Source organism: Zophobas morio, unplaced genomic scaffold, assembly GCF_036711695.1.
Source record: "Zophobas morio isolate AGI-343-1 ecotype UQ-CSIRO unplaced genomic scaffold, CSIRO_AGI_Zmor_V1 ptg000029l, whole genome shotgun sequence".
Classification (NCBI taxonomy): Eukaryota; Metazoa; Arthropoda; class Insecta; order Coleoptera; family Tenebrionidae; genus Zophobas; species Zophobas morio.
In genome coordinates, this window is record NW_026972134.1 from 3,193,712 (window position 1) to 3,337,890 (window position 144,179).

The 144,179-nt window shown below is 33.1% G+C and overlaps 5 protein-coding genes and 4 long non-coding RNA genes across 10 annotated transcripts; 3 read left to right on the forward strand and 6 right to left on the reverse strand.

Moving 5' to 3' along the window:
- Nucleotides 1-2,513: 2,513 nt before the first annotated feature.
- On the reverse strand, nt 2,514-11,112 carry LOC135137434 (uncharacterized). The gene is made up of 8 exons (XM_064067075.1): nt 10,920-11,112; nt 3,762-4,082; nt 3,614-3,709; nt 3,466-3,561; nt 3,235-3,412; nt 3,004-3,185; nt 2,794-2,929; nt 2,514-2,738 (listed from the first exon to the last, which is right to left on the reverse strand). The coding sequence occupies exons 1-8, from the start codon at nt 11,019-11,021 to the stop codon at nt 2,629-2,631; spliced, it is 1,221 nt and encodes a 406-aa protein (XP_063923145.1). The 5' UTR covers nt 11,022-11,112; the 3' UTR covers nt 2,514-2,628.
- Nucleotides 11,113-19,677: 8,565 nt separating this feature from the next.
- LOC135137395 (uncharacterized) lies at nt 19,678-21,074 on the reverse strand. Its single transcript, XR_010281800.1, has 2 exons — nt 20,968-21,074; nt 19,678-20,630 (listed from the first exon to the last, which is right to left on the reverse strand). It is a non-coding gene; the product is annotated as an uncharacterized LOC135137395 (long non-coding RNA).
- Nucleotides 21,075-22,269: 1,195 nt separating this feature from the next.
- Nucleotides 22,270-29,217, reverse strand: LOC135137660 (glucose transporter GlcP-like). The gene is made up of 11 exons (XM_064067377.1): nt 29,127-29,217; nt 28,963-29,072; nt 28,845-28,900; nt 28,747-28,792; nt 28,553-28,656; nt 26,061-26,215; nt 25,609-26,013; nt 22,887-22,959; nt 22,730-22,836; nt 22,448-22,632; nt 22,270-22,401 (listed from the first exon to the last, which is right to left on the reverse strand). Exons 1-11 carry the CDS (start codon nt 29,158-29,160, stop codon nt 22,282-22,284), a joined length of 1,395 nt encoding a protein of 464 aa, XP_063923447.1. The 5' UTR covers nt 29,161-29,217; the 3' UTR covers nt 22,270-22,281.
- Nucleotides 29,218-36,994: 7,777 nt separating this feature from the next.
- LOC135137572 (uncharacterized) lies at nt 36,995-42,109 on the forward strand. Of its 2 annotated transcripts, XM_064067257.1 has the most exons (18): nt 36,995-37,055; nt 38,604-38,673; nt 38,716-38,909; nt 38,968-39,177; nt 39,226-39,384; nt 39,433-39,554; nt 39,603-39,779; nt 39,829-39,991; nt 40,037-40,238; nt 40,287-40,355; nt 40,405-40,610; nt 40,661-40,888; nt 40,985-41,110; nt 41,166-41,290; nt 41,348-41,518; nt 41,566-41,731; nt 41,782-41,864; nt 41,967-42,109. In XM_064067257.1, exons 1-18 carry the CDS (start codon nt 37,007-37,009, stop codon nt 42,003-42,005), a joined length of 2,559 nt encoding a protein of 852 aa, XP_063923327.1. In that variant the 5' UTR covers nt 36,995-37,006; the 3' UTR covers nt 42,006-42,109. The 2 variants fall into 2 exon arrangements, with proteins under 2 accessions (XP_063923327.1, XP_063923326.1); XM_064067256.1 differs by having other exon boundaries at nt 41,782-42,109.
- Nucleotides 42,110-46,109: 4,000 nt separating this feature from the next.
- On the reverse strand, nt 46,110-48,722 carry LOC135137273 (uncharacterized). The gene is made up of 5 exons (XM_064066893.1): nt 48,187-48,722; nt 47,293-47,530; nt 47,018-47,234; nt 46,527-46,961; nt 46,110-46,476 (listed from the first exon to the last, which is right to left on the reverse strand). The coding sequence occupies exons 1-5, from the start codon at nt 48,639-48,641 to the stop codon at nt 46,271-46,273; spliced, it is 1,551 nt and encodes a 516-aa protein (XP_063922963.1). The 5' UTR covers nt 48,642-48,722; the 3' UTR covers nt 46,110-46,270.
- A 21,451-nt stretch (nt 48,723-70,173) lies between these two features.
- On the reverse strand, nt 70,174-71,344 carry LOC135137526 (uncharacterized). The gene is made up of 2 exons (XR_010281840.1): nt 71,298-71,344; nt 70,174-71,244 (listed from the first exon to the last, which is right to left on the reverse strand). It is a non-coding gene; the product is annotated as an uncharacterized LOC135137526 (long non-coding RNA).
- A 4,974-nt stretch (nt 71,345-76,318) lies between these two features.
- Nucleotides 76,319-91,920, forward strand: LOC135137463 (uncharacterized). Its single transcript, XM_064067127.1, has 8 exons — nt 76,319-76,362; nt 76,886-77,291; nt 77,348-77,534; nt 77,584-77,750; nt 83,022-83,181; nt 86,224-86,277; nt 89,144-89,197; nt 89,249-91,920. Exons 2-8 carry the CDS (start codon nt 76,893-76,895, stop codon nt 89,422-89,424), a joined length of 1,197 nt encoding a protein of 398 aa, XP_063923197.1. The 5' UTR covers nt 76,319-76,362; nt 76,886-76,892; the 3' UTR covers nt 89,425-91,920.
- A 3,107-nt stretch (nt 91,921-95,027) lies between these two features.
- On the forward strand, nt 95,028-95,666 carry LOC135137613 (uncharacterized). The gene is made up of 2 exons (XR_010281888.1): nt 95,028-95,473; nt 95,536-95,666. It is a non-coding gene; the product is annotated as an uncharacterized LOC135137613 (long non-coding RNA).
- A 7,497-nt stretch (nt 95,667-103,163) lies between these two features.
- On the reverse strand, nt 103,164-108,250 carry LOC135137418 (uncharacterized). Its single transcript, XR_010281804.1, has 4 exons — nt 107,671-108,250; nt 105,392-105,602; nt 104,959-105,295; nt 103,164-104,211 (listed from the first exon to the last, which is right to left on the reverse strand). It is a non-coding gene; the product is annotated as an uncharacterized LOC135137418 (long non-coding RNA).
- Between the last annotated feature and the right edge of the window lie 35,929 nt (nt 108,251-144,179).

The window sequence follows — 144,179 nt, forward strand, 5'->3', positions numbered from 1 at the left end:
TTATGAATTCGTGTTCTTACCCGAAACGTCCATATTTTGGAAGAAAAATCAAAATTATATAACACTTTGTAATTTAATTTTGAATCTGCACAATCGAAAGTTCCAAAAGCTTGCAGGTATTTTAGAATTGTCATGAGCATGGTAAATGTTTAATCAAAATAACCGGTGATCAAAGAGTTTTCAGATAGAGTTAGCCATGGAAATATTTGTCATGTCTTTGATTGAACTGTGAAAGTCATGCATAATCTTTAAAAAAATATTTCCAACTCTAATCTGAAAACTTTTTGATCACCCTTTACATTTGCTTATATCCCCCTAAAAAATTGATAACGTCGTCTCAAAATTTTCCCGAAAAAATCCTATCTAAAATGTGCAAAATGTGATACTTGTAGTTTATCATTGCATTCATATTTTTTAAATTTTCTTCTACAGGGTGTGTATATCAAGAATTGCAAAACTAAACATTTTGAAATCTTGCAGACGTTTTGAAGTTATTGTAAGTATGGTAACTTCTTAATCAAAATGCATCTGTTTATCCCCCCAAGAAAGAATAATGACGTGATCTCAAAATTTTGTCGAATAAATCATATGTAAAATGTGCAAAATATGATGAATTTATACTTGTGATTTACCATTGTATTAATATTTTTTAGTTTTGTTTAGACAGAGTGACCTAACAATTTAATGAATGAGTTAATTTATTTTATTGATTAAATCAGGAATTGCAAGATCGAATGCTTTGAAATCTTGCAGACGTTTGAAGTTATTATAATCAAGGTAAATTTTTAATTAAAATGTATCTGTTTATCCCCCAAACGATTGATGACGTCATCTCAAAATTTTGCTGAATCAGTCCTGTCGCAAATGTGGAAAATATGAATATACATGTGATTTATCACTGCCTTCATATTTTTAGAATTAATTATGAAGGGGACTCAAAAAATTAATGAATGATTTTATTGATTGATTGAATCTAGAACTTCAAAACCGAATGTTCCGAAAGTGTGTAGACGTTTTAAAGTAATCGTAAATTTTTAGTCAAAACATATCTGTTTGTTCCCCCACAATATTGATGACGTCATCTCAAAATTTTACCAAATAAATCACATCGAAAACGTTCAAAACGTAATGAGTATATTTACGACTGATCATTGTCCTCATAGTTTTAGAATTGCTTATACAGGATGACTCAAAACAATTAATAAATTCGTCCATTTATTTTATGGATTAAATCAGGATCTACAAAATCGAATGCTTTCAAATTTTGCAGGCGCTTCAAAGTTATCGGAAGCATGTAAAATACATTTCAAAAACTGCAACATCCACATTTGCCGATTGTGACATTTTTGAAGTATTTTATAAACATTTTGTATATTAAAATTGTATTGTTGTATTAATATTGCATCGCAAATTTTAAAAATAAGATTATTGCGATTTTTGATGGATCCACGCAGTGCCATACAAATTCAAGAAAATTGCAGAAACGATGCCACATCGCATCGAAATGTCTAAATTATACAATGGTTATTAAACTTAGAGGGAGGCTATTGAGTGTATCTAAAAATACATGGGTGCTGTATTTAAAGAACCGAGTTATGTGCTATGACTCAAAGACTCTGTATATTCAGAAATCATTTTTATGTATGCTTCTCAAACACTTTGGTTTTATTTTATGTTGGTAATTCCTTGATTTTTGGAAATAATCGGGAAAATGGGATGGGCGAATTAAATGATAAGTAATAATTATTGAAGTCGTTGTATGTAGTCGTACTGACATGTTAGGCGTCACCATCAGATAAGTAACCAAGATAATAAATTAATCATTGGTTTAAATACCCATTCGATATTAAAGTGATCTTATACATTACAGATAGGAAAAAAATACTTTGCTACATAACAGCGATTTATGTTACAAATAAATAATGCATAGCTTTATTGGACTAACCCTTTTATGGCTGAGCGAGCTTGCTCGCGAGGCTAATAAAAGGGTAAGTTTTTTTTTTGTTTGACACAACAAAATAATTTGTTTTTACTCTCTCACCTCCATTGTTCGTTAAAGACACCTCATAATCGATTTTTTGTCAATTATATTAAAGGAAAATGCACAGTACAAACTTCGGAGTGCATAAAATTGCGGACGTACCAAATGAGTAGCCACACTTCTTAATTTAGAAAATCCTTCAGCATATACCAGTCACTGCTTCCGTTGCACTTCTGCCAGTATCTTGGCAACTGCTGTAACCAGCATGGATGGTATTAAGGAATATGATGGATGGCTGAAGCCTACAGTCACAAACTTCAAAAATTAATATTGCCACAACAATATTAGGCACAACGAAGGAATCATTAGGGGGTTTAATACCAAATTTGGGAAACAAAGAAATAAAAGAATATGCATCATCGTATGGAGTTAATATCAGCAACAACACAAATTGTGCTATTAATATAATAAGAATAATTACCTAATTATTCTTATTATAGTAATGGTTAATATGTTTACCTAAACATTGTGATGTTAGATATTTATGTTCATTATTTTTGTTTGAAATAAATCCTGATGAGTCTAAACTACTTTACAGTCCAATTAAATAGTAGATTATGGACAGTTGCAAATGTCATAAATGACATTTATTGAACTGAGCAGATTAAGACACTAAACAAAAGCAAAATATTCCCTGCTATGGGAATGGAGGCTAAATTATTATCCCTAATATCCTCGTCATCTAATGTGTAAATACCTAAAAATGATGGTTTATAATATTTTTATAGTAGATTAGCTACAGCAAAACATACTTCTAGAAAGAGCCCAAAATGGTTCATCGTTATCAGTTTTTGTAGTTATTATAAACAATTTGCAACCAGCTTCAGATTTTGGTCCTTTTAAAGACACTTCTTTCCATAAGTACCCTATAGTGCTTGGAAGCAATATCTGTTGATTAATTTTATGAATATAACACAAACATAATAATTATATCTTTTGAAATAAATGTTGTAGGTACTTACATTCTTTTTGGTTTCATTAAACGAAACAGAAATATTATTTTTGTAATCGCCACATTCTAATTCTAATACTGCTTGGCAAGTAGTGCATTGTGCGATGTGTAAAAAAAGCGATTTGTTCGATGAATCGAAGTTTTCACTAAGTAGCGTTTTGTCCTGTGCAGTTGTTGAATACAAATAACTTCCTGAAACAATGTTAATTAACATTCAGATAGATATTTACTTCATTTTCACCTGTTTTGATAAAAATGTTTTCATCGTTTTTGCTGTGCATGACAAGTTTTTCTATTTTAAGGACTGTCTCGTTGTCAGTGCATTGCACAAGTTGATTTTTATATTGTACTAAAATTTGTACTTCTTCAGGTTTAATTTTCCAGGCAATATAAACGAATTCTGTATAACTTGTAACATTCTACAACATCCTGTAATTAAAAAAAAAGCTATGGAAGTATTACCTCAGCTTACGCCGTTATCACACTTATTCAAGGGCTTACATACAGTTTCATTGGAGCATTTCTCAATTAATATGAAGTCCTTAAATTCTGTATAACTTGGAACATTCTACAACATCCTGTAATTAAAAAAAAGCTATGGAAGTATTACCTCAGCTTACGCCGTTATCACACTTTTTCAATGGCTCACATGCAGTTTCATTGGAGCATTTCTCAATTAATACGAAGTCCTTAAATCGTGTATAACTTGGAACAATCTACAACATCCTATAATAAAAAAAAAGCTATGGAAGTATTACCTCAGCTTACGTCGTTATGACACTTAGTCAATGGCTCACATGCAGTTTCATTGGAGCATTTTTTAATTAATGAATTCGAAAAGTCGATACGGTAGTTTGGAGTGTTTGGATGTTTCGTGCCATAGAGGTGAAGCGTTGTATCATTCAAGTTTTCTAAAAATAAGTAGAAACCATTTTCTGCGCGTAGCTGAGTTCGAAGAGGACTGTAGTATTTGCCGAACTCAGATTTTTTATAAGATTTCATGAAATTGCTACCGTTTGCTATAATAAGAGGGGGGGGATTGCGGAAACTCTTATTAGACCAGTTCTCGAGGTTCACGTTGATAATGCTCTGAAAAACGGTAAAACGCAATTAATAAAAATATAATACATATAAACAAATTTCACAGTCATTTGTTAAATTACTACTAAATTTGATGATCGTAATGAAAATCGGCACCGTGTAAATATGTGAAAGAAAATAAAAAATCTTTGACAGTTTTAATAAAAGTTAGATAAAATTGACAATCGGGAAAAGTCAGTCAAACTTATATAACATGAGTCCACAGTTCTATATTTAAACGAACACAAAGGGACCGATAATAATTGACTGAAAAAAAGCATAATAATAAATACTGCAATTTAACAAATAAGGGACTACAATAGAGTCCACCAAATAGTGAACATTTACTTCTTGTTTATTGGAAACCATTTTTGAATCACGGTAACGATAATCTGCAGCCCTGACCTTCTTCTTTTGTGAATTTTTTTCTAATTTTTGTATTAGTAGAAATAAATATGTTGATAATTTCTGAAAGTAGTTTTTTATTCTGTTTCAGAAAATGTCAAAACAATCTGTCTATTCCATTAAAAAAAAGTTGGCGCCCCGTCTGTCAAACCGAGAGCGATTTAATCCAGTCGCCATGTTTAACTATATATCCAAAGCAAATTTAAAAAAAAAACAAGTTATTCGACCATTCCGGGACCTTATACTAACTTTGTATTAGGAGCTTAACGCCTAAAAAATTCAAGACGCAACCAAAAATAAAATTTTAAAATCATCTACGATATTTGATACCATTTTTTTTTAAACTAAAAAGTACATATAATGTTAACACTGACATTTGTCAGAATTGATGCAGAGTGTGTTTAAACGACGAAGAGACTGATTTCATTTTGATAATAATGAGTGCTTCCCGTTGTGTAGAGAACATTATCTCATCAGATGCCCTGACGTGCGCTTGGTTTGAATTTGTTCGTTTTTGATTTTAACCTAAAAATTGAGGTTTATTTCCAGATTATGAAAACCAGAGAGTTAACTATGTTTAACTTAAAAGCACTTGAAAAGCAAGAAGAAAACAATTTTGAGATTAAAAAAAAATGGCATTTTATTTTTACTTCTATACTTACTTATATTATAAAGTTGAAGAGTTTGTTTGGTTGAATGCGCCAATCTTAGAAACTACTGGTTTGAATTCAAAAAATCTTTTTGTGTTGGAAAGTCTGTTTATCGAGGAAGGTTATAGGCTATATAGCATAACCCTATGATTAATAGGAGCGGAGCAGCAATGAAAAATATCGGAAAAACGGGAAAATTATTCGTCCTTTGACAGCTTCCGTTGCTTACGCTGCTTATTAAACGGTTAATGTTACATAAAAATCATGTATGATGGAATTGTTCCCTTCTAAAAGTTCTAAAAAAAGTCCGCGACAGCATACGTCAATCTTTTAAGATCGACTCAATATAACCTTTTTTATGGTAATGAATTGTTTTCTAAAATAATCTAATATAAAATTCTGGTGTCACAGTGTTTGTAACCAATCTCCTCCGAAACGCCTTGACCGACTTTTACGAAATTTTTTGGGTATATTCGGTAGGTTTAGTAAGCTATTTTTTAAAGCCCTAAGTAATAAGGGTGACCCACCAAACTTTTTATTTTTTAGACATTTTTTATTTTTATTTTTTTAAGATTTGGCATCAAAAAATACATATAACCCTAAATTTTGACCCTTCTACCACCAACCCCCATTTTTTAATAACGATATGAGTATCTTTGCTTTCATCCACAGATGCGCAATAGGGTTACAAGATGGCCATTGAATATAATCATTGTCGTACGATAAATTTTTATGTATTTATTTTAATTTAATTTTTTATTTAACTATGTACCAAAATATTCACTAGAAATGTCAAAACAACGTTTGGCGGGTCGGCTAGTTTCTAATATTGTATATATTTGAATTATATGTCTTCAGGTAATTATTGTACTTTATTTTTTTAATTCAATGTTTCAAGTAGAATGATTTTAATAAAACGTTAGCGCTAATTGCAATCTACTCATTCTTTACTCATTATACTCGTATTTTTAAATATTTTTATTTCGCTGTTCATTAGGGGCCCCACAGTGTTGTAGAACACAGGCCCGCAGTTTGATTGTTACGCCACTGAGGTAGACTACACACTTTTGCCCTCTTCGATGGAGGTTCAAAGTTTTTATAAATGAAATTAACGTTCATTGTTACGTTATATCAAAAATTTTATTTATTTTTTAATAGTTAAAGAATGCAAACCTTTCAAATTTTCCCCAAGAGTGATACATTTTATCCGCGGAGGAAACATCTGCTTCTGCGTTGGGAACTCGTGGTAGGTGAAATTTGTATCACTGTTTAAAAACGATGGTATACAACAATGCCTTTGCGTGTTTTAATCGTATTTTATTATTTCAAAATTACGAAAATTACATACAACCAATAGGGTATTCCACTGCCACTTTGTACCGCTAGAGGCGCCACGTCTGTAAGGGCAAAATCACCAAAAAGTGTCAAATATAGTGACTATAGCCCCTAGAAATGCATAGTACCTTCATCCATTGTTATACAAGTGGAGCAAATGCAGTTGGTAACGCAAAAAATTCCCCTGGTTTGGAACCAAATTGTGTCAGCTGAGAGTTGACAGCGCGTAAACCGTTGTTGTTACGTGGTCTTGGCGTGGTCTTTTTGTTTAAAGTGAATTAATTGTCAATTAATATAACCAATAATTATTAAATACGATTTTATTGATTAAATTTTATATTTTATTCAAATTAAAATTCCATATTTTGTAACTTTAAATCCAACATAAAACCATTTTAAATTTGGCGGTCTGTCAAATGGTGTTTATAATTTTTGTTTTGTTAAGTTTCCGCCAGGTTTGCTCCACGGTGACGATACTATGTGTATTCTAGGGGCTGTAATAGTGACTTTCATGTGATAAAGTTGTCTCTCTATATGCGGCGGATGTATTAGTAGATATATTAACAGCAAATTTTTATTCAGTTCAAACAAAATGTATATACAGTTGCCGTCAAAAAATTTCAGACGTCAATGTCATTCAGTCGTCATTTTTAACTTTTACATTTTACACTTACATGAATGTAGCTGTAGCGTAAGCTGGAATTTTGAAAGTTTGACATTCCAGCTGTCCGAAATAATGACAATAAAGCATAGACTACATTAAAATTTTTGACATGACAGAAAAGTGATGTTTGAAATTTTTTGTCGGAAACTGTATATGAAGACTGATTAACCAAGGCAGCTGACAAATACACAAAACACAAATGTCAACTTGGCTGTTGTCAACATCTGCTGACAAATTCGTGCCTCTTCGGTGGTGGCGACATCTAATTTAGCTTTGCGTTTAATACCCTATAATTGCATCAAAATCAAATTTGAACTGTCATTCAAGGATAACTAGCGCCCTCATAAGAAAAATGGTTTGAAAGTAACTATTGGGTTATATGATCCTTAGATCATATAATAAATAGATACCAATACTCAAACTGAAAGCTGTGACTAGACATGAAGCTATCTGTTGTCATTTTCTACGTCAAGGGGAGTAGTATAATGCTATCCTTGTGTGATCACCACATTTTCATCTTTGTTATATGCATTTCATCTGTACAATGTATGTCTATTTCACTTCCATTCTTGTACCGCACCAGCGCAACTAATCGTTTTTGACAGATGTTTCTTCTAACCTCTCTTTCGAGTTCTTGTACAAGAAACAATTTTAGAATTTAGAACAAAGATCCTATTTCAAGTGATGTAATCATAACGGATCACAATTGCTGCCCAATAATTAACTATTCCTTTCGTTATCTCCTGGGAATTATTTATAAAATCAAGCTGTCAACATCTTTCGTACGAAGATAGTTCAGACATACTTCCTAAAATTTAGGCGCGCAAAATTCAAATAGTGATCAGGCAAGGATAGCTCGGCGTGTTGGTATCTATTTATTATATGATCTAAGATATGATCATAGAAAACCCTACAAGTGAGGGTATTCTATGGTTATATGTCAAAAGTGTCTATTCGGCAGGCTGTATCAACCCAACTATCAACTCAGGTGACTGTTTAGTAATCAATTCAAGGCTGTCTCTCTGTCTGAAACTATAGTAACAAATTTTGAAAACTGAATACAAGCTTCACTAACGTGTGATGATTTTTTTTCAACATCACAAAATGAATAAAAAATTGGTCTAAAGAGTTTAGACAGTACTTCCCTCGCTGTCGGAAACTTGACGACTGCATGCCTATTGTGTTTTTTTTTCTCATTACATTTTTGTAGTGGGAATTTAAAAAAAAATTGTGATGACGTCATCAACATTTTTGCAAGGACACGTATATCAGTTGGGATAGATGTAGCGTAATACTAAGAATAAAATTATTGTATTCCCAAATTTTCGGGAAAATGAATTGGGTCGTTTTGAATATTGATTTCTTATAATCAATAAAATAACGAAACAATTTACTCACGTATACGGCGTCGGTGTGTAATATCTAGAGAGCGGATTTCTGTCGGGCTAGGCAAGGCCAAACTCGGTACGGCTCGTACGGGATGCGAATTCATTGCGGTTGCGGACTGCACTTCGTTTATTTGAGATTAGAATAACGCTGTTTCGTTGCACTCTGCTGTTAATTCCCGTCCTCATTTACTTAGCCGTTTGATTAATAAATCGTTAATTATATTTATGGAATTAGTCCCGATTAAACGTGACGTAGCCCTACAAAAATCCGCTGTCTAGTAATATGAAAGGCAACTGAAAATGGTTTATGTATAAACATTCTTAATTTAAGATGACAAGCGTAACAGCATACGTGAGAGTCAAATAGAGAAACTGTAAACAAAACGACCATCGGTTTTATTGCTTCGACTTCCGCTTATTATATAAAACATTGGGTTTTATTTTAATTCTTGACGGTGAAATTCACAATTGGTTGATTAGAAACATGTCTATTCCACATTCGCGGAACCAAGTGAGCGCATAAAACAAATGCAGGTCTGTAATGTTAAAGTCGATGTAAATAAGCGTGCTACCCTTATGTTTCAACCGAGTTTTTCCTTTAACAAATTTTGTGTCTACCAAATTGGGTTGGTTGGGGTGTAATCCTAATAATAAGTGTTGCCTTTAATTTAATCAATAAAATAAATTGACTTCATTAATTTTTTTGAACCACCTCTTAAGAAAATCTAAAAAATATGAATGGAATGATAAATCACAAGTACAAACTCATCATATTTTTTGCATTTTAGATAGGATTTATTCAGCAAAATTTAAGGGTGACGTCATCAATTTTTTTAGGAGGGATGAACAAATACATTTTGAACAAAAGTTTACCATGCTTATAATAACTTTAAAATATTCCCAAGATTTCAAAGCATTCGGTTTTGTAATTCCTGATTAAATCGATAAAATAAATTCACGCCTTCATTAATTTTTTGAGTCACCCTGCAAAAGCAAATCCAAAAATATGAATGGAATGATAAATCACAAGTACAGACTCATCATATTTTGTACATTTTAGATACGATTTATTCGGCAAACTTTTGAGCTGACGTCATCAGTTTTTTGTAGAAGATAACTAAATATATTTTGACTAAAAATTTATTATGCTCTTTATAACCTTAAAACATCTGCAAGATTTCAAAGCATTCGGTTTTGTAGTTCCTGATTAAATCAATAAAATAAATTTACGCATTCATTAATTTTTTTGAGTCACCCTGTATATGCAAATCCAAAAAATATGAATGGAGTGATAGATCACAAGTACAGACTCATCATATTTTGTACATTTTAGATATGATTTATTCCACAAACTTTTGAGCTGACGTCATCAAGTTTTTGGAGGGGATAAGCAAATATTTTTTGACTAAAGATTTATGATGCTCTTTATAGCCTTAAAACATCTGCAACATTTCAAAGCATTCTGGTTAGCAGATTAAAAATTAAATTTCAAAATGTTGTTTTATAATTTTGATTTTTTTTCCAAAAATCTGAAGGTTTCGGGTGAAAAGTCGATTCAGAGTTGTAAACTACATGTGTAGGACTATGTTATTTTATACAATTGAAAACCCATTTACTATGTACAATTTTGAAGTGACGTCATCGCATTAGTGGTGGGGATGATACGACAAATTTTGGTTAGCGTTTTACCATCTACATGATATTCTTAATATAAGTACAAAATTTCACAACAATCGGTCGAGTACTTTCGGAGATTATCTGTCTAATAAAAATCCGGGACGGCAGACGGACAGACGGACAGACGGACAGACGGACAGACGGACAGACGGACGGACGGACAGACGGACAGACGGACAGACGGACGGACAGACGGACAGACGGACAGACAGACGGAAATGGGAGACCTATTTCTTCGTCTTCTAGGGGTCATGAAAGATCGAGAAAACGTAAAAGTAGAGAGTCGGCCGACGGACTCGATTACAATACTTCCTTTGCTTACGCTCGGGAAGTAAAAAGGTTAGAATTTTGTCGGTTCTACACAGAATAGTGTGAGCATCACGAACGTTAAGGGGTTAACTGGTGTCAGACAAATTGGAGATGTCGCTTCGCTTTATCTCTAAACTTTTGTCTTCGTCCAGTAAACCTCGCTTACCTGCCGGTCCTAATACTTAATATATTATAATCAGTTTTTATTTTTGAGGCGTTATTTTTTTAGGATCACTGACCTATTGACTTCATGGACAAGCTGCCACTAATTTAAAAAAAAGTGTATATGACTCATTTCTAAAATAAATTTATTGCTGTCATGTGGTTGTAGATCGTCATCTTTCGATATGGCTAATCTCATGTTAGATGAACTTTGGAAACGTGAAAATGATTAATCGATTAATTAATGACTACTTACCGGTGTTTCTTCTGCACATTTACCGAAAGCAAACAAGACCACGAAGAGTGCACAAATTTGTTTGTAAATTTTGGTATAACGAGCGTGTTTTGTATACCACATTTTGCACGCACAAGTTACCAGGACAAAGTGCTTTTCTATAATTGGTAAATTATCTAAAATGGTGATTCTTATTCACATTTTTGAATCGACTATTTTTATTGTCTACCTGAATTTTATCACAAATTTTATCAGAGATAAAAATCTCTAATCTATAATATGCATTCTCATAATGAAGCGTTATTTAATAAAAATTAATTCTATTAAAATAATACTTAAAATTACTTAACAAAATATGTTTCCAGTCGTACTGCAGAAATATGAGTAAACAAAATATAATAAATAATATACCATAGCGTATCAAATACCTGTGATGCTTTTTTGACGTAAAAAGATTGTCGCCGTAGTAACAAATTGTAAATCAACTGATAAAATCAAATATTGGTTTGTATCACTGGATAGAGACGAATGTATTTGTCAGGTCGAGCCGATAGAAGAGGCAAACAAAAGACTAATAGTATTCGCTAACGTATGTTTGTTCTGACCGTGGGACATTATAAGACATTTTTGTTGATTCTTTACGTTACCAGAAAAGCTGTTTTCTTATCTACAATTAAAAAATCGTTTTTATGGAGAAGTAGTGTTATGGGGCTGATGTTATAACCACACTAAAACAATTTGGTAGGTGAAAGCGCAGTACTGTTTCTAAGAACTACATAATGCAGCTTATTAGATGCAAATTTATGACACCACTCCAAACTTAGGTGGCAGCTCTTTGTCGTGTTTGACTTGCAAACTTCTAAGCAGAACCGACTTATCTGTTTAGTGATATTATCTTAGGTTGCTCTTTGTTCACAAATGGACAGTTTGAAAAAAAACATAAAACCTTGCTGCATTAAACATCACTTCAGTTATATGTTTCAACGCAACTTCTTTGTATAACAATATTTTTTTTATATAATCTTTAAAGCATTACTCCTCAACTTCTGTCTCGTAAAATCAGTGAATATGTGTTTAACCATCCACACTTACTGGAGATGCTTAAATTTTAAGTACCTTGTTTAAACGGTGGTGCAAATAAGCATTTATATAGTACGAAAAAATTGGTCTAAAGAGTTTAGACAGTACTTCCCTCGCTGTCGGAAACTTGACGACTGCATGCCTATTGTGTTTTTTCTCATTACATTTTTGTAGTGGGAATTTAAAAAAAATTTGCGATGACGTCATCAACATTTTTGCAAGGACACGTATATCAGTTTGGGATAGATGTAGTGTAATACTAATAATAAAATTATTATATTCTCAAATTTTCGGGAAAATGAATTGGGTCGTTTTGAATATTGATTTGTAATAATCAATAAAATAACGAAACAATTTACTCACGTATACGTATTCCAGGCAGCTGAAAATCGTGTATGTATAAACATTCTTAATTTAAGATGACAGGCGTAACAGCATACTTGAGAGTCAAACAGAGAAACTGTAAACAAAACGACCATCGGTTTTATTGCTTCGACTTCCGCTTATTATATAAAACATTGGGTTTTATTTTAATTCTTGACGGTGAAATTCACAATTGGTTGATTATAAACATGTCTATTTCACATTCGCGGAACCAAGTGAACGCATAAAACAAATGCAGGTCTGTAATGTTAAAGTCAATGTAAATAAGCATGCTACCGTTATGTTTCAACCGAGTTTTTCCTTTAACAAATTTTTTGTCTACCAAATTGGGTTGGTTGGGGTGTAATACTAATAATAAGTGTTGCCTTTAATTTAATCAATAAAATAAATTGACTTCATTAATTTTTTTGAACCACCTCTTAAGAAAATCTAAAAAATATGAATGGAATGATAAATCACAAGTACAAACTCATCATATTTTTTGCATTTTAGATAGGATTTATTCAGCAAAATTTAAGGGTGACGTCATCAATTTTTTTAGGAGGGATGAACAAATACATTTTGAACAAAAGTTTACCATGCTTATAATAACTTTAGAATATTCCCAAGATTTCAAAGCATTCGGTTTTGTAATTCCTGATTAAATCGATAAAATAAATTCACGCCTTCATTAATTTTTTTGAGTCACCCTGCATATGCAAATCCAAAAATATGAATGAAATGATAAATCACAAGCACAGACTCATCATATTTTGTACATTTTTGATACGATTTATTCGGCAAACTTTTGAGCTGACGTCATCAGTTTTTTGTAGAAGATAACCAAATATATTTTGACTAAAAATTTATTATGCTCTTTATAACCTTAAAACATCTGCAAGATTTCAAAGCATTCGGTTTTGTAGTTCCTGATTAAATCAATAAAATAAATTTACGCATTCATTAATTTTTTTGAGTCACCCTGTTTATGCAAATCGAAAAAATTTGAATGGAATGACAAATTACAAGAAGAGACTCACCATATTTTGTACATTTTAGATAGGATTTATTCAGCAAAATTTTGTGGTGACGTGATAAATTTTTTAGGGGGGACGACCAAATACGTTTTGATCAAAAATTTACCATGCTTATGATAATTTTAAAATATCTTCAAGATTTCGAAGCATTCGGTTTTGTAGTTCCTGAGTAAATCAGTAAAATAAATTTACGCTTTCATTTATTTTCTTGAATCACCCCGTATATGCAAATCCAAAATATCTGCACTTACCAGGCAACAATTATTGTAACTTGGTCCAATTTTTAAAATTTGGAGATATATATCCTCAATGACATTCACTCTTCAACAGTTTTTTTCGAATTGGCTTCGCATTTCGCAATCGCAACTGTTTCGTCTCGCCACCCAAACCCCGCGCCGCTCGTCGTTTCCAACTTCCGCTTTTTGCTATGGCTGGGAGTTTGTTTATATAAACTATGTCTCAACGTGCGATAAAGAAATGACACGGTCAGTGGCGTAACTGAAGCAAATGCGTATGTACTTTTTCTCTGCTTCTCTCGATGTATAAACATTAACAGTCGAAGTTAATCATGTATTGTCAATATATAAAATGATTAAGAGATATTCTTCCGATCACAAAAAAAAATTTCAACATTTGCTATTTATGGTGCTTATTCACGAACACACAATAACAAATAAATAAATATTATAACATTATTGTTGCGAAAATCGGAAGTGCTGTTCTTGATTTGATGGGCGAAAAAAGTTGGAAGTGCCGGGATCTGTTACCGGAACTTCTACTTGCACTGCACACTCCACCTCCACTAAACCACAGGCCACAGTTGCTTATGTTAAAACTCATCATATTTTGCACATTTTGAGTTAAACTTTTTTGGCAAAAATTGTAGATGACGTCATGAATTTTTTCGGGGGAATAAACAGATATATTTTCATTAACAATTTACCATGCTCACAATCAATTTTAACCATCTGCAAGATTTCAAAATATTCAGTTTAGCAATTCTTGATTTATTCACTAAAATAAAGTGACTGATTCATTTCTTTTTTTGAGTCACCCTGTATAAGCAAGTTAAAAAATTTGAATGCAATGATTAGTTACAAGTGTAGTCCGATCATATACTTTATTCAGTAAAATTGTGAGAAGACGTAATGAATTTTTTTTGGGGTTGATAAAGAGATACATTTTGATTAAACAGTTACCATGCTTACAATAACTTCAAAACGTCAAGATTTCTAAGTATTCAGTTTTGCAAAATCAATTCACTCCGTCATTAATTTTTTTCAGACACCCTGTATAAGCAAATATCAAAAATTTTACAAGTATAGTCAGATCATATACTTTATTCAGCAAAATTCTGAGAGGACGTAATGAATTTTTTTTGGGGTTGATGAAGAGATACATTTTGATTAAACAGTTACCATGCTTACAATAACTTCAAAACGTCAAGATTTCTAAGTATTCAGTTTTGCAAAATCAATTCACTCCGTCATTAATTTTTTTCAGACACCCTGTATAAGCAAATATTAAAAATTTTAAAAGTATAGTCAGATCATATACTTTATTCAGCAAAATTGTGAGAAGACGTAATGAATTTTTTTTGGGGTTGATAAAGAGATACATTTTGATTAAACAGTTACCACGCTTACAATAACTTCAAAACGTCAAGATTTCTAAGTATTCAGTTTTGCAAAATCAATTCACTCCGTCATTAATTTTTTTCAGACAGCCTGTATAAGCAAATATTAAAAATTTTAATGCAGTGATAAATCACAAGTATGGACTCATCATACTTTACACATTGAAGATGGCATTTTTTCAGCAAAATTTTGGGGTGACGTCATAAATTTTTTAGGGGGGACGACCAAATACATTTTGATCAAAAATTTACCATGCTTATGATAATTTTAAAATATCTTCAAGATTTCGAAGCATTCGGTTTTGTAGTTCCTGAGTAAATCAGTAAAATAAATTTACGCTTTCATTTATTTTCTTGAATCACCCTGTATATGCAAATCCAAAAAATATGAATGGAGTGATAGATCACAAGTACAGACTGATCATATTTTGTGCATTTTAGATATGATTTATTCGGCAAATTTTCGAGCTGACGTCATCAAGTTTTTGGAGGGGATAAGCAAATATGTTTTGACTAAACATTTATTATGCTCTTTATAACCTTAAAACATCTGCAAGATGTCAGAGCATTCCGTTTTGTAGTTCCTGATTAAATCAATAAAATATATTTACGCATTCATTATTTTTTTTGAGTCACTCTGTATATGCAAATCCAAAAAATATGAATGGAGTGATAAATGACAAGTACAGGCTCATCATATTTTGTACATTTTAGATATGATTTAATCGGCAAACTTTCGAGCTGACGTCATCAAGTTTTTGGAGGGGATAAGCAAATATATTTTGACTAAACATTTATTATGCTCTTTATAACCTTAAAACATCTGCAAGATGTCAGAGCATTCCGTTTTGTAGTTCCTGATTAAATCAATAAAATATATTTGCGCATTCATTAATTTTTTTGAGTCACTCTGTATATGCAAATCCAAAAAATATGAATGGAGTGATAAATGACAAGTACAGGCTCATCATATTTTGTACATTTTAGATATGATTTAATCGGCAAACTTTCGAGCTGACGTCATCAAGTTTTTGGAGGGGATAAGCAAATATATTTTGACTAAACATTTATTATGCTCTTTATAACCTTAAAACATCTGCAAGATGTCAGAGCATTCCGTTTTGTAGTTCCTGATTAAATCAATAAAATATATTTGCGCATTCATTAATTTTTTTGAGTCACTCTGTATATGCAAATCCAAAAAATATGAATGGAGTGATAAATGACAAGTACAGGCTCATCATATTTTGTACATTTTAGATATGATTTATTCGGCAAACTTTCGAGCTGACGTCATCAAGTTTTTGGAGGGGATAAGCAAATATATTTTGACTAAACATTTATTATGCTCTTTATGACCTTAAAACATCTGCAAGATTTCAGAGCATTCGGTTTTGTAGTTCCTGATTAAATCAATAAAATATATTTACGCATTCATTAATTTTTTTGAGTCACCCTGTATATGCAAATCCAAAAAATATGAATGGAGTGATAGATCACAAGTACAGACTCATCATATTTTGTACATTTTAGATATGATTTATTCCACAAACTTTTGAGCTGACGTCATCAAGTTTTTGGAGGGGATAAGCAAATATTTTTTGACTAAAAATTTATGATGCTCTTTATAGCCTTAAAACATCTGCAACATTTCAAAGCATTCTGGTTAGCAGATTAAAAATTAAATTTCAAAATGTTGTTTTATAATTTTGATTTTTTTTCCAAAAATCTGGACGTTTCGGGTGAAAAGTCGATTCAGAGTTGTAAACTACATGTGTAGGACTATGTTATTTTATACAATTGAAAACCCATTTACTATGTACAATTTTGAAGTGACGTCATCGCTTTAGTGGTGGGGATGATTAGACAAATTTTGGTTAGCGTTTTACCATCTACATGATATTCTTAATATAAGTACAAAATTTCACAACAATCGGTCGAGTACTTTCGGAGATTATCTGTCTAATAAAAATCCAGGACAACAGACGGACAGACGGACAGACGGACGGACAGACGGACAGACGGACGGACAGACGGACAGACGGACGGACAGACGGACAGACGGACAGACGGACAGACAGACGGAAATGGGAGACCTATTTCTTCGTCTTCTAGGGGTCATGAAAGATCGAGAAAACGTAAAAGTAGAGAGTCGGCCGACGGACTCGATTACAATACTTCCTTTGCTTACGCTCGGGAAGTAAAAATAGTTCTCCCGTTTCCGTCTGTGTCAATTTTTGTTAGACAGAGAAACTATTGGACCGATTATTACTGTCAAATTTTATCTGTATTTTAGCAATATCGTGTACATGGTAAAACGTTAACCAAAATGTATCTAATCATAACCACTAACACGTTGATGATGTCCCCTCATAGTAAAGATTATCTGAATTTCCATAAATTAATATAATAGTGGTTTATGAATCGACTTTGATTTTTATTACAATTACACTACAAACATCTTTTTTCGCAATATTTTTCAGGTGTTTGATGTAGTCAACATTTCGGTTATACATCAATTACCACGTGGGAGTGTAGGTAGAGATGGTCAAAACATAACCATATGCAGTGAGTATAGAAATTAAATGTTTATGTTTAAATACATAGTCACTGCGTCTACGGAATTTCTTACTCACTTTACTATTAAAATATGTAATATTTTTCTTGCAAAGTTTGTAACATAAATTTTTAGTGGCAATTTTCGGAGTAATTCTGTGACACTAAATTATATATTTTGACGATAACACGTTAAAACACAGGTTAAAAAAATATGGGTACATTATTGAATTAGAATATAAATTTCGAGAGGGATTTACTTTCGAATTAAAAATGTAATAAAACTGATAAAAAAGTACATTTTTCTCTTATCTTTTCCTCCAGTACTTAACTGCCTCCTAATCTTAATTGTATTCTACGAAAAGTAGCAAATTGTTTGACGCTGTTTTGTCTCACTTCAAAAGTTTTCCAAATCCATTTTGTGATTAATTATACATATCTATCTGATTTTAATTGTAGGGAGATGGATGGATTTTTAGTTGTTTATGTACCACGTGAATAAAATACATTTTTTTTTCACTAGGAAATACATTTAGCTCAGGAGAATTAATTCTTCGAGAGAATAATATGCTTAACGCGCTTGGTTGTTTGTAATATTTGATATAATTAGGCGAAATACCCCACTGAATTAAAACTTCAATTTTATGTAGGTACCAACTTCTCTGTGAAAATTGCTAGTCTGTGTTAACGCTTTATTGTTCAGCCATTTGCCCTTTACGCATTAAGTTTTACTCAAATTCAACGATTTATTTTTATTTTAGACGTAGTCTGGTTCGGTAGGAAACAAGTGTCGTTTTTTACTAGGGTTACTATAAACATTAATAACAATGTTTACGCAATTGGGTATCGAGTTCATTTCTTCATGGTAATCTTCTTGCTTCTTTAATAAAAAAATCAGCAAATTGCCACCTAAAAATCCTTTGTCTGACTCAATATGTGTAACTATGAATCTATGGCGTTTCTCTCGCTCATTAATAAAATTGTAGTGTCCACCCAAACGTTTGAGATTATTCCTTCCGCATTGATCCATGTTTCCTCTAAGCAATAGATCGGACTATAGCCCCCAGAAATACATAGTACCGTCATCCATTGTTGTACGAGTTGAGAAAATGCAGTTGGTAACGCAAAAAATTTCCCTGGTTTGGGACCACATTGTGTCAGCAGAGAGTTGACAGTGCGTAAACTGTTGTTGTCACGTGGCCTAGGCGTGGTCTTTTTGTTTTAAAGTCGATTAATTGTCAATTAATATAACTAATAATTATTAATAAGATTTTATTGATTCCATTTTATATTTTAATCAAATTAAAACTCCATATTTTGTATATAAACTACAAACTTTAAATCCAACATAAAACCATTTTAAATTTCGCGGTCTGTCAAATGGTGTTTATAATTTTTGTTTTTGTTAAGTTTCCGCCAGGTTTGCTCCACGGTGACGATACTATGTATTTTCTAGGGGCTATAGATCGGAGGTCCTTCCTCGTGATATTCTTTTATCCGGCGTACCTAAATATTTTCTTCATCATAAAACTACGTCTTCCCGGTCAATCAGCATGCTTTTGTTATCTCTTTTTATATTCCTACAATTCAAAATAAGAGAAATAAAATTGCAAATATAACCAGAAAAAATATAATAAACTTACTTAAAGTTCAACTCTTTTAAATCTTCCAAAATGTCCTTCGACCAATTCTTTTTATAACAATACAAAAGAGCAATAAATACTTGAATAACAAATTTGACTGTTGGTTCTTTTCATAGATGTTAAATTAAACCTAGATACCCGACTACCTAACCCTGCGCTGCAGAGAGAAGTGAAGCTTCAAGGTCGAGTGGCCGCCATTTGTCAGAAAGGCAAAACATTGCTGTCAATGTATGATCGCTTGGTAATATATTAGGAAAATAGTGCTAAATACAGGGTGTTATTGAAATACATGGAAACAAAAAATCTGGTGAATGTAGGGAACCTAAGAAGTCAAATGAACGTTTGTTGTTTTAGTAAAATTTTGAAAGGAAAATTTAACCCCTATCCAAACATTCATTCCTCCACTGATAAATAATGGTTTCACGAAAAAATGTGAAACCTAGTAACTGAAAACTGCCGAGGTGTAACTACTGTTGCTATTAATTTATTGCTAGCAACAAATAAACAATGACAATAATTAATGAACTGACAATTAAAACTTCAAAATCATAATTTAATCAACCATAAAATGAAACAAAACGTAACGTATGCAACTAGAGCAAGTTTTCAAAATGTCCACCACCATTTCGTATACACGCTTCCGCACGTCTAATCAATGATTGTTGCCTTGTTCATGTAGAGTTCTCCACACCACAAAAGATGAAACTCCCACTCGGTAAGACAATCGTCTAATGCTTATACCTGGATCGTTTTCAACGACATTCAAAATTTCTTCTTCGGCATCAAGTGTCCGTTCTGTCCTTTCACGACCACGATCACTAAAACGAGGTTGAAATTTCCCATTTTCTCGTAGACGCTGAACAACGTTAGCAAATGTTTTATGATTTGGCAATCTTCGTTCGGGAAATGCTTCTTGGTATAAACGTCGAGCTTCCAAGGAGTTTCTTAAGGCTTGTCCATACATCAGAACCATGTCAGTCATTTCAGAATTAGAAAAATTCATTTTGTTCTTCCAAAAAATTGCAAAAACGTCAAAAAATGATGGGCTAATGAATGTATTGTCATGTTAACAAGCTACAATTTTACCTACTTTTCTATATTTGATGCATAAATTCTCTATATCATGACCAATTACCTTAAAAAAAGTTTCCATCTATTTCAAAAATACCCTGTATATGTATGTACGTTGCGAACTGTTTCATGTGTATTAGGGGTGAATGTGTATGATTACGTGAATTAAAGTATAGTTCCAAAAAGTGTTGGTTTATTAAAAGCGAAATATGCCGGCATCGTGTTCCGCATTTGGGTGTACAAATCGGTTTAAACCAGGAGGAAACATCCAGTTTTTTGGGTAATTTGCGGTCGATTGCTAAATCGGTTTGTCATTTTATTATGTGATTTTGTCTTTAGATTTCCCCTGAAAAATGAAAAGCTCTTGGAACAGTGGGTTAGAGTAATGAAAAGAAAAAAAATTACACCAACAAAAGCCAGTAAATTGTGTAGCGACCCTTTCACTGAAAGTGATTATTTGGTGCGTCTTGGCACGTATTTACTGCTTAGGTATTTTTTTAATTTTAATGACTTCTGATTTATGTAAGAATTGGAAAACTATTTTAATTATTTTTCCTCAATAACGTAACATTTGTAGTATATTTTAAGTTATATGTACTTTTGTTGTATGTCAGGATTGGCAAGCTAACAATAAAATGTGCACCTGATTTCCTTAGAACAAATAAATAATATTTTACCCTTACTTTCACCATTACCGTAATACGATTCTACAGTATTTTGCCTCTTTGACAAATGGCCGCCATAGGCTTCACTTTACGCGACGCAGTTGCGCATCTAGTAGAGTATAAGGTTAAAATCTATGGTTCTTTTTTATTCATCTTTATATATAAAAGTCAATGTCCCGACTGACCTATCAACGCCCAGCCCAAACCGCTAATGCTAGAAAGTTGAAATTTGGAGAGAACGTTCATTTTATACTGGAGGCATCGTTTAAGAAGGGATTTTTCGAAATTCATCTCCTAAGGGGGTTAAAAAGGGGTGATAAAATTTGTATAGGACCAATATGTCTACTCTAAATTTACATCGTTACGTGAAACCTGGTACATTTTATTTCTCTTCAATACAAATAAGGAAATACGTATTTAAGCATTTTCAGAGATTCGACCCTTAAGCGGGTGAAAAGTGGTGTCTAAGTTTGGGCGGCTAAGTTTGAATAGGAACAATAGTTCTACTATAAATTGAAATTTTTACGCGAAACTTGGTATTAATGTTCTTCAACACAAATAATGAAACCCTTCTTTAAGCATTTTCTAAAATCCAACCCCTAAGGGGGTGAAATGTGGAGGCTAAGTTTGTATGGGAAAATATTTCTATTGTATATTTAAATTTTTACGTGAAACTTGATATAAATGTTCTTCAACACAAATAATGAAACCCCTGTTTAAGCATTTTCCAACATTTAACCCATAAGGGGGTGAAAAGTGGTGGCGAAGTTTGCATGGGAAAAATATTTCTACTGTAAGTTTAAATTTTTATGGGGAACAAAAGCAAAAGTGTGAATACGAAATATTAATACTTTTCAATACAAATAATGAAACACGTATTTCAGATTGTTTCGAAATTCCACTCCTAAGAAGATGAAAGGGGGTGACAAAGTTTTTATGAACAAACATTTTTTATGTTGATTGTTACTGGAAATTATATTAATGTACTTCAACACATTTTCTATTTGAAGGTTGATAATAATGCTTTTCAATACAACGAATTGTCTACGCGAGCGAAGGCGCGGGCGAAAAGCTAGTTTTATATAAGTCTGCTTTTTAGAAAATTGCATTTTTATGTTTGTTACTGATTTCAAATATTATATACACTTAAAGCGTATTCAACAGAAAAGGTCCCCAAGTCATCATCGTTATGCACAGTAAGATACGAGAAAGAAAGTGTGTTCTTTCTGGGCTAACCTAGGAACTCAATCTGTTGATCAAAAATAAAACAGCTGATTCTTTAAACATACGTACATATATTTCATTTACAATTTAGCTTATTTAACAAATTTGTTACAAATGCAATTTAGTATTTGATAACTCCTGATTAGGCTTGACAGGCAAAAGGAAAACCACGGCACCAAATAAGGATATTATGAAGAAAGTGAGGTAATAGATGAAACCTCTAGTTTCCTAAAATTGAATTTAAGTTTTATTTACTTTCTCAAACACTACATACTTCCAAGAGAGGTATGAATAAGAAACTAAGACCTGATGACAGGTTGAATACATAAAATCCACCACCAGTTGCTGTAGCTCGTAGAAATGTCGGAAAATACTCCAGACAATATAGCCAACATATACAGAGGGATAGAATTCCCAACATTGTACCAAAAAAGTCGTAAAAGACTTCATGCGCTTTATCTAAACATACAGATTAATAAATTATAGGTTTTTGTTCTTACTTTCTAGTTTCAAATTTTGTGTGTACAAGTCGTTTTGAGGTCTTTTTTTAACTTACCATTAACAAAAATTCCAGTAAAATGTGTTATAGTTAAAAACAAAAAGCAGAAGCAAAGTCCATATTTTTTTCCTATTAAAGCGTACACTGGGAGAAAAGTTAAAAATCTACAAATTTGAAAAAAAAAGTAATAATAATTTCTTAAATGGTACGGTACCCCAAAGCTTCGGCAATGTTTGCGATGTCTTCATATGACGCTGTTTTTACCGTATGCATAATCAAATTTTGTTCTAAAACAATTCGGTTAATATTACTTACAAAATCTTTCATGATTCAATTTCGGAAATGTACAGTCATGCTCACATAAATCCCTTACAGATGACAATCTGATTTTGTATCCATGCTACAGATTTTGTATTGATTTGGACACAACGAAAAAGTGAGGTTGTACGGGTTTTATGCGGGCATGACTGTACAGCTTGATAAAGATTAATAATTTCTGTTTATAGATTCTACAACACTATGATGTTGGCATGAGATAGTAAAAGTCATTTAGATTAACAAACAAACAAAAAACACAAAAATTGAGTAACGGAAAACCGTATGGGAAAGAAGGTACAGAAATATTGTTCAAATGCCTAAACAAGGGATGAAAATTACAAAAACATATAATTTTACACGACGCAGAATTTCTTGAGAAATCTTACAACCTACAAAAAATTAAATCCATTAAAACTTTTTTAAGATTTAAAATGACATACCGCGACTGCATTTGCAATATGAAACCAATGTTACATCAACCTATAATTTAATAATAATAATTCACAAGAAAAACTAAATAATGCTGATAACAAATTATGTTTTAAATGAAAAAAATAAGTTAAATATTTTATGCTGCGCAAAAAGGCCCAATGTTTTCGTTAAGAGTGATCAACCACTTTTGAATTTCGTGTTATTCAAATATTATCAATACATATTTGGTGCAACATTGGTTATATAGTTCCGCTGCAATGACTTGTTTCTTTATTATTAGTAGGATATGTTGAGAGTAAAAAAATTGTCCCGGTATTTTATTGAAACGTTATTTTTATATCCACTAAAATGTTATTGCTCTGTGAAGATAAAGACTGTAATAAATATACAGTGCATCTTTTTTGACAGTGGTCATAGAAATTCACATGTTAAATTTTCTACCCCATGTCAACTTACGTCTGAGAAGAGATTCAGATTTGAAATTTTTGCTGGAAGTAATTTGGGTCATCTTTTGTGGAGATATTGAAAACCAAACAACCCAAAAAAAAAGTTGTTAATATGACAAAACCTAAGAGATACAGAGCCAATATTTTGTTAATTCCTTTACCTATTGAAGACCACAACCTGGTATTAACATCAGTTTTTGGTGTTGCACTTCCTATGTCAGTCAGTATATATTATTTGCGTATTTTGGTCGCTAATATTGTAGGCAGCTATTCAAAACGGCTGGGATATTGCTCAGCGGCTTTAGGACAGTATTTCAAAAGTATAGTTTGCCTCCTATAAATATATACTACTGTGTTTAAAAAAAAATGTACCACACTGAACAAATATATGCATTATAATGCATATTAATAATTATTATTAACCAACGCTAAAATGAACCCTCCAGGTACTTGTTGATCGTCTTTTATCACTAAAAGGTATATCTTTCGTGAAATTAGTAGCCAAATTTGAAATTTGCCGACCCCATGTCACAGTGAGGGTTTTATAGAGATTGGCAGGAAGAAACCCTAGAAGCTCGCCGTCGAGGTAGTAGGTAATGGCCGTCCTAGAGCAACACAAGAACGGAAAGATTCTCTTCTAAGATGAAATGCTGTTCAGCTAGTTTTATTCCAGGCACATTCCAGGCAAACTCGTTGTTACGCCGGTGAGGTGCTAGAGTTCGTTCTTTTTCAGAAGTAATTTTCCAACGAGACAATGCCCACCATCATATCGCTAACAGGGCTCTAGACGTCCTGACCGAAAATAATGTCAATTCTTTGGTATGTCCGCCACGGTCACCTGATTTAAATCCAATCGAAAATGTCATGGACATGATGGATAGAAGACTGCGTCATTTACCTTATCTTTCCAACACGTTAGATGAATTACGTCTACAGTTACAGGTAGCCCGGGACACATTTCCTCAAGATGCAATCGATCACCTGATTTGCAGCATACCTGGGGTGTTTTGAGCGCATCAAAGAACGCGGAGATGCAACACATTGTTTTTTTTTGTAAATATTTAGAGTACGTATTTGTTGAAAATTTAATCAATTATTTGACTTCATGCCTTACTTATTTTTACAAAATTTCATCGTTCCAAGTCTGGTCTTTCAGGGTGGTACATTTTTTATGAAACTCAGTGTAATATAAATTACCTTTTGTTGTCATCATTCCGCTTCTTTCCTAAAAACTGCATAAAGGTGTTTAAAGAATAATGTAAAAATATGCTGTCAAAAGTGATAAGTTAGAACCTTCGATAATATACATAAACCTTTTAACCAAAATACTGTTTATTTTTTAAACACAAACTAGCAATTTATTGCAAGTGGAAACATAAGGCTATTTCCATCCCAAAAATCATCTTTAGGTTTTCACTCAGACCAAAGTTAACATGAGGTATAAAATTTAACATGTGAATCTCTATGCCCACTTTTTAAAAAGATGTACTGTATAAAGCAATAGGTAGAACCATGTGCTAGGGATGTACATCTAAAATTTTAATGCGAACTCAAATATTTAAAACTCGTATTTCACTGAAAACGTATATATTATATGCTTTGCTGCTTTGTCAGTAGATATGAAAATAACATTTTTAGTATACTATGATGTGTCAGATGAGAAAATAAGAGGCGACGAGTTAAGAATTGAAACTGTTTTAGATGTGATGAAGTGAAATACAAGTTTGTAAAAATGCATACTTGAGAAACTATAATTTAGGCTGGAAACACTGAGTAGCACATTACATACTAAGTGTTGTTTCAACCTCCTTTTAAATAAATATTTCATCATATCCACCAGTATTTTCATTTTTGTAACATTGTTGGGAGCTTCGACTACTTGAATGTCATATATCCTTTGTGATATGTCACTCAACTGATCGTACGCTTCTTGTCGTCGATTTTTATTCAGTAACCATCGTGGTGATTCTGGAGAATACCAGGTTGCAAAAACCGTGCACGTTAAAGTAGACGTTACAAAGGTAAGGGCATATTTCCAACTTTCTAAAGTAGTGGTAATATATTTTATAAGGAAATCTCCCGCTACGTAGGTATTTATTGAATATATAATCAATATTCTGTAGCGATAGTTAATAATTTCTGCAACTAAGTACTGAAATTAGTAAAAATTTGTAAATTTATTGAAAACTGACTATTCACAAAGGTGGTTACATTGACAACACTGGCACACGTGGTCAGGAGAACGTACCAGATTTCTATAAGGGTAATATTATTTAATGTTGGGAAGACACCTGCACCAATGATCCAGACAACAGATGTTAAGAAACTTGTAATTCGTCGTCCAAATCTGAACAAAGAGATATGATATTAGTCTAATTATACGATGATAACTTTCCCTCCTGTTTACGGCACTGCAATCTCTATTTACATATTATATTTCAATACTTTAATATTTTCATGATATTGTGCCAAATGATTGCTATTTATGTAAGGTACCAACTTTTTTCTATACCCATTTAACTAATAAAAAGATTTATCAGAACCCAAAATGAGAAATTGGAATTACCATTGTGGCGGCACAATAACACGTCGGTAAGCAGAGAAAGATAAGTGGCCTCGTGGTCCAGTGGTTAAGATACTTGCCCGGAGAGCATAGAGACGTGGGTTCGACTCCCACCGAGACACAACATTTTTCTCTGCTTACCTACATTGGTGACCACCGACAGGCAGCACGCACGCACGCACGCAACATCCTCCTGATACCGCCCTGTGCCCGCTGTGTTCGGGTCCGCAGCACCGCCAGGGTTCGAACAACGAACGTAAGAGTAGCAGGGGCGACGCCAGCATCTATCTCCTTCGCACCCCAGCACGACCGCGCGCTGTATCACTGGGGGGGGGGGGGGGGGAGTACTGTGGCGGCACAATAACACGTCGGTAAGCAGAGAAAGATACGTTTTTGTTTTAGGTTACGCGTTACAAGTTTTTAATCAATAAAATAGCGAAACAATTTAATTAAGCATTTAGAAGCACTCGTATCTAGTAAGACAAAGAGCGATAACGGTTGTCGATACTGTACACGTGAGAATGAAACAGAGAAACAAAACTAAACGCCATTTTCTACGAATTGTAATAACTGGATCACAATGCGATGGTTCAGACTTTTTTATTGCCTCGACGTCCGTTTGTTAAATAAAACATTGCATTTTATTTTGATTTTCGATGTTGTAATTCACATTTGGTTAATTATAACATATCTAGGTCTAGGGGATGCAAACATTTCTCTAGGGGAAGCCTAGCTGCCGCCCTGTCTAAGAGACATGAAAATAATAACAACTTGAACTGTTCATGTTTATACATCGGAAGAATGTCACGTTGAAATTAGTTTGATTTGAATGAGTTTGTCGTCTCAAAACAGATGTAAGCTACAATGGAACAAAATGTTCTGAATATTATTATTATAATTCTTATTTAACCCGTAGGTACTAACTAAAAACGTTCGCATTTTCACATTTTTGTTTTGACAGAAAATAAAACATCTACAACTGATTCTCTAACCGAAGATAATTTGACCTTTGGGGTCATAAAATCTACTCTCCCTTGACCACTGGGGTTAATATATAGCCTGGCTACCGATATTTGAAGGTGAATTTACTGCGAATAATGTAACTGTAAATGTGTACAAATTTTTCGAGTCCGCCACCAATTCTTCACAGGTAAAGAAGCCTTGATGTATCCGACTGTTTATTGCAGTGGGCGGTTATCCCGCTGGCAGAAGCTCTTAACACCCTTAAGACGATTAGAGATTAGTGAAGTTACCTCCAAATATCGGTAGCCAGACTATATCTATACTCATTTTTCGGCCGAGGGGAAAAATTGACCACAGGAGCCAGTTCGTACCGCTACCTCCAAGTTCTGCCCGTAAGCAAAGAAGATTAACAAAATTTGAACAAGAAGCGTCACTGTCACCAAATGAAGAAAGCGATTTTTAGTGCGCAGATTTACCGAAGTGTACAAAGAGTGTGTTTAGTAAAAATGTATCGCACTGTTCATCTTTGTTTATACATACATCGCATTTGATAAAACAGACGTTTGTCGTCACTGATTTCATACACACATTTTCACCGTTCTAACCATGGCATTTTTAAAAACCATCGTTATAAATGCCTTCTTATTGTCATTCTGACTGATGTTTGAAATAAATCTGAATTTTTGGTACTTTGAATTTATTTTGTCAACAATGCTAGCCAAATTTACACCTTTGAAATTTTGTATCCGGCGCAGTGGAAGTGGTTTAAACAAAAAAAAAAAAAACAAATGACAGTAACATGAATGTCTTATTCCCATTGTTTTTTTATTGATGAGAACTTGTCCCTTTCTCTTAACTTAAGAATCAAAACATAAAAAATTTAATTTTATGAAAACAAAATACTTTACGATGAATTTTACTTTGCAATCAATTGACTATGCGACCAATTCATTTAGCCTGTGATAAAAATCAACTTTTAAAATTCCCGCGTCAAAGCACCCCGACAAAATTTTGTTAATCTTCTTTGCCGTGAGGGTTTATATCGTCGACCCGCTTTAACAGTGGACTAAGTCGATCCGTCCATCCTCTTAAAACATACGCGTGCGATGTACATCTGCTTCAAAAATGTAATGTGTCTATGATGGAATGGATACTCACATATCTGCAAAAACTCCTCCAAAAGCTGCTCCTAGCGCAAAGCCCAAGTGTTTGAATTTTAGCATACGTACAATAAGAGATTTTTCTGTCGACATTTGCAACACCTAAAATGATAAAATGGAGTACCCTGGTTTGCATGGTGGTACGAAATTTGATCAGAAAATTTGTATTTTCTGTTCTTTTCTGTGTATTACCTCCGGATTAGTCTCGTTGGCCATTTCCGTTTCTGCATAACTAGAACTAGAAGACATTTTAGAGACATTATATGTTATAAATATGTAAAGGGTAGTACTAATTATATTCTCTTATATATGCTTTGACACCACCGCGAGATTCGAAGACACCTACCTGACAAGAAGAAAACATTCAATACTTGAAACTGAATCCCATATATGCATATGCATACTTACTTGATAGCCCAAGCAGAAAGCGGCAAAACATCTCAATATGAAAACTAGAATAAACCAGCTGTTGCATGGTGTGTTGAACTTATTATATTCTTCAAAGAATTCGTTATCAGCTAAAACGGAAAATTACTTTCACCAAAATATACCGTTTTATGTGACCCTATTACCTGGTTCAGACTTTAAAAACGCTACGTTGGGCATTTTTGAGTTTTAATAACACAACTATCACACAAAAATGACAGTTCAGTAAATGTCCTGATCTGGCCAACTTATTAATATGTGAGTATCATCATTGTAAGTTACCATCTAATCTCAATACATACCTACAAAAAATTGGTCAAATTTGTTTGGACAGAACTTCCCTCGCACCTAAAGTACAATGAAACATATCCAATATTTTCGAGGTGACTTTAATTTTGCACAATTTTGTGATGACAACATCAACATTTTTGCAAGGACACGTAACTTAAGTTCGGGGGCCCACAGATTAGGTTTTTAAAAACTAAAAAGCTTTATTACGACCGTTACACAAGTGCAACTAAGAGTGTGCTACCATGTAGAAAATACATATTTATATTGTTAAGAAATGCTGAGTCCGCCCGCTATTTCGTCCTCGTACATTGGGGGGATGACCTAACTCCTTCCCAACGTAGAGGCGACTTCAAGGAGCTTCGATGATGATATCCTCTCTGGGATTACCCTGTGGACTATCGTCAGATTTGTCATTCCTCCTGTGGGTAGAACATCTTCTCACCACAAATCTTTCCAAAAAAAAGGCAGAAACTCAGTGTAATTGCTATGTACAACACGGAAAATTTGAAGTTTCGTTAAAGAACCTGATAGTGAAGTCCAAATCAGGCAGAGCAATTACTTTGAACTCGGAAGAACTGTTTTGACAACTTTTTATCTTGAAGGGTCCTTCTATCGTATAAGTACCCAATATTAGAACCTTGTCTTATGACCACATTGAACATTTCCAACTTTCTAATCTCGGTACGACTTGTTTTTATATAAACATATCCGCAACCCTCGATGTCCTGGGAATACCGTAGCAAGCGAATCTAGTATGGAACGTTGTTGTCTATTTCCATGGGTTGAGTTCATGGCATAGGTAGTCTTCTACTTTTATTTCCTAGCACCCTTAGTTCGAAAAGATGTACCTACCTCTGCTCATTTAGGAGTAGGTACTTTGATTGGGGTATGATCACACGGAATTGGCCATTTTTGATTGTGGGTAGTGGGTAAAGGTGGTAATAATTGTAATTATTTTTGTCAATTTATTCTTATCGTATATTTCCGGTTATGGATTTTATATTGGATCCTAATCCATAGATCAAGCTCCGTTTCGTCCGTTTATTAAATGTAGATTAAGTTGAGTAATTTGAAGCATTATTTTATCTTCGAGTAATTTTATTAAGTGATATAAATAAAATTATAACTTTCATTTTTATGTAAATTAAGTTTTTCGATTTGGCCTTTAAAATTTTAAATTGTTGGTGTAGCTTTGAAAACTCTTCCACGATTATCGTTATATCAAAAATTTGAATAAATATCCAGAATCAATAATATTTTGGGCATTGCCATTTTTAAGGGGTAGCAATCCGGGGTTTTCATTTAGGTTATGGAATTTGAGTGGTTCGAGCCCATGGCAGATGATTAATCTGAAAGAAGAGGAATTTTAAGTTCCTTAATGTGTATAATTTCAGATTTGTCGGTTGATTCGTTCTGAATTTTCACTATATTGTGTTCCAAAATTTCTATTATTTTATAAGGACCTTTAAATTTATTTTCCTTTTTATTTCTTTTTTCATTAATTTTATATACTGTCTGACATAATTTAAATTGAACGTTTTGATTTTTTGTTTGCAACCTGTCTTTAATATTTTGGTATAAATGCTTGGCCTTATCTCGGTGGTTTGTCACGTATTCGGTATAGAAATTGATTTCAACTAGATGATAAGCAGCCCGAATATTTGTATGACCAAAAGTCAACTCGATCGGTGTAAAATTTGTACTCGAATGGATTGTATTGTTATAACCTATTGAAGTTCTAAGTGGTTTGTTTGCCTCAAAATACGTAGGTAAATGTTCAATAAGAGTTGAGTGAAATCGTTCTACGATCGAATTTGATTCATTATGGAGGGGTGTTCAAAATGAATGTTTATTTTATGGATTTTCAGAAATTCCTTAACCGCCTCATTATTAAATAATAATAATAATTATGGACAACGGTAGTATAATTATTTTTTCAGGTAAGCCGTAAATTGAAAAGTAAAGTGTTAAACGGTCACAAATTTCTACAACTGTTTTTCTTGCAATGGGAAAAAATTGACCCAGTTTTGAAAATCCTTCTTTTAACACTAGAACGACGGAGGCGGTCATTTGACCGCTTTTGAATTTTTTATTCTTAATATCTCTGGTTTTATAAAATATTTCGTTATTATCCTTCGTGACAATTATTTATTTGTTCTTGATTGTATGTGGAAAAAATCTCAATTCAATAGGACTGTTCGTCACCTGTGTGAGGATATGTCTTCCTAGAAAGACGGAGTGCGGTCATTTGACCGCTGCAATAAAATCGCTTCAAAAATTCTCGAAAAAATTAAAATTACCTGATACCCCATACTGTCAACATCTGGACATAATTTCCACTAAGATGGTTGGTAATTTTCGTGGTAACTTAATTTATTTTGGCATTGCACTTGATTACATTCTTTGGTTTGGATCTTGTTCTTTTCGTGACGGGTGTGCTTTTTCTTGGTGATTTTTGCTTTGAAAATGTCGCAACATTCGGTGAGAAAATATATGACAGATTTGGAATTACTCGCAGAATTGAATAATTCGCCTCAAGACGGATAGTGGTAATGTATATGACATAAAAGTTCTGGAGTATAATACTACCACGCCGACTGTATATCAAGGGAAAAAAACAAAAATGTTCTGCTTTTGAGCACTATGCATCCTGATATAATAATTGAAGATAATCGAAAAAAGCTTCTGGACACCATAGCTTATTGCAACTTTACAAAATATGGCGACGATACGGTGGACCAAGTGGCTAGAAAAAATTTCTCCAAAGCGGGATCAAGGGCAAGTTATTTATAACATTTTAGACTTGGCTGTAATAAATGCATGGATTTTATATCAGGAAGTGATAAAGAAGAAAATAAGCAGACGAAAATTCCTCTTGAAATTGTGAAAAGAACTCGCAGCAAGTGATGTTGGGTCAGGTCAGGTTAAACTAATAAAAATGACCTACTGCTGAAGAAAAAGTTTACAGGAAAAAGAAAACAATGCCATGCAACTAAATGCCGCAAAAAAGAAAACCGATCGCGTGATAGATGCAAAAATAATTTATGCGGAAAATGTAATAAAGTTACAAATTTCTTGTATGCAAATTGCTTTGAATCATAAGTTTCATTTATGATTTCCACTTTCTAATGTTTATGTTATTGTAATTTAGTTATTTAATTAATTTTAATAAAGTATTTACGCTATTGGCCATGTTTTACTGAAAAAAAAGTACAGCGGTCATATGACCGCAAGTCGTCCGTAGAGGTATGCGTTAAACGCCGTCCTCCTAGTGTTTGTAAGAAAATGTTTGTTGTCAAATTTAAATGAGTATATCCACATGAATAAGTTGGAATGGCTTACCTATAGATTCTGTTAGGACAAGGGGTACGTAGGGTTTTATCCGAGAATATTTCGTTGTTTGGCAAATTTGACAGTTGTTAATGTATTGGTTGACTTCTGTTTTCATTCAAAGAAGGCCAATAATAATTTCTTTTCAATTGTTCCAAAGTTTCATTAATGCTCCAGTGGTTGTTTTTTCGCTCGTATTGGAACTGTATTAACACTAATTAAAATCTTTATACATTTTGTCATCATAAAAATAGAGATAAAATTTTGAATTTTCGGTAATATATTCTGTTAATAATTTAACTATTGCTTTTTGATTCGCTTTTGGAACTCGAGAAATTAATATTTTGTAGTTTTCAAAGTCATCACTTCTAGATTTTTGTATGGATTTAAGATTTGTTGGGGTTTGTTGTTAATTATTTCGTCTAAAACCGGAATACCATCATCATCCACAGTTTCGTCCAAGTGAACGGTAGTTATACTGTTATTATCTTGATCTAAATTACTATTAGCGGATGGAATAAGTGGTATGTTTTGTAAAATTTTTATTTTTGGTGCTGAGGTTGACGTGACGGCAAATTGTGGTTCGAATGATACTGGAGATAAGGATTTTTCTCTAGTTGTAGACGGCTGATTGTTAATGTTTATACCTGGAGGTGTTTCAAGTGATATAATAAATAATAAATACGTGCAAATAAAATTAAAAATTATTAATTAAGCTTATATTCCTTATTAAATTCTTAAAAGTAATTGATTATTGATATTAAATATGTTGAACCTCTGGTCGTCTGTTGGCTGTGTTCATCATTCGTCTAATTGGATCGTTTTGCAATCTTTTTATTATCGACAAAGGAATTCTGAAAATGAGTTGTCTGAGTCAGTCTGTTATCAGCAGACAACACAATGAAAGATAATTTTTGTAGTAAGTAGGCATTATCTATCTCACCATTAATAAGTCCACGAAGAAATGAAATATCGGAAATTATGCGATGAGTTTCGAGTGAATTAATATGAAAATTACACAGGTGTAATTACCCTGTATACGAGTTCAATCAAATTTAAACTTTAATAAGCGAAGGAATCTTTTCTGTACTCTTTCCAATAAATCACAATCTGTTTTATAATTAGAACACCATATGGAAGAACAATAAACTAGGTGAGATCGAACAAGACAAAAGTATAGAATTTTAAGGGTCGAAATCGAAAAATTTGACAATGCCACCAAATAAGCCCAAGAGTCCGTACTGATTTATTAATAATAAAATAATAATGATTCTTAAATGTTAATCTAGAATCGAAAACCACACCTAAATCTTTGATTTCCTCAACACGAGATAAGGTGGTATCACCCAAATAATAGTCAAAGCTCAACTTCATCTTTCATTGAGCTAACAGTTTTAAATACCTTCAAATCGTTCACATACAACAGAAAATTGAAGTAATGAAAGCCACGCATTAAATAGTTAATGAATAGAAAACAAAATTGGTCCACAATGCGATCCTTGAGGTACGCCTGATGGAACAAAATAAGGAGACGACATATAACTACCAATCCTAACTTGCTGTGATCTCTCTGACAGAAATGACGTTAACCATTTAACTGTATTATTGTTGAACCCTAATTTACAGAATAATAATCTATGGTTTACCTTATCAAAGGCTCTCGAAAAATCAGTATAATACACCGAATCCACTTGTAGTTTTTTATCAAAAGCTTCATTTAAGTAACAATAATATTCCATTACATTAGTGCAAGTAGGTCTTTGTTTGCAGAAACCATGTTGTTTCATAGAAATGATAGGAGAAGAAATCTATTCCAATTGTTTGGCAACAATGGAATCAAATATTTTAGGAATGGCTGACTGATTGCAAACACCTCTGTAACAGTCGATTTTATTACGATCCCCAGATTTAAAAATAGGTGTAACGTAACTATTTTTCTAGACCTTAGGAAATTTACCCTGAGACGATAACACCTTGAAAAGTTCACACAAGGGCACTGTAATTGTGTAAATGCAGTTCTTTAGCAAAACGTTTGGAATGCCATTAGCTCCAGGATGGAAAGAATATTTAAGACGAGCGAAAATTTCAAAAACTTCTGATATATCAACTTTCAGTCCAGAATCAGCTACTTCATTTATACATTCAAATTCTTGGTCAAAATCATTGTTAGCATCTTCTACATAAATCGAGGAAAAAAATTCCGCAAACAAGTTAGAAATTTCGATGCCAGTTTTAGCAAACTCTTGTAAATATTGCATTTCATAACCTATGCCATTACTTTATTTTCCTATCATTAATGAATTTCCAGAAAAACTGGATTATTTGTAATGCTGTCGCTTACTTTAGAAAGGTAAGAATTATATACTTAGATTTTCGTTAAGTTCTTTGACTTTTGGGTTTTTTTAAGGCGACACAAATCTTTTAACACTTTATTAAACCATCGGGGATAAGTTAATGAAAAATAATATACCCTTTTCTTGGGAACATATGTGTCCATTCCAGAGTAAAAACAACATTATAAAAAGCAGTAACCATATCACCTAATTCAAGACCAAAAAAAAAAAATTGACCCAATTATAATAGAAGCTAAAAAGTAATTCAACTGTTGAAAATCACTCTTAGCAAAATGAAATACAGCGTCTTGTGAAGATAATTTTTTTGAAGACGAAATATAAAAAATGGACCACGAATAAAGAATACGATGATAACTTTGAGTGAAAATAGGATCTACCGCGGATGAGACTTGCAAATCAAGAATGTTCGTAAAAAAGAGATCTAAAAAAACGTTTCGCTAATTTGGAATATTGTTTACTTGATTTAGGTTTAACAATGAATAAGTGTTATTAATTATATCAAAATAATTACTCGAAGAACCCATTAATTCAGTATGGCACACCTGTTATTACTCCAGATAAGATGTGAAAGATTGAAATCACCGGCTATAACGTATGGAAAATCAGGTAATTGATTAAATATAGATTCTAAATCGTCCACGTGGTTCCGATAAATGTTAATGTCAGATGTAGAATGTAGACTCCTCCAATAATTAAATTTAAATTGTTAACATGTATCTTAATATAGCTGTATACTCAATATAGGGGAATATACGGAATTTCGAAACGCTATTTGGAGTCAATTAAAACTTGCATACGTTGGAAGAGCAAAATTTAGTGGAGATGGTTTAAGATGTTGATTTTGATTTTGATAGTTTTGACTGCTTCGAGGTTGTGGTTAAAGTAAATAAAATTATCTTCTTAGGGTTTTTCAAACGCACAGGAAGTTGCATGCAATATGGCAACTCTTTGGTAAAAGTTTTTAAGGCAAATTCTTGATAATGATTGATTTTGATCTGTTTTTCTTGAACATTAATATTGGAAGCATTCCATTTAGCAAACGACAAACTATGTGCGTTTTTTATTCTCATTCAAATTGCATTGTAATTTCAGTTTTGAAACGTTTTATGTTAATCAGGTCCTGGATAAAACAGTCAATACTTCGCTGATCCGAAAAAGTTAAAGTCAAAGCATCTTTAATTTGTTGCCAACTAGTTAGTTCTGTATCAGGGTCTATAAACTCGCCTGCACGGTGTCTTAATTTTGAAACTATGGTATCAAAAATCGTCAAATTTATAATTTATAGTATGATTCTGATTTTGAACATTCTTCGAAACTACTGGACCAACTGTTGTCAAATTTTAGATGTACTTATATTATGAATATCATGTACATGGTAAAACGCTAACCAAACGTTGTCTCATCATCCCCGCCAATAATGTGATGACGTCACTTCAAAATCGTACATAGTAAATGGGTTTCAAATTGTACAAAATAAAATAGTCTTACATATGTAGTTTATGACTCCGTGTTCAGTTTTTACCCGAAACCCGTCCAGTTTTTTGGAAAAAAATCAAAATTATAAAACAACATTTTGTAATTTAATTTTGGATCTGTGAAACCGAATGCTTTGAAATTTTGCAGATGTGTTAAGGTTATCATAAACATTGTAAATTTTTGATCAGAATGTATTTGCTTATCCCTCCAAAAAAATTTTCACCTCAAAATTTTACCAAATAAATCCTGTATGTAGAAAATATGATGAATGATTTATCATATAACCACCGACTACAACTTTAAAATCACTGTCTTAATACAAATCGTGTAATGATAATATAATATAAACTATTTCAGAATTATCCGTTTTTTATAAAAAGTTGTAATCATGCATGTTCATATAAATATCACATATTAGTCAATTAGCAAAGATTTCCTTGACGTTAACATTTTGCTGAATTGGCAAAAAGAAGGTCAAAAACTATCAATTTGTAAGATTACTTATGTACATTGAACGAATTTTAGAATTAGTTTTTTAGTTTGTAATGTGTTTTTGATTTTGTTGTAGCTCAATAATGTGGCTTGTGAAAAAAATAATTCCATGTATATTTTTAATTTCATCTGGTACGTGTTTGCTAACAATTTCACTCGTTTATGGTGTTTATTGAAAGAAACCGCTTACGATTTTTTTTTACTTTTCTCCGTGGGATAATTATTTGAGCTCTTTGTGTGTTCACTTTATAAATTTACCTTTAAATTTGTTTAAATTTTGCCGTATTTTCTTTCCATATTTTTTTATGTTCTTAATGAATAGTTTCCAAATTGCATCGAAAATTGGTTTTCTATCGTTCAAAAAATAATTATATATATTTTTTTCTTTTAAAGCGACAAGAAAAACGACTTTTTCCCTAACTTGTATAGCGTCATTTTTGATCAAGTTTGGTGTATCAGCCCAAATAAATATTTTTTATCATATTGAACTAGTATATAGATTCTACTTCTACGTTCCTTTTTATTTTGTGGTTGGAATTTTTTATTCTCTTATACACAACATATTTTTGTGATAAATTGACGTGCGTCGTATAGTTTTAGCAAAAAATAATACACGTCCAACGTGTTTGTAATATTTTCTGTACAATAAGGAATATTACAAACATACTGCATTGAAATAGTATAAGTACTAAAGAACGAGTTTCATAAGGCAAATATAACGCACAAATCCAAGTCAATAGAACGAGAGGCGAAGGCGCGAGTTATATAAAGAATGAGTGCCACAATGGCCTTATCAACGAGTTATTTATACTATTTTTTCTACCGCGCATGGTTTTTCGCAATATTTATTTGAAATTTGAGTTTTTTAAATCTGGGGAATTTTGTCGTGGTTGGTGATGGATTGGTATGACACGAACCACAAAACAATTGAAGTTCGAATTTTCACAACAATTTGAGTTTGTGTAAGTTAAAATTGGTTTAAATGTCTTGTGAAGAAGTTAGTGTTGTCCTTACGCCTCCCGAAATACGGGAAATTGCACAGAATACTTGGTATACAAAATTTATTGCCAAACAAATCTTGTTAACTTTATTTAATTTGACATTTGCCACTGACATTTTTCGTCATGGCATCTATTTCAGAACCCTTTTCCGCTATTAACAAACCGATTTGACGTCATTTGGGCCCTTTAATAGCTCTGTTATAAAATCAAGGTAGAAAAAAAAATTACACAGCCTTTTAACGGTCGAACGCTCAAACACACTATAAGCATAAAGAAAACGAAAGGTAGAAAATTCGGTGCTGGTCTACTGCAGCGATCGGCAATGACGAAACACAAATTAAGTAAGGAGACGGTTTAAGAACTTGAAGATGACGTTTATTTCAGGATAAAGGATACGAAACCCTACATTCAATTTCATATACTTACTTATATATAAGGAGTGTTGTCTAAAAAAATTGGAATGTCTTATTAGATTGCTTTGTTGTTATTAACTTGATAATACTTATTAAATGAAATGAAAAATCCATATTCATTTTAAAAGGGTACAATTATGGTTATATCGTGGTGTCTTTCACTTTTTATATACTCTGTATGCACCTACAACATTAATGTCTTCATTATTTTTAAAGTATCGAAAATTGAATTAATTTAGTTAAATGAAAACTATTGTGTGTTCAAGTTGTGTCTGCAAGTTCACTTAAAACAGTCTACACTGTTCAAGCTAGGGTACTTCGAGGAACAAAAACTGGGTGAGTATAATAGAATACAAATTTCAAACAACAAAAATTTAGATGCATTCTTCCACCACATCCGGACTTTGGAAACTGGTCGGTCTATAACTCAAATACTGAATTGCTGCCTGGAGATGAAATACCTTCAGGTTCAATTTTGCAAGTACTTTGCAACGAAAATTACACATTCGGCGATCCCGGATTTAGTACCTGTATAGAAGGAAAATGGATACTCGCAATTCCTAAATGTTTACGTAATTACGAAGATTAAAAAAGCAACTACTTAGAGTAATTTTTTAACTATTATTCCAGAAACCTGCCCTCCATTGGCCAATTCAGACCTCCTAAACGTTACTTGTTCAGATAAAAATGGAAAAAATATTAACTGTTCGAAAGCTACAGAAAATTCGTCTGCCGACTTTAAGTGTACAGACTATTACGAAGTTAGAGACTTGGACACTCGTCCACCGACCATGTGTGTTGGAGGTAAATGGAACAACATAATCCCAGAATGCGTTCCAGGTGGGTGTGCGTGGTATTAAAATACACTTGCAGAAATAGTAGTTTCAGTTTGTGGCAGAAAACGTTATAGTGAGCCCACCTTTATAGTTAATGCACAGGCGGTACGTGAAGGAGATTATCCCTGGCAGGTTGCTATATATAACGGAACTGAAGTAAAACAACTTATTTGTGGTGGTTCTCTGTTAAATCAAAACGTCGTTCTAACTGGTATATGTTAACTTTAGTGTATTTTTTTCATAATGATGCCTATTACAGCTGCCCACTGTGTTATAACCGCTGACGATTTTCATACCAAAAGTACTTATATAGTTGCGGTCGGGAAGTACTACCGCCAGATTGATGACGTACGGGATTTTAAAGAAGCCCAATTTTCTTTAGTATGTCCAGATAAACTTACTATAAAAAAGTAACTTCGTACTTTCTAGGTGGAAAACATATTCATTCCCGAAGATTATCAAGGCCGAATCCGAAATTATAAAAGTGACATTGCGGTTATTATTACTAAACAAAAATTTACCTTAACTGAAAGAGTTTTACCAGTTTGTATCGAGTGGAATTCGCTTTTGTTGGACAAAGCCATCAAATTTTCACGCCACGGATACGTAAAAGCGCTGTAATTTAGTTTCTTAAAAAATAAATTTTTAAATTTAGGTATGTGGTTGGGGTTACACACAGGAAGATGGAAGTGTTTCAGATGTTTTACGGGAATTAAGCGTGCCCCTAGTTAACAACGCATTATGCGAAGAAATATTACCTAATTATTTCAGAAAATACTTGACAAGTGACAAAATATGTGCTGGATATTCTAATACAAGTAAGTTTTGTTTTTTCTTTTTATTTCAACTGCTAGGTCTTGTAGGTACCTCGATTTGTAAAGGTGACAGTGGAGGTGGTTTGGTACTGAAACGTGACGATAGGTATTACATCACAGGAATTGTTAGTGTGGGACCCCCGTCCCCTACAGCACACACAGACAGTTGTGATAGTCAACAGTACGGACTTTACACTAAAATTTCTGACCACAGAAACTTTATCGCAAAAAAAATTGCTTTAGTAGATAGGTAAGTTACGTCAAATCGTAATGACTTAAAAAAAAAAGAAAATTTTAGCGCAACACCAGTGGAAAGTAAGGAACCAACGACTGATGAGGCTATCAAAGATACAATTTTGGCTTCCAAGTAAGTTAAAAATGAAAAAGAAAAATATTAACTAGTAAATTTCTTTTAGAAATGGTTGTATCTTACCACAACATCCCAAATTTGGACAATGGACAGTTCACGATTTTGCTAAAAGACGTCGTTTCGTAACTGGACAGTTTGTAGAATCAGGGACAGAGTTAATAGTAAACTGCCAAGATCAGTATATTTTAAAGGGTCCCAGTCATGTTACCTGTGAAGATGGTATCTGGAACACTACCTTGGCAAAATGTTTAAGTAATGAAAACTCAAATTAACGGCTTTTATCTAATGTACATTTAATTTAGAGACTTGTCCTCCTATATATAGTACTAAAACCATGAAAGTGAGTTGCTCCTACCAACAAAGCAGTTTTCTTTCTAACGGATATACTAAAGATTGCGTAAATGCAACTGATGGAACTTTGGCGGATTTTGAATGTGCACCTTTCTATGAAGATTTTGCATTAAGTAGGAATCCACTCCATGTTTGTCTAGATGGAAAATGGGACCAAAAAACACCGGCATGTTTTCCAGGTTGGAATAATAATCAAAATATAAATTTTTATTTCAGTTGTCAGTAGTTATTAAGTCAAGACTTTAAGAATGCAAACTTATTTAAAATTGTTTTAGCATGTGGAGTGGTAGATGAAGACAAAGAACAAAAATTGTTTCGGTGGCATATTGCTATTTACAGTAGCACTACTAAAGATTTAATTTGTAGCGGAACTTTGGTTAATGAAAAAGTTATTTTGACTGGTAAATATTTGTTCCCCTTTGCTTCAACTTACTTTGTAAGACAGTACACTTTTAGCTGCTCATTGCGTAAGCGATTCCTCACGTAATTTAAAATCGAGAGAGAACTTCTTAATAACAGCTGGAAATTATTATCGACATTTTAACGATTCACGAGATTCTGGATACATTCAAATTTCCGGAGTATTATATTATGCAGTACAAAATCAAGTCACTGTAACTACAGTTATTTTGTTTCAGGTGGAGGCCATTTTCACCCCCAGATCAATTGATAATAAGACTATTAGTTACGATGGAGATATTGCTGTTCTAGTAGCAAGCAACCCATTCAAATTAAGTCAGAGAATTGGACCAGTGTGTTTAGATAAACGTCCCATCATTGGATACGTCTCCAAACTTAATTATCTATATGTAAGTAAAAATGTTTTCAAGCAGTTTGCTATCGAATTGTTTCGTAGTCAACGGGATGGGGTTATGACATTGATAAAACGGAATTTCCTGATTACCTCAAAAATGTTAAAATTCCAATTCAATCTCAAGGATTATGCGACGAAAAAGTGGAACATCAATATTACAATCACTCATTGTTTGAAGACAAAATCTGCGTCGGATATGCCGATAACAGTAATAATTTGCAATGGTGGTTAAAACATTTAATTGTTGTAAATCTTTAGGTTCAATGATTTGTTTTGGAGACACAGGTGCAGGTTTAGTGTTTCGTCATAATGATGGACGTCATTATTTAATAGGGATTATGGTTCGTAGTCCAGATAGTCCCACTGAAATAAATGCTTGCTCGAGGCAGAAGCTAGGCGTTTACACAAACACTTATTTTTATATATGGAATTTCATTTTACAGAAAGAAGCTGAATTTCGACCTGATTCGAACAAAACATAGTAAATAAAATGAGTGTATAGCATATAAATATTAATTCTTTAGGTAAAACAGGGATTTACTTTAGTAATGTGTAGGACATCAATAACTGTTGTTATCTTATTAAAGTCGCCTTTGGATAAAGAGTATTGGAACTTCTTTAATGATTAAAATAATAAAGTTTTTTAGGTGTGGTGAATCGGAAATTCAGCCCTTAAAATTTCCCTATTCTGGCCCATGATGGCCCTTCCATAACAAGTCTACATTATCGTAGGGACCAAAAGTTTGAATTTCTGAGTTAGCGTCGATTAACGTAAGCATCAAGGCACACATAGTCATACTACTTTCCAGGAATAATCGCCGAAACGCAGTCTATGCCCTAATGTGGAGAACACTTTGTCTAAGATTTCCTTGAATTCATTGAAGACCCGGATTACAACTGCGAAACACCTGGGCGGTCAAAGGGCAATTAATTAGGGGAAATGCACTTTTATTAACTCTTCTTGCCGTTTTCGCAGTTTCCATGCTGTTCACACGGTCGAAAACCCCTCTAAAAGAGACATAATTGGACCTAAAATTCATTCTAATCCAGTTCAGTGTTTCGGTCGATTCGAATACTTCCTAGTGTGATCGCGATACTCAACTTCCTGCCGCCGGGCCCTTGCAAAATAGTGCAAAATGCATCTCCAAGTCAACGATCTTCAGCTGGTAGCAGTAGCGCATTGTCGTGTTTCCCCACCTGACCTTCCACCTAGCTGCTAGCTCGATGGCATAGAAGTTCCACTGACCTAGTCACTTTCCGTTCTTGTGGAGGCCACGTTATCGCCTGTTATCGGCAACTTGGAGTGATTTAATGCATCATCATTATGAATCTTCTGTTATCAAATCGGCTTTTCCTGTAGGATTTGGGTCGCCGTACCGTACAACAAGAGGCCTGCATCCAGTTTCGGCCCCTATGTCTAGGCATGTGTACCCGCCTCGGGGGCTCCCATCCACTATGAGCGCCTAGAGTAAAAGAGAACACACCCCATGTACCATGACTACCCGCAACCCCAATAACCCTCCGTAATTTTAGAACTCATTACAGTGCGTCTGAACACAGGGAAAATAACCCTGTTACCATAATTATCATCACCTAGTACTAAAATGTCACGACTACTCTTTTCAAATCACCCACAAGCGCCGATATTTGAACTCCACCTTTTCGTCCAACAACGGAAAAAGATTTTCTAACCTCAAAACCACTTGAATATTATGCAACTATTTTGGAACTGATAATTTTTTCAGTTTTTTTGGTTCTGCAGTTATTGCAATCAATTGCTCGGACACATATTTTGTCAATTCTGGATGTACACTAAATATTTGCTTCTGATTGTGTATTTTAGAAAATTCTATTTAAAAAACGAAACGGTAGGAGGTAATTTTTGTTGAAATCTATTTAACCAAAAAAACCAAACAATATTTTATCGGTTTTATCGGTTAGTACCCACCTATTTGTCAAGCCTAGACTAACTGCGACATTTGCCATCCTGCATTACATCTGGAAGTTTATGATCTTAAGTAGGTATAACTTCTGCCAGCTCTGATAATTTCTGTTCACCTAATCTTTTACAGGGTGTTTGCGAAATGCATCGACAAAAAAATTGGAGGGCTTCCCGACAGCATAAAGAATGAAAACAACTCCTGTTGTATTATCAAAAGTTGCAAAGTAAATTTACCCTTTATCCAAGCTTTATTCGCGCCATTGTAAGAGGTGCTATCAGATTCAATTAATTCACGTTTTGTAAAAATATAGCTACTAAAAACTAACAACGAAAGGTGAAATTTGAAAAATCTCAAGTAAAAAGTCAAAAGTATTTTTTCATAATTTGAAACAATTTTAACTGGATGTTTAAACATTTTGAAGTAAAGGATTATTTTAAATGGTAGTAGTTAGTCATTTTTACTTAATTTTTCTTGCGTCGAGGTCCTATTACAACGAGGGCCGGGGAACCACTGTCCGGGGTCGCGGGTCTTCTTCCCCACTTTTCGCGTTCCGCTGTGGTTTTTTCAGTTCTTATAAGAACGCGGTTCTGGACAGTGGTCCACCGATCTTGGTTCCATTGGAATTCTGCCGTGTTCTTTTTCAGGATGTTGTCATTTTCTCTAGTTATGTACAGATTTATTAATGAATGAGCATAGTTAACAAAAAGAAACTACTAATGAGAATGAAACTTTTTAACGACGATAACCAATTAAACTTTGCTAATCAAAATAAGAATAAAGAATAAAATTAACACAACGTTAAATAAACTACTACAATAAGTTTTCTAAATGACGCCCTCTATTTTGCACATATGCTTCTGCTCGCCGAATTAACAACTGCTGCGTTCTTCTAACCATATCTGGATTATTTCTAATCTGGGCAGCAATATTTTAAATGCGATTTCCCAACTCTTGCACCGTATTCACTGGACTTTGATAAACTACCTGCGTCATGTAACCCCATAAAAAAATCTCAGGGATTGAGATCGGGAGAACGAGGTGGCCACAATACAGGTCCATTCCTCCCAATCCATTTGTTTGGAAAGTTTCGGTCAAACCGCACTTTTAGGGCATAATGTGCAGGGGCCCCATCATGAAGGTACCATTCCTACGAAGATTTAAGGGTACATTTTCCAAAAATGGTCCTAAATCGTTGTTTAAAAAATCTAAAGACGCAAGCGCCGTCAAGCGAGGGAACGGAACGTATTGAGCTATCAAATTGTAGTCAACCATGCCTGCACAGACATTTACTGAAAATCTGTCTCGAAAATGCGTTTCCCGTGTGGCATACGGATTTTCATTAGACCAAATATGAATATTACGAAAATTAAAAAGTCCTTCTTTTGTGGAAGTGGCCTCGTCGGTGGTTAAAAGCTTCTGTACAAAGTCTGGTTGCTCCCTATTTTTTTGCAGCAACCACTCGCAGAACCGCACTCGACGAGGCAGGTCTTTCACAATTTCTAGTATTTCTGGTTCCACGTCTATAACATGTTCGGTTCTTTCACGACCACGATCCGTCGTACTTGGCTGAAATTTTCCGTTTCCCCGGAGACGTTGAACAATGGCACTAAATGTTGTGTGATGAGGCAATCTTCGGCCTGGAAATTTCTCCTGGTAGAGACGCTGCGCTCCATGAGCATTTCCAAATGCTCTTCCGTAAATCATCGGTCATTTCGGCATTAGAAAAAGCTGCCATTTTAAAAGAATTTGACGGAATTTTTAGAGTTACTAAGCAATGAAGATTACGTTTTTTTTAATTTTTACAATCCACTTAAAACGGTACATTTTTCTTAGTGACCACATTATCTTTTTAATTACTATTAACTCAGTAGCGTACATGCTATTTTCACCAAATTTTCAATCAATTTTATTTCGAAAACTAAAACACTTTTATTAAAACTTTTTTTTTAATGACATCTACTCACCCAGACCAATTTTCAGTTTCTTTTTGTCGGTGTATTTCGCAAACACCCTGTACATTATAAACTGTCAATCGAACAGCATTCATTGTTTGTTTTTTATATGATATCGAATCAGTATAATGTAATGACACTAATGACTATATTGAAAATGACAAGACCAAAAGAATACTAATTGTGGAGGGGGAAAAAGCATATACAGTTTACACAGATTGCGTGATTATGTGATTAAAGTAATTGAAAAAATATTGCACAGATACACTTATAAGTTATAATTGTTCGATATTATAAAGTTGTTTTCGAAGATACAAGAAATTTAAAGACATTTTATATTATAAAAATTATATTATTACTCAGTACTGAGTATTCATGTTATCGAAAAATACTAACGAAAAATAATAGAAAAATCTTATTTTAAAAATGTGGAAATTCGAGAAAAATATCCACTTACAATGAAACTTCAATAAGTAAAAACAAAATTTTAACGACCATAGATGTATCTTTAACAGTTGACAAAATAATCGCAAAGCTCTTCATATAAAACATATTACCAACTTAAGCTTAAATAATTTATAGGAATTCTTCGTAATTCGTCATACGATTAGCCAACTGCGAATAGCAATAATTTACAAGGACAAAAATAGTGCTGTACAAGGAGTATTGTTGCACATATGAAAACACTGAGTTTATAGCAGTCTTCAGCTACTGCTGCTTTACTATAGTAACACAGTCATATTTAACAGTAGTTTTAGAGGGAATCTGCTGTCTTCACTAGAGTTAAGTTTCCAGCTTTAAATATATATCTGTAAGTACATGTTGGTATTGTTATTTCTGAATATTTAACTTTCATAGCTCCATTTCTTTAAAACGCGTATTTTCTATTTCTTCCACAGTTTTCTGTCCATTTATGGTGTCTATTTCTGTTTTTTCTTGGTTCATTTCTTCTTCTACCTGACACTGATCGAATTCCCCTTTCATAATATTCGAAATTTTTCGTAAGAATAAACCTATATCTCTGTCCTCATCGTTGTCAAATCGTTGTTTTTCTTTATCTAAAATGTAAACTTTTACCTTTATATTTCATAAAAACTCCAGCTTTTACCTAATGCTGCTTGTATTCTTTTCAGTTTTTGACCCCGAGACATTGTTATATATTCTCCTCGATGGACTCTTATGGCATCACACGCTTTTTTATGTTCTACTTTGCGTAATGATTCAATGAATCTCCAAAAGGACACATGAGGGTTCCCAATCATTTGAACAAGTGTACTATGGAAAGATTCGACGGCGTTGTTTGTTCTAAATTCTTGTCCGTACACAGACACGTTTTGGTTTCTCCATCTACGTAAATAACTACAAAGCAGATTCATTTGCTTCTTTTCATCTTCGGTGTCAATGTGACTTTCCATCCATCCGTAAATTGCTTCTATTCCTTCTTCGAAAGACATTTCAGGTAAGAGGGGCAGAGCCATTGCCATACGGGAACCTTCTTTAATACTCCTATTAACATTTTGTCGTCCTAATCCTAATTTCATAGCTGAGACATCGACATAATAGATTCTAGTTGATAAATTCTTTAATACACATTATTACCTTTTTTGTGTACTGCTTTAGCAAAATGAAACCAACATCCTAGTAACTGAGCTTCTGGGAAAACTTTTCCTAAGGCTTTCCTTAAACTAGCTTCATAATCTGTCATTATCTTCTTAACGGTTTTATTTGGGAGCACAATATTCTTCAAGGTTTCTAGTATTTGTTCATATGCAGCCGTGGTTCTTCGTTCCATTAAACAATACATAATCGGGAACACCTAAACGGTAACGTGTTTGTTAATTTAAAAAAGGCACTTACTGTACGTGAAAACATACATGACCAGAATATAGCAGATGTACGCAGAATAACTGTTTTATTCCTACTGCTTTGGGTACCACGGAAAAAGTTCCATCCATCTGAAGAACACAATTATTTTTAGTTGCTGCTATTTTTTTAACCGTAGGAGATATAAAATATATCGATCTTTGAACTGTATTTTGGATGCGGACTTCCAGAAGGCCTCCATAAAAAGGTCGTTCTTCTGGTCCCATTTCAACACGAAACTTCTTGGCTCTAGAAATATTTTGAAAAAATTATAATTCTATTGTAACTTAGCAACTACTAAAACTGAAGTACTTACAATAATTTAGCTTTTTGAAAAAATTATAAAATTTGATTTTACGAATTTTTTTATGGGGAATTCAACAGATATATTTTGATTAAAAATTTACCATGCTTAAACTTGAAAACGTTTGCCAGATTTCAAAGCACTGGGTTTTGCAGATTCAAAGTTAAACTGCAAAATGATATTATACCTTTTTGATATATATATTTTTTAAGACTGTTATTTTATACAATTTTAAACCCATTTATTATGTATAATTATGAGGTGACGTCATCACATTGTTGGTGGGGGATGATTAGCGTTTTACCATCTACATGATATTCATAATACACATATAAAATTTGTTTATCTTATCTTATTACATATCTGTCTAACAAAAATCGACACAGACTGCGGATAGACAGACAAGCATATTATTATGAAAACAGGAGACCCATTTTTTCGTATTGTAGGGGTCATGACCAATTGAGAAAATATGAAAGCAACCAGTCGGCTGATGGACTCGATTGCAATACTTCCTTAGCTTACGCTCGGGAAACAAAATGTTAAATTTAACGAAGTCTAAAATCTAAGAACTTTAGCTTTAGGCATTTTTGTGTAATACCTTTCGTCCCTGATGAAATTGTCGATCTCCTGAATACTTCGCGGCACCTTTGGAAGATTTTTCTTGCGAGCTCTTTCCATCATTTTTCTAACGGTACCATTGTAAGGTCTTGTTGAAAGAGCTAGTTGTGGAGATACTTCTTGCTCTTGATTGTAAATGGTACTCAGCGGTATGTTTTCCACAGATGCACGTTGACGTAGTTTTTGCCTGTACTTTAGATCGTTTAAGAATTCTTCTTCTGGACTATGGTTGTGTTTATGGCTGTAACAAAGTTGTTGTCCAGTTCGCCACACAAGTCTTGCTGTGCAATATTTTCTCCTACAGCGAAAGTAAGTTGATACCATTGTACTTCCATTACGTGTTGATTCCTTAAAATATAGGTAGCAATCATTGTCATAATACAGCGACGAACCAGCACGGGTTCCTTCTACGACTTGAAGTGGTGGTTCAACCATTAGGAAAACCAAAGATAATTATAAAGAATGGACAGAGAATAAAACCACTTTCACCTTACACAATGACGGTATCAAATCAAGTGAATTCGGTAATACCTTATCTTCGTTATTGATTATTTTAAGCAAACTTTACTTAATCAAACTAGAACATATCTACTTATCAATGGATTTATATTTCATTACTTAAGTTTTGTAACAAGCTGAAGTAGGTTGAAAATGCTGTGCGATTAATTAATGTCAGTTATTAAAAAAATTGGTTAAAGGTTATTTCGACAGAACTTCCCTGCCCCCTAAAGTATAATAAAACATATTCAGCAAAAATATACAAAATTTGATTTTGCCTACATACTTTTTTTGAGAACCTCTACAAGTTAAAATAAAGGTAAAGGAGCGTGCTACATATATATTTCGAATGACTTTTTCCTTTAAAAAATTTTGTGAAGACGTCATTAACATTTTTGCAAGGACACGTGTATCAGTTGGATGCAGTGTAATACTAATAATAACAATGTTGTACTTCTAAATTTTCGGGAAGATAGAGTGAGCCGTTTCTGATTTAATCAATAAAATAAACTTACTCATTCATCATTAATTAATTTTTTATCATCTGTATAAGCAACTCTAAATAATCACATCATAAAACGAAATTATTTCATTTCAAGCATCCATTTGTTAGTATAGTGTCAATAAGGAACGATTATTTTTAAAACTAGGAATTTCCAATATGAACATGCACGACTGTATCAATGTTTACCTTTATTTTTCACAAGTATTTTGCTACGTATGTATATGAGTTTACTTTTTATATATACAGATTGAGTCATTAAGCACGCAGTCCTACATTTCTCATTCAGAAAATGAATTAAAGAACAAAGTTATACGGTTTATCGAGACGCATCCATAAAAATTATTTCCGAATATGCAGAGTGCTTTTTTGAGGCTTAACACGTAACTTGTTTTTTTAAATGCAACACCTATGTATTTTTAGATACCTACTCTCAATGGTCTCTCTCTAAGTGTTATAATAACCATCTTTTAAATGAGAAATTCCGAGGCAACGTTATTGCAATTTTCTTGAATTTGTTTGGCAATGCGTGGTTCCATTAGAAATTGCAATAATTTTATTTTTAAGATCTGCGATGCAATATTCTATGAACAAATAAACAGACGTATGCGCTTTTTTGTATCAACCACACTCTGTATAAAAAAGGCTCAATTTTACTTTTAGTATTTTCTCCAATTAAAGTGAGTCGCCCCTGCGATGTATTCCTTTTTACAACTTTCATCTTTGACTAGATCTAATAATTAATGAGACAGAGAGGACTGCACCCATCCTGTATATCCACATATCCAATCGCATTTTCAAAGTAGTATACCGAGTAGTCAAAAAAATTAATGTATGAGTCAATTGATTTGATTGATTGATTGAATAAATGAGGAACTGCAGAATCGAATGCTTTAAAATCTTGCAGACGTTTTGAGATTATTGTAAGCATGGTAAATTGTTAATCAAAATATATCTGTTTATTCCCCCCAAAAAATTGATGACGTCATCTCAAAATTTTGGCCAATAATTCTACCTAAAATATGCAAAGTATGATGAGTTAGTTTACTTTATTGATTAAATCAGGAACGACTCACTCCATTTTCCTAGAAAATTTTGGAAATCCATTACTGTTATTTTTAGTATTGCACGGCACCAATACCAACGTGTCCTTGCAAAAATGTTGATGACGTCATTACAAAACTGTAAAAATTTATTTGAAGCATATGCGTAGCACACTTGTTTACATTTACTTTAAGATTATATACATATCTTTATTTCAACTTATATGGGTTCTCATAAAAAAATAAAATTCACAACATCAAATTTTATACTTTTATAGGTGCGAGGGAAGTTCTGCCGAACTAGCTTTCTGCCAATTTTTTAGATTTGCTTATACAGTTGGTTCAAAAAAATTAATGAATGAATAAATTTATTTTTGCATCCTGAAGTAGATCTTCTGATGTGAAGTACTTCCTTTTCTTACTCTTTTCATACACAGGGTGCCGCATCTAAGTTTGGACATATGGAATTAACATGAGAAATTAGTTTTTATTTTATCATATCTCCCCAAATCACTTTAAAGCAATTCTTGTAAATAGTGCAATATTTATCCAGATTTGTACAATATTTCATTACTTCATTCGTCACCAATTGTTGTTAGGTTTTATTAGGTATTTGCCATTATTTAAATGGTTCGCCTCAATACCGCTAGCTGTTGTTTTGATGGTAAATCTTATCGTCACACGATAAGAACAAGCAGGCCCGCGCATTTTCATCTAATCGTACTAAAACATAGCATTTTAATGAAATTTTAGTAATAAAAACTCGACCCGCACTAGCGACATAACCTCATAAAATATTTTGTGCAATTTGTGCATTTATTTCGTTTAATTTCTCCTATAGTAATTATCGCAATGGATAAATCTCTAGCTTGACGGGCCTCCAGGGCGTGTCCCGATGCTGCCGATGGAGGTGTTGAGAAAGATGAGTTGCTCGAAGGTCTTCGTCTTGGGCTTCTTGGGTACGGCCTGACGGGGAGTTTCGTGGAGGGATTCATGTGCTGCACCCAGCACCAACGAATGGATCAATTTGTGCATTTTTTACTTCCCGAGCGTAAGCAAAGGAAGTATTGTAATCGAGTCCGTCAGCCGACTTTCTACTTTTACGTTTTCTCCATCTTTCATGACCCCTAGAAGACGAAGAAATAGGTCTCCCATTTCCGTCCGTCTGTCCGTCTGTCCGTCTGTCTGTCTGCCGTCCCGGATTTTTATTAGACAGATAATCTCCGAAAGTACTGGACCGATTGTTGTGAAATTTTGTACTTATATTAGGAATATCATGTAGATGGTAAAACGCTAACCAAAATTTGTCTAATCATCCCCACCACTAATGCGATGACGTCACTTCAAAATTGTACATAGTAAATGGGTCTTAAATTGTATAAAATAACATAGTCCTACACATGTAGTTTACGACCCCGAATTGAGTTTTTACCCAAAACGTCCAGATTTTTGGAAAAAAAATCAAAATTATAAAACAACATGTTGCAATTTAATTTTGAATCTGCTAACCCGAATGTTTTGAAATGTTGCAGATGTTTTAAGGCTGTAAAGAGCATCATAAATCTTTAGTCAAAATATATTTGGTTATCCCCTCCAAAAACTTGATGACGTCAGCTCAAAAGTTTGCCGAATAAATCCTATCTAAAATGTACAAAATATGATGTGTCTGTACTTGTGATATATCACTCCATTCATATTTTCTGGATTTGCATATACAGGGTGACTCAAAAAAATTAATGAATGCGCAAAATTTATTTTACTGATTTACTCAGGAACTACAAAACCGAATGCTTTGAAATCTTGAAGATGTTTTAAAATTATCATAAGCATGGTAAATTTTTGATCAGAATGTATTTGGTCGTCCCTCCTAAAAAATTTATGACGTCACCATAAAATTTTGCTGAATAAATCCTATCTAAAATGTACAAAATGTGGTGAGTCTCTTCTTGTGATTTATCATTCCATTCAAATTTTTTCGATTTGCATATACAGGGTGACTGAAAAAAATTAATGACTGCGTCAATTTATTTTATTGATTTAATCAGGAATTACAGAATCGAATGCTTTGAAATATTGGAGATGTTTTAAAGTTACCATAAGCATGGTAAATTTTTTATCAAAATGTATTTGCTCTTCCCCCCTAAAAAATTGATGACGTCACTCCAAAATTTCGCTGAATAAATCCTATCTAAAATGTACAAAATATGATGAGTCTGTACTTGTGATTTATCATTCCAATCAAATTTTTTGGATTTGCATATACAGAGTGACTCAAAAAAATTAATGAATGCGTCAATTTATTTTATTGATTTAATCAGGAATTACAGAACCGAATGCTGTGAAATCTTGGAGATATTTTAAAGTTATCATAAGCATGGTAAATTTTTTATCAAAATCTAGTGGCTCATCCCCGCCCTAAAAAAATTGATGACGTCACCCTAAAATTTGGTAAATAAATCCTATCTAAAATGTGAAAAATATGATGAGTCTGTACTTGTGATTTATCATTCCATCCATCTTTTTTCGATTTGCATATACAAGGTGACTGAAAAAAATTAATGAATGCGTCAATTTATTTTATTGATTTAATCAGGAATTACAGAACCGAATGCTTTAAAATCGTGGAGATGTTTTAAAGTTATCATAAGCATGGTAAATTTTTTATCAAAATGTATTTGCTCTTCCCCCCTAAAAAATTGATGACGTCACTCCAAAATTTTGCTGAATAAATCCTATGTAAAATGTACAAAATATGATGAGTCTGTACTTGTGATTTATCATTCCAATCATATTTTTTGGCTTTCCATATACAGGGTGACTCAAAAAAATTAATGAATGCATGAATTTATTTCATTGGTTTAATCAGGATTTACAGAACCGAATGCTTTGAAATCTTGGAGATGTTTTAAAGTTATTATAAGCATGGTAAATTTTTTATCAAAATGTATTTACTGATCCCCCCTAAAAAATTGATGACGTCACCCCAAAATTTTGCTGAATAAATCCTATCTAAAATGTACAAACTATGATGAGTCTGTACTTGTAATTTATCATTCCATCCATATTTTTGGATTTGCATATACAGGGTGACTCAAAAAAATTAATGAATGCGTGCATTTATTTTATCGATTTAATCAGGAATTACAAAACCGAATGCTTTGAAATCTTGGAGATATTTTAAAGTAATTATAAGCATGGTAAACTTTTGTTCAAAATATATTTGTTCATCCCTCCTAAAAAAATTGATGACGTCACCCTTAAATTTTGCTGAATAAATCCTATCTAAAATGCAAAAAATATGATGAGTTTGTACTTGTGATTTATCATTCCATTCATATTTTTTAGATTTTCTTAAGAGGTGGCTCAAAAAAATTAATGAAGTCAATTTATCTTATTGATTAAATTAAAGGCAACATTTATTATTAGTATTACATTGGACCAACCCAATTTGGTAGACACAAAATTTTTTGAAGTAAAAACTCGTTTGAAACATAAGGGTAGCACGCTTATTTACATCGACTTTAACATTACAGATGTGCATTTGTTTTATGCGCTGACTAGGTTCCGCGAATGTGGAATAGACATGTTTATAATCAACCAATTGTGAATTCCACCGTCAAAAATTAAAATAAAACCCAATGTTTTATATAATAAGCGGAAGTCGAAGTAATAAAACCGATGGTCGTTTTGTTTACAGTTTCTCTGCTTGACTCTCACGTATGCTGTTACGCTTGTCATCTTAAATTAAGAATGTTTATACATAAACGATTTTCAGTTGCCTCTCATATTATACACCGGCGCCGTATACGTGAGTAAATTGTTTCGTTATTTTATTGATTATAACAAATCAATATTCAAAACGACCCAATTCATTTTCCCGAAAATTTGGGAATGCAATAATTTTATTCTTAGTATTACACTACATCTATTCCAACTGATATACGTGTCCTTGCAAAAATGTTGATGACGTCATCGCAATTTTTTTTTAAATTCCCATTACAAAAATGTAATGAGAAAAAAAACACAATAAGCATGCAGTCGTCAAGTTTCCGACAGCGAGGGAAGTACTGTCTAAACTCTTTAGACCAATTTTTTTCCGTTTAATTTGTCCTACAATAATCATCACACTGGATAAAATAACTCAGTTTGAATGGCGCAGGGAGTTTTCAGTGAGCATCGAAGAATTTTAACTTCAGTTTGCCATTCCGATTTTCCATGACTAATCCAAAGACGTGATCGTCGAATTGAAACCGAATGTAGAGCGCAATGAAACCATTTAAAAAAAAATACTGGCCGATAGCCCCCTTTTACCTCCACAAATTTAGTTGTGTACCACATTTCAATCAGTTCTGATAAACTGTTTTCGCAATATTGAACTGCTTCCATATTTTTTAGCGACCTGTACATAAGTACAATTTATTGGTTTAAAAAAACACGGGGCAAGATGAGCAAATCAATAAAAAGCAATGGGAATGAGACGTTTATGTCACTATCATTTGCTATGTATTTTTTAACCCATAGTACCTGCATAAAAAGTATAGAACACAATTTCGATAAATGTATATCAATTTCTATATCTACTATTTTTTTAAAGTTGTAAAAAAGCTGGTTTATCCTACCTTAATAAAGGTACAACCTCGAATAAAACCTCAGCATCTGATAATGGAGAAGCTTCTAATAACGAGAGGTACAAGTGTGTCTTTACTATATTAAATATATTAAAAATGCATTCTTTACTCGTCATTTTTTATTTTAGGAGCACATATAATCAAAGATTAAATTTTCCTTCTACATTTTTCGCACGCATTGAAGATTTTGAGCAAGTACAGAGTTCCGAAGTAAGTGTGGTATTTAACATGTTTTTTTTTTGTGTAAATATTACTTACAGAATTATGATTTTGGGAGGTGTGAAACAATTTCTGAGGTTCCTTCAACAAAATCTTCTAACGAAACTCTTATTGGAAGACGTGTGGTTCACCTTCAACATTTTTTGGATTCATTCAAGACCATAAGCTGTCACAATAAAGATTTTGGCTGTGATATCACAAATTTAGAATGTCGTAAGGAGACTGGACTTGGATTAAATTCTATCATTACTTTTAGATGCAATATGTGTAACGTGGATCTTACGATACACACAAATCCTTTTGAGGAAAAAAAATTAAAATTGTAGTGAGAACATAGTGCAAGAATGTACTAAAACTATTAACATAAATATATCTTGTCTGGAAGGTATCATGATTATTGGTTGTGGTTTTTATAATTTGCAGGAAATTTTGTCTTCTATAAAAATTCCTTGGATGGATGAAAAGACTTATCAAAAACATCATGATATAGTAAGTAAGGTTGTAGAAAAAACTGCATTAGACAAAATGAAAAAATCAGCAGAAAAAGAAAAACAAATTGCAATAGAAAAAGGGCATGTTGATAAAGACGGTATACCATGTATCACAGTGGTAGGAGATGGCAACTGGTCTAAGAGAAGTTATAGAACTGAAATGAAGTGTTATATTTAGGCATCAAAAATAAATTTAGCATAATTTGCATCGTGGCTGAAGAAAAACTTGAAGAACCTAAGCAGCATCAATGTTTCAAAAATTATAAAGGAACTTCTGCCGGCATGGAACCAACGGCGATTGTGGAAGCTTTCAAACAAAGTAGATCCATGTATGGGTTAAAACTAAATTTGTGGCTGATGGTGACAGTAACACCTACAAGAACGTATTGAAGCCAGACCATACAAGGAGATAACTACAGAAAAAATAGAGTGCAGGAACAGAGCGACAATTTGAGAGACGTCTGTAAGAGTTTACGGCATTGTTTTCGCGTGAAAACATTTATTAACTGCTAAACTTATAATCAAATGATGAAAAACACTGTTTACAACAACACCCTCCTTTATTGTTTTAATTAAGAAAATTTCATACTTGGTCTGTTTCTGTTATTTTGTTAAATTCAATTTAATTATGCGTTTATTTGTCTTCTTTTTTTATCAATTTGTACATTATGTGCCAATAGTGAATGGTTTTTTAATAAAATAACGATCACTAGTTAAATTAATAATTTTTAAAGTGGTTTTGCGAAATTTTTCAGGGTGGCTGGTTTTTCTTGCCGGTCAGTGTAGTTCGTCGACTTTTATACGATTCAAAATAAATATTATTAAATCATGTAGATGCTGTCAAACATGGAAGAATACATGAAGAGCAATTGGACTGTTCATAGATAATGAATATCCATTCCTGGGTGCGTCACCTGATGGGTTAATTGGAAATGACGTCATTGTAGAGATAAAATGCCCATTTTCAGCAGTTAGTACTCCAATCATTTCTGGTATTATCAAATTCAGGGACAACTGAGGATAACAAATCGGAAAAAATGTATACTGGCTGTCTGGACCTCGGAGAGTGAACCACTAGAAGTGAGAGTTTGGCTTTCTACTGGTTTGAAGATTTTGGAAGGAATAACCGGATCGATGGTGGTGTAAAACAGTTCTAATTTGACTTCTGAAGCACTAGTGGATAAAATGGGACATAAAGGGTAGAGGGTGAAAATTTAAGCAATGACTGCCATAACGAAAAAACACTTTGGAGTGTGTCCTCTAATTGACGATTAGACCCCAAGGGATGAAGATGTTTCAATTCTCGGTGGCATTTTACTATTGCCATCTTCATTTGACGGGACAACAAAGTTCTAGTTTATTTTTCAACAATTTCTACTTCTGCGCTTGCCTATAAAACGTCAAATCAAAGAAGTGGCTTGAACTTTGGGTATATTTCGATTCTACGTTTAAAAGAAATTATAAATGTAATAATCATTGAATACGAATATATAGTGACATTCTTTATAGGTGTATATTTAAATTGGACATACATAAATGGGCTGGATTTTATTCATTTACTATAAATCATTATACATGAAACTTAAACTCGTGTTTTGTGGATGCCGCCCCTCCGAATTCAAAAATGGAGTCGACGAACCAAAACACCACAACAGCGCAGATCACGTGATACCATGTTTTGTTTGTTTTGACGGGCACTCTGCCATAGGTTTTATTATTTGTAATATCACAAAATACTAAATCAATATTAGCCTCAAATAAGAATTTTTGTCCGGTATTGTTGATTTATTATTGGTAAAGAAACGATGTCTTTAATGAGGTGTACGCGTTGATCAGTTGCCTCGCCTTTACGTGCTCGTACAACGCTCCTTTACATCTACTACATAGATACCTTTATATTAACTTATATGTATACTGTGATAAACCAAACACTCAGCCAAAAATTGACATGTGAACAAAATTTTAAATTCCGCGAAAAACTCAAAATTTGGTCTTGAAATGTGATCGTCAACAAAAGTGAAACCATATTTTGTGTTCGTTCATACAAATTAGCGCTCTGCGAAGCGGGAAGGAATTAAAAACACTAAATAGGAAAAAGACCCATAGAGCTTATAAACCCACAGGGCTTATTTCTCAGAGAAAAAACCCTTATCCCAGTTAGAACCTAAGAACAGAGAACCAATATTAGAAATATCGCAAATAGTAAGTAGAAGTAAGTAAGAAGTAAATGGATGCCTGTATTCAAGATACCATATTGTGTGGCACTGATAGATTGAAACATGGGCAACAACAAATTTAAAATAGCAGCAGGTTAAAAGAGATGCAACAATAAATTAAACAAAATGAATAGTCGTGGAACAACTGGAATGCTGTAGAGATGCCGTAACGAGAGCAGAGTTTAAGTCTTTCGCCTTTGTCTGTCACCCCTTCTCGATTATTCTATTCTATAGGCAGGTATAACATAATCCACATTTTTATGCCCAAAAAAATGACGTCTACCTGCGCAAACTATAGTCAGCTATGAGCAAGCTACTCGTTTCATGCGGACGTGAGTCCCCTAAAGTTTCAATTTCAACATTTTCGGGCAATGCCATAACCGCAAACTAACTAGAAATAGCATGTTCAGCTTTCGCCACGCTTTAATTACTCGTATGTTATACTTACTCAAAATTTCAACCACACTTTATTAACGATTTTAAACAACAAAGCATTGTGAAAGACGGTGGAGTTCTGAAATCGACACTCTGCGTCGGTAAGGCGTACTGCTTATTATATGTAATGTATGTAATGCTTATCCTTATTATATTATTTATTATATTTATATACATTTAATAATAATTTAAGTGTAAACTTCCTTATAAAATTGTTCAAAAACTTACAATAAAAATCATCGCAGTATTACAACTCTTGCAAAAATTGATAAACGCAAAAATGTAAATAACTGTTATCAAAGTCGTTTCATTAATATCCATCCAAACAAATTAATCATCGTAGCCTAGCTTTAGCGTTTATCATTTAAGAATTACGTAAACTCTGACACATATGTACATATATTACACCCAGTTATGGACTTACTAAAAATTGAAACATTGCGATCTCTTATCTCCATTTTGTTAAATAAATTTAGTTAAATAAATAAATTTCTCTTGGCAACATTTAGGGTAGGTATGCATTTGTGTATTTCATAGATAATTTCACAACAATATATTCAAATATAGGAAAAAATAGTCTAGAGTTATTTAGACAGAACTTCTCTCTGCCCTGAAGTATAGGTATTCTTCAAAAAATTATGAAATTAAATTTTGTGAATTTACTTATTTTTATGACAACTCTTATAAATTAAAATAAAAATATGTATGGACTGTTAAAGTTCAATTAAAGAATTATGTTATAAGTGAGTTTTTCCATAACAAAATTTGTGATAGCGTCATAAATATTTTATCAAGGGCACATAATTACATCAATCTGAATAGTGCAGTGTAATACCAATAATAACTACTGTATATTCAAAGTTTAGAAAAACGGGGTGAAGAATAAAATAAACTGCCTCATAATTTTTTTTGAGTCATTAACCACAAATATAGATTCATAATATGTTACATATTGCGGATAGCATTTATAGCAATTTTTGGGAAGGAATAAACCTTTAATTTTTGATTAACGGTTTGTAACGCTTACGATGGTCTGGCAACGCCCGCAAGATTTCAGAGCATTCGGTGATACAGTTTCAAAGTTAAATTGCAAAATGTTGTTATACTTTCTTTATTTTTTTCCAAAAATCTGGTGGCCTGGGTTAAAACTCAACACGGATTCATAAACTACATGTGCATGAGTATATAATTATATACAATTTAAATAACATTTACTATTGTAAATTTTGGAGATGACGTCATCCCATTGTTCGTGGGGATGATTGTTTAGAATTTTACTATCTCCACTATATCCCTAACATACAAATAAAATTTGACGACAAATAGTCCACTAGTTTCGGATGTAATCGGTCTAATAAATATTGGTCGGAAGTTAATTAGACAGAACTTTCCTCTCCCTTGAAGCACAAGATAAAGTCTAGCTTTCGGAAAAATAAAAAAAAGATGTTTTGCTGATTTTCTCTTTAAGAAGGTGCTTCACGTATGTTTCAAATGAGTTTTCCTTTATGAAATTTTGCGACAACGTCATCAACATATTTGCAGTGACACGCCTAACATAAACATTTTATTTATTAAGCTTGTTATTAATTATTAGTGCTGAGAGAGATTTTTTTCCCTGTGGTAACGTTTATAGACCTTATCACTTTTATGAGCAAAGTACTTTACATTTTCAAAAAGAAGAAAACTTTATAAACTTCTTTATTTATGTGTATGTATTAAGGCCAAACTTTATCAGTTCGTTTCTGCGAAATTTAAAATAAATTTAAAATTTAAGGTACATATTTAAATAAATGTATAGATTATTATTAATCTGCACCTAAGGCAAATATTTTTTTATGTAATCTACCTTATCTATCTTTGTGCGAGCTGTGCTTATATTAATGTAAAAGGTGGCTATACACTTTTGAATTTATTGCGAAAATTTAAGTTCCTCGGAGAAAACCTCATGGCAGATTCATAAACCACAAGTGCAGGAGTATGTTATATTATAAAATTTTATCTTACTATGAAAAATTTTGAAGGAACATCATCAAATTGTTAGTGGCGTTGATTAGACAAATTTTAGTAATCGTTTTACTATCTACACAATATTCCTAAAATACATATCAAACTTGACAATTATCGGTCCGGTAGTTTCGAACATTCTCTGTTTAGTAAAAATCGACAAGACAGACAACAGACAGACAAAAGCAGATGATAGACAGACGACAGACAGACGGAAACGTGAAGTTATGGTTTCGTACACTAGGCGTCACGATCACGATTGTAATGCTACTATACAAAATAATGATATTTTAGATTTTTATTTCGTTTAGTTTCCGAAAAATAATTCTCAGTTTTGTTGATATTGAAACCTAGTTCACATTTTTGGTTATGTATATTGTTACGAAAGAAACCCATACGCCGCTCCGGTACGACGACTATGGGTCTTCTAGCATATGTGTGTTTATTCTCGTATATACGGAGATGACTCATCAGCGGCCGGCGGAGCGCTAAAGAGAAAGGCCTGGAAACGGAAGTCGCGAATGTGTTTTCCGGAGAAGTCTCGAGAAGGATCGCGTGCCTTTTAAAGAGAGTCTACCTTCGCAAAAGATGATTATTGAGCTAGTGGAGTCAAGAGCGTCCAGTGAAATTCGCCGGAATAATTTTTGTACATAATCGCTGCAATAGTTAATCATGTAAATACGAGTTATTAAGAAATACATTGTTGAGTTTTACATACACCGTTTTTATTCGCCCGTACAACGTAAGAATACATAAAATATCGAAAGAGAGATGCTAGAAATAACCTGTCGTGTTTTTTGTGAAATTTGCTTTATAAAAATGTTAAAGAAAATTGGAATAATTTGGCAAAATTGAACAAAATTTGTTACTAAAGCTTAAACAGATTCTATTCAGGGTCTGAAAATAATATATGTATATAAAGTTAGATTTTACGTCTTTCAAAAAAAAAAATAATGCACAGAAAATAATTTTAGGTTATGCAGCTCATAAAGTCCTACAACTTTGATCGTGGATTGTTCCTAATTCTAATAATTAATAACAATGCATCCAGGAGTACATAGGTGCCTACTTATTAACTCATCCTGTACATACTGTATATGTCAAAAATTATTTTAATCTTTTCTGTTTTCATATTCACAAATTTTATTTTCTCATACCTTTCAAAGAATTTACTACCTTGTACTACTGAGGAGACTTCAGCAAATATTATAGTGATATTAATTTCATGATTTTAAACGAAATAAAATTATTTCTTACTAGCGATTTTCTATGTTTTTGTTAACAACTTCTGGCGAGGTTTCAGATATGGGTGAACAAAAACTGCAGCCAAACCGATTTGAGCTGCTATCGTCGGTAAATACTCTTTTCACACAACAACGTAAATAAATAGTATTAAAGTTGTATTTGTTTTTATTGAATATTAATTTATTTTAAGCATGCAACTTCCTAAGGTGATTCCACTAGTGATTGAAGAAGACTGCGAAAAGATATTGAGACATTTAAGAAGCGATCCGACACGAGTTCTAGTCAGTATTCGACAAATAAATTGCGAAACTACTGTTCAGGGACACTGGCATCAGTACAAAGATGTCGTCTATGATTGGAAATATGAGGTATTTTATCAGTGGATTGACAGCAGACACATCATTTTAGATATTGTATATAAAGTTTATGGGCCAATGTCTTAGAAACAAAAACTGTATGTACGAGTATATTTGTTATTGTTAAATGTGATTTGACCAATTTGTTATATGTTACAAATAATTTAATGTCGAATGTTTAAATTGAGTAAAACATGTGTTAAAAATGCCTAGTTTTTGTTGCAACTCGTTATTGTAGAAACTGATGTGTTTTTGTTTACCGATAGCAGAATTTCTTTTGTAAGGTGAGGTATTACACTCATCTCAAATTTTTACTCTATAAGCGCTAGCGATCGATTTTCTTTGTAATGGTGCCGTTGACATGTGTTCTGTCTTTTTGCGTTTATTTTGCAGGTAATCGGTAGGTTTATTTTTGTTATTCACTATAAACGTTGCGGTAATTTAACGCTGTTTGCCGTTTCAAACAGTCATGATCATGAAAATCAGTGAATGAGCTTTGTTTAGCAACTGAATCAGTATTGAAAGATTTATCCTCTGATTTTCATGACTGCTGATACTGAAATATACAAAGTAAGTCGGTCGCTAGCATCTAGATTATTATTTGTGTTACGATGTTTGGTCATTGTCCCTGAAGGTTTATTGAGTGAACATTGCAAATTGCAAATTTGATATTTCTCTGCATTTTAAACATATTTTAAATATCTTGTGAAAAGAAGATTACGTATATTAAGAAAATAAGCAAAATAGAAGCCCCGCCCACCTCTTTTTCTTAACATCTAAAGTTGTCTTTCAACAACATGGTACCTACTTAAAAATATATATCTCTGTATTAATCACAACAAAAAATGGAAGTTGGAAGAATAAACCAAGGATAATTTTATGACAATCTTTGAAGGAAGTGAAAATTGTAAAATAAGAAACTACCTTACATATATACCTTCTTGTAAACAACAGCAAATAAATAGAGTATCACCAACATCTAAACTAAATTAGTCACCAAAATCTACTTAGGAAAAGAACAGAACGGGTTCAGCAAACGTACAACATAATTTAAAAGGATGAACGAGTTGCCAATCTAAAATTCCCAAAACAAAATGGGTCCAACTTACCACTTGAAGCAGTGTGATATATTTTTTCCACCACTGATGTGTCTGATTTGTCCACATACTTTGTAAATAATAACAATACATGATTGTATGAACAAGACAATTTGAATAAGCGCACAGAAAATTTGGACCTCCAGAACTATACTTGAGACCTATCCAAGACATTAAAAATACTCCATCGTGGTGAAACACGTGTAGAAAAGAAACTTGCTTGTCCTTTTTGCGCAAAATGAAAATACTCTAAAAAGAAAATTGCGATTGTGATTAAAATATTTAAAACGTACCGTTTCCAAAAAATTTGAGCAACACATACTTATAGTGTATTGTTACAACGGAAAAAGAATCTCGGGACGTAATGGTACACAGAATACTAACAGTTTTTAAATCTGGGAAACCCTAAAATAGGTTTTTAGGTTTATTCTTACTAGCAAATTGCTATACTAACCGAAATAACAATAAAAACGTTAGTGAAAATCTGAAATAAATTATACAAAACCATTACATATTTCAGTTTCCTTGGTTCCCTGTTTTTCATGAAGTTTGGTCCAATCTTCGTAATGAAAAACAGATAGAGGGCCAGGAGACCAAAAGTTTCAAAGAATGACTGCGTTAGGAAAAAATTGTCGAGCGGTTTGTCTGAGATGTGTACAGAAATTATTCCGGCGACTTTCTTCACTGGACGCTCTTGGCTGACTTCATTAGCTGAATAATCCATTCCCGACGGTTGCCTCTATTTAAACCCATACTTCTCCGATCGAGATCTTTCACGAACATCCATCGAGACTTCCCTGGACGCCGCTTGGAGATTTCCGGTAACCGGCTCCAGACTTGTCTTTATGGTTAGTTACTTCGGACCAGTGGGTCACAGAACATGGAAGGCTCATTGGTATGCGTACGTTTAATTCGAAGTTTTGGACTGATCTCAGCCTATGTCCTTATTTCGTGTTACCCCTCACTCGTGAACATTGACTTAACCGACTGGCCTGGATTAGAGAACGGCTGCACTGAAACCAGGAATGGAATTCAGTTGTCTTTAGTGACGAATCCAGATTCTGTTTAGATATCCATGATGTCAGGCAAGGGTATGAATGCGACGTGGTGAAAGACGTGATCTTCAATTTTCTGTGGAAAGGCATCTGCACCGCACTGTTGGGTTTATGGTTTTAGAGGGGATTGCCCGTGGAAGTAGGTCTCCTTTGCTTTTTATCAGAAGCAATATGACCATCCACGAAGTACTGGAAGCTCATGTTCTACCCTATCTTAGGACCCTCCTAAATCCTCTTTTTCAACAAGATAATGCGCGACCGCATGTAACCAGAGCTACACTGGAATTCTTTCAACAAAATCGCGTCAATTTCTTGGCTTCGCCACCTCGATCTCCGGATTTTCCACCCATTGAACAAGTATGGGACATTATGGGGAGAAGATTGCTCCATTTACCCAATCCTCCACAGACTCTGACGGACTTTCGTCAGGTACCCTGGGATGCTATACCTCAGGAGGAAATCGATCACCTCATTAGAAGTATGCCCAGACGTGTTGCTGAGTGCGTAAAGCACCGTGGAGGTCCTACACACTATTGTGGCTTTCTTGCATAATGATGGTCTGATTAACTTCAAATTTTGAACATTTACTTCTATTGCAGTAATAAACACATATATCAAAAATGATTAAAATTTGCTTACTATTACTGTGTTCTGATTTTCATGTGACTTATCGCCATGCAAGCACTCGAAGTGTAGGTACGTGATATTTTTTTGATTAATTTTTCTTCAAGCGAATATAAGTGAAGAATAAGTTAATTACGTATGGTGAAACTTATTAATCAGGTAACAGAAAAATTAAACAAGAATTATTAATTAGTTTAACAAAATTCGAAATGACCACCTTCACATTCCAGACAATAGGTCAGCCTATGGTAAAAGTCTTGAACAGATTAGGGTTAAGCTCATTGCAGGCATTTCTTATCCGGTCTTTTAATTCTTCAACATATTAATAATATCATAATGTTATCGTAATCTTGGTATCATGTTGTTATAAACCGTATTTTTTAAATGTCCTCAAAGGCAAAAATCATTCGGAGACAAATCTGGCGACCTTGATGGCCAAGCAATTGGCCCAAATCTTTCTATCCATCGCTCTGTACACATTTCGTGTAAATAATGAGTTATCGATGTTATCATTGCAGTTGAATGTGGGCGAGCTCCATCCATTTGAAACCTAACATCATTAATATTTAAGTTTTAAATTTAGGGCACTATGTGGTTACGAAACAGGAGGAATTACAATTCAAATTTCCTTCAATATAGTATTTGACCAATATCTGCAAAGAAAGGAAAACGAAATGAAGGGTCTTTATTTGTAAAAATACGATGTCTTGTAAAATGTTTTCATTATTGTTTATTAAATTAAATAGTGTTTAGCAAAAATCCGTTATTTTAATTTTATCTTTGGGACTTATTTGGTGATTTGTGAATTTATAAGGTTTGTATTTAAACTGATTTAAAACTTTGCAAATTGAAAAATGAGAAATTCCAAAGAGGTGGCTTGTCATGGTTAACAAAGACATCGGATTCGCTTCGGCATAACATAAGATGTTCAATTGTACTTCTTCAGTCAGGACATAATTTGATCTGTTTCTCCTGTGTTGTTTATAGTTATTCGACCCACGTTAAATTTTGCAATAACATTATAAATTGTTCCAGTTGACACAGTAGAGTGTTTGCACAAAGGATTTTTTCGCTTATAAAAACACGTCGTTATGATTATAATCATATCGACCGGTGTAACGTATACCGTATACACAGATTTTAATTATCACGTATGTTTGATGTTTGATGTAATATTGGTTATATACTTCCAATAAATTGACTGTGACATTGATGTGTTTTTTTTTTTTTAGACTGAATATAGCGACTTTATGGTGTATATTCAGACTTAAAAAAAATGTCCCTGTGTAATAATTGTCTCTTTCATTGTAAATCATTTAATAATTATTATAGAATCTCGAAAGTTGTTTTGTTAATCTAATCAATGCATATCATTACTTGGTCTTAGTACCCGTAATGATAGAAGTCTTGCCTGAATGCCGGTCATTTCCGGGTCAGTGGTGGGTCTTAATTATTGATAGTAAAAAAATTGTGTGAAAGGTGCGGTGCATTTAAGTAAAAAGTGAATAATGGAGTACTAATTTCTGGAAAGCATGTATGGCGACGATTTCGGTGCAAGCATAATTTCATTGGTTGATATCTGAAAAATTCTCCAATCCGATTGGTTCAAATATTTAAAATGCGATTTTCGGTGCAAACGAAAGGAATCTAACCACACGTTGTAGTTATTATATTATTGCGTTCTCTAATTATTATTGGAGATTTTAATATAAATTTCCCAACTAAAGAAAAGAACCTTAAGAAATTTTCGGATTGTACGTGAATGTATTCGCTTGAGTACACATCTAGATCATCTTTTAACCAATATAGAGGAAGAATAATTCAATGACAACAGTAAACATAACTCCTGATCAATTTAATCAGCATAGCACAATCTATTGTCAATAAGCTGCCTACTGCAAATGTAATCCAATAAATATTATGACAAACACCTGTACTAGGCATAATTGTTTACGTAATAGTAACGCCGAAGATATATATGGTTTTGTTATCCCATTAAAAAAGTATGTAAAAAACCTACTAATTTCTGAGATTACGAAATTGTGTAATTATTGTATAGAAGAAAATATCATCTCTTTTTGTCTGAAAGTGGCGTTAGTTGTACCTATACATAGAAAAAGGGGACTCTGATGAGCTAAATAATTACCGGCCTATTTCTCTTCTCCCTGTTTTGTCCAAGATATTACAGAAACTTAATCAAATCTTAAATTATTTACAAGCAAACGATATCTTATCGCAGTGCCAATATGGATTTTCCAAAGGTCGCTCTACTATATCAGCAATTCTAAATTTTACTAAAAACGTTTTTCAATTTTTTGAATCTAAAAAAAATTACTCTACATATTTTTTGGACCTCAGTAAAGCTTTCGATTGTGTTTCCCATTACATTCTAATAAGAAAACTATTTTATTATAATTTTCATCCCAGTGCTACGAAGCTACTATTGTCTTATCTTAGTAACCGAAGTCAGTGTATTAAAATAAATGGAAAACTACCAAGCAAATTGAATGTTGAATATGGCGTGCCCCAGGGGTATATATTGGGACCGGTACTTTTCTTATTTTACATAAATTATCTACCAAACATTCTCACTCAGACTGACATAATTTTGTATGCCGACGATACAACTATAGGTACAGATTTATCTTATGACAACCTTATTACCAAGAAGAAACAACTTAATACCTTAGCCGAAGAATGGTTTATAATCAATAGATTGTCCTTAAATACATGTTATTCTGCGCTAGACAATACCTAGTCAGACTTTACAAAATTCCTTGGTATAGTGTTCCAACTGCTGGTTCGTTTTTATGATTGTATCCTATTATTGTGAAGGAGTTAAGTGTTCCACAATAGGCGTCTGCCGCAAGTAATCCAGCGGTCATAAACCATCAAGGGACCAACTGCCTACACTACACAGGGCTGTATGCGCCCGTAAACCTTTAAGATGATTTATGGCGCGGCTGTTTACATTTTCAATAGAGTTTCTAATACTTGCCGTAATTGAGATTACAGTGCCATAAAAACGAAGTCCGAGTTGGACTACTATATACATATCGATTTTCAATTGAAGTGGCACAAACATGGAGAACAAATTTCAAATAAATATTCATTTTCATCTTCAGTATGGTATCTTGGTTTGGGATCACTCACTTCAAAGTGCGTTTAAACTGCAACGAAGAAGTGTTAGAGTCATATATTTCTTATAAAATGGGTGAGTTATACTCGAGTACTCTCAGATTTAAGAAGAGTATAATACACCAATACAGTCGATAATTCTAATACTCGCAAATTTCAAATAACTAACCTTAGCATCCTGGACACTTTTCTTACTACTTCAACAATGTGTTCAATATAATAAACGAAAACGTGGGATCGAATGTAACTTCTAAGTCCTTAACAATGTTACAACGTTTAATAATATTGTTGTTAACGCAGTAATTGAATGTTATGATTTTTTTCCTTATTGTCAATGTCATTATTTTAGATTTATCTAGCTCTTGGTCTTCATAACTTTTATCATAATATTGCAAATATTGACTGATCATTTATATGCGACATTAGCTTAAATGGTGATGCAAAATTTTATAATTTTTTATACATTTTGTCTTCTGCCGTTGAGAGAAATTTTGTACCAGAAAAAGTTGCTCTCAACAATGATGGTAAACCTATTAATATTCACTACTTCAATAACAAACTAAATGCGTCCACATTTCAGTTTTTCGAGTATTCCCATATAACGAATAATTCAGTACATTGTCACTAACATATTTGCCAAAATACAGAAATCTTCTTTGAAGCCGCTCTATGTCACTAATATATTCATTATAAAAAGGGGACCACACTACGCAACAGTATTCTAACTTACTTCTCACTAACAGTTTTAAACAATTTACGTTTTTAAATTGAGACGTGTTATGAGTAGTAAAACCTAGCATTTTAATAGCTGAATTAACAACACAATTTACATGAGGTACAAACGACAGCGTGCAATCCATAACAACGCCAATATCCATTAACTGTAAACATCTTTTAAATTCAACATTATTAATATGGTACCTATTTCTAATACTTTCTGATTTTCTTCTAAATTTATTATTTTGCATTTTTTGTTCTTTACTTTTAACTAATTATTACTACGCCAGAGCAGGAATACATCTAAATTATTTTGTAAATACTCACAATCATTTTTGTTTGTAACTATCTTCGCTATTTTTAGGTCCTCCGCATACAGAAAGAGCTTACACTTCAAAACTTTGACTATGACATTAATAAACATTAGAAATAACAAAAGGCCCAAGTTCGACCCTTGCGTCACACGAGAATAGACGTGATATAATTGCTATCTTGTGTCTACATATTCCACATACTGAAATATATGATATATTAATGAACAGAACGACTTAATTATATTATCACATAATCCGTATTGTTTTAATTTGTAAATTAACATACAGTGATCTACTCGATCGAACGCCTTACTTAGATCTGTATACAGGGTGCCGCATCCAAGTCTGGATATAGGGAATTAACATGCGAATTGGTTTTTATTTTATAATATCTCCCCAGATCACTTTAAAGCTATTATTGAGTGATGGCTTTGTGGAGGTCGAAGAGGGCTATCGGCCAGTATTTTTTTCAAATCGTTGCATCGCGCTCATTCACTGTAAAAAGGTTTTAAATATCGTATTTTGAAATTCGCGCCCGATCCGAATTGTCGCGAAGTGTTCCGTCGTACTGTCGAAGTTCGGCGATCGCGTATTTTCATTATCCATGCAAAATTCAAATGTCAAAGTGAAATTAGAAATTATTCTCATCAGAAATCTACGAACAAGTCAAACTGAATTATTTTATCCAGTGTGATGATTATTGTAGGACAAATTAAACGGAATAAATGCACAAATTGATCCATTCATTCGTCATAGTGCGCGACCCCGTCAAACGAGCCATCTCGAACTACAATCAGACCGTATCCAAAAAGCCCAAGATTAAGACTTCAAGACTTCGAGCAGCTGGTCTTCCTCAAAACCCCATCAAAGCCCATCGGCAGCATTGCGACATTTTCTGGGAGCCATCAAGCTAGGAATGTACTCGGGCTGCTTCACTCACTAATCACTGAACGACTCAAATTGAATTATTTTATCCAATATGACGATTATTGTAGGTCAATTTAAACGGAATAAATGCACAAACTGCACAAAATATTTTATTAGGTTATGCTATGTTCTACTGCGATTAGATGAAAAAGCGGGGGCCTGCATGTTCTTCAACAGTTAATTTAATTAGTAGGTAATTTGGATAAATTTCACCCTTTTTTTTGGAATCACTAAAGATTGGAAGTCAATTGATTTTACATTCGTTAAGCAGGGATGGATTTTTTGCCTCCAGGAAGCATGTTCATTACAGGAAATTTTTGAGAGAGAAATGTAGAACATTGACTCATCAACATTTTAAAGTATTTTTCTCTATTACGAATGTGTTTTGGGATTCAGAAACTTTTGTATTACTGTTTTATTTGTTTATTGTGTTAACAACAACAAAAATAAAAATAATATTTCGCAAAATAAAGTTACATTTATTTTCAAAGGTGATAAAAATTACATAAAATCAGGTGGGCACGACGTTTTCTAGGGGTCTTAAACAGATGAGATAGAAGAATTTCAAAAAGCATCATGACAAAAAATTGAAGCCTGGGGACTACTTCTCACATATAGAGTTTTACGAAGGAACGCTTGAGAGAATCTAGGCTGATGGAGAGTTTTTGAGGAAAATTTGTTTTACTGACGTTCATTTGGTCTTAAGGGAAGTTATAATCGTCAGAACGATCAAATTTGTGCATTACACAACCCTCACGTGGTCCATGACCTTCGTTATCAATGGCGTGCAATTGTCAGTGTATGACTGGGGCTTCTAGGACATCATGTCATTGCACCTTTTTTCATCGAATTCGGATTGAATGCTCAGAAGTAGGATAATATGCTAGCTCAGCAAATACTTCCTGGGACTTGAAGGGTGCGGCATCTGCAGCAGGTCTTTTACATCCAGGACCAAATCTCCAGCCATACAGTTCGCATAAATGTTGTTTATTTGAACCAGTATTTTTCCGCAATGTTGGAATGGAAAGTTTGCACCGCCCCATTGGCCTGTGCAATCGCCGGATATAAACCCCTGAGAATTTTTTCTTTGGAGATTTCTTCACGACGATCTGCATTCAGACAAGCTATACAAACAGAGAAGCGCTGAAACAAGCAATCCAGCAATATTGTCTTCAGATTTCAACTAAAATGCTGATCAACACGCGTAGGAGTTTTGAAGATTGGCTTACTTACTGTACAGCTGCTGAGAGCAGTCTTTTTGAGCAATTCTTGAAAATAGTGCAATACTTCTCCAGATTCATACAATATTTCATTACTTCATTCATCAACAATTGTTAAGTTTTGTTATTTGTAGTTATCTAAATGGTTCATTAAAAGGTCCTCTTCAAAAGCGCCAGCTATTTTGATAGTAAACCTTATCATCACACAATAAGAAAAGCGGGCCCTCGCTTTTTCATCTAATCGCAGTAGAACATGGCATTTTAATGAGATTTTAGTAATAAAGACTCGATCAGCACCAGCAACATAACCTAATAAAATATTTTGTGCAGTTTGTGCATTTATTTCGTTTAAATTGACCTACAATAATCGTCATATTGGATAAAATAATTCAATTTGAGTCGTTCAGTGATTACTGAGTGAAGCAGCCTGAGTACATTCCTAGCTTGAGGGCTCCCAGAAAATGTCGCAATGCTGCCGATGGGCTTTGATGGGGTTTTGAGGAAGACCAGCTGCTCGAAGTCTTGAAGTCTTAATCTTGGGCTTTTTGGATACGGTCTGATTGTAGTTCGAGATGGCTCGTTTGACGGGGTCGCGCACTATGACGAATGAATGGATCAATTAGTGCATTTATTCCGTTTAATTTGTCCTACAATAATCATCACACTGGATAAAATAATTCAGTTTGACTTGTTCGTTGATTTCTGATGAGAATAATTTCTAATTTCACTTTGACATTTGAATTTTGCATGGGTAATGAAAATACGCGATCGCCGAACTTCGACAGTACGACGGAACACTTCGCGACAATTCGGATCGGGCGCGAATTTCAAAATACGATATTTAAAACCTTTTTACAGTGAATGAGCGCGATGCAACGATTTGAAAAAAATACTGGCCGATAGCCCTCTTCGACCTCCACAAAGCCATCACTCAATAATAGCTTTAAAGTGATCTGGGGAGATATTATAAAATAAAAACCAATTCGCATGTTAATTCCCTATATCCAGACTTGGATGCGGCACCCTGTATATAACATCGACCTGTTTTTTATTGTCAAGAGCATTCGCGGCATACTGAACAAATTTACATAGGTTGGTCGCCGTTCATCGGCCTTTTACAAATCCATGCATTCCCGCAAACAATTTAGTAAAATTGCTCAGCAAATTTATGGGCCTATAATTGCTCACATCATTCATTCTTAGATTCTAATTTGAAAACTGGACATTCTCACGAAACTTTTCATTTTTTGGGAAAATGTGCCCTATTTATAATTAAATTAAACATATATAAGAGAGGTCGTACGAAACAGGGTAAGCAATCACGTACCAGGAACGATGGTATGTTATCCGGTCCCATAGTAAGCGTATTTTTTAGTTTTCTTTCAGCAGCGTAGAAATCGTCACATCTTTTGCAAAATGATCGTCACATATTCGCCCTTGTCTTGGAATTTCCATAGCATTTAGTTTCTTCCATTGGAATCGCGCTTAAAGATTTTTCCGTGTTCTGAACGGTTATGACAATCTTTTATTCTGCTGCCGGTCATTTTTTAAATAAAACTTGACGAACGTCTGTAATCACTAATCAATGTCAGTTTGACAGTGTACAGCACTGCATTAAATTGCTTAAAATTTAAATAAATCTTGGAAAAAATGATCCACCAATTAAAATGTATTCCTTCGTTTCTCCTACCCTTATTGATATTTATATTATGTAGGTACACTAGAGGTATCGATGGATTAAACGCAAAAACTTTAAAAAACATAAAACATGTTATAGACATTTCATTAACTTATAGCACTATTCTGCGGGTTATCAAAAGCGTTCGATTGCTCATCAATTGAACTTCTCAAAGAAAAACTTGAAATTTGTAACTTTGAAAAACAATCAGTCCACATATCTTCAGACGTACTGTGGTGTACCTAAAGAGTGTGCCTTTTCCTGGTTTATATAAATATATATTAGTAATAGTCAAAACACCATTGTTTATGGTGTACTTATGTTATATGCCGTGTTATACCACGTAACACTTTAATGTTATGAACTTTGAAAAATTACTAATAGACATGGAAAAAAAATCTGCTGTGTTTAGTAACGAACTGAAAGAGTATTCCATTGGAATAAGAAAGATAACTTGGGTGTGAGCAATCTTTGAGTGACAACTGGGTACACCCAATATTTATTGAGCCTTTTTCTAACCATTGTTTGTAATAACACTAACAAAGCGATTACACACGCGGTTGTGACAAAATTCATTGTATACACAAACTAGAGATTGCGAGCTCTACTTTATATCCTGATTTCACATTTTTGGTCGCGGCGACAGAAAATCGCTTCTATTAGTGAAACCAGCAACAGAAAACCTTGTGTGAAATCACTGTGTAATTTTTAGAAAAAAAGCAGGTATGTAGGTTTCATAGAATGTGCTTTCAAAATCGGGTAATGTTATCTTTTTTCTTTAATTTGTTATTTAAGTGTTAAAAAGTAACATACAATAAGAACTGTCAATAAAAATGTAGCAAAATGATAACAAAAACGGAGTTTTTCTGGTTCGGTTCCACTAGCTAGTTTTGTCAAGAATGCATCAAAGTGTTCGCTTTAGTGGTGTCCACGGCGCAACGAACGGATTTCCAGTTTTGTATAATCCGTAATAACTATTATCCGTGAATTGATGTATATGTATAATTAAGTGTGGATCGCTACACGGATCTAGAATTCTTACCTTAACGGATCATTTTAAAATCCAAATTCTCCCAACTTTCGGAATACAAATCGTTCTAAATTTGTAACTTTGCAAAATACACGTCATTACAGTAAGTTTGTTTTAAAACTATTATTAATGATTTATAAATATCTAGGAAAATTATATTCGAGTTAAACTTGAATATTTCCATACTTCAAAAAAATTTGCAAGGATTTTTTTGGCCCAGTATCTTAGTGCGTGTAAGTTCAAATTAAATTCAAATTCAAATTACTTACTACACTCGATGATCTTGCACATCAAATTCAACAATCAGTGAATGAATGAACAAACGAATAATTACAACAATACATTGCTTCTACCACAGAAAGAAAATAAAAATTAATTCTAGTCGCATCAGAATACATTATAAAATAATTTATTTATTTGACACTGTTTATAAATGCTGCTCGTTTAATCAGTTCGCATTTGGAGAATTCTTCAGTAGTCTGCTCATTAATAATTACGTATTTTTTTCTAATTTCTTTAATTTATGAAAGCATATTTCTTTTCATTAACGATGCTGTGTCTAAAAAAGAAAACGAGAAAGAAAGAAACGTTGTATACAAATTTTCAGTCATTATGATTTTACATTCTGAATAGGCACTAATCTGAATCTGACCTCGGTATTTAATTCAGAAAAATTCCTATTAATATTTATTAATCTGGATTTTTATGTGTACCGGATCTGGTTTTAAAAACACGGATTATGATATTTTTATGTATGAATTCCTACATTGCAAATTCACTTCAAGCAAAAAAAACATTCTTTGCATTTTTACTTCCCGAGCGTAAGCGTTTTCTGGAGTACGAAGAAATAAGTCTCCTGTTTCCGTCTGTCTGTTTGTCTGTCTGTCTGTGTGTCTGTCCGTCTGCCGTCCCGGATTTTTATTAGACAGATAATCTCCGAAAGTACTGGGTTGATTGTTGTCAAATTTTGTATTTATGTTAGAAATATCATGCAAACCAAAATTTGTCTAGTCATCTCCACCAATAATGTGATGATGTTAATTCAAAAGTGGACATAGTAAGTGGGTTTTAAATTGTATAAAATAACATATAACTACACATGTACTTTATGAATCTGCGTTGAGCTTTTACCCGAAATGTCCAGATTTTTGAAAAAAAATTCAAAATTATAAAACAACATTTTGTGATAATTTAATTTTGAATCTGCAAAACTAAATGCTTTAAAATTTTGAAGATGTTTTAAAGTTATGATAAGCATATTCAAGATATATTTACTTATCCCCTCCGAAAAATTGATGACGTCAGTTCAAAATTTTGTCGAATAAATCCTATCTAAAATGTACGTATGATGTCTGTAACTGCGATTTTTCATTCCAGTCATATTTTCTGGATTTGCTTATACAGGGTGAATAAAAAAACATGACCAACGCGTGAAATTATTTTATTCATTTAATCAGGAACTACAATACCTAATGCTTTGACATCTTGGAGATATTTTAAAGTTATTATAAGCATGGTAAATATTTTATGAAAATGTATTTGCTCGTCCCCCCTAAAAAATTGATGACGTCACCTCTTAAGTGTGCAAAATCTGATCAGTCTACACTTGTAATTTATCACTGCATTCATATTTTTTAGATTTGCTTATATAGGGTCACTTAAAAAAATTATTAATCAATCGATTTATTTTAATGAAAAATTGAATTGATATATCGTAAGCATGGTAAATTGTTAATCAAAATCTATCTGTTTATTCCCCACAAAAAAAATCATAACATCATCACAAAATTGTGTAAAGGAAAAACTCAAGAAAATGCTGGATATCCTTCGTTGTGCGAGGAAAGTTCTGTCGAAACTTCGTTTGACCAATTTTTCTTTAATAAATTAATTACTAGTTTTATTAAATTTGAATACAAAAGGCGAATATATAAACGTAGATCGCACATTTTGTATAAGAGATTTGAATAGAAATTTAATTAAGAGAATATAATAAATCGATTGATTCACGTTATGGTCGCGTGATATCTTGGTTGCCTATGTGAATATGGTGCAGATCACAGCATAGATAACAATAACATTGATATCTATGCTGTGGTGCAGATAAAACAGTGAATTCTGAAATAGAAAAATAATAAAATTTAGCCTTTGCAATATTATTCATATTATGACTTAGATCTAGACTTGTTTTTGAGTTATTTTTCGTTTGCTGTTTCTGTTGACGCAAATAAGCTTTTAGCCCTCTAAAAATGCGTACCAAATTCCAGCTCTAATTTGCTCTGATACGTTCTACAATATGTTTCCTATGTTCCATATTCAACACATTTGCTTTTCGTTTTTTTTATGGTGTCTTTTACGTGAATCCCTAATTATTCACCTCAGTGGGCTGCGGTAGTGGAGATCCCTTCATTTACATTTATACCTATGTATTTTATGATAAGGCACCTATCAGTACATAAGTAGATAAGCTGTTAATGCACTATATTAGCATAAACCCATGTTGTAACGGTGTTTTGTGAAAGAAGGTAATATTTTTCAGTTTAAATTTAACTCAAGTACTTGAGTCAGTAAAACACTTGGCAATTAATCTAAAAAGATAAGGTAGTAGTGTAAACGATAACAAAATATTATTGTTGAATCATAGCAATGAATGTTGTTGATAATAGTAGATGATATTAAATCGTGTACTTCTAAGTTACATACTTCCGCCTAGGTCGTGTAGGTAGGCCGTAATAAAATGTATTTAACTTACATTTTAGTTTTTATTATCTTCTAATTATTGGGTTGTACAAGCATATGTACGAACTGGATTTTTGACAAACATCATTTTTTTTACTTGAAAACATAATCATAATCCCTAAAATGAAATATTCATGCTCCTGTCTTCGTTTTTGTCAAAAATGTCTTTTTTTAATTTCTGTTCTAATGAAAAAAATATAGAAACATTAAATTTTTATGAGTGCACATACAACAATTAAAATCATTGGAGAAGATTACCAGAAGACACTAGTATCAGTTGCAGGAATTTTACAATTTTTTGTTGTTGTGTTACCTTTTTCGAAAATTTCTCATTCGTTTTCATAAAGATGACCTAATAGTAAGATCAGCCAATAATCAAGAACATAGTTTAATACAACACTCAATTTAAAACCCATTTAATTTCAATTGCTGTTATGTATGTACCAAAAACCAAACACATATCATTATCCGTTCGAATTGATGCTGAACTATACCTCATTTTCTAGGTTCGGTATGGTAGTTATAAAAGAACTCATCATAAGCCTATGCGCAACAGTCCTAATGAAGGTGTCAAGCGAAAACATTTTAGAGCAGATTAAGCCCGAGAATAATAGAACGTACTTCCCAAATGGGAGTCCCAATATTACATCAGAAGGATTATTTGAAAATGTAAAAACCTTTACATTTATTCCAGGTATTTTTGCAATTCAAGCAGATTTACAAGCAGAAGGAAATCTGTATATTTCACTGCACGGTAACATTAGTGAGTTTAATTTCCGCATCTATGAAGAAAAGGTACCGAATCATCCAAATTACAAGTTCAACGTTACGTTAGAAACGATAGAGAAATGTTCTGATTTGGACCACTGTTGGCCCCTGTATCCCTGTGAGAATGCTAAGGTTATTGATGGCGTAAGTCTCTTTGTATATTAGCGTTTATATAGGAGCTTATTGGGAAATGCTTTTAGGGCAAACTTCTAGAGAAAGATATGGTGTTCATCTCATGGCAACTTGTTAACCAGACTGGCGAATTTATCTTGACTATATTGTTTCAGTATCAAAATCGTCTAGTTAAATGTGTAGATCAGAACGCAATAAAATTGAAGAAAGTTGTACTACAAGGCAAAAAATTACAACAATTTCAATCAAAAAGTGGTACGAGTAAGTTTTTACAAGTGTGCGTGAAATTAATGATTTGTTTTAGTGTTCTATAAATACACAAACACGGCAGACGTCAGTCATGTTAATTGTTCTATAGACAAAACGGCAGTAGCTATACATTATATGCATTGTGAGAGCTGCGGCTTCAAATTTGATTTAAATTGTAGTGAGGCGGGCACAACTACAAACAAATATAATACTACATATCAAGTAAGTCTAAACAGTAAATATATTAATGGCATTTGTTGTTGAATAGAAAAATAAATTTTTGCACTCATGACCTTTTTTGATAGCTTTCGCGCATTCACCAGAGTGCGGGAGGTCGAACTTCCCGCACACGTGCATTTAACTTCCCGTTGCCATGGTAACCTTAACATACTCGGGTAGTGTCAACATTGTGATGTGTTGACGGCGCTGTCAATGCCGTTGTTTATAAATAACTCACAGTTAATCTCTTCAGTTTAAACGTTTATTCGTTGCAAAAAATATTGTACACAACACGTTCGTGAGCCTGCTTCCCGCATTCACGCAAATGCGTCACTCCCTTCGGTCGTGCCGCAAACAAGCGTTCATGCGGGAAGCAGGCTATCCCGAACTAGTTGTGTAAATTACTATTTCACAATGGACAGTACTTGACTAAACACAGGCAAGTGTAAGTGTTACAATCGAACACTAAACTCCGTTTGTCGTTTTATGAAAATTTGGGACGGAAAGTTGACTATTGCGAAAACTACAATTGCAACTTATTAAATTAAATAAACTCAGTATAATACAGGATAATCTGTAAAATTTTTAAGTAATTTAAAACCAAATCGGATTTTGCTTTTAGTCTTCCCTAACAACAATGAGGTTAAGTTTATTGCAGAGATAATTTTCTTTATACGAATGTGCACCTCTTTATAAAGACATCGTCAATCTTGGACATTGTTGACTTAATAAACTTCATAGTCCTTGTACATGCGTTCGACTTCTAAACATTGAAAATAAGCTTGTTAGATTATTAGATTCACGCCTTTTTTGTCACTGATCTCGGAGATGATGGTTTCAGATACCTTGAAATCAGAGTGTGGATGATAACGTGATAAGACATAAATGAGACGTACGTAAGGTCGATTACACATACGTACCTATCTTAAAAGAGATTATGTTTTAAAAACAAATCTTAAAAATTTGTATTTACTATTTAAATAAAAAATAAATAAAAGAATAAATAAACATCGAATTTATTACAAACAAAATGTTATTTTGGTGGCGAGGTTTAGCTGCAATACCATTCTTCCACTTAATCATTTACAACATATCATAAAAACATTGTATATGATAATTAATTATAAAAAATGTAATATGTATCGACAGGACTAAATACAAAGAAATATCGCAATGTTAAGCAAAGAAAAATAATAACAAAATGCTAACAAATCTTCAAATACAAACTTTTTAAGTATGTAATACTTTACTGTACTTAACTCTTTGCTGCCTGGTCAACAGAATTGTGCAATATTATAGCATTATACATAAATAGAAGAAAGTTATTGAATAATTCGGCATTAATAACAGGTAAATCAGATCCGTAAAGTTTTTTCTTGATTTTAAAACTGAGAAAACGCCCGGTTGAATATAATACTTTTATTAACCGACAAAAAGTGGAACGTACCATAAGATCCGCATGTGATTTTAAACGTAAATTTTTAAGAACAAAATAATAGAACACGAGATTTTGATTAACACTGATTAACAAGTCATGATTGAATGAATAATAATAAATGGAATTCAAATATTAATTAATAAAATTAAGTAAAACGGTTCTACTTAGATAGATCTTGTGGTTTAAATTTTAAAATGAGGAAAGTGTCATCAGCATATGAGAAAATCTTGGAATGTTTGATAACTCTCTACATATGTACAAGGTAAACAAAAGCGGACCTAGGACACTACCTTGTGGTACATCTGAACACCAAGACATTATTCCTTTCAGATAGATAAAAGCTATTAATTTAATATAACTAATTGAGTCAATTATAACCGAGCTTACTAGTTTAGAGCTTGGTTTTTAAACGTTTTAAAATGGAAAAAGTACGTTCACATGCAGCACTGGATACTGGAATTTTAGTACTAATAACCGCTAGTTTGTAAGTTTCAATAAATGCACATTTATAAAATTTTAACATGTCTAAAAGGTCCATTATTGTGGTGATTTTCACGTTTTTTTTTCATTTTCATACCTTGTCAACGTTGTTGAACGTATCATAAGTTCTGATTTCAACAAATCCAAATTGCTTTGATAAAAAGTGCCTAAAGGAGTTAAGGCGTCAAAATTTAAAAATAAAGTATTGCTAGGATGCAAAGCTGCAACATCATCTGTGGGCAACAAGTTAAAAATTTACACCGGTATTCCTAGAAAAATTGAGGTGGGCACCAGGGTGGGCCGCAAAGTTTTTGGTCGGGCCATGGCCCACCCTGTCCCCCCCTGACACTGGGCAGTTGTCAGAGAGAAGTGGTTATACCGTGATACTGTCTCAAATCTGATAGTTGACTTGGTATTATATTATTTAGTTTACAATATGTTGGTGACTGTTGTATAAGAACAGTTTCCAAAGTTTTTGAAAAGGTTGGAAGAATACCGATAGGCCTCAAGTCATTTAGAAATTCAGGAGAGTTAACTATGGAGACAGGTCGAACTAACGCTCTTTTCCAATGTATAGGAAAATAACCACACTTAATGCAACAGTTGATTAAATGAGTAATATGAAATGGTATAATAGAAGAACATAATCTTATCATTTTTAATGAAATTTTATCTACCCCTAGAGCCTCAGATTATAATGAATGAATAATAATTGAATCAATAATATAAACTAATATAATATCTAATAGTGTGGACACCGGATGAACGTGTAGAAAGTAGATAGTAAAGTTATTTATCTCATTTGGATTAACAAAATTAGAAGAAATTTCTGGAGGTCCCTTATAACTGATATGCAATGACTTCCGAGATTTTCAAAACTGATTCTTATGATTCTGTTTAGGTATAAGTATATTCCAGATAATCTTTCTTTTCTTTCCGAAGAGATGCTGACGTAAAATTTCTAAGTTGCTTATATTTATTCCAATTTTCAACAGTCTGGTTTCTTTTATAACGACTATAAGCCTTACCTCACTAACCAAAAATTAATTTGAGTACATTTGTCAACCAAGGGGTTTTTGGTATATTAACTCTAATTGTACGAACTGGAGCATGAATGTCCACTGATAATGTGATCACTCAATAATTTAAGTTTTTCATCTATTGAGGTATATTATAAAAATTGTGGCCAACGAAATCAAAGTGAAAATCCTCGCATTAATCCGCTTGAAATCTCTAATACTGATAAATTTTGGTTTAGGTTTAAAATTAGTTTATGATCTAAGATTCTATCCGCTTTAACAGTACCCGTGCTCTGTATTATTTCAGGTTTATTTAGAAAAATGTCATCAGTTAAAGTGACTGACTTATTTGAAGTTGTAATTTAATCGAGGGCTAGAATATAATGAATTAATACAGAGGAATACTACTTGTGTCGTAAATTAAAGCGACTGACTGACAATTTGTTGGCAATAAATAAAACTCAAGTAGGCAATATTTTTTTATATTATGATATAAAATAATGTGAAAACATTAACAGCGCAATAGAACGGGTAACTCGAACATAAAAATAGTGTCTTTATTGAATAATTAAGGCAGGTTTGGCTTTTACAGGACGCCCCCGCTTTCTCTTTAATATTAATGGCTTCTAAGGGTGGATGGAGTATATTTCCGCCTGATCGACGTTTGTTTAAAATACACGTCATTCCCTGTTTGCTTACTTGGTGTTAAATACCTGATGGTTTCAATTAATGTTAGTGTTAACAAAAAAAACCTACACCTCCTCCTATCCTCCAAACTTTATTCTTATGGTAATGTTATCCGATAGCCATGTCTCCGTCATCGCGGAGATATCAAAGTGCTTCGGGTTAACAGTAATCGTACGTTCAAATGTGCAATTTTGAGATTGTTTAGGATTTTATCTGCTGTATGGAAATTTTCTGCGTATAGTGCATCTTTTTTAAAAGTGGCCATAGGGATTCCCATGTTAAATTTGATACCCCATGTTATTGTAAAACTATCGCTATTTGGAAGTGATAAAAGTTTAGTTAACGATTAGGATGGTTTATCCTTTAGTCTCTGCTGTAATAACTTTTTATACCACTAAATAAATACATCATTATCGATAGATTTTGACGAGTCTTCGGCATCCGTGTAGACGAGAATGTATCGCTGATGTTTAATCAAAATGCGTCCATTACTGCATTACTGATCTAGACGTTTTTACCATAAATTTTTCTAGACTCTACATAGCATTTTTACCTCTCCGGAACCGGATCTTCAGTGATAACAATTTTCATAGCTTTTTCTTCTATTCCTATGAGTCCTTGTACTGAATGTAACAACTACAGAATAGTTCTTTTGCGCTTCTTTTGTCGTCTACGATAAATATTAGTAATATCAAGGTCGGTCAGGTCGTAAAGACACGACTAATTTCTTATTATCTTTATTTTGTTCTGCTGGAATTCCGTAAAATATTAAATTTGTGGATCGGTTGTCTTCCTCTAAAGTCACAATTTTGCTGTGCGCTTCATCTATTTCGGGTTCAAGTTGTTCCAACTGTATTTATTTTCTAATACCTTGAACTGCTGGTCCCATTGTGTTTTCATTTGGGTAAACAAAACTGCTGAAAAGTTTTCCAAAAGCAGTTCCAATGTTAAAAAATTTTACAAACCACTGTGGTCATCATTAGCTGTAGGTATTAAGACGTTTGTCACTTCGAATTTAAACTTCTTTAACAATACAACTGAACGGGGAGGAAATAGTTAATGAGCTGTCGCTATCAAAAGTCTAGAGATTTAGAAATAAAACAAGTAGGAGTAATATAAAATCAGTATTCCGAATGTACTTGTTTCGTTTCGGATGTACCTCATAAAATTTTATGATAATACTAGCGGCCCCGGCAAACGCTGCTTTGCCATTAACATTATTTCTAGTGAATATTTTGGAAGTTAAATAAACAATCACATTAAAATAAAACATTTTGTCCAAAAAATTAAGAAAACATTTTTTGCGTGGGCCACCCTTATCACTTTGGGGTATAAAAAATAGTTCACGACCTATTCTCAGACCTACCGAATATACAGAAAAAATTTCATAAAAATCGGTTAAGCCGTTTCGGAGGAGTTTGGTTACAAACACTGAGCTCCTGTCGATGGTTTGGAGATGCAATAGATCCTATTCTTGGTTTATCAGTTACAGTGTCTTTTGAATCTACCTGGTGGTTAATCCAGGACAGCCTCTTGTAAAATGGCACCTATATAATTTTATAAGGTATGTCTTAAATGAAACAAGAGAACGTAAATAATATATAGATTTTGTCACAAAATGCGTTCCTATAATAAAAACTTTCTTTACAGTTTTCCGAATACTCATTGTCCAACCCTCAATTTAAATCTAATTTTGGAGGATGGAAAAAACATATAATTAAGTCCGAAGCAGGCTCTTGTAACCTGACAATCAACAGAACAAACAATGGAAACCCTACTAAAAACGACTACTGGTTCATTGCATTTATAGGTAACTGACTACGACGAAAAACCATAGTAGGGGAAAGATAGGTAAGAGTACGGGTCCACTAAAGGCGAAAGAAACGGAATGTTAGTAAGTGTCGTTAAAACGCTAGAATGGTTACTATTTAATCATTATAAAAAAAGTTTATTCCATTGCCCTTATCTACTTGGGCTAAAATTGTACCCCTTTAAAAATTTGGCTGAAAAGTTGTCAGCAATAAATGGTACATAACCTTGCTATATGTTGAGTTTATTGCATGACCAAAAATATTATGCGGATTCGGCCTCACGCGTCTGTCTATTGACTTTGACTAATTTTTAAGACGGTTTAACTCATTAAGGAAAAAGTATAAAGGACGAAGTGCGAACTGTCTCAGCAATGTAAACTTTTGGCACCAATGCAAGCACCTTTTATTGTCCTTTTCAAATAGAACGCTCTCTACCGAGCATGCTCACTTTGATAATGTTACCAAACTAGTCTTACCTGTGTCGTACGTTTCTAATTTTGTGATTTAGTTTAGTTTAGTGTGAACCAGTGTGAACGAGTGTTTAATGTTCGTTTAAAGGCTTTTTAAAGTGGTTAGTTGCAAATTGTGTAAAACTACAAGTAGGTCAAGTCAATAACTTGTAACATCAAGCCTATTCTTGAATGCGTTGAGAGATGAAGCTTCAACGGTAGCGCCGGGGAGGTTGTATGTCTTATTTTGTCGTTTAATATTTGCTTAAGAGAGATTAACGGATATTTTTGGATTGGAGACATGAATGAAGGAAACTGTGGAAAGACTTTATTTCTATACACCTGGAAAAATATGTATCCGTCAACAACCTTTTCCTTTGTTTCATTTTGAACAAAAATATTTTAATAGAACATCAACCCACAAAGTTACATGAGAAAGAGTATTAATACCCTCACATGCTTCATAACAAAATAATAGGTACATATAATTATTTTAGATTACTTACCAATGTGATGACTTCAGAAGACAATGAAGTTTGTGATCTTCATTAGAACCTGAACGGAATAGCGAAGATAATTGTCTAACAAAATCGTAATTTGACGATGTTGTTTCAAGTATAAAGGAGAAGATTAAGTACTGTGAAAACAAGAGTATGGGCATTGAGAAATTTTACAAAAATAGAAAACTGTTCAGCAGAATGTGGGCTAATATAAAACTATTTAATTGTGTTGACGTTTAAGATTGTTTCTTCTTCAAGACACTGCAGGTTATTAAATTTTACAAATTTTATTTTTCGAGTACTGTATTAGGTATATGAGACAAATAATCTTCATCTTGAATACTCACTCGTTCAATGTGAAATGCTATGTGTACTTTAGGATTATTTCTATGTAACATATTTTTACAGCTTTTAATTCCCGAGCGTAAGCAAAGGAAATATTGTAATAGGCCGACTCTCTGCTTGACGACAATATGCCTACAAAAAACATAAAAATTAAAAAGTATGAAGGACGTAGCGTAGATTTATATATAGTGTTGCATGTAGAAAGTTCTGATGGTTTCCATCCTGGTTGCAGTGTTCACCTACGTTCATCGAATAACGACCGTGATTATCATAAAACAATGGACTCCATTTTATTTAAGCACTGGGTAATGTCCTCTCTGAAAATAATTGTAAAATACCGTGTAGTCAGAAATTACTGACTCGGTTAATAGTACTTTTTAAACAAAAAATGTGAACTTTTCCTGCGTTTATGTTGGCAAAAGGGAAGTAACTGTGTGACAGATACGTCAATCGTGACGTGGGATGATAAATTTAGCTCATAAGTATTTTGGATACATTTTGCAAATTAAAAATGTGAATAATCTGTCAATCTTGACAGCTGACAACCGGAAATTATTGAGAACATCATGATACCAATTTCAACTAAAAATCCAGAATTGTCAACAGACTCAGTCATTTCTAATCACGCGGTAGTTGTTGTTCTGGATAACACCAGTTACCATTCTGTAAGGATAGAAAAACCTCCAACAAAGTCTTCACAAAAAGCGATTCTTTAAAATTATTTAATCAAACATAAAGAATCATTTGTTGAAAAATACATCAAAAATTTGATAGAGGCTATTTGACAGAAACAGTGAAATATGAAACTGATACAATTTTAGCCCAGTTTAGTTTTTTGATGGTTTGCGAATGCCGCCTTATCATTGTCAATACAACCCAATCGAATTAGTTTGGGTACACTGCAAAAGTCATTATGATATATGTTGATCAAAATCGAAATAACTACCAAAGTTCTTTCTTTGACGAACATTCCTTATAACAAAATTTTCATCACAGTCCAATTCGGCAAACCCTCTCCCAACCATCTGGTCTGCGATTAAGCCGTCATAAAAATTAGTGAAAGTCAACAGACGCTTGAGGTCGAATCCGCAAAATATTTCTGGTCATACAATACCACAGAATTCACGACGTTGCTTTATACTCCATCTACCACAAGAGACCAAAACCTTACATTTTGTAATGAATAAATGTAATAGAGTAATACATTTTGTCTCAGAGTACTGATATCAAAATCCTGACTTCACTATTTTATTTGAAATACCATTTTTATTCAAGTTTCTACACTTTTCTTTTATGTAGATGGGTCGCTACAATAGGAAAAGAGAAAGGAAAAAAATGTTGTTTTAAGTTTCTGCGGTAAAATAAACTTTTTAGGTGCTCTTAAATACTATATGCGTACTCTTGGCCATCTTTCCCCTAAAGTATGACGGAAAATATAGCGCAGTTATGGTTTAATTGCTACTCAACTTAGAGTCTAGTAATCTTTAGGACTTTCCTAAAGTGGGTTGCAATAAATTTATCTGCCTGACCGCACCGTTTCGTATTTTGAAGTATATAACAAATAATAGTTACTTGTGTACCAAGACCAAAAATGTTTTTTCGGATGAGTGTGATGATTTTAATGGTCGAGGCGATAGCCGAAGCCAGAAAGTATGCCAGGACGCAACTATTTATAAAAGATCGTCTCTAAAATGCTTATGAAGTCACAATACCTTCAGGAAACTTTAAATTTGGCTTTGTTTTTTAGATCCACACGAACAATGGCTTGATTCATATGAAGAAAAATCTACGACTACTCCAGGTAACGAACGAGAAGTGACTTGCAATCAGCAAAAGGCGTCCTCAATGATGTTAATGACGTTAATAATTTTCGCATTGATAGTAAATATACTGTAGGTTAGTTTTCAAGTAATGTGCGAATAAGTGATCGGTAGTTACGCTAGGTGTTTGGGGATGGGGTGAGATTAGAGAATAATAGTATAGGAATGCCGTTCATTACCGGGCAGTGGTGGGTCTAATTAAAAGTAATATTAATAGTTCTTTATTTTCAAATGAAGAAGAAATAAAGTCCAGTGTTAGCTATTCCCACTTAACATATTCTTAGAAAATTAACATAAACTAAATACATATATCAACCTTAACAAAAATTTAACCAACGAAATCATAACAAATGCAAAATAAAAAAAATATATTAAAACACGGAAGCCATTCGAAGTTGAACTAGTTTAATACATCACTGGTATTGTATAGTGAAGTGATTTTGAATAGTGACACGTCGAACTCATGTTCGCGACGTACCGGAACTCTATGCTGAAGGTGAATCTATAGTATAAATTTTTTAAGTTTTGACAGTCCGTGTTTAGGGTTTATATCAAAATAGCTGATAACGGAATAATTAATAATAATATAATTAGACTGTCACAAAGTATTTTCCGTATTTTGAACTTTATTATAGTATAATGGCAATACAATAAGTTTAGAAACCAATATACTTTTATCAGTAAAATATGTATAAACATAGATAACTTTTGAGTAGCATATTATGTAATAAGCTTTACCTCTTTAGACACGAGTTCATTTAATGCTTTACAATTACGAGTATTTAATTTTAAACCTAAATGATAATTAGGTTAAGTTATTTTTGTATGTATTTTTAAAAATTTCTTGGACCCAGTGTACCTAACATAAGTAATTCCGTTGTATACACAAGAAATAGAAGAGACGCCAAAATTTACCTTTGGGTACACCAGTGCAGTTTATTATATCAACACATGAGAAAATATCATATTACATTTATCCGATTTCATAGTATTTAATGTCAAACTATTATTTATATTCCAGCTTTCCTTTAATTTGAAGTATTGTTTGTTATTGCATTAATGTCCATTGCACTTATAACCATAGGTGCGTCGTCAAAAATAAATGAACTGTTTCTTTATTAATATTATAAGGAAGATCACAAGTAGTAAAATACTGAGGAGATTCTGCTGTAGTACTCTAGTTGATAGTTGGTGCAAATTTGAATCTTGTTTTGGGACATTAGTTCTGCAAACTGTTTCTTTTCTTCGAAAAAGGCTTTAAATCATTTAGAGAGAATCATAAAACCTCATAAAATTCCAATTTTCTGCACAGCAAAGTATAATCGATTGAAAATTGAATGCTGGCCTTTTATTAAAATAAATTGTGACTGACTTGTTCATTATATGATACCAGAACTGCAACTCTAGGGGCCGGTTACATAAACGCAAATCAAATTTAATCTCTGATTAACTCCATAGTAACGATTGTTATTATCATAGTTACAATTGTTCTTAATCAGAGATTAAATTTGATTTGCGTTTATGCAACCGGCTCTAGGTGTTTTTTCTTACACGATTGTTTTTTGTTTAGTAAATTGTGTTTTGTTAAGAAATTACCCAATTGTTGTAGAAAGGTATGGTTTGTTGCGCTTTATTTGATTTACTATTTTTCTCTTTGACCGCTCACTTTTTTTTGTAAAATCATGTAGTAAAGTATTTAGAATTCTGTAATGTGCTTTATTTTAAATTTTTACTTAAATTCATTAGTTGATACTAAATTTTGATATTTCTCCAAATGGTACTTTAAAATAGTAAGGAAATTATAATTACAAAAACCTAAAATTTTTGTCCACTTTTCTTATATATGTTGCTTCTTATGATATCCAAATCAACTTTATTAGTCAAAACTAAATAGTCATTTGAGGCTGTTGAAAATTTTTATTGATAAATGATTAATTTGAATATCCGTCTGGGTGCTTGTACTTAGTATTGTGCTTCATATTTTGGAACAATACGTGTTTACAAAATGTATTACTTCATTTGATGTAGCTTCTGGTTTTAAGCAACACACGTCTAGATGTACAAATTCGATCTCTCATTTCTAGTGCATGAATGATGTGCCGGTAAGAAAATTCTGGTAAGAAGAATTTTTGTTATAGTTATCTTCGATTTTGTACTACTGACCATTTTTCAAATGTCTTTCTTGTCATATCATCAATCGATGTCTTGTCTTTATCCTTTGGATTAGAATCGGTTTTAAAAGCTGATGATTTTTCTCCAAAATTGTTAAGTTGTTTACTGCATCCATGAATGAGTGGGAGGTAACAGCTACTTCTTGGACAGGAGCCATTTCGCACGCTAGATTATACCTGCCATCAATGGCGGCACCTCTGTTTTCACTTTCACAATGCTAGACAATCACAGAAATATATTTTATTTATAACAGATTTTTATTCAGTTGCCTAACTTTATTTCATACAATATAATTTCGGTATTACTTACTCTGGGGAGTCATACTTGTGTTTGAATAAATAATTTAAATCATGTTTCCGCTGCAATTTATTATTATTATTATTCTTTAATTATATTTTTATTTATTACATTGTATCAAGGTTTCGGGAATGTTTTTATTCATTTGTGGTATATTCTAGTACCGAGTTTTTCTATAGTATTACTTCTTGTAAGACAGATTATCAGAATTGAGCTGTTGTTTTTCGTAGTCGCACTAGAAAACTGTCGTTTTTATTCCCCGTTGTGGGTAGTAGTTGTTACACGGCGAGAAATATAGTTTGTTGGTTCAATATTAACCTGAGGACGTTTTTTGTTAATCGTAACTTGTATATTTACTTTTATGAATATTTCTTCTAGATCCTCCTACACATAAAATAACTCTTACTACTACTACGAAACAACCAACAACCAGTTAGGTGTATAACAAATACGTGTAACTCTTTTTAACTTTTTCCTTTTCAGATATTTATCCAAACAAAGATAATGCAGTAACTGATTCTGAAAATAATTCAAGATCGCTAGAAGCTATCCCTACGCTTCAATGGTTAATACTGACAATTTTGCTCATAGTTCTCATGATGTCTATTGTATCTATTGTACTCGTCGGAAGGAACCGAAATTGTAGGAAAACCGCCTAGAAACAAACATGGTACAAGAAGACATAGTATCAAAGAAGATTAACAACATTTGAACAAGAAGCGACACTCGTGTCGGTGCCTTTGATGTTTTGGTGATCAGTTTTGGTGACCTTCAGCAATTTTGTAAGGGTGCTTAAACGCGGGAAATGTAAAGGTTAGTTTTCATCAAAGGATGAATTGACATAACTAATTCGTTTGTCATTTATGTCGGGAAAATTGGTCACATGTAACTTTGTCGCATTTCCCTTTTCTTGTTTCCCATTTCTCATTTCGATTTCTCATTCAGAATTGTTGCGTACTTATAATTTCTCATTTCGCATTTTAATAAGATTAAATAGTAAAATACGTATGTGTCTGTAAATCTTAGCGGTAAACTAATCTAACCTCCCGAACCAACGTCACAACAAAACGTTTTTGTCACTAATAGAACTTGGATTTTCTATGGTTAGAACAGTTAGAACGTTGAAAACGTGTGTATAAAATAAATGACGACAAACGTGTATTTTAAGAAATGCGATGCACGCCTACAATAAACAAAAATAGAGCAGTGCGATACAGCTTTAATAAACACACTGTCTGTACACTAGAAATCGTTTTCTCCATTTGATGACAGTGACGCTTCTTGTTCATATTTTGTTAATCTTCTTTGATGGTACTGCTTTGCGCAACAGCCACGTGACGTCAGATTGCCTTGAAAACCGTGCTTGAAACTCTTTTCTGACTATTTCGAAAGCTGTCAAATATCAGTTATTTGTGATGTTATAACGGAGGTCGAGATTCGGTTCAGTTTTTAATCACGGGTTAATTTATTTTCGACGGTGCTAAGTTGAAATCAGATGCTAATAACATGTGTTCAAAATTTGATATCGTTCGTTGATAGTGATAATACAAACATTCAACAAGCCAGAATTAAAGTTGGTGGTCGTGACATCCACATGACGTCACACAAAATGCGCAATATCATACAATGTTTTCTTGTACGATGGAAACAAATTTTCTCCACATAGATGTGATTACTAGACAGCCGATTTTTGTGGGGCTACATCACGATTGTAGGTGGGGACGCTTGAATCTCTGGGGAATCAGTACCGGGTGATAATCACTGAATTTAATCGTCACTAATTTCAAAAATACAATTAACAAAATTTTAATAAGTAAACCGGCTAAGTAAATGAGAACGGGAATTAACAGCAAAGTGCAACGAAGGAGCGTTTAGAATAGAAAACTAAAATAAACGAAGTGTAGCCTGTAACTGTACTGAATTCCCATCCCGCACGAGCCGTACCGAGTTTGACCTTCACCGCCCCGACGGTAATCCGCTGCTGTCTAGTGATTACGTTTCTATAGTGTATTCACTTAAACGCGTCACCTCTTTCTATCCACTTTCCACGGTATACAGGGTTAGTCACGAGAAAATTACTTCTGAAAATAATTTTTACGCAACCCAAAATACTAATACACTATACCACTTGATATTATCTAAATTTAAAATGAAATGCCTAATCCATGATTGCTTTGACTTTGGCAGTGTCACTTTGACGTTAGTTCATTTTTAACATTTTTTTTTTCATCGTTTACTCCGCTCTAGAGCCCCATTGTGTCGACGACGTACGCTCAGATCAATCTGCGCTATGCGTGAAGCCGTAAGTGCTCTACCAATATTGTTCCCCGCTAATGTGCATGTGTTAATTCGCCATTTTTGCGTCACCTAGAGCCTCTTGGAAGTGCAAATCTGCAGCCTCTGGACCTCTTCGAGCACCCATTTACAAAAAAGCCGTAGCATCCCCGCAAAATGCCCAACATTTTCAACAGTTGTAGTAGTTAAATTATTTACTTACTTTTTTGAGTTTATGTTGTAACCTTTGAATAAAATGGCGCAAAAAAAATTTTTGGAAATAATTTTCTCGTGATTAATCGGTTGCAAAAAATCAAAAGGCACTCGAAACGAGCCCTGACAAATTTATTAGCGGCGCCAGCGCAGATCTCCGACCACCATGGACACTCGCGTAACCTCCTATTCCACAATTGTCAAAATGACATTGCCAAACTCAAAGCAATCATGGATTAAGCACTTCATTTTAAATTCAATTGGTATCAAGTGATACCTACACGGTATTTGTATTTTGGGTTGCGTAAAAATAATTTTTAGAAGTAATTTTCTCGTGACTAACGCTGTATATAGATACATAAATATATATCGTGCGCTACAGTAATACCCCCTCCCCCTGCTGCGCTGGAGCGTAACGAAGGTTGTTTGCTGTTTGAGTGTATCGCAGACTGCGATACACGATATCCGCCACAACGTTATCAAAGTTCTCAATAATTCGTTTTTTCATATTTAATTTTTATTAAAAGAAAACATTGCTTCACAATATAAAATGACTGGGGGATGTTTCAGAAGCAAAATAGAAATGGCTAAAAACTTTTGTGCATTTTTTGTAAAACATTTTCTCATAATGTAATCGCTTAAAAAGTAAAATAAAAAAATCTAAGGTTGTTTCGATAGAATTCCCTTCGCCCTTAAATGTAGCTACAGTCCAACAAATCCGCTCCTTTCAAAAATATAAAATTCGATTTTGCGATTTTTGTTTTGTGTTAACCTCCCTAAAATAAGAACCAGTGGCACAATGACACTCCGTACGTCCTGCACCCCAGGGGTTCAATTTCCAAGGGGGCGCAATCCACACACGTACGGACAATATGAAATATATTTAAAGCATACAACCCCAATGGAAAAAGTGTATCAGTGTACATATTTAACTTCGATTGTTGACTGGTTCTTAATTTGATTAATAAAAAGTTAGATAGTGATTAATAATAATTTTATTAAATTTATTTCATTTAATTAAAAAAAAGCTGGCGCCAGTTTCCAAGGCTCGATTTTGAGTCTGCGAGCCGGGTGCTTTACAAACTGAGCCATGCTAGCCATGGTTGTACACTACTGAGGTCTCAAACTGGAGAGAGTACGGTTACTGTTTGAGAGGTCCGAATGAGTAAGCAAAATACAGGAACTTCGAGTTATAGTTTACTTTTAGTTGTTGATTTCCCGGTGTGTGTGGCGTGTCTGCGCGGTTCTAAAGTGTTAGTTTTCTTATAATAATAATAAATTGTAATAACAAAATACAATTTTTGGATACAAAAATTCAACTGTGTACACACTTATTTCCTAAAACACTTAAACCAGTTATTTCTTAACCCATCCACATTTCCAACATTTTTATGTCACGCTGTAACATCTCCAAAACCCAGGGGCCGCTGGAGCCAGGGGGCACAAGGGCCCGTGCCCTCCTAAAATTACAACGTCTACAAATAGTAATACTGGACATAGCAAAATAGTAATTTTCAATATTTAAAAATTATCCGGAAATTTGTGTCATAATTATCAAAGCTAATTTTTTTATTTCGCTCCACTTGCATAAACTGTATCAAAATTTACATCTAAAGATGTTGTGTCTTGGATATATGCTATGTTATTGCTGATGAAGTGCTGATAAAAGCGGAGACGGGAACCAAATCATGGCACCGTTGCCATGGAAACCGTGCGTCTAATCGCGGTATTGCGCTGGAATCGGGGGCCTATTCTGACAGCGTCCGTAACGCATGCGTGTTTTAAGTTTCATTCTGCGCGAGTGCAATTGTTTGATTTTAAATAAAAATGATGAATTCGGTTGAATATTTAATAAAAAAACGTTCTCTGTGTCACGACGATAAAAATTTTATGGGAAGCCACCCGCGATTTAGTAATAAAAAAAAGTGTTCATGGCAAAACGAGAGACTTTCATAGATATTTTAGTAGACGTAACACGTATGATAAATATTCGCGGATGTGCAGTTGTGAAAAAAATAAATAGTTTTGTTTTGTGTGCCTTCTCAGTAATGAGTTAAAACCATCGCCCTGGATTAACACTGGCGTGGATGATCTATGACACTAAGGTACGTGGACAAATACTTTTTTACTTTTATTGAATGTATTTTTGTATTTATTTTCGTCACACAATTTTGTCTATTAATTAGTAATAACAACCTGTTTTATATCTTCATATTTAACTCATCAATCAAATTGTGTCCCCCCACTTCAAAAGGTCACGAGCCGCCACTGCTAAAACCTAAGGATGATGACACAACAAATCCATCAAAATACAGACCTATCACATGTTTACCCATGGTACAAAATTCGCAATATCATGCCACATTTTGTGAATTTTGGGTGACGTCATCTGGATGTTATGACCGCCAACTTTAAATGCTAGCTTGTTGCATGTTCGCCAACGAACGATGCCAATTTTTGAACACATGTTATTAGCGTGTGTTTTCAACTTAGCACCTTCGAAGATAAGTTAATCCATGATTAAAAACTGAACCGAATCTCAACCTCCGTTATAACTAGAGAGCGGATTTCTGTCGGGCTACGTCACGATTATAGGTGGGGACGCGTGAATCGCTGTGAATCAGTAGCGGGTAATAATCAGTGCATCTAATTTTCACTTATTCCACAAATACAATTCACGAAACCTTAATTCATAAAACAGCTAGGTAAATGAGAACGGGAATTAACAGCAAAGTACAACGAAGCACCGTTATTTTATTCGAAAATAGACGAAGTGCAGCTAGTAACTGCACTGAATTCCCATCCCGCACGAGCCGTACCGAGTTTGGCCTTGCCAAGCCCGACAGAAATCCGCTGTCTAGTTATAACCTCACATATCGTTGATAAATTGACATTTGACAACGCTTTCGAAGTCGTCAGAAGAGCGTTTCAAGAACGATTTTCAAGGCAATGTGATGTCACGGACTGGTGCGCAAAACAGACGAAAATTTATCCACCGGAGTAGCGTGCCATGTTTTTTGTACCATGTGTTTATCTACAATTTACAAAATACTAACCTCATGCATAACACAAAAAATCTATCAACACTGTGTGATGACCGAATTTTAATCAAATTTTCGCGGTGAAAAAAATTAACAGCAGCGGGAAATAACTTTTGAATAATTTGAATTAAAAAAAATCAATCAAAAAAAATCGTTAAACATAAGCAACCATGTGCACGTTAACGCTTTCGAGTAGTGGGAAGTAGTCTGTTTGAGATTTTAGTTATACTCTGTTCAAATTAAAGAGTCAATGATCACGTGAAAGGTGCATGATGCATCCTGGAGCCGAGTGCGTCTAGCCCGTGTTACACTGTAAAGAAACAATGACTAAACAATGAAACGCACCGGTACCCTCCCCCAAATTTGTCGACCAACAGACAGTTGAACACGCGCTGATCACGCGTCTTTATTACTGACTCTTTCACTTGAATGTACTATAGAGGGCGGCTTAGTAGATAAGATGGCGGCATGGCGAAAGCAGGGCTATGAAAGTCTCAGCTGATTCCATAAGAAATACATGGGGAGCTTACGGAACGACATAAAGAGGTCACTAGCGTCACTAAAGGTGCTCCGACCTTGAAGAACATAGTTTCTTTTTCATTTTAAGGTTTTCGGTGAACGTTTTGTCTGGTTTTGTCAACAAGAAATGTCATATTAATTACGGGACCATACGGGATGTAGGGTTATGAGGTTAAAAACAAACGTAAAATTTATTTTAACAAAGTAACAGATACTTACGATACATGTAAAAAATACTAGAAAATTCCAGGCTAAAGAGGTCAACAAACTGCAGGTTAAACGAAATAGTTTAATTTTCGATGTGTGCGTGTTTGAGCGGTCCAAGATTTATTTTTAAATTTTAGTGTGTAAAAAATTCCAACTAATAAAAACTGAAACGAGGTAATCAAGAGGAAAGTCTTTGTAGGGGTGGTGGAATGGTATTTTTGTATGGTTCGTTTTTTAGCCGCAAACCAGTTAACGACTACGGTGCATAAATTGGGAAAAACTCATAAAATGTATTACCCATCGGAGTTTAAACTACAAAATGTTTAGGTGGTATCATTAAATCCCCAAAAATCACATCTTCATTGAAGACTTTAAAATGTCACACAATTAAAACAGGATGTACCACTTCGTAAGAATGTGCAAAGTTCACAACAAACTTCGCAGAAGTGGTGATGTAAGAATTTTCGTATTAATGAGTATCCACAAACATACCATAAACAGTTGTGTTCTTTCAAGGTGAGTTTCCGGTAACTCACATCACTTAATGATTGTTGAAGAGGCTGGAATACAGAGGAGATGTGTTGTGGAAGTTTGTTTAAAAGAACACCTTAGCAAATTTTTCATTTCAAATAAAATAGTGTTTCACAGTTGGTTCTTGCACTCGTATCGAAATAATCTGTAGCAAATAGTTTCCGAAACACACTTTGGAATTGTGTTGGTGTGGGATTTATACAATTCCCAAATTGACGTCTCACAGAGCCAAACAAATATGTCAAACAATACTGATTTAGTTGCAGCAACCTTTTAGTGAAAATTGTAAACAAATTGTATTCTGTGAAAACTATTAAAAATAATAAGCAAAATGTTTATGTTCCTGAGGTTGTTTTTTATTTTTTTGTGAGTGATTTAAAAATATTAAGAGTGAAATAAAAATTTTGCAATTCACTTGTGGATAACAACTTATTTGTCAGACTTGTTAAGGATTTAATAAACGCAGTTTAAAACATCAAAATTGAATAAAAATGTTTTGCTTGAATATATTAATAATAATTTATAAGAAAGAAAAAAATGGCCAATTGGCCAATGTCACTAGTACATGCCACCCATTTTTATTTTTGTGTACAATTATTAGTATTATATGAATCACATACGAATGCTACGAAATATTTGAATCTTCGTGTTTCCCGGGAACGGGCTCCCAAGGTCACACCCGTTCCGCAAATATTGCTAAAGTTTCGTTACTGATCTACTGTGGCGAAAGCATGGTAAGCGTCATTGTTTTTTTGGTTTTGTGTGTGTGAGCATGGTGAAAAGACGCTGTAAGTTAGCTAGGTTAAATTAGTTGGTTTGGTAGTTAATAAAAGGGAGGAACGTTGTTTGTAAATTCACCAATCAGGTTAGGATTTTAATCGTTAACTGGTTCTAACACAATTTAACAGACATTAGATTTGTTTAAACAAACACTTGCTAGGAGATTTTATGAAGTTCACTGAGTCAGGGCTCGTTTGATTTTGTTTGTCTAATTATGTATAAGGTTTCTGGATGCATATACTTAAGTGTTACATTATAACACTTCTTAATTCTTCACGCAAGATTGCATTATCGGCAGTTAAACTAACAAAATGTCATAATATCGTGAACTGGCGGGGGATTAAAATAATGTCTTCCCTTAAGCAGTTATCATCGTTATCATCATTACGTCACGGAGACATTTCCTCGTAACGTTAAAGATTGATTACATCACCGAGGCATTTCCTCGCAACGTTAAAAATTACATCACCGAGACACTTATTTCTCGCGACGCTGACTAGATATTTTTGTGTTTATTTATCACGTGTTTTGTTTGGGGTAAGCAGTTCACGATATAAACCGTCAAAACAAATTATTTTAAGTAACCAATCACTTGGATCATGGCATAATGTAACATCATATAAATTCTTTGTTTGAATCGTTAATAAAGTGTGGCAAATATTAATATCATGTAAATCTGTTAGGTTTGCAACTTTCACCTCATACAATATTTCTATATCTCACAATTTTAACTTCAGAAATTTTCTTTGTTGTTTCTAACCTCACGTAATATTTTTGTCTGCACAAATTATATTTCACACCAGATCTCTTTTTTTTTATAAATCTTTGCTAGTCTTTTTTTGTTTTGTAAATATGTTGTTGATTGATGCTTCCGTCATATTATCTGATGTCCAATTTTAATCTCAAATAAGATTGTTGTTTAAAATTTCACAAGATTGTATGGTGAATTTAAATCTTGTTTATTGCACTTGTTGAAAACTTTGACACTTGTTCAGTTGTAGTTTAATATCAGAGTTATAAGAATTGAACATGGAATTGTCATCTGCACGAAAGATGCAGGTTGGAATAGAATTCAGGGGAGGGTCGAGATGACGTACCGCTGCCGGCTTCCACCCCATAGCCGGGACCCAACTGCGAGTTGCGATCGTAACGGCCTGCTCGTACGGCTTGTCCGTAATAGAGAATTGCTTTGCGGCAGTGCTTGCGATAGATAGAATCACCGTCGTGTGTAGGAGAACAGCCCCGACCAGGAGCCCCAGACTCCGCTCGTACTACAACACCCCCTATGGGATTTTTTGTTGTCCTCTAGGATGAAATTGACATAGACGATCGACACGCTCTTATGGAGCTCTGATGCCGCTGCCGCTGCATAGTTTTTTTACTAAAATGTTGTTCTTTTGTTGACTGCTATAATTTTAAATTTGCCGCCAGACGTCTACAATAACTTGTGTATTTGCACAGTATATCAGTGACGAAACTTCAGCAATATTTGCGGAACGGGTGTGACCTTGGGAGCCTGTTCCCGGGAAATACGAAGATTCAAATATTTCGTAGCATTCGTATAATAACTACTAATAATTGTACACAAAAATAAAAATGGCTGGTCTGTACTAGTGAGATTGGCGATTTTTTTCTTTTTTGTAAATTATTAATATATTCAAGCAAAACATTTTTACTCAATTTCGACGTTTTAAACTGCGTTTATTAAATCCTTAACAAATCTGACAAATAAGTTGTTATCCACAAGTGAATTGCAAAATTTTTTTAATTCACTCTTAATATTTTTAAATCATTCACAAAAAAATAAAAAACAACTTCAGGAACAAACATTTTGCTTATTATTTTTAATAATTTTCACAGAATACAATTTGTTTATAATTTTCAGTAAAAGGTTGCTGCAACTAAATCAGTATTGTTTGGCATATTTGTTTGGCTCTGTGAGGCGTTAATTTGGGAATTGTATAAATCCCACACCAATACAATTCCAAAGAGCGTTTCGGAAACTATTTACTACAGATTATTTCGATACAAGTGCAAGAACCAACTGTGAAACACTATTTTATTTGAAATGAAAAATTTGCTAAGGTGTTCTTTTAAACAAATTTCCACAACACATCTTTCCTGTATTCTGGCCTCTTCAAAAATCATTAAGTGATGTGAGTTACCGGAAACTCACCTTGAAAGAACACAACTGTTTACGATGTGTTTGTGGATACTCATTAATACGAAAATTCTTACACCACCACTTCTGCGAAGTTTGTGTGAACTTTGCACATCTTACGAAGTGGTACATCCTGTTTTAATTGTGTGACATTTTAAAGTCTTCAATGAAGATGCGATTTTTGGCGATTTAATGATGCCACCTGAACATTTTGCAGTTTATACTCCGGTAATGGGTATTACATTTTGTGAGTTTTTCCCAATTTATGCACTGTAGTCGTTAACTGGTTTGTGGCTAAAAAACGAACCATAAAAAATACCATTCCACCACCCCTGCAAAGACTTTCCTTTTGATTACCTCGTTTCACTTTTTATTAGAGTTAGAATTTTTTATACGCTAAAATTTAATCTGCAGTTTGTTGACTTTTTTTAGCCTGTAATTTTCTAGTATTTTTTATATGTATCGTAAGTATCTATTACTTTGTTAAAATAAATTTTACGTTTGTTTTTAACCTCATAACCCAAGATCCCGTATGATCCCGTAATTAATATGACATTTCTTGTTTTCAAAACCAGACAAAACGATCACCGAAAGAAACTATGTTCTTCAAGGTGGGAGCACCTTTAGAGACGCTAGTGACCTCTTTATGTCGTTCCGTAAGCTCCCCATGTATTTCTTATGGGAACAGCTGACGCAGTCATAGCCCTGGTATTTGCATCCAGTTACTTTACTTCAGATTTTATTTTGTTTTTATTAAATTTGTGATTTTCAAACACTTGCATTGATTCAGAACGTTTAATTTGATTTCATTTAAATTTTATCCAGTTCAATAAGTTTTTTTTTGGAGCTGAGAAGCGATTGCGATTGGGCGCTCATTGGGCAGCCTGAGGGCAAGGCACAAGTCACCCTCGCACGCAGCTTTTTTCTTTCTTTTTTTTTTGTCAGTGGAGGAATAAATAATTTTGTGTCCTCCACAAATTTTGTGTTTTATTGAGCGGTATTTTTCCAACCTTGGGGTCCACCATTTGCATCTGAACACATCCCGCCCTTTTTCACAAACATAACGTAGGGTTCCATTTTGTTAGACGATCACACCCAAGGCCAAATTTTGAATTTTTAAATTCTCCGCGGGCTTTCAATTTTTTTTCACATGTCAATTTAAGGCGGGAAGTTTGGGTTTTTACAACTGTTTTAAATCCGACATCATCAACGAATAACAAAAAGGATCATTTGATTGCAAAGAGCAATTAATCATGGATTCCATCAACTGTGAACACGCTAGGAAAGAAAACAGAAACATATATACAGGGTGTTTATTTTATCTGTTCACACCTGCGTATTTCTGCATAGGCATCCCATTTTACGTTTCATAAACAGTTTTGATTAATTTTTATTTTTAAATACATACATAGCAACGATCAGAACCAAAATTATGACAAATTATTTCTGTCAGCCAAATATTTTCAATTTTCGTTTGCTTTAAAATGTTTTCGAATTTTGAAAAAACAGACATGCTGTTAATCTTGGGAAAGTGTGACAAAAATTTTGATGCTGCTGTTCGTCTCTACGCCAGGCAATATTCTAATAGGACTCCCTCAAATAAAGCGTTTAGAAAACTTGAAAAAAATTTACGAGAATTTGGGTAATCCAAAAAAAAAAGTTAGAAATCGAACTGTAACAACGCCGGATAATGATGGCGCTGAACAAAATAAGAGAGATAATATACATATAATGCATTATGAGTACTAAGTAGCTATTTATCATGTTCTCGATAACCTTAAAGCATATACAAAATGTAAAAGCAAGTTTCTAAGTTACATTGTACAATGCTGTGTAGTGTATATGTAAATAATATATATTATAGGTATATGTGTAATATCGAATTATTGTAAATATAATTAACTTAGCAAAATTTTGAGATGACTTCATTAAATTTTTGAAAGGAAAGGTCAAATAAATTTTGGTAGCCTTTTACCAACACCACCACAATACTTTTTGTAGTGCAATGATGAAATTTTGTGTTTGTGCAAACTTATATTTCTAAAGTGTTTTAGGATAACAGTCAACTCAATTTTATTTTGACGGGGTTGTTCATTTCGGTGTTCTTTGCTATTAATGAAATTTAGAAAAACACCAGAAGTTTATTGTTTATTCAAATGTGACAGCTTAATGTGCAATTAATGAAAACATTAAAGTTTAAAAAAGAAACGATGAAGAAATTGTTAACAATGAGGGAGACGAAAATCCTGCTGAAGTTGAAAACGAAATTATCAACATCGATTCTAATGGTGATGGTCCCGAGAATGAAACTTCGTATGTCTCAGACTGTACGTCTGTAGTAAGTTAATAAATATATTCGCGAGTACAGCAAACTCTTTTGTAAGCAACAAACACTCCTCGGACGCGTCATATAAGTATTTGTCAATGACACATGTCAGTAACTGTGCACTTAAAGATTGCAAAATTTATATGTTGGATGAGGTTGTATGAAAATGTACTGGAATTATTTAGGTGTGGAAGATTCTTACGTAATTTAACAAACGTTGTCAGAAATCTCTACTTTGTTTGCAAACGAATGTTTATTATACATTTGTAGGTTTATGTATATAGGCTGACGTGTGCAGACAAAAAAGATCAAAATTTGGTTCCCCGTATTTTTAAACTCGCTTCAATTGCGTCTGTTATAAAAAACTGTTTTTTTGTGGGGTTCAGTTAAAAATAGCTTACTTATATTTGGGGAGGGTACGTAGTCACAATGGGTGGTACCATCAGCAAATTGCGTTAAATGGAAATTATTAGTAGTAGTGACAGAATTTTAGTGATAGGTTTGTCGAATGATATACAAATATTTGTTCTGACAAGGTAAACTCAGATTTGATACAAAGTCAGCAGTGAATGCATACTGTAGTGTTATATGGGTAAATAGAAAGGCAAAAAACCCTATATATATATAATTTATTTAGTTTTGATCTTTCAAATATTTTAATAACTATCTATTTAGCAGTTACTTGGAGCACAGGTAACAACATTAATAATAATAATAATATTAATGATGTGGGTTACTTTACACGAGCATGCTGCTTGTTCCCCCTTCACCCCTTGCGGGTGTGTGCTCTCGCAAGATTTTAGAGTTTGCATTTCTCTTATGTGCCGATAGGTGGACATACTGGTTTGCTCTCTGTATTATCAACGGTTTGAACTTCTGCTAATATTTTATGCAAGCAGTTTTACACAACTGTATCTTTTAAACACACGTTAAAGGACATTCACTTCACAGATTTGGGTAATTTTAATATTTAACAAACTGTATCCAATATGATATATATCAAGAGAGTTCTGAAGCTTTTGACAAACTGCATTTAAAGTTAAATAAATTAATACAGTCGCGAACACTGACAACATTCGAGGAAATTTTCGGAGGATCTTAAAGAAGATTGAAAACAGCGACTACAATGTTTACAGCCATATCTTTTAAACATAATTTAAATGAAAGTCACCAATAGAGTGAATTACTTTTCAATATTTAACGACTATTTAAAATTAAATAGATAAATAAAAGCACACACTGAAACTTTTTTATTACTCTATCTTCGTAAATCTTTAATATGTTTTTGTAAGGACTGTTCTAAAATTGTTGTTAATATTCTACTACCAAACGTTGAACAACTACAACTTTTTGGCCTTAATAAAACCCATTTCTCTTGAGTTCGGTTTGGGTAATTTCATTTGCCACAAAAATGTTCAGTTACAATTTTAACTAAATTACACACATCTTACGGCTAGTTTATGGCTGCGTTGAATTGTCTTTCAAATTAAACGAACTTTTAACATGTTCAAAGAATTAGTTTTCACAGAAGTACCTGACTTTTAATAGATAACTTAAATATTATAATAAAAGTTGCCTTTATAAGTGTACCCTATACTGAATTTCAAAAAGAACCGAACAAACTTCTGCAGCTCACAATACACATAGTTTGGCACTATGCTATTTTGTAACTATGATATAAGCTCTATATCAAATATTTAACTCGGGAAAATTTACAATTTTCAAAGTTTGATACTGCAATAAAAAGCAATCACTGTCGTAACATTTTATTTTTATTTTTTTTGTTTTTACTATATAACTACAATTTTTGTGAACCAGGGCGAAATGGGCCTACAACTAAAGAATATTAAGAAAATGATTAAGGTAAAAAATAAAATTAAAAAAAAACCAACACTACGTACATATCTATCTCTACTGAATTCAATTGCACAATATTCTTTTTCTACTTTATTATAAAAAATTAAAGTAGAAGACAAAAAAATATACTTAATTCCAAAAAACTAAAGGTACCTAAATAAATATTTCCAGTTAATTCGATACTGAATGCAACTATACAATGACCTACTTTTACGAACAGCTTGAAAAACTTTCTCAACTGAACGAACAATAGATATTAAAAAAAAACTATTAATGTAGAAAATAAAATATACCTAGGAATTCCAAAAAACCAAAGGTACATAAATACTTCCAATTATGATGAATCGCTACGTTTGGTTCTTATGATATTGTCAATATATTTTCAGAATTTAATACCTCCCTTATTAACACATTTACTGTTACAAAAATTTAAATGTAACCTGTCCACAAGTTTCACTACATAATACGAGGAGAATTTTTTTAAAACAGTTTGTTATCTCATGTATTTTTTAAATTTTGTTGAAACTTTCACGTGTTTTAAAAAATCAATATCTCAATTATATATGGAAATTTTGGAACCCGGTTTTCACCGTTTTTTTCTTACCAAACTTTAGAAATCGTACCAGACATATCGTCCACTTTTTTTGTTGGAACTGAGATACAGAAAAAGAAGCATCTAAAAGCTTCTACTACACAAGCTTATTTTGACTGTTTCATTTCCAACGTATTTGGTACGATGGAGTTTTATCAACTGAAAACAGTGTTGAACACAGTGTTCTACAATTTCCATACATAATTGAGATACTAATTTTGAAAGATACGTTAATGCATAAATTACATTAAAAAAAGGTGATGATTAAATTGTTTTTAAAAAAACTGACCTTGTGCTATGTAGAGAAAGTTGTGGATATGTTATATTTAAAATTTTACGACCATACGTCCATTAATATTGGAAATATTACCTTCTGAATATGTACTGAAAATCACATGTAAAAGACCTAGCAGCTGGCCTTAATTTGATAATGAATCCAATTAAACGGCGACTTAGTTTTAAAAACAGTTTGAAAAACGTTCTCGACTGAAGAATATTAAAAATATATATAATCAAGGTACAAAATAAAAAACATACCCAGGAATTCCAAAAAAAAGTTAAAGGAATTGAGGTTAATCATACTTTACAGGAACTAGTTTCGTTATACAGAAATTTAAAGTAGATATTTTTTTGTTTTCTATCAAGTTTTAAAAACTGTTTGCAATAGAGTAGTTTCTTACGTTAATTTTTGCCTCTTAGAGGGATTAGAAACTATTGCTTCAAGTTGTTCCGTTGACGGAATTCTTGGTTTTCCTCGAGAATTTCTTGGCTTTTTATGTGGTGTTTCTACTTGGGAATGTTCTAGTATCAGCATTGTAATAGACTCTGTTTCTTTACTTAATTTCTTGTCATTACTTGTTTTGTTGGTGTTCTGTATGCTTGTTTTTTTTTGTACCGTTTTCCTTGATCCTGCGACTACTACATCAAGAAGTGGTGATTTCTCCGCTAAATAATAAGATTCTATTAGAAACAATAACAATAACATCTCATATTATGTAGACACTTTTTTATATCGTTGACTGCGTAGATTTATTGTTACCTATTCCCCTAATACTTTTAGTAAATTACAATGACACGTAACATTTTTACTATGTCGCAAAAAATTGAAGCATTCACCATGTTCTACAGATTTCTCAGCATCAATACCAAGTGAGAAAACATGAACACGTTGAAAGATATAAATCAAAAGCATATTTTTTAATGCAAATACAAATTTACGAATAGGAAATATTTCAAATTGTAAAATCTGTTTTAACTTGGTGTAAAAAGTTTGTATGAAAAAAACTTTTCAAACTGCACATTTAAAGAGCCCTAATTCAAAATCACTGCTTCATAGAATATAAGAAATATGTTAACGAGACTCATTTTTGCGCTGTTAACTACCTAACTATTTGAAATATCAAGACACTAAATAATAACATCGTTTGATTATTAATGTAGACCTAATTCGTTAATTTTTGAAACATGACATTCAAAATTTTTAGAGTTACTAAACTAATGGAACCTACAGCGAGACGACAACGAAATAAAGTTATAAAAACAGTGCCTACATGATACAACGATACAATTTCAATAACTTGCAATAAAAAATGCAAAAACCCAACCATAAAAAATAAAAAAAATTATAGCCTTACATGTTATCTAAATGTTTAAATCATCTGTTAGATCTTAAACTTCTGAGTCAATACTTACATAATAATTCTTTCGCTAATATGTCTTCGTCAAAATTCTGTAACATCTTTCAAATCATAATCCTCAGATTGAATATACCCTTGTAGTTCTAAAAATTTTCCACGAAATTTCTCCAAATCGTCAGCTTCACTATTAGGTACTTCCAGTTAGGGCAAGTTACGAAATTGTGTGTTTCCCGTATATGTGAGGTCCTAACAGTTATCTTTCGTTTTGGACTACATTGTCAACTGTACATTCGATAAATAATCTACTTGTCGACGAAACGTCAATAATCTTCTTTCCATTCCGAATCTTTTTCTTGACAAACTTTTTGTACTTTGGGGTGGTATTCACGCATCTGAAATTACAAAATATATTTGTACTACGTATTTTTTATAAACATTTTATAAAGTATTGCAATATGTGATTACATATTTTAAAAATTTTATTTTACCTCTTTACATCTTTTAGGAATTCTTTCTTTCCTTGTTTTCTAGGTTTTAATTGAAATCTTAATGATACTCTTGTCAAGGGTGGGCTTTCAGAAATCTCGTCGCTGCTACTCCTGCTGTAGTCCGTGGGTATATTATAACAATCATCCTCACTTAGCTTCCGATCGGCATAAGGACCACTTTGTTCACCATTCGGGATTGTGTATTTAGAAGCTGAAACAGTAATTTTTTTAAGAAAACCGATTAACTTACACTAACAAATATTATCAACAAAATTAATGATTTCAAGAGTGTTTCCTATTCACAATGTACAAAACAGTATGCTTTTACATCTACGACATGTTAGTCCATCCTTATATTTTGCTATGAATAGGTTTTTGAAAAAAAAAAAAGTTAAAACAATACAAAAAAATTGGTCTAAAGAGTTTAGACAGTACTTCTCTCGCTGTCGGAAACGTGACGACTGCATGCCTATTATGTTTTTTTTTGCATTAGATTGCAAAGCATTCGGTTTTGTAGTTCTTGATTAATTCAACAAAATAAATTTGCGCATTCATAAAATTTTTTGAGTTACCCTGTATATCACCAGATCCAAAAAATATGAATGGAATGATAAATTACAAGAAGAGACTCATCGTATTTTGTACATTTTAGATAGGATAATTCGGCAAAATTTTGAGCTGACGTCATCAATTTTTTGGAAGGGATAAGCAAATATATTTTGACTAAAAATTTCTTATGCTCTTTATAACCTTAAAACATTTGCAAAACTTCAAAGCATTCGGTTCTGCAGTTCCTGATTAAATCAATAAAATCAATTCACGCATTCATTAATTTTTTTGGGTCATCCTGTATACGCAAATCCAAAAAATATAAATGGAATGATAAACCACAAGAAGAGACCCATCATATTTTGTACATGATAGATAGGATTTATTCAGCAAAATTTTGGGGTGACGTCATCAATTTTTTGGAGGTGATAAGCAAAAATATTTTTACTAAACATTTAATTAGGCTCTTTAGAACCTTAAAACATTTGCAATATTTCAAAGCATTCGGTGTAGTTCCTGATTAAATCAATGAAATATATTTACCCATTCATAAATTTTTTGGGTCACCCAGTATATGCAAATCCAAAAAATATGAATGGAATAATAAATCGCAAGAGACCCATCATATTTTGTACATTTTAGATAGGATTTATTCAGCAAAATTTTGGGGTGACGTCATTAATTTTTTGGAGGTGATAAGCAAATATATTTTGACTCAAAATTTTTTATGCTCTTTATAGCCTTAAAACATTGCAAAATTTCAAAGATCTTTATTATAACTTTCGGCGCTGCCACAAAAATAAAATTCGCAAAATGGAATTTTATAATTTTTGGAAAAAGCTGAATTATATTGTAATGTACATCTTGGGCCGATAAATTTCTGACTAAATAACCTTAGACCAATGTCTTCTAAATTTTGAATTTTAATTCCAGATAAGTGAAAAAGTAAAATGGCCCAAAAAAATCGTGACCGTAAAGTGAACATTGAATTTAATTTTATTGAAAAAAATCCGATTTTGTTGAACCCTGGTACCTATCCAAATTGATACAACTTTGCAACAAACTTCATGACGTTAGCAGTGTTAGCACATAATTTTATTATGAAAAACTCACTTGAAACATACACCAAGTATCCTTCCTTACTCGCAATTTCAACAGTGCATACATTTCTTTTTACTTATAGGCGTTGTCATGAAAAAATAAAATTCGCAGAATCCAATTTCATAATAATAGGTGAGGAAAGTTCTGTCTAAATAATTTTTTACTATTTTTTCAAATTTACGCATGCGAAATAAAAAAATTGTGGAAATTGCTGAACAAAATTTTATAATTTATATAACAAACCATGTAACGAATTGCTTTTTGCCGTGTTAATCGTAATTTCAAAGAATGAAAGATTTCTTTACAAGATAAATTAGGAACTGGCAACTTTTACTGAATTTATTTTGCGAACTTTAAAATTGATGATGTTTAAATTAACAGAAATGCATCTATCGATGTAAAATAATTGGAACATGAATTCACCGTCCACTCTGCAACAAGTTCCATGAAAATAACGTCTGACTTAAATGTCTTTACATAAAGGGAGGCAGTGATTAATAAGCGTTTCCAATAAACATTGTCTTTCTGCCTCTATCATATTCTACATGCACCACTTACAGCCTCCCTTTTACAATTAGATGAAAACTTTGGATCATACCGTTACGTGCAAACATTAAAAATAAATTTACCTGGTCTTGGCCTCCTCTGATACCAACATTTTCTTCAGTCCTCGCCGATGCTCCTGGTAATTTTTATGCAGAAGAGGCTCAATGCGAATAAATCCTGAATGCTCTTTTTGTTCTTGAATAATTTTCATTTTTTCAATCAACATAACACGTGCCTGTTCCGTATTCACGTTGCACACACAACACATAAGAAGTTGAAAAACTTTACTGCACCACTGTACTTAACACAACTCAATTTAACGCAAATTAATTTGCCAATGACATCAATCGCAAATTATTGTCGGTGCAGCACCCGCTGAATCGACTTCGTTCGCACTCCTTCGCACTATCGCATTTTTTGTTATTCCTCCCGCGCTGTCTGTGCTTGATAGTGGCAACACAGCTGCACAGCTGGGAGTGTTACGCAATATTTTAAATAGAAACACTGCAGAAAAATGTATTGTTTAAAATAAAGGTTACCCATTTGATAAAAATTTCACGAGCGTCGGTGCTCGTAACTGCACTCTCGCCTCCTAAAACATTTTAGGGCAAAAGTAAATTTTTACGAACTATTGTACTCGTAACTATAGCGTTTCAATATCACAATTTTCAACATGTCTCGTTTCTCTTGCAACGCAGTAATTTTGTTCCATTGTTTGCTGAATAAGGAAACTCAAATAAATATGATAAGACAAATACATTCATGCCAACGCCTGAGTATTGTGTAACATAACATAATTGCTGTGTCATCGTTGGCTTTTATTTTTTAAAGGAAGTAAGGCATACCTATATACGATTGGTCAAAATTTCCGAAACGCCGTTATCTTTTTCGTATCAACTTTTTTTAGTAGGTGTGCTCTGAGGTGTCCCAAATAAAATCCAGGGCCTCATATCCTCAGAACGGAGAGAAATTGAAATTTGGTAAACGCTATTGTTTTTAGTTTGAAAGTTTAATTCAGAACATTACAAATAAGACCACATACATAATTGGTTTTGGCGGGTGACGCAAATCTCAATTTTTTTAAATTGCAAGGTATATATTTTTGAAAGGATTTTAACAGATGATTCAATTGCGAATACAATAATATAAATATATCATTTTATTTCTAATCGATAAAAAAATATTTCTAAATATGAAAAAATCCAAGACGAGTGAAATAAAGTACTACTTTGTTTCAAACTGTTTTGAAAAAGAGTTATTTACGCATATGATCGGAACTAATACAACACATATAAGTGTTTTATATCACTGCAATCTCTACTTTACTGTATATTAAAATCCGTAAAAAAATATAATATACCGTGCAATTTAAAAAAATAGGGATTTGTATAGTAAATTAAGCTTCCCCTTTCAAGTTAAAAACAACAGCGGTCACAGAATTTATTTATATTTGTTGTCAAGAAAAGATGTAAGGCACGTAGTTTCGTCTGAGACATAATGTACATGATACAATGTAAAACACTTATTTATGACATTTCAATTTTTTTGCACTTCCGGTTTACCGGGAAATAACCCAAAATTAATAATTTTTAAAAAACGAAGTAGAGAAAAATATTCAAGATATCATTAATAAATTCTTTATTTTGTACTACACGGAGTGTTAAAAAAAATCACACATAAGCGTGATGGCACGTTGTTGGAAATCCACTGAAGAACAAATTTTAGCAATACTAAACTTCAATATTGAAGAATTAACTTCATATTCTAATCAGTTTTAATGCACATTATCAATTCCGAGACTTTGGTTAATCCTGAATAATAAAAAAATGGTGCACAAAAAGCTGCACACAAGGCGTTGGACAGAGCTTCCCGCGCCCCTAAAGCACAATCCAACCTATCTGCCTTCTCGAAAAATTTAAAAAATAAATTATTTTCTTATGAAGACACCCTACAAATTAAAATAATCATTTGTATAGAGTGTTCAAGTGCTAATAAATACGCATGCTTTGCGTATGTTTCAGAGGAGTTGTTCATAACAAACTCTAGCCATGTGACCTCTATTCTAATAAATATAAACGCATTGATAAACTGCAAGTATAGACTCATAATGTTTTGCATATTTTAGATAGTTATGATTTATTCGGCAATGACGATGACGTCATCAATTTTACTTACGATACCTTTGAAACATTTGCAAGATTTCCGAGAATTCGTGTTTTGCAGTTTCATGGATAAGTTGTAAATTGTGAGAAAATTTTAATTTTTTCCAAAAATCTAGACGTTAAGGATAAAAATTCAAGACTGATTCAGAAACCGCAAATTTAGAAGTAGGTTATTTTATAAAATTTGTCTGTCCGTCTGCTCTCTAGCTATGTCGATATATATATGACAAATAATCTGCGAAACTACTGAACTGATTTAAATAAATTTTGATATAAACTTTTATATGTATTTTTGGAATTTCGTGTAGATGACTAACAAAATTTGTCTAGTTATCTCAAAATTTTACAAATTAAATATTATTTAAATTTTGTAAAGTAACACATTTCTATATGTGCTTCAGGTTTATGAATCAGCTTTGATTTCTACTTCTCGGGTGTAAGCTAAGGAAGAGGATCCATTGGACGAATTGTTACTTTCATGTTTTCTCGACGTTTCATGATCCAGAGAACCCGAAAAAAATGATCTCCCGTTGCCGTCTGTCCCTCTGTCGTTTATGTCGTTTTTTGTTCCACAGATAATCTCTGAAACTACTCGACCGATTGCTGTCAAATTTTGTATGTATATTAGGAATAGCATGTAGATTCTAGATAGTAAAACGCCAACCAAAATTTGCCTCTCCATTTCCACCACCAATGCGATAACGTCATCTCCAAAATTTACAATACTGAAAGTTAGATTTTATAAAATCCACTTGTGGTTTATGAATCCCTGTTAAGTTTTCAGCCTATTCATAAAGATTAAAAAAAAATCAAAATTTAGTAACATTTTGCAAATTAACTTTGAAACTGCAAAACCCAATGGTTTGAAATCTTGCAAACTTTTTAAGGTTGTCACGAGCATGTTAATCATAATTTATCCGTATATCTCCAACAAAACGAATGAAGACATCATCTTAAAATTTTATCATATTATAAATGTATAAATATTTTTTAGGATTACTTATAGAGGATAACTCAAAAAAAATTATGAATTAGGCAATGTATTTTATTGATACGCATAGCATACCCCTTTCCATGTATTTTAACAGTCGATACCTATTTCTTTTTAACTAAGGGAAAGTTTGTCTAGGTAACTTTACACAAACGTTAGGATTTTTTACCATATACCATACATTAGCAGTGTGGACGAACGTTGTACTTTAAAATGATGTACGATTTTCTATTCAGTATTCATTTATTTTAACTCTTAAATGTGAAAAGAAACACCATGGTTTGTAAATTCTGAACATTGTACTTATAAAAGACGGACGCATAACTTTGTAACTTGTGAACGTCGTGCCAATGGCATAATAACTTATTAGCGAAGGCTCAAAAAAATTAACGAATGAAGCAATTTATATATTTTACTGGTCAAATCAAGAACGTTCACGCCATCTCCTCAAAATTTTGTTATTAATAAAATAAATACAAAAAAATAAATATTAGATACATTAAATCAAAAACTGCAAAGCCGAATGCTTTGAAATCTTAGGTTTGAAAATATACATACATATAAGTTTCTACACAGGAAGTGACTAAGCTTGCGCTCCTTGATACCTCATTAGTAGAGTCCGGAATTTTATACACGAAATTTTGCCAAAATATGTGTATATATGTGCAGAAAAAATAAGAAAATATGTTTTAATTTTACGAAAATATGAAAATTTTTTATAAAAATATACATACATTTTGTACTTTTTTTTATTGAGCATACAATAAACTGGTAGTGTATCCATAAGTCTTATAGGTTTAATTTAAAACAATATTGTGCCATATTTTAAAAACTTTATTTTACAAAAAAAAAATATTTGTAAAAAAAACGGGTACAATGATACATCAAAAAACACTTAAATGTCGGCATTAATATTATAAATTATAACTTGCAACTATATGTTATTCAATGTTTTCAATTAAAAAATTACGTTACCTATCAGACAAAATTTGTTTATAGGTAAAGAAACTCCTGTCTACATCCACTGATGTAATGGGTGCAAACAAGAGCGCTAATTAAATTTCGTGCTGTTAACCTCAATACTAGAACCTCCATTATGTATTTTAGCTACCTTTGATAACAAAATATAACCTTGATTCTTTTCTAGTACTTCCTTAAACTTTTTATTTATAAGTTGTCCTACATTTCCCTTTACTTTTTTAATGCTAAGTCAGAACGCTGTAAGAAAAAGTTAAACTTAGTAGTTGCTAAGATAATACTGATTTTGACAAACGTGATCCTTCTAATAAAATAGAAGGTAGGTGGCCGGGCTAAAATAAGATCGATTATAGCAAATGACACAGCCTCTAAAAAAGAGAGGGTGGGCGGCCGTGGCTAATACCTGCTAAGATAAAACTGATTTTGGCAGATGAGATACCTCTAAGAACAGAGAGGGCGGGTGAGCGGGGCTAGTACCTGCTAAAATAAGACGGATTTTGGCAAATGACATGCCCTCTAATAAAAGAAAGGGTCGGTGGGCGGGGCTAGTTCCTTTTAAAATATATGTATATCTGAGAATTGTTTGGGATTTTTTAAGCAACTTTTTTAAAAACTCAATTTTTCAATACACCCCATTTTGAAATTTTCGATTGTTTTTGACAATTTTCGAGATTTAACCAAAGACATTATCTTGTATATAGATTTCGACCTTTAGAAGTTAAAAGCGCCGACACTTGCAATAAAAAGTTCGCGTTATGCTTCGAAAATCTAAAAATTGGCAGAATATGTGAAAATATGCAAAAGATACGAAAATATGTGAAAAATATTGATACATGCAAAATATGCAAAATTTAATATGCGTCAATCAATTCCTATTAACCGAATTGGCCTAGATCCGAAAGCATTTAGGTGTAGTATGAACAGTCATCATTATGCAAATCTCATAAATTTCGGACTCTACTCATTAGTTATCAGTTATCAGAAGCTACAGGGAAGTTGTACGGTTTTTTGAGGACCATACACGCAAATTACTTTCACCTACACAGAGTGTTCTATTTTTCAGGAGCAACAGACAAATTAGTATTTTCAAATGGTGCATCCTATATATTTTTAGATATTCTAATTTATCTCGTTTTAGACTTTATATCCACAATCTATTTAAAATTCCATTGCTACGTTGGCAGGTTGTTTCAGTTTTCTTGAAATTTTTTAGCCGTGACAAAAACGCAATAGGGTTCTTTCTAAAATCTGCGATTAAATATTTTGTGGAGACATAAAAAAGGTACACTCTTTGTTGTGGTATATACTAAAATTACATCTTCTCATATAGAGTATTTGTAAAAGATTTTTTAATTATTAGATCTTTAAATATTTATATTTGAGTTTCCTCAGGACACCCCGTATTTTATTACTGCATATTATCATTCTGTTTCTGTTTTCTCAAATATTTTCTGTATTAACTAATTTTTGCGATGTTTTACTTTTTAAAAGACACACTGACACATCGAAGGAACGAACAAAAAATAGTGTCAGATACGATAATAAAATACAGGTATTCTATTTGAAAAAAATCTAGATATCGATATTTGAATATTATGAAGTTTTAGATATGTTTTATAAATACTCCGCATACTAAAATCGTATCTAATAAATGCCATAATAAAGCGCGTACATTTGTTTATCTCTGCATAAAATATTGCAACGTAACTCGTAACATTAGATTACATTGAGATTTTTTTAAACCTTGCTTTGCCAAACAATGGCGTTGGAATAACGCAACGTCGCGTCAGAATTTCAAAAATAAACATTGGTTGTAAAACCTAGACGCGGGCTAATGAGAATATTTAAAAGTATATATGTACCTATTCTATTGAAAAAATCAAGTAATGTGCTATGCCTCAAAAATGTCCTACTGTGTACATTCGAAATCAATTTTAATGTATGCTTCCTAAAGTACCGTATAACTTTGGCTTTTACGTATTTTCTATGTCAAATAATTAACGCGATATCAAGGACCGCCCACTTAATGAGTCATCCTGTATACAGAATACGCAAATTGAACGGACCGATTCTTATGTCTAGCACAACACTTGTCAGAAATAAAGATAACATATGCAGCCGTGCTGATTTTTGTCTCGGTTAAAATTACAAGTGTTTCCTTTTTATCACCCATAGTCAGCGGCGTTCGTTGAATTGCAGACTTACCCAGCGTTTCCCATTTTCGTGGACCAAATGAGTGCGTTTTCATGTTGGTAATTCCTTGAATTTTGAAAATAATTCATATCGACACTGCTAATAAGTGGATGATCGAAAATAAATAATTTCGTTTTTTAATGTTCAGCTTGTTTTAAATTATGAGGGTTATGTACCTTAAAAAAAATCGCAAAATTAAATTTTACAATTTTTAGAAGAAGCTGTATTGGTTCCCCTGTACTTCATGAGTTCTATCGAAATAATTTTAGACCAATTTTTTTAGTAGGTGTCCATAAGAGTGTCCTAGATAAAACTCTATGACCTTATATTCTGAGAATGGATACAGATATTTTGGGTCGGAAAAGAAACCTTAATTTAGCACAATGAAAATACGACGCATTTATTATATATTATATATCTAGATGTATAACACTTTGGTGTTTATTTTATTCATAGTCTACAAAAAAATATTTTTTAAATATGAACCAATTGAAGTTGTGTTAAATAAAGTATTACCTACTCTCTTTCGAAATGTTCCAAAAAGGGTTATTTAAATATATAAATGAAACTACATATTACAACATATAGAACTTATATAAGTGTTTTTTTTTTTCTTATAACCCTGTGATCACTATTTAACTCTCTATCAAAATCTTTAAAAAAATATAATATACGATGCAATTTAAAAAAATATCGGTTTGTGGTGTGCGTCATATCTGGAATGTACTAATTGAAGCTTCCCCTTTCAAATTAAAAACAACAGCGTTCATAGAATTTCAATATTTATATCCGTGCTCAATTTAAGATGTAAGACATGCAGATTAGTTTGGGACTGCCTGTATATGGTACAGTATAGAAAACTTGTTTATCCCATTTAAGTTGTTTTTGTATAGTGGCTCAGATACTACAAGGTTTTATGGGTGTTGTAAAATTAGGGTATTGTGAAGACGACGATGGAGTAGATAGAGTAATGCAAACCCACAGTTGTAAATTGTGTAAGTGTTGGTTTAATGTACCAAAAATATTTAAGCGGATTACTCATCAGCAGTAGATACTTGATGGCAAGATATTGAAGCAAATCCCTGATTTATGTCTTTAGGATTGAACCCGTAACCAGCCGCACAGAAGGATTTATAACATCCCATTATTAAGCTAAGTGGGGCCATATAACCTTGTAGTATCTGAGCCACTATAATTCCGATTAGCAAGAAATGATCCAAACTTAATATTTTTAAAAAACGAAGTGGAGAAAAATATTCAAGATATAATTAATACATTTTTTATATTGTACTATACAGAGTGACTAAAAAATCACGCATAAGCTCGAAGGTATGTTGTTGATAAATCACTGAAGAGCAAACCGTCAACAAAAAACCGTGAATAGAAGTTTTAAAAATATTAAACTTCTAGTTTGAAGAATTAACTTCGTTATTCTGATCGTTTTTTCCTGTCTTAATATGCAAATAAATATTTAGTTTATTAATAAATACATGATAATTTAACTTCAATCCACCAATTCAATTTTTACAGTTGTCAAATATGATTGTAAGCCATTTTTAACACTTTAGGATGTTCTATTAAATCATATCACAAATATGTACGAAGTTATTTTAAAATTTTACGTTTAATATTTTGCTTTTGGTTCAAGGAGTTTTTAGATTGTTTTTTTTTCGAGTCCTTCAGTGGTTTGTTAAAAATGCCTTAAAGCGTTAAACAGAACTTCCCTCGTCTCTAAAGTACCTACAATGCAACAAATCTAGCTTCTAGAAAAAACTAAAATTTGTTTTTCTGAATTTTATTTTTCTTATGATAATCCTGCAAACTAAAATAAATATATGTGTAGACTGTTCAACTACAGGCAAACAAGCATACTATGCGTATGTTTCAAAAGATTTTTTTATAACAAAATGTTGGGATAACGTCTTCACCTTTTCAGAAAGGGCACATAAATCAATTTGTATATGTACAATGTATTTTTGATAATAGCAGAATTGCATTCTCAAATTTTTGAGAAAACGATGTGAACTGTTCTTAATTTGAGCAAAAAATGATGTGCGTGGTTTATTCATTTTCTCGAGTCACTGCGTTGCACCGCACCTCGCTCTAATATTGAATAAAAGCGTAACGTTAATAATTTGCGAAGTACAGCGTCCGTCGTCTATACAGTAAAATGTGCAGAATTTATAAAGGATACAGTTTGTCCATTTATCACGCGTAAAAATTATCTTAGAGTTATCTAGCAATTCTCGATGTTGAAGCTCAATAAAAATTTATTTCATAATTTTTCGTTCCAATTTAAATCTATATACAACACCATCACAAAGTTACTTTTTTCCATGAATGTAAGGGAAACTAATTACGTCATTTTTCAAATAACAGACAAGTTTAGATGGTGGAAAAATGCAGATCTGAATGGGTTCATATATGTTTATACACTAAGCGCGCGCTCCTCAATTACTATTAATTATTATTATTAGAAACAAAAGAAGTCAAAGACGAAAATTGTGCTGTTCTTTAAAGTATATGCACTTAAATTATTTTCAACTATACAAATTATTCTATTTTTATGGAGTAACAAAACTTATTTGTTTCACTTAGAATATGTCACATGTCTTTATAAATTCTGATTGACCTCTTCTTAAAGCTTATAACCATAGTTTAGTTTTGGAATTTCGATGCCACGTTACTACGTCATTCCAAATTTTTTGAAATGTTTAGTAATGGAAGAGCTCACAAAAAAATGTAATAAGATTATTTTTAAAATCTGTGTTAAAATATTTTTAGAAAAGAAGGTGTACGCATTGTTGTGGTATAAATAAGTCTCAAGATACAGACTTTATTAAAGAAAAAAGAAAATTATTGGAGTTTTCAAATATCGATATTTTATTTTCTCTGTCCAATAACATAGATATTTCAGCTTTTTAAATAAAAACCTCTGCATTTTATTACTTCATCTCATTCTGTTTTTTGTTCTCTTCCTTTTTTGTTAAGTCTTTTCTATATTTAAAGTTGACAGTTATTGCGATTTTTTACTTTTTTACGACACACACCGAGATTCTGAAAAAAAGAAAACAAAAAATGCAATAAAATGCAGTACCTAATAAAGTATGCCCAGGATATTTTGTGTGAAAAAAACTGAGGTATTGAAATTTGAAAATTGTAAAGTTTAAGAATTTTTTCATAAACCCTATATATAAAAATTTAAAAATTTGTTGTTACAACACAAAGCGCATATTTTTGTTTATCTCTCAGGCAAATCAGGACAAATTAAATAAAATCGCTTTTACCCAAAAGGGTTATTATTTTATTATATAAGATTATTTTATCAACATTTCGTCGATCTTATTTGTTGTGAAATGTTTACAAGTTTTAATAATAGGAACATGTACGCGTGTTGTGTTTCATTGTTTTGACGGTTCAGAGGCAACTTATGAGTTTCGGAAATCCGTTGACAGGTTCGTACACGTCGGTGCAATAAAATTGTCACTTTATTTCACACAATCACCAGTTACGCAGCTTCCAGAAATAATGCTAATGAAGGAATTAGTATTTTGTAATATGAGATATTTCTATAGAATGCGCCATGTATGTAACGTTTACCATACTGAGATAATTTGCCTTTTAACTTGCGTAACACATTTCTGTATTTTATTGAAACTCAGATACGAGTTTAAATATTTTTGCAGGAAATATATAATATATATTAAATATTTATTACTATTTACATTTGGAGAATTTAAAAACGGGTCGAAGGTTATTTCGACAGAACTTTCCTCGACTCGGAAGTATAATGAAATAAATCCAACTTTTTCGAAAGATTATAAAATTGGATTATGCGATTTTATTTTTTTAATGAGAACCCTTATTATAGCTTGTTTCATTTTAAAAGTACACCGATAAGGAATATTTGGAATGCGTTTCTAAGATAAGGCGGGACTTTCCACCAGATTAAAACGTCCAGTGGCGTAACAGCAGAGACTCAGAAAAATCTATTATAAATTAAATATTTTGATTAAATATTATCTCATGTATAACCACACCACAAAAGTTTGCCGAATAAATCTAAAATATACAAAATATGATGCGTCTGTACTTGTGATATATCACTCCATTCATATTTCTTGGATTTGCATATACAGGCTGACTCAAAAAAATTAATGAATGCGCAAAATTTATTTTACTGATTTACTCAGGAACTACAAAACCGAATGCTTTGAAATCTTGAAGATGTTTTAAAATTACCATATGCATGGTAAATTTTTTATCAAAATGTATTTGCTCTTCCCCCCTAAAAAATTGATGACGTCACTCCAAAATTTTGCTGAATAAATCCTATCTAAAATGTACAAAATATGATGAGTCTGTACTTGTGATTTATCATTCCAATCATATTTTTTGGATTTGCATATACAGGGTGACTCAAAAAAATTAATGAATGCGTCAATTTATTTTATTGATTTAATCAGGAATTACAGAACCGAATGCTGTGAAATCTTGGAGATATTGTAAAGTTATCATAAGCATGGTAAATGTTTTATCAAAATTTATTTGCTCATCCTCCCCCTAAAAAAATTGATGACGTCACCCCAAAATTTTGCTGAATAAATCCTATCTAAAATGTACAAAATATGATGAGTCTGTACTTGTGATTTATCATTCCATTCATGTTTTTGGATTTGCATATGCAGGGTGACTCAAAAAAATTAATGAATGCGTGAATTTATTTAATCGATTTAATCAGGAATTACAAAACCGAATGCTTTGAAATCTTGGAGATATTTTAAAGTTATTATAAGCATGGTAAACTTTTCTTCGAAATGTATTTGTTCATCCCTCCTAAAAATATTGATGACGTCACCCTTAAATTTTGCTGGATAAATCCTATCTAAAATGCAAAAAAGATGATGAGTTTGTACTTGTGATTTATCATTCCATTCATATTTTTTAGATTTTTTTAAGAGGTGGCTCAACTCTTTAGACCAATTTTTTGAAAAAGCTGGACTTGATATACTTACTTTATTTTATGGGCGAGGGAAGTTTTGTAAAAGTAATCTTCGATCAATTTTTTTATTTTGAAACTCCAAAACTGCAGACAGACATTTTAATGTTGTCTTAAGTATGGTAAATTTTTAATCAAAATCCCATCGAAAATGTGCAAAATACGAAAAGTCTATTTTCGTGATTTGTCATTGCATTAACGCTTTTTAGAATTGCTTATACAGTAACCCAAAAATTCGTGAATGAGTCAAATTATTTTATTGATGAAATCAGGAACGATACATTCCATTTTTTGGGAAACTTGGGAATTGTTGTTACACTGCAGATGTTCAAACTGATGTATCTGTCCTTACAAAACTGTTAAGGACGTCATAAAAAAAAATTGTAAATGAAAAACTCATACATATTAGCTTATAGGGATTCTCATTTAAAATAAAATTCGCATTATCAAATTTCAGTGAAGGCAGGGAAAGGACTAATTAACTGATTAACCACACTCAGTTTTTCTCCCCAAAAACACTCACAAATTAAAAGAATTAGGCACAATTGTAAGATGACGTCATCCATTTTTTGGTTAGGCTATAAATGAATAAATTTTATTAACAATTTATCATGCGTATTATAACTTCAAAACGTTTGCGAGATTTCAGGTCAGTCGTTTTTGTAATGTAATACACTTTTTCCCAAAAATATGCACATCTAGGGTAGAAACTCGTATTCTTACATCACACAGGCAGAATTATGTAATTCTATAAAATTTAAGGAACAATTTTTGAGAAAATTGTGAAATGACGCCACTTTTTAGCGGCCATAAACGATAAAAATTGATTAACGAGTTTTTATGATTGTGATAAACTTGAAACCTTTGCAAGGTTTCAGAGCATTTGGTTTTACAATTTTGAATTTGAAAATGCACCATAATTGTTGTTGGCACATGTCGGTGGTACAAAGTGGTTTGTTGAGAGAAATTGTACCCCGTCCGAATTTCGCGAAATTGCCGAGGATAGTGTTATAAAACTATTGCCCAAGAAGCCTAGGCACTTGTATACAAAAGAATTTGAGCACTTTGAACGGTGGTGTAGTGACAATAATGTGAAAATTATAGTAGAAAATGTTCTCATTGCATCCGAGCACAAGGCACAAGCGCCAGCACATCAGAGATAGACGAGCAATCCAACAAAACTTTGTTCCCGGTCAAATTTTCCAGGCATCACCATTACCTCTCAGGATTCTTGTAATGTTACCATTAATGTTTGCAATGATTCCAAGGATCTGGGCACACATTGAACAATTAAAAAGGTTTTGACAGTTGTGAGGTTATGCAGTTTTGTTTTGTTAGTCCGTGGTTTTGACGTTTAACCAGCGTCGTGGGCACCACCAACCTAGAGACCCTAAATAAGAGAGTCTGGCCCACGGCCATATATAACAGGTCTGCGAACTCCGAGTTTAAAATGGTCTTTTTTCGAAGAGATCCCAGAAGGCCACGGGAGCTTAAAGTTCCTAGCGCCGTCTACTGGATACTATGATGAAACTGTCCACAATAGTGAATGAAATTTGCGTAAAAATGTCCTTGAATGCCAGTTGTCATAAATGTCAGCTTTATAGGTTAGCACGGCTGTAGAATATAAGGTTGGTACACTAAGGGAAATTTGGTGGAATAAAATTTGGGTGTCCTAGGCGGCTTTGGCGCGCTTTAGATCGTTTCGCCATCTGTGAATTACCATTACACACTAACATCTTTATGAATGAAATTTTCCACTACTGCAATGGCAAATTGACAACTGACAGGCTGCCAAAACTCCAAAACTGTCATTCTACTTCTAGTTGATGTATTATGATAGAAATTACTGTTTAAATTCGTTTAACGAGATCGCCAACTCAGAGAGGAACGTACATTTACACATAACAAACCTCGGCAACCGCAGGTTTCTTCGATATTTCTAGCATTATTGTTCCATGTAAACAATCATTAAACAAGCATGTGCGATGACCAGATAAACACAGATTCCTTCGAAAAACAAGTTGACAATGTACTGGTTAAGAACTTTTCGGTAATTGATTACATTAGCCACCGCGATTTTGCCGAATCCGCCCCTACAAAAACCTCATACAACACCCCTGATCACGTTCCTACCTAACCTTCAAATGTTGTACAAACATTTCTCATAACATTTGAAGAGTAGGAACGCGATCAGGGCAGGGGCGTTGTATGAGGGTTCTGCAAAAACGGTTTCAGAGAAGTCGCATAGTAGCTAGTGTAAACAATGGTCAAAGACGCTTCCAAAAGATTGAACGTTTAACATAAAAATTATTATTAAATGCTTTGATTAAATGTCAAAGTTGTCATTTATGTCGGTATAATCGTGTCCTTTTGATGTGGCAAAAGTTAATGCCTCTAGATACCGTAAGAGGGACCCATTCGATAACGCGCGTCATGGCCAACTGGTACGGAGAGAAATTATTCCACCTACCGGAACGTGAATGAATGAAAGATACTCAACCTATTTATTCTACAGCCGTGTAGGTTAGGTTTTGTGACATCTTTTTGAAAGATGAGGGGAAATATACGTCATATGTCATGTAAAACGTCAGTCGATAGCGCAAATAGTACAAGTAACTACCACATGGTGGCGGTCATCTTAAGCTCCCACAACCTACTACGATACCAGTTTTTAAGCGCCCGTTTTATGAAAATTTATGAATGTAGTTGAAACACCTTACTTATACCACCGTGGTCTGGCCAAAGCGTCGCTTGGTTTTCATTGGTGCGGCCATCTTATATCACATTCTGTTTGAAAACGTATTGAAAACGGTATGTCTGGTTGCAGATACGCTTAAAACTGTCAGCTGTGACTACGGTGACATTTATTGCGTTGTTGTGATTTTATATTGTATACGAAACAACTGCCACCGTGTAAATTACACCGTGACAGCAAAATACTGTGGCAAAAGTATGGCAATGCATCATGGTGTAAACTAGAATAAATTTATGTTGATTGACTTTTTTGTCTTATTTCCGCTTAAGAAGATTTTTTTATATTGCTTCATAACATGTACGAATTTTTAAGCCGTCTAGTAGTTTATAGTTATTTATAAATTGACAGTTCTTCGCGAAGTCTAAGAAGTCTGAAAAACTTATTTTGTGTTATCAAAATTATAAGGGGAAAATTAACCCGTATCTAAACTTTTTAGACGCTACTGAAGGAAAAATAGGTAAGATTAATTTATTTTAGTTAATCCTAGTAACTGTAACAATAAAACTTTTGTCAAGACTAAATGTTGCTATAGAAACGAAAGATGATCTTTTTATCAGAAGCGTACAACAAATTTGGACATAAATTTTAATAATTTTTAACTCTAAAAGGAGAACACTTTTACCTGAACTTTTTTTACTTTTAGCACCCATACTTCGAGACCAATTGTCGATTTTATTTTGTACGTACCTTTCAATAACACGCTGTATATAATTGTATTTACATATTTTGTTCGTTGATGACCACCTTTGTTTTTGATAATTAAATAAATTTTTGGTAATTCAGTAATTTTTTCCTTCAATTTATTTAATGTTTTGTTACCGAATTTCTGCTACTTTTTTGGTTATTACACACGTGACGCCAAATTTTAAAAAAGGCGCGCTTGATTGTGATATAAAATGGCGGCTTTATCCAGACTCTCTTATTTAGGATCTCTACACCAACCTAGTAAAATAAAAAATCGCGTTTCATAATGAGATCAGTTTCGATACCCAAATGGGTTTCGAAAAGAGTTCCTTAGCGACGCAAAGTAGAAAATAGTTATTTACATTATAAATGCGGTAGGTTACATTTTACAACGCGAATATTTAATATTGAAACACGAGGCGAAGCCGAGTGTTTTAATAAATCTGAGCGTTGTAAAATGCCTACCGAATGTATAATGTATGCAACTTTTTGGCCGATGACTTAGTGGTGCTTGTTTTCGTCAATTTTTACATTTTTTAAAGATGCGTGGAATTTGTAAGTAGGCTTTGCCTGCGTCAAACGTCAGATAAAATTAAAATCGTGACAGATAGTTCGATATGACTGCTGCCTATGCCACCAGATAGCGCTCTCCAAACTGAATAAAAAAAATCAATTTTTACATTTTTTAAAGTTGTGTGGAATTTGTAAGTAGGCTTTGCCTGCGTCAAACGTCAGATAAAATTAAAATCGTGACAGATAGTACGATATGACTGCTGCCTATGCCACCAGATAGGGCTCTCCAAACTGAATAAAAAAAATCAATTGTTATTATTTTAAAACATTTAACAGATGCATTTATGCGGTATCTTATTTTGGTGAACACAAGCTTTGTTAATGATGACGTGTCAATTTTTTTAAGGGGTTCAGAAAATTTGTGTGTCTATTACCGCACTTAATTTGCTAAAAATGACAGTTCAATGTGTAAAATTCAAAATACCATGGCTATCTACGATACGTCAATCTCAGTTTTAAAGTTATCGAGGCCAAAAAACTTATTACAGTATTATCCATTTCAGATCACTAGAAATGACTAACAGTAATTTTTTGTCACGCAGATACAATCTTGTAATCACTAAAACTTAACGGTTAGCGGCCTTTTAAGAGGTGGCGCGAAATTTTTAAAATAACAAAAATTTTTGTCACATTATTTAAAGTTTAAGTGATATGAACCGATTCGCTTTACATGAGGCCATACTGCCGTGCACTTGAAGCATTTCGATAAAAAATGTTTTGCACTCTGAAAAACTAATTCACGAGGACTCGGAGAAGTTAATGGGAACCTCACATGTGAACAATATTCCACCCGTGGTTATAAATTTGGCGGAATCAGATTCGGATGAATCAGAATTTGAGTTTGTGGACGAATTAGGTTAATTTATTTACACTGACACTACTGACATTTTATGGAGAATTAATCATTCGGCTTGACCTTCTAAGCCGATTTTAAATTGGAAAAATGATGTCCATAATTACGTAGCTCAAAAAGTATAGAGACTAGACTTATAGTTGTTTCTAGTGATTTGAAATGGATAATATTTCGAATTTAACCACGCTGACGATATCATCTGCTTAAAAAAAACACCCATTTAAATCACATGTTATTTTCATTCCGCCAGTTAGGGGGTCATGTCTTAACAAAACGATTTATTAATCTGCACTCTCGTAAAGTAACCGTTTAATCACGAAACGGATACCATAAATTAAAACTTTAGTAATAGTAATAGTTTTCTTTTAATTGACAATTTGGTATGAAACAGAATAAAGCAATGCTCGTCTAAAGTAACAGTATTGCAGTCAATGCTCGCACAATGTAACCTTAATATGATCAATGCTCGCGCAAACTAACGGTAATTTGTTTATTAGTCGAGAGCATACGGGGTGTCAATTTGATCAAATTAAAATTAAATTATCATTTTACTTAAAAAAAAAATTGGTCTAAAGAGTTTAGACAGTACTTCCCTCGCTGTCGGAAACGTGACGACTGCATGTCTATTATGTTTTTTTTCGCAGTAGATTTCATTACTTTTTCTGAGTCACCCGGTATATGTAAAAAATATGAATGGAATGACAAATTACAAGTACAGACTCATCATATTTTGTATATTCTAGAGGGGATTTATTCGGCAAACTTTTGAGCTGACGTCATCAATTTTTTAGAGGGGATAAGCAAATATATTTTGACTAAACATTTATTATGCTCTTTATAACCTTAAAACATCTCCAAGATTTCAAAGCATTCGGTTTTGTAGTTTCTGAGTAAATCAGTAAAATAAATTTACGCATTAATTATTTTTTTTGAGTCACCCTGTATATGCAAATCCAAAAAATATGAATGGAGTGATAGATCACAAGTACAGACTCATCATATTTTGTACATTTTAGATATGATTTATTACACAAATTTTTGAGCTGACATCATCAAGTTTTTGGAGGGGATAAGCAAATATTTTTTGACTAAAGATTTATGATGCTCTTTATAGCCTTAAAACATCTGCAACATTTCAAAGCATTCTGGTTAGCAGATTAAAAATTAAATTTCAAAATGTTGTTTTATAATTTTGATTTTTTTTCCAAAAATCTGGACGTTTCGGGTGAAAAGTCGATTCGGAGTTGTAAACTACATGTGTAGGACTATGTTATTTTATACAATTGAAAACCCATTTACTATGTACAATTTTGAAGTGACGTCATCGCATTAGTGGTGGGGATGATTAGACAAATTTTGGTTAGCGTTTTACCATCTACATGATATTCTTAATATAAGTACAAAATTTCACGACAATCGGTCGAGTACTTTCGGAGATTATCTGTCTAATAAAAATCCGGGAGGGCAGACGGACAGACGGACGGACAGACAGACGGAAATGGGAGACCTATTTCTTCGTCTTCTAGGGGTCATGAAAGATCGAGAAAATGTAAAAGTAGAGAGTCGGCCGACGGACTCGATTACAATACTTCCTTTGCTTACGCTCGGGAAGTAACAAGACCCATTTAAATTACATGTTATATCATTACCCCCAATTACTAATTCATGTCTTCAGAAAAAGTTCAATTAATCAGCACTCTCGTAAAGTAACCTTTTAATCACGAAACGGATACCATGAATTAAAACTTTAACAGAATTGGAAATTTAACATAACTAACGTCATAAAAACCGAACTAATAGTTTTCTTTTAATTGACAATTTGGTATGAAACAGAATAAATCAATGCTCGTCTAAAGTAACAGTATTACAGTCAATGCTCGCACAAGGTAACCTTAATATGATCAATGCTCGCGCAAACTAACGGTAATTTGTTTATTAGTCGAGCATACGGGGTGTCAATTTGATCAAACTAAAATTAAATTATCATTCTACTTAAAAAAACAAGACCCATTTAAATTACATGTTATATCATTACCCCCAATTAATAATTCATGTCTTCAGAAAAAGTTTAATTAATCGGCACTCTAGTAAAGTAACCGTTTAATCACGAAACGGATATCATAAATTAAAACTTTAACATTATTGGAAATTTCACAAAACTAACGTCACATAAACCGAACTAATAGTTTTCTTTTAATTGACAATTTGGTATGAAACAGAATAAATCAATGCTCGTCCAAAGTAATAGTATTACAGTCAATGCTCGCACACGGTAACCTTAATATGGTCAATGCTCGCGAAACTAACGGTAATTTGTTTATAAGGTGAGCATACGTGGGTGTCAATTTGATCGGACTAAAATTAAATTATCATTTTACTTAAAAATACAAGACCCATTTAAATTACATGTTATATCATTACCCCCAATTACTAATTCATGTCTTCAGAAAAAGTTTAATTAATCGGCACTCACGTAAAGTAACCGTTTAATCACGAAACGGATATCATAAATTAAATTTCACACAACTAACGTCACAAAAACCGAACTAATAGTTTTCTTTAATTGACAATTTGGTATGAAACAGAATAAATCAATGCTCGTCTAAAGTAACAGTATTACAGTCAATGCTCGCACACGGTAACCTTGATATGGTCAATGCTCGCGAAACTAATGGTAATTTGTTTTTAAGGTGAGCATACGTGGGTGTCAATTTGATCGGACTAAAATTAAATTATCATTCTACTTAAAAATACAAGACGCATTTAAATTACATGTTATATTCATTACCCCCAATTACTAATTCATGTCTTCAGAAAAAGTTTAGTTAATCGGCACTCACGTAAAGTAACCGTTTAATCACGAAACGGATATCATAAATTAAATTTCACACAACTAGCGTCACAAAAACCGAACTAATAGTTTTCTTTTAATTGACAATTTGGTATGAAACAGAATAAATCAATGCTCATCTAAAGTAACAGTATTACAGTCAATGCTCGCACAAGGTAACCTTAATATGATCAATGCTCGCGCAAACTAACGGTAATTTGTTTATTAGTCGAGCATACGGGGTGTCAATTTGATCAAACTAAAATTAAATTATCATTGTACTTAAAAAAAAAAAGACCCATTTAAATTACATGTTATATCATTACCCCCAATTACTAATTCATGTCTTCAGAAAAAGTTCAATTAATCGGCACTCTCGTAAAGTAACCGTTTAATCACGAAACGGATACCATAAATGAAAACTTTAACAGTATTGGAAATTTCACACAACTAACGTCATAAAAACCGAACTAATAGTTTTCTTTTAATTGACAATTTGGTATGAAACAGAATAAATCAATGCTCATCTAAAGTAACAGTATTACAGTCAATGCTCGCACAAGGTAACCTTAATATGATAAATGCTCGCGCAAACTAACGGTAATTTGTTTATTAGTCGAGCATACGGGGTGTCAATTTGATCAAACTAAAATTAAATTATCATTGTACTTAAAAAAACAAGACCCATTTAAATTACATGTTATATCATTACCCCCAATTACTAATTCATGTCTTCAGAAAAAGTTCAATTAATCGCCACTCTCGTAAAGTAACCGTTTAATCACGAAACGGATACCATAAATTAAAACTTTAACAGTATTGGAAATTTAACATAACTAACGTCATAAAAACCGAACTAATAGTTTTCTTTTAATTGACAATTTGGTATGAAACAGAATAAATCAATGCTCGTCTAAAGTAACAGTATTACAGTCAATGCTCGGACAATGTAACCTTTATATGATCAATGCTCGCGCAAACTAACGGTAATTTGTTTATTAGTCGAGAGCATACGGGGTGTCAATTTGATCAAATTAAAATTAAATTATCATTTTAGTTAAAAAAAACAAGACACATTTAAATTACATGTTATATCATTACCCCCAATTACTAATTCATGCCTTCAGAAAAAGTTCAATTAATCAGCACTCTCGTAAAGTAACCTTTTAATCACGAAACGGATACCATAAATTAAAACTTTAACAGTATTGGAAATTTAACATAACTAACGTCATAAAAACCGAACTAATAGTTTTCTTTTAATTGACAATTTGGTATGAAACAGAATAAATCAATGCTCGTCTAAAGTAACAGTGTTACAGTCAATGCTCGGACAATGTAACCTTAATATGATCAATGCTCGCGCAAACTTACGGTAATTTCTTTATTAGGCGAGAGCATACGGGGTGTCAATTTGATCAAATTAAAATTAAATTATCATTTTAGTTAAAAAAACAAGACACATTTAAATTACATGTTATATCATTACCCCCAATTACTAATTCATGCCTTCAGAAAAAGTTCAATTAATCAGCACTCTCGTAAAGTAACCTTTTAATCACGAAACGGATACCATAAATTAAAACTTTAACAGTATTGGAAATTTAACATAACTAACGTCATAAAAACCGAACTAATAGTTTTCTTTTAATTGACAATTTGGTATGAAACAGAATAAATCAATGCTCGTCTAAAGTAACAGTATTACAGTCAATGCTCGCACAAGGTAACCTTAATATGATCAATGCTCGCGCAAACTAACGGTAATTTGTTTATTAGTCGAGCATACGGGGTGTCAATTTGATCAAACTAAAATTAAATTATCATTGTACTTAAAAAAACAAGACCCATTTAAATTACATGTTATATCATTACCCCCAATTACTAATTCATGTCTTCAGAAAAAGTTTAATTAATCGGTAATCACGATACGGATATCATAAATTAAAACTTTAACAGTATTGGGAATTTAACATAACTAACGTCATAAAAACTGAACTAATAGTTTTCTTTTAATTGACAATTTGGTATGAAACAGAATAAATCAATACTCGTCCAAAGTAACAGTATTACAGTCAATGCTCGCGCACGGTAACCTTAATATGGTCAATGCTCGCGCAATGCTAACGGTAATTTGTTTATTAGTTGAGCATACGTGGGTGTCAACTTGATCAAATTAAAATTAAATTATTATTCTACTTAAAAAAACAAGACCCATTTAAATTACATGTTATATCATTACCCCCAATTACTAATTCATGTCTTCAGAAAAATTTTAATTAATCGGCACTCTCGTAAAGTAACCGTTTAATCATGATACGGATATCATAAATTAAAACTTTAACATTATTGGAAATTTCACACAACTAACGTCACATAAACCGAACTAATAGTTTTCTTTTAATTGACAATTTGATATGAAACAGAATAAATCAATGCTCGTCTAAAGTAACAGTATTACAGTCAATGCTCGCACACGGTAACCTTAATATGGTCAATGCTCGCGAAACTAACGGTAATTTGTTTTTAAGGTGAGCATACGTGGGTGTCAATTTGATCGGACTAAAATTAAATTATCATTCTACTTAAAAATACAAGACGCATTTAAATTACATGTTATATTCATTACCCCCAATTACTAATTCATGTCTTCAGAAAAAGTTTAGTTAATCGGCACTCACGTAAAGTAACCGTTTAATCACGAAACGGATATCATAAATTAAATTTCACACAACTAACGTCACAAAAACCGAACTAATAGTTTTCTTTAATTGACAATTTGGTATGAAACAGAATAAATCAATGCTCATCTAAAGTAACAGTATTACAGTCAATGCTCGCACAAGGTAACCTTAATATGATCAATGCTCGCGCAAACTAACGGTAATTTGTTTATTAGTCGAGCATACGGGGTGTCAATTTGATCAAACTAAAATTAAATTATCATTGTACTTAAAAAAACAAGACCCATTTAAATTACATGTTATATCATTACCCCCAATTACTAATTCATGTCTTCAGAAAAAGTTCAATTAATCGGCACTCTCGTAAAGTAACCTTTTAATCACGAAACGGATACCATAAATTAAAACTTTAAGAGTATTGGAAATTTAACATAACTAACGTCATAAAAGCCGAACTAATAGTTTTCTTTTAATTGACAATTTGGTATGAAACACAATAAATCAATGCTCGTCTAAAGTAACAGTATTACAGTCAATGCTCGCACAAGGTAACCTTAATATGATCAATGCTCGCGCAAACTAACGGTAATTTGTTTATTAGTCGAGCATACGGGGTGTCAATTTGATCAAACTAAAATTAAATTATCATTGTACTTAAAAAAACAAGACCCATTTAAATTACATGTTATATCATTACCCCCAATTACTAATTCATGTCTTCTGAAAAAGTTTAATTAATCGGCACTCTCGTAAAGTAACCGTTTAATCACGATACGGATATCATAAATTAAAACTTTAACAGTATTGGGAATTTAACATAACTAACGTCATAAAAACTGAATTAATAGTTAATAGTTTTCTTTTAATTGACAATTTGGTATGAAACAGAATAAATCAATGCTCGTCCAAAGTAACAGTATTACAGTCAATGCTCGCGCACGGTAACCTTAATGTGGTCAATGCTCGCGAAACTAATGGTAATTTGTTTATAAGGTGAGCATACGTGGGTGTCAATTTGATCGGACTAAAATTAAATTATCATTCTACTTAAAAATACAAGACGCATTTAAATTACATGTTATATTCATTACCCCCAATTACTAATTCATGTCTTCAGAAAAAGTTTAGTTAATCGGCACTCACGTAAAGTAACCGTTTAATCACGAAACGGGTATCATAAATTAAATTTCACACAACTAACGTCACAAAAACCGAACTAATAGTTTTCTTTTAATTGACAATTTGGTATGAAACAGAATAAATCAATGCTCATCTAAAGTAACAGTATTACAGTCAATGCTCGCACAAGGTAACCTTAATATGATCAATGCTCGCGCAAACTAACGGTAATTTGTTTATTAGTCGAGCATACGGGGTGTCAATTTGATCAAACTAAAATTAAATTATCATTGTACTTAAAAAAACAAGACCCATTTAAATTACATGTTATATCATTACCCCCAATTACTAATTCATGTCTTCAGAAAAAGTTCAATTAATCGCCACTCTCGTAAAGTAACCGTTTAATCACGAAACGGATACCATAAATTAAAACTTTAACAGTATTGGAAATTTAACATAACTAACGTCATAAAAACCGAACCAATAGTTTTCTTTTAATTGACAATTTGGTATGAAAGAGAATAAATCAATGCTCGTCCAAAGTAACAGTATTACAGTCAATGCTCGCACACGGTAACCTTAATGTGGTCAATGCTCGCGAAACTAATGGTAATTTGTTTATAAGGTGAGCATACGTGGGTGTCAATTTGATCGGACTAAAATTAAATTATCATTCTACTTAAAAATACAAGACCCATTTAAATTACATGTTATATTCATTACCCCCAATTACTAATTCATGTCTTCAGAAAAAGTTTAATTAATCGGCACTGCACTCACGTAAAGTAACCGTTTAATCACGAAACGGATATCATAAATTAAATTTCACACAACTAACGTCACAAAAACCGAACTAATAGTTTTCTTTTAATTGACAATTTGGTATGAAACAGAATAAATCAATGCTCGTCTAAAGTAACAGTATTACAGTCAATGCTCGGACGATGTAACCTTAATATGATCAATGCTCGCGCAAACTAACGGTAATTTGTTTATTAGTCGAGAGCATACGGGGTGTCAATTTGATCAAATTAAAATTAAATTATCATTTTAGTTAAAAAAACAAGACACATTTAAATTACATGTTATATCATTACCCCCAATTACTAATTCATGCCTTCAGAAAAAGTTCAATTAATCAACACTCTCGTAAAGTAACCTTTTAATCACGAAACGGATATCATAAATTAAAACTTTAACATTATTGGAAATTTCACACAACTAACGTCACATAAACCGAACTAATAGTTTTCTTTTAATTGACAATTTGGTATGAAACAGAATAAATCAATGCTCGTCTAAAGTAAGAGTATTACAGTCAATGCTCGCACACGGTAACCTTAATATGGTCAATGCTTGCGAAACTAACGGTAATTTGTTTATATGGTGAGCATACGTGGGTGTCAATTTGATCGGACTAAAATTAAATTATCATTCTACTTAAAAATACAAGACGCATTTAAATTACATGTTATATTCATTACCCCCAATTACTAATTCATGTCTTCAGAAAAAGTTTAGTTAATCGGCACTCACGTAAAGTAACCGTTTAATCACGAAACGTATATCATAAATTAAATTTCACACAACTAACGTCACAAAAACCGAACTAATAGTTTTCTTTTAATTGACAATTTGGTATGAAACAGAATAAATCAATGCTCATCTAAAGTAACAGTATTACAGTCAATGCTCGCACAAGGTAACCTTAATATGATCAATGCTCGCGCAAACTAACGGTAATTTGTTTATTAGTCGAGCATACGGGGTGTCAATTTGATCAAACTAAAATTAAATTATCATTGTACTTAAAAAAACAAGACCCATTTAAATTACATGTTATATCATTACCCCCAATTACTAATTCATGTCTTCAGAAAAAGTTCAATTAATCGGCACTCTCGTAAAGTAACCGTTTAATCACGAAACGGATACCATAAATGAAAACTTTAACAGTATTGGAAATTTCACACAACTAACGTCATAAAAACCGAACTAATAGTTTTCTTTTAATTTACAATTTGGTATGAAACAGAATAAATCAATGCTCGTCTAAAGTAACAGAATTACAGTCAATGCTCGCACAAGGTAACCTTAATATGATCAATGCTCGCGCAAACTAACGGTAATTTGTTTATTAGTCGAGCATACGGGGTGTCAATTTGATCAAACTAAATTTAAATTAGCATTCTACTTAAAAAAACAAGACCCATTTAAATTACATGTCATATCATTGCCCCCAATTACTAATTCATGTCTTCAGAAAAATTTTAATTAATCGGCACTCTCGTAAAGTAACCGTTTAATCACGATACGGATATCATAAATTAAAACTTTAACAGTATTGGAAATTTAACATAACTAACGTCATATAAACCGAACTAATAGTTTTCTTTTAATTGACTATTTGGTATGAAACAGAATAAATCAATGCTCGTCCAAAATAACAGTATTACAGTCAATGCTCGCATACGGTAACCTTAATATGTTCAATGCTCGCGCAAACTAACGGTAATTTGTTTATTAGTTGAGCATACGTGGGTGTCAATTTGATCAAATTAAAATTAAATTATCATTCTACTTAAAAAAACAAGACCCATTTAAATTACATGTTATATCATTACCCCCAATTACTAATTCATGTCTTCAGAAAAAGTTTAATTATTCGGCACTCTCGTAAAGTAACCGTTTAATTACGATACGGACATCATAAATTAAAACTTTAACAGTATTGGAAATTTAACATAACTAACGTCCTAAAAACCGAACTAACAGTTTTCTTTTAATTGACAATTTGGTATGAAACAGAATAAATCAATGCTCGTCCAAAGTAACAGTATTACAGTCAATGCTCACACACAGTAACCTTAATATGGTCAATGCTCGCGCAAACTAACGGTAATACGGTTATAAGGTGAGCATACGTGGGTACCAATTGACCAAACTAAAATTAAATTATCATTCTACTTAAAAAAAGCACCCATTTAAATTAGATATTATATTCATTCCCTCAGCTAGTAGGTCATGTCTTAATAAAGTGTTTTATTAATCGACGATCTGGTAAAGTAACCGTTTAATAACTAAATGAAGATCAAAATTTTAAAGTTTTGCAGTATATATTTTCAATTTAACAACACTTACAATGTGTGAAACACGAGCTAATATTTTTCTCTTAATTGACAGTTTGGTATGAAAGACAATATTTTAAGGCTATGCTCGTCCAAAGTAACAGAATTATAGTCAATGCTCGCACAAGGTAACTGTTATACAATCAATGCTCGCGTAAATTGACGGTAATATGGCGAGTTATGTGAGCACATATCAAGCAAATTCAATCAAACTATACTGCTACAATTAAATTACCAGTTCAACTGAAAAGACAGACCAATATTAATTAGATGTTATATTCATTTCGAGGAATTTGGAGGACTTAATCAAAGGTTTTACTCATAGGCGCTGTCGTACCATAACCGTTTAATTACAGATTCGTTAAGGTCGTAATTTAAGACATGTACATTATTTCGAATTTAACACAGTTGACGTTGAAAACCCGAACCTTCTTCGGAAAGTACCTTATCTCAATTGTGCCTGATTCGGTGAAATTAACTTTTAATTTTTACGTTAGGTATTTCATTGATTCATTTAACCATTAGACGAAATGTTACATTTCTGAACCAACTTGCTTCTAGCGAAAAAGAAATATATAAATATATATATATAAATTGAGAGTTTGGTATAAAACAGAATGTCTTAATCAGTGCCCTCGCAAAGTAACTGTAATATCATCATGCTCCTGCAAAGTAACCGTATTATAGGCAATGCCTGCGTGAAATATCTGTAACAAACCTAATTAGATGAGCACATATCCGTGTAAATTTAATCAAACAATAATTGTACAATTAAATTACCCATTTAACTTAAAAAAAGATACGTACTCTCGTAAGATAGCCGTTTAATAACGAAATCAATGTCATAATTTAAAAATGTTTGAGTATTTTGAATTTAACACAACTGAAGTTTGAAATTCCGAACCTTCTGCCAAAAATTTGTCTCAGCTTGTGCATAATCGAGGAAATAAAATTTAAATTATAGATTAAATATATGTATCATGGATTCATGATTACGTGTTAGCCTAATGAGACTAATGACACTATGAGCCGGTTTACAGAAGCTCAGTTAAATATCTGATGGTGATTAAATTTTAAACGCGCCATTAAAGTGATGCGCCAATCAGATATCGCTAAACGCCTTATTAAATGCGTGATTTATGACTTAATGTCAGTAAATTTATTTATAAATGATAAATCTTAGATTTTAAAAGCAATTAGTTTGTAGCGTAGAAAAAACATTAAAATTTTTTTATTGATTGATAGTTTGGTATGAAACAGAATGTTATATATAATTCAGTGCCGCCCCAAAGTTGCTGTAATTTACTCAATATACTCAATACCCGGCCACAGTAATCGTAATATTGTCAGTGTTCGATTAAAATAACCGTAATGTCTTTAGTAACACTAATATAATGAATGTGCGCTCAAAATAACCAATATAGTTAATGCTGACGCAAAGTAACCGTAATATAGTCAATGCCCGAGCAAAGTAACCATAATATAGTCAGTGCCCGCCTAAAATAACGGTAACATTAGATAATTAGACGAGCACATGTATGTGCAAATTTACTGACATTATAATGGACAATTAAATTACCATTCAACTAAAAAAAGATATTTACAGTGGTAACATGTCTGTGGTAAAATATGTCTTGGCTAAATATTGTGATCAGTGTTCTCGTAAAGTGACTACATAATAACAAACCGAAATTCATGAATTGCACATTATTTGAAGAAGTTAGCATAATTAAAATTTGAAATCTATAAATTTGTATGTTGACTGTCAACTATGCAGTCGAAATTAAAACTAAACTTTCCATTTGTAAAATTAGCTTATATTTCAGAACACAATTATTTGAAACAGTACGAAATTTTGTTTTCATTTCAGAAAAAACAACTGTTTTGTTTTCTTACAATTTTCTGGATGAAATTACTGTAAATAGATTTTCAATTACTTTTCTCCGCAAACATTTTATTTAATTTAAAATAAAAGTAAATGAAAATGTTATAATAATGCAATGAATAAAACTATAAATATAACCCGCTATAAAAACAAAACTTCGTTCTTTAACACCTGTTTGTGTTCATAAATTTTAGTTATGAACGAAAAATTTGTACATGACATTTAATCTTAAAATGCATTTTAGGCGAGCGTAATTTTTTTCATGTAAAAATGACATATTCTTTATGTAAACGCCGAATAAAACACTGACTATTAAACAATTCGTAATGTTGACTCGTATGCAACTAACTAAACGATGAACTAAAGCGCCACACGTAAGTGTGGCCGTAATGTGAACACGACAGCAAAGCATTTAATGCTCCAAAGCTACACCGAGCGACATCTGTTGGACTTTTCTATGCTCGTCTAAATATACACTTCGTCGTAACACGCTGTGCTTTTTACCGTGTCACGCGGTCTTTTATCAGAGATCGGTTTGCTCACATTTCATAGCAATATTATGACCATTTCTTCGATAAACATACCTACACAATAATAATAATAATAATGCATTTATTTCCAACGGGTTAGACAACCACCCAATTACAGGAAAATAATACAACAGAAAGATTAATTAAAAATTAAAAAAAAGAAAAAAGAAATAAGGTGACGTGCTCCTATTCTAAATTAATAATACGTACAATAGATAAACATAATAAAAAGTAATAAACTTATGTTTCTAAAATGTGTATGGTAATGTCAGTTACGCGTTTTAGAGAATCGTAATTAATGTCACAATTATATCTAATCAGGTTAAAGTGATTACACATTAAACTAAGTGACGCTTTTAGTAATGCATTGGTTCTACATTTAGGACAATAAAATGTAAGGCTGTTTCGAGAGTTTATTCTGGATACTAAAAATGGGATTCTATTAAGTATATAAGAGCAATCAATTTTGTTATTGAGAATATTATATAGAAATTTTACAGTTTGAATTGAACGACGTGTGCTTAAAGAATTACAATTGAATCGTTTTAACAACATACCATGATCCGACCCCTGAGGAGGATAGATACCGTCACACAAATAAGCAAGAAATTTCAAAAACCTTCTTTGTATCTTTTCTATATGTGAAATATGTACTTGATAGATAGGGTACCAAATAATTGCGCCATATTCTAATCTAGATCTTACTAAAGAAAAATATAAAGTAAGCAATGCCTGTATATTATTGAAAGCCTTGCAATTACGGTAGATGATACCAAATGATCGATAAGCTTTTGTCACGCAGTCATTGATATGTTCTATAAAATACAATTTGCTGTCGAAAAGGACACCCAGATCGCGATGGGTGTTGGCTCTTGTTAAATTTTCACTTCTTATGATATAATTGAAAATTATATTGGTTAGTTTTCGTGAATAAGTAATTGTGTAACATTTTAGGCTCAGACGATTTATTTCACTCCAGTTCATTACAGGAAGCAAATCCTTTTGAAGACGTTCACAATCGCCCGTACAGTTGACTTCAGAAAATAATTTTAAGTCGTCAGCAAATAGTAATGATTCACAAGACACAACATTACACACATCATTGACGAATAATAAAATCAACAGAGGCCCCAGGTTGGAACCCTGTGGAACTCCCGATGTTGGAAAAAAGGATGTAGAGCAGAAGTTATGATATTTCACGAATAATTCTCTGTTTAGTAAATACGATTCAAGGAGAAGTAACAACGATAACGAAAAACCAAACGCCTGTAATTTTTTTATTAAGAGATAGTAATCTATTTGATCAAAGGCTTTCTTAAAATTTGTATAGATAACATCTACTTGGTGTTTGCGATCAATTGCTTCCGATACGTATTGATTAAAACAAGCTAAGTTGCTAACAGTCGATTTGTTCTCCATGAAACCATGTTGAGATGGCGTAATAAAACAACGAATATTTGAATAGATCTGTGTGTGTATAATAGATTCCAATACCTTGGCAAATTTACATAAGAGACAAATTGGTCTATAATTCTCGACTAACGAAGGATCTCCAGTTTTGAATATTGGAGTGATAGCAGCTCTTTTCCAAAGTTCAGGGAATACCGATGTTTTGATTATTAAATTGAATAAGATATAGAGAGGTTTAACGAAGATGTAAGCGCAATCTTTTAGTAAAAAACTTGGAATATGATCAACCCCACCGGTTAAGGAATTTTTACAATTTTTTAGAGCCTGGAGTATTTTATCCTCGGAAATGTGACAAATCGAAACTAGAAGATTGGGAAGGCCTTGGGTACATTGCGGCAATGAGATATTAGGATCGGAGGGTATATAAACACTGTTGAAAAAAGAACTGAAAGCATTCACTATCTCGTTTGGATTTGATAAATCCTGTCCGTTAAAATTCATAATATTTGGGATTCGAGAACCCCCTCGTTTATTTTGAATGAATGCCCAAAACTTCTTTGGATTTTGGGTAATTGAACTTTTTTTTTATTTGTACAGTCGGTCGCATCGACCGCTAGGTCATTAGCAACATTACATGGTAGTAAAACGCACTTAGCAAAAAGAAAAACCCTTCTATATGCATTCAAACAGCTGAATATGTTTAAGGAACAGAAGGATGTTGACCATGTTCGGCATGGTACTTAATAGAGCTTCGGCGAGGTTGGGTGATATTTAGGAATGGTTGCGTTGGGTTTGTCAGTGGGGACAATAGCATATGAGATGCTGGACAGTTTGACGGCATCCGCATTGCTGGCAAGTAGCTGGGGAGGTGCGGTTGAGCAGGTATCCATGGGTGAGCCGAGTGTGTCCTAATCGCAACCGCGTTAAAACGACTTGATCACGACGATCTGGCGGAAGTGGAAGTATACAGTTAACTACTGGCTTAATCTTCTGCAATGCTGTAGGCGTAGAGGTCCAGTCTGTTTGCTACTTTTGAATGACAGTCTGTTTAAATAAACTTTTGGCGTCAGGTGATGGGACTAACAAAATTTCTTCGGCAGATTCCGATTCGACTCCTTCTTTAGCAGCGCTGTCCGCTTCTTCGTTTCCCGATATACCAGTGTGAGATGGAACAAAGATGAAACGGACGGTTTTGCCGCTTTTGGAGAGCATGGTCCACACTTCAAAAATTTGCATGATCAATGGATTGGTTGAATAAATATTTCGCAGTGCGCTTAGACTGGCTAAAGAGTCGATACAAATGCAGTATTTAGAGGCGCTCATCGTGGTGATAATCTTGCAGGCTTGGAGGAGAGCGTAGAGTTCGCCCGTGAACACACTAGCTGGAGATGGTAGCCGTAATAGTCGGCGTACGGAAGGCCCAACGACGGCTGAACCGACGACGCCTGTGACTGATTTCGAAGCGTCCGTGTATAGAAAAGTCGAATCTGAGAAGGTTGCTTGTAAGGTATGAATTTCTGTCTGGATCACTGAAGCGGGTGTATTAGTTTTGGGGAACTGGAGGAGAGTGGTGTCTGGTCGAAGAGCTGGAATTAGCCAAGGCGGGGGTGTAGCGAACTTGTAGGGAAGAATAGCGGGGAAGGACGGTATTCCGAGAGTTACAAGATCTTGTTGAAGGCGAATTGAGATGGGTGGGATTAGGTGTCGTTTGCGATCAAATAGTATAGTCAGGCGATCGGTAAATATATACTGGATTGCTGGGATTTCTAGAGGTATTAGCTGGGAAGGATAACTGGAGGTACTTAAAACGGAAAAGAAGAGGCGGTTCCTTCGCTATGCTATAGAGGCTGATAACTGGGCTTGTGCGGAAGGCCCCAAAGGCTATTCGTAATGCAGAATTCTGAAGGGTTATTAGAGGTGTAAGGAGCCTGGGACGGCATGCTGAGTAGGCCACTGCTCCATAATCAAGTTTGGGTCGTAGTAATGTTCTGTAGATACGAAGGAGGATTTGGGTGTCGGCTCCCCAAACAGGATGAGAGAGGACTTTCAGAAGCTCTAAAATTTTTAGACAGGTAGCCTTTAAGTGATCTATATGCGGTTTCCATGAGAGGTACTGATCAAAAAGCACTCCTAGGAACTTGGCCTGAGGAACATAGCTGGAGGGGTGGAGGTAATTGCCCACTTTTCTGCGAGAACAGATACATTTCGTTTTTTCGGCTGAGAATCGAACTCCGTTATTTTCGGACCACGCCTGGACAGTGTGTATGGCTCTTTGGAGTAGACTGGTTATTGATTGGAGTTCCTTTCCTTTTATGTATAGGATGAGATCGTCAGCAAAAAGACCGCCTTTTACAGGGTGGTTTACATCCTTGAGAATATCATTAATTGCTATGAGAAAGAGCGTCACACTAAGGACGGAGCCCTGAGGGATGCCGTTTTGTAAGTTCTTTTTTCTCGATAACGTGTTGTTTACCCTTACTGAAAAAGTACGGTTGTGTAAGAAGTTAAAAACAAAAAAGTAAATGTTTCCAGTGAGTTCCCATCGAAGAAGTTGGTCTAAGATTTTATGCCGCCAAGTCATATCATAGGCTTTTTCAATGTCAAAAAAACAGCCAGAACTTTGTGTCTATTAGCAAAATCTTCGCGAATTTCAGATTTGAGATTAATAATGTTGTCGGCTGTGGAACGAAGCTTTCTAAAGCCACTTTGATGGATGTTTAAAAGATGTTCCTTTTCTAGATACCATACAAGTCTCCGGTTTATCATTTTCTCCATGAGTTTACACATTGTGCAAGTAAGAGAAATGGGCCGGTATGAGTTAACATCGAATTTAGGTTTGTTGGGTTTGAAGATTGGGATAATAATAGCTTCTGACCAGAGCTCAGGAAAGGAATGGTCAGTCCAGATGTCGTTGTAAAGATTTAGGAGGATAACTTTTCCGGTGCAAGGGAGATTTTGGAGAAAGATGAAAGGTATGTCATCTGGACCTGCAGCAGAATTGGGACAAGCTTGAAGTGCATTCTCTAGTTCTTCCAGGGAAAAAATATTGTTGAGTAGGTGGACTGAATCGATTTTGGGGGGCGCAAAAGACGATTCCACTTGGTTTTTGTGGGATAAAAAGGCGGGGGTGCAGTTTGCATTGCTTGAGGCCGTCTCGAATTTTTGTGCAAGAAGATTTGCTATGCCTTGATTGTCATCAATAACAGAACCGTGAGAAATTATTTGCGCAGGACCCGGTTGATAAGTATACCCTTAATACGTTTAATTCTGTCCCATACTACCTTGGTAGGAGTATTGCTGGGAAGTGTGGAAACAAAGCTCATCCAGGAGTTTTGTTTGGCTCTTTTGATGATAAGACGTGTTTGTGCACGGAGTTTTTTAAATTCGATAAAAGAGTCTTGTGATTTTTTACGTTTCCAAACATTGAAGGCTCTTTTGCTTTTTCGCAATGCTTCTGCACATTCTGCGTTCCACCAAGGAACAGTTTTTCTTGGTATTAATTTGGTCTTTCCAATATGTTTATGAGCGGCACTGACTATAAGGTGATTGAGTTGAGATAGAACACTCTCTGGACTCGTGTTAGTATTTAACGACCCCAGATTTTGATCGATTTTAGCTTGATATTCATTCCAATTAGCCCTCAGGAGATTCCATATAGACCACTTCCATGTAGATATGAGTAGGGGCTCCAACTGAATATATGAGCTAAAAAGGGGTCACAAAATGCTAGATCTAATGCCGACGTAGTGCCTGTAGCTAGGTTGATTCTAGTGGCCTGTCCAGTATTTAACAGGACCAGTTTGGTAGAGCCAAGAAAGTCGTCAACTATTGTGCCTTTTGGAGATGTTGTGATAGAACCCCAGAGAATGTTATGTGTATTGAAGTCTCCTACAATGATGCACGGGTGGGGTAGTTGCTGATAAATATTTTCTAGTTCCTCGAGAGAAAATGTCGTTGAAGGTGACAAATAAATGTTATATATTGAGAATGACTGCTTGACTGTTACTTCAATCGCAGTCGCCTCAAGACGAGTTTGTAGTGGAATTTGCATTGCCTGATAGGAAGAATCTACGTATATAGCCACTCCACGAGTAGCTATAGAACTCAGCAATTTGTTTTAATAGAAACAAGTATATAATGGTTGTTTTTAAAATTAGTTTCGTGTAAGCACATGACAGAAGGACGACATTCAGACATTAAAATTTGCAATTGAGGAAGGCGGGTATAAAACCCATTTAAATTCCATTGTAATATGAATGGGCTATGAGAAATTTAAAATGTCTGGGATGAGTCGGTTGCTTCACCGTCATCGTCTAAGGGATTAACTAGAGGGTTTAATTTCTTCCGAATCTTAGTGAAACGGGTTTTCATCGCACAATTTGTTAGATGTGGATATAGTTGGTAAAGCATATCTATTAGTTTTGCTATGTCTTGAGTGAATTATTTAGCTACTGCTATTGGGTCTGCCGAACCGGTTACATTTTCCAAAAAGATTTGAAGTTGATCGTAGGATAAAAGGAATTGGTCTGGATTCTCTTGCATAATTGGTTTCAATGGTTGAAGACGTTCAGCTATTTTACTCAAATTTCCATTATCTGAAGCTAGACTATCAGAAGATAAACTTTTCTTGATTTTTTTGGACTGTTGAGGTGGCCTTGTGGGTTTTAAAAATTATGGAGCAGTATTTAATTGGGAGGCACTGAGGCCTTGGAAAGGTGGACTAGAAGTATCTTCCACTGGCGACCAAGATAAAGAGTCAGCTGGCCGTTTGTTGTTTTGAAATTTATCAATTTCAGCTAGGGGATGCTCTGATAAATCAACAGAAGATACAGTATTTGAAAATACCAGATCAACCGTGGGATTTGTCACATTGAGTATGTTATTGTGTTGGCAGAAATTATGGAAACTACTGAAATTATTCAACAGTTCCGTATATTTGTTATTCTGACTGCCAAGAAAATGTGGAACATTAAAATCTCCTAAAACAATTACTTTGTTATTATTGACTTCATCAATGTTGCTAAAAAGATCAATAAAAGTTTCATAATCATCATAAGAGTTAGATGGTGGTGTATACAACACAAATACACAGAAACCATTATTAAAATTGTTACAAGTAGATATCATTATACCAACAACATTATTGAAGGCAGAGCGTTAGTGATGAAACTTAAATTAATTTGTTTACTAAAATAATTGTCATAAAGAGCTATAAGGACAGCTCCTCCTCAAGAGACGTTGATGGCGTTAATGTCTCTGTCTTTTCTGTATATTAAGTAATTTTTTGGAAACAATTCGCTATTAGAAATGCTAACACAAAGCCAGGTTTCGGATAAAGCTATAAATTCATAAGATGAAGCACATATATTATTGTAGAACTCATTTACTTTAGATCGCAATCCACGGACTTTTTGGTAAAATAAAATTGTCGAGCATTGGTGATTGGGTGAGTCTATCAGTTTAAGTAACAATGCGAGGAGTACCGTTGACGTAGCGAATTTTAAGATTAGTTTCCCCACTCGCAGTTCTAGTTTGAAGTTGTTGTCTAAGTCGTTGATACATTTCCAGCTGCCTCGGTGTTCTATCAAATACTATCCTAATATTTGTAAATCCCCCATGGTTTTGGAGATTCTTTGTACCTCTGATGATGTTAAGTACATCCGTATCGTTCCTTAATATGACTCTCAGTGGTCGAATACGAGTTTTGTTATAGCGGCCCAATCTTTGGAAACTTTGGATTACCTCACTGGGATCAGTGCTATTGTGGGTGACGCATGACGTTGAGAATTTCAGATATAATTGTCTTCTCATTTTCCAAACGCTCATCTTTGGAATTATTCGCAGAAGCTTGCTCTGGTACATTGTAAATAATAATATTCCTACTTCTTTTATTACGCTCTAGAACTTCCTGAACGACTTCTTCGAGAATTGGACTACCTTGAATACTTTGTGGTTGCTTTTCATCCAGTACTGCATTGATTTCAATGATCTGTTGCTGACAATTTGCCAAGTCTTTTTTGACGTTTTCAGACGCCGTAGAGTTTTTTAATTCTGGGACGTTAAGCTTCAAAGTCGTAATATTTTCTTCCATCCTCTTTATTCTCTCGTGAGTTTGTTTAAATTGTTCATTAATCGCTTCACGGATAGCTTGATTTACTTCTGATTTCAAATCTGTTTTTAATTCAGAGAACTCTTTTTGGATTAAATCCACAATTGATGATTCTGTGGTAGGCTCAGGCGAACATGTATGGCAAATCCAGGTAGGCATATCTATGGCGTGGGTAAAACTCCACAATTTATTCCTCACTAATACAAATTTACCCGACTAACTACACTGCGAAAATGTAGCAGCAAATAATTCTAACTCAATTTAACTGATACTCATTAATCGACTTAACTGGATTAGATTAGACTAGCTTACTCCCGACAGTGGTCCCGATTTAAACAGCCGTACGCTTCTATTGGAAAAGTCGCGAACGCCGCTTTCGAGGTTATTCTAATTTCTTTATTCGAGAGCCGCTGTCACCGATCATGTCATACATACTAGAAAACCCATAGGTGTCGTACCGAGACGGCGTATGGGTTTGTTTCGTAACACTTATAAAGCCGTACCAAATTTTCGTGTTAGCCCTCGTAATACCATATCCATTAGCTTTTCAATCACCAGAGCCTTACATAGTCCAAAAGGCATACAGTAAATTAATACAACCCGCTTCCAGCAAAAAAAGGAAACCGGAAGATCTGCTCTGTCGTATTGCATTTTACGAGTGGCTACTTGAAAAAAATAGAGAACCACCAGATTTGTCGGAAAATTG

What these genes read in the sequence shown, in the direction of transcription:
- LOC135137572 (XM_064067256.1), top strand. Translation starts at nt 37,007, where the DNA reads ATGTGGCTTGTGAAAAAAATAATTCCATGTATATTTTTAATTTCATCT. An exon ending in TGCTGGATATTCTAATACAA is followed by an intron (nt 39,992 to 40,036) that starts GTAAGTTTTGTT and finishes TAGGTCTTGTAG; the next exon opens with GTACCTCGATTTGTAAAGGT. An exon ending in TACCTTGGCAAAATGTTTAA is followed by an intron (nt 40,611 to 40,660) that starts GTAATGAAAACT and finishes CATTTAATTTAG; the next exon opens with AGACTTGTCCTCCTATATAT.
- LOC135137434 (XM_064067075.1), bottom strand. Translation starts at nt 11,021, where the DNA reads ATGTGGTATACAAAACACGCTCGTTATACCAAAATTTACAAACAAATT. An exon ending in TGACTAAGTGTCATAACGAC is followed by an intron (nt 3,710 to 3,761) that starts GTAAGCTGAGGT and finishes AGGATGTTGTAG; the next exon opens with ATTGTTCCAAGTTATACACG. An exon ending in ATTTTGGGCTCTTTCTAGAA is followed by an intron (nt 2,739 to 2,793) that starts GTATGTTTTGCT and finishes CATCATTTTTAG; the next exon opens with GTATTTACACATTAGATGAC.
- LOC135137660 (XM_064067377.1), bottom strand. Translation starts at nt 29,160, where the DNA reads ATGCCCAACGTAGCGTTTTTAAAGTCTGAACCAG. An exon ending in CTTTCTGCTTGGGCTATCAA is followed by an intron (nt 28,901 to 28,962) that starts GTAAGTATGCAT and finishes TCTTCTTGTCAG; the next exon opens with GTAGGTGTCTTCGAATCTCG. An exon ending in CCTAAATTATAGTTTCTCAA is followed by an intron (nt 22,960 to 25,608) that starts GTATGCATTTTT and finishes GAATTGTTTTAG; the next exon opens with AACAAAATTTGATTATGCAT.
- LOC135137273 (XM_064066893.1), bottom strand. Translation starts at nt 48,641, where the DNA reads ATGGTTGAACCACCACTTCAAGTCGTAGAAGGAACCCGTGCTGGTTCG. An exon ending in AATTTCATCAGGGACGAAAG is followed by an intron (nt 47,531 to 48,186) that starts GTATTACACAAA and finishes AAATATTTCTAG; the next exon opens with AGCCAAGAAGTTTCGTGTTG. An exon ending in AAGAATACAAGCAGCATTAG is followed by an intron (nt 46,477 to 46,526) that starts GTAAAAGCTGGA and finishes TTTACATTTTAG; the next exon opens with ATAAAGAAAAACAACGATTT.
- LOC135137463 (XM_064067127.1), top strand. Translation starts at nt 76,893, where the DNA reads ATGGTAGTTATAAAAGAACTCATCATAAGCCTATGCGCAACAGTCCTA. An exon ending in AATATAATACTACATATCAA is followed by an intron (nt 77,751 to 83,021) that starts GTAAGTCTAAAC and finishes CTTTCTTTACAG; the next exon opens with TTTTCCGAATACTCATTGTC. An exon ending in CTGGTTCATTGCATTTATAG is followed by an intron (nt 83,182 to 86,223) that starts GTAACTGACTAC and finishes TTTGTTTTTTAG; the next exon opens with ATCCACACGAACAATGGCTT.